Below are 121,896 nucleotides of genomic sequence, written 5' to 3'. Positions count from 1 at the left end.
CCAGAGCCCGGACTTGAACCCGATCGAACATCTCTGAAGAGACCTGAAAATAGCTGTGCAGTGATGCTCCCCATCCAACCTAACAGAGCTTGAGAGGGTCTGCAGAGAAGAATGGGAGAAACTCCCCAAATACAGGTGTGCCAAGCTTTGTAGCATCATACCCAAGAAGACACAATGCTGTAATCACTGCCAAAAGGTGCTTCAACAAGTACTGAGTAAAGGGTCTGAATACTTGTGTAAATGTGGTATTTCAGTTTTTTTTTGATAAATTATGGGGTATTGTGTGTAGATTGATGAGGGGAAAAAACAATGCAATACATTTTAGAATAAGGCTGTAACGTAACAAAATGTGGAAAAAGGGGTCTAAGTCACTGTACATCATTGGGAAAAATACTACCAACATGGAGAGACATCTGAAAGCTCATTATGTCAATATATATATATATATCATCGACTCCACCACGCCACACAGAGAGGTAGACGCTGTTGCATTCACGTTTAGAGCATAATACGCTCAGGTAATAACAGATAGATAATGCTAGCTAGTTAATTTGCTACAACCTGTCAGACCACTACTACTGACAGACCTTTGATTACAATACAGCTACAGTATGTCAAGGGACAGGGCTCCAGACTGCAACCATATAGTGGCATTTTGCGACCCATTGACTTGGCTGTGCGAGTTACATTTCTATTTATTGGTCGTATCAGTGTGAGCTGAACATTCATTACACGGCCACCACACTCAAAAGTTTCAAAACATCACTTTTTTTTGTGGTGGCTAAAATCATGATTTGGTCAAACAGTAAAGTGAATTATGCTCATGATTCCTGTAATGAAAGTGTCTGCCAAGTCCCTGGGCCTGTTCCACTGGGGCCTGTTCCACTGGGGCCTGTTCCACTGGGGCCTGTTCCACTGGGGCCTGTTCCACTGGGGCCTGTTCCACTGGGGCCTGTTCCACTGGGGCCTGTTCCACTGGGGCCTGTTCCACTGGGGCCTGTTCCACTGGGGCCTGTTCCACTGGGGCCTGTTCCACTGGGGCCTGCTGCTGTGATGAGCGAGCCTCTTGATGTGCACTCCGGGAGACAGAAAAGGGCTTCTGATTGTACTATATATCATTTCAAAATCTATTTGCGGGAAATACATACAGTATATATCTTTGGAAACAACTACTGTTGTTCGCTTTCTGTGGGTATAATTATCATTTGTTGGGTATAATTATAATTTGTTATCTCTTACTATTGAGCTCAATAGCAACTAGTTTAAATGTACTTTTAGATGAATACATAGCAGTAGGTATTATATTTAGTGTTAGCGATCTAACTCATTTGTTTTGAGTTTTCACTTCCTAATGTGGTGAATTAGCCCCAAAGTAAATTAGCCTATGATATTAGTGCACATCAAGATGTAGGCAAATGAATCTCTATTGAACAAAATGCAGAAAATTCAGGATCCTTCCTTTAACAGTAACAATAATAAGGGTTCTACATGGAACCAAAAAAGCTTCTAACTGGAACCAAAAAGGGTTCTTCAAAGGGTTCTCCTGTGGGGACAGCCGAGGAACCCTTTTAGGTTCTATATAGCACCTTCTATTTTAAGAGTGTAGGACAAGGCGATGTGTGTCTGTGCTCATGGAAGTCGGGGATTTATGTTTAATATAGGTTAATGAGGCAATACAAATGTGATGTGACTAAAATAAAGGGCATTTAGTTGACTAAAATGGCCCACTGCCTTCATAATTTTACAATAACTAGACTAAATCGTTATTCAAATGATAAAATTATATTTTAGTCAAAATAACTAAGACTAAATAATGGCAAAATGAACACGTGTGTGTGTGTGTGTGTGTGGTGTGTGTGTGTGTATGCTCCCAGCAGTATACTGAGAGCATACACACACCTGCTCGCAGCTGTATAAGGCACTGCATCTCAGTGCTAGAGGCGTCACTACAGACACCCTGGTTCGAATCCAGGCTGTATCACAACTGGCTGTGATTGGGAGTCCCATAGAGCGGCGCACAATTGGCCCAGCGTCGTCTGGATTTGGCCGGGGTAGGCCGTCATTGTAAATAAGAATTTGTTCTTAACTGACTTGCCTAGTTAAATAAAGAAAAAAGATATGCTAATTTGGTATGTGCTTGTCAGCCATGTGTGTTTATTTGCGTAGCCAGCGTGTGAAAACCCCCTGGCCCACTAGGACTCACCAGCTAGCTGTCCACCAGTCAGGGGCACCACGCTGTACGGTGACCTTTAACACACACAAACACACACAAGTTTAGACAGGAAGTGGTGCAGCACTCAAATACTGTACGTCCCTCCTTTCCTTCTAATTAGACGTGCTGTCAATGTCCTCTCCTCTTCCTCCCACTGTCTTACTCAGCGTCTGAAGTGTGAGGACACGTTGGTGGATGTGTGTGTGTGTGTGTGTGTGTGTGTGTGTGTGTGTGTGTGTGTGTGTGTGTGTGTGTGTGTGTGTGTGTGTGTGTGTGTGTGTGTGTGTGTGTGTGTGTGAGAGAGAGAGTGAGCAGTATCTGGCTCACTGTTTCACCCTGACCTTGGATCTGATAGTGTTTTTTACTAACCCTGGGCAATAGGGCACAATCTGGGATATGTCCTTCTGTTCAATGGACATTTCAATGATATAACCATTAACCCTTGAAGAACATAATTTATTATGCTTGTGAGCTTAGGCTGCTGAAATTACAGATTGTACCTTCACGGACCAAATGTTCTGCTGTAAATGTGAATGCGGCAGCGCCTACCTCTCGGTGTTGTGTGGCATGGTGGGGTCGATGGACACCATGGCTCCTGTGGAGTCCAGCAGAGACAAGGTGGTGTTCCTGTCCAAAACAGACAAAGCAGGGACACTCTCTCTGAGGATGTGTCCCACTAAAGTTCAATGAAGAGGGTGTAGGTGTTTTTGGCACATTCCAAATATCAAATCAAAGAAACCAAGCGAGAGATTGGTCAAGACTACTGGGACCTATGACCTTGTATCTTTTCATTATGGTTATGTCCTCATCTAATAGAAGTGATTGTCAAAACAACATTAGAAACTGGGTGGTTTGAGCCCTGAATGCTGATTGGCTGACAGCCGTGTTATAGCATTTTTACTGATCCAATTACGTTGGTAACCAGTTTATAACATCATTAAGGCACCTTGGGGGTTTGTGGTATATGGCCAATATACCACGGCTAAGGGCTGTATCCAGGTACTCCGCGTTGCGTCGTGCATAAGAACAGCCTTTAGCCGTGGTATATTGGCCATATACCACAAACCCCCGAGGTGCCTTATTGCTTTAGTAGAAAACCAGTCAAGCGTACATGAAAACTAAAAGGATCAAGACAATGACTTAAGACTAAAGAGAGGAAAAGAGGGCTGAGCAAAGCATTACCTTGGGATACCCAGAGCGGTGCAAAATAACTCTCTGATATCGTACCGGCTGCAGAATCTGCTGAAGACCACCTATGGGAACAGTAGCATGCAACATAGTGATAATCTAAAATATATAATGATGTCAAAATGTAAAACAGAGTCCACACTTAGTACATCATGTTTGGCATGTGAGGCAAAACATTCATGTTCATATAACAACCATCATGTGTGTGGATATAAGGGAGAAAGCATTTCTAGAATATATTGAAAATGTTGACACATACAGTATTATGTAAATAGATGTTGGAGATGCTGATACTGTTACTAGATGTGGAATACTTTCCTAATGATCAGGGTGGTACAGCAAACCAGTGTATTTAGTCCGCTTGTTCTACAACAGTCCGCAGAGTAGTGTGTGAGAGAAAATGGACAAAACCCACCACCGGTACCCCCTGTATATAGCCTCGTTATTTGTTACTTTATTGTGTTACTTTTTATTACATTTTTTAAACTTTAGTTTATTTAGTAAATATTTTCTTACCTCTATTTCCTTCAAACCGCATTGTTGGTTAAGGGCTCGTAAGCATTTCACGGTCAGGGTAGACGGGTTGAATTCAGGGGATGTGACAAATACAATTTGATTTGAAAAGGACTCTGCCTGGTGTCTATTGGCAGGTCTCCCATTCTGGGCTTTTCTTTTAATGACAAATATGCAGATTCCCCCGATCCCGCCCTCACCCTTCTCCTTGTATTGCCTTCCAAACAAGGTTGAGTGCCGTCAGCAACAGTGACAAGTCAGTCATTTCTAGTGTCAACCCCAGCCCCAAGCTTCACTAACCAGCTTCACTAACCAGCTTCACCAAGACAGATGACTTTGACCCAGATTTTTTTTTTAATGCGTTGCTTGTTTATATCAATTGTAAAGACATTGTCAACTTTGCATTTTTTTGTCAAATTTGTTCTGCAGTTATCGGAGGTCGTGGATAAACCATGTGATTCTATGTTTAACGGGGATCTTCTGTGTATAAAGTGACGCGGGAGGGTAAAAAAAAAAAGCATACAACGACACACTTACTGTAGCTGTTCTATGAGTCAAGCATTAGATCAAGAGCGTTTTCAAGTGCCACGTTAAAGGGCAATTCCGCCACTTTAAAATCTCATAATTGTTATCTCCGGAACGAAACCAGTGTCTACATTATGTGAAAACAGTGCATTTCTATGATATGAGGTTATAAAGATAAGGTCCTAGAAAATGCTTCTCTGTGACATAACAGGGTAGAATTAAAAGAAGAAAAAACGTTTTTTCAAAACGTACAGTTATGAATGTAACTATTGTTCTCTGAAGAAGGGAATGAGGTATACCATACTATGGGGAGTCAACGACCAATCATATTCACCTGAAGAAACAAATCACGCCCAAATGGATGCCGAGCCCGCCCTCGGAAGCATAGCCTTCCTGTCTATAATACCGGGGCTTACAGTCATTTCCTCCATTCAGTACCGCTCTTCATCAAGCCCAAACACCCTGACGGCACGGGGCCAAAATATGCTATACCCAGTGGGGATTTGGAGTGTAAATCTTGGTGGGGCAAAGCCACTCCACAACAAAACACTAAACGATACATGAATAACGGTGACAAATGGTGCCCACAAACTGTTAGGGCCTACATAACGCTGTCCCAAAAGCAGAGTCCCAACACCTTACCACTGCTACACCTGGCGATCAGCGGCGACCTTGTCTGCCAGCGTAACAGTTAATTCAGCCTAATTTACTGCCTTTAAAAAAACCATAGCTGATATGGCTGACTTGCTTAAACAAATGTGGTTTCTACTGACAATTGAGATGTACAAGCTATGGCATAAGGGGACGACGAGCGGATAACAGGCAATCCATAATTTAGATTACGACATTAATAAGCGAGCTACATGGACGTTGTCAATATAACTATTTGTTCAGTACTTTTGAAATGTACAGCGACAGAATTCAGAACATGGGCCGTTCTTACAGTATTCTCCCTGTACACCAAGTCAGAACCGTAGGATAAATAAAGGGAGCATATAAGAAGACAATGAAAGCTCTTACAACATTCGGTGATTACATTTCTCTAAAACAGGCTATAGGCTATATGTGCACCACGAAGTCAAAACAGGGACCAAATTATTAGGGGGAGGCACATGGGCTACTAACAGCTTGCTGTGCTCACTTGAAAAGGAAGGTGGCACGGCGGTCCTTCGTAGGCAAATTTTGTCATCAAAGTCTGGAATTCTCTGGATTTATGGTGCTTTCAAGACAACTGGGAACACGGAAAAAAACAAGGTCGAATCATGATGACGTCAGTGATCTTCAGGTCAGAGCTCTGGAAGAGGCCCGAATTCTCGACTTGCAATTCTGAGTTGGATGACCGTTCAAAACGTATTTTTCCCAGTCAGAACTCATTTTTTCCTGAGTTACAGTTGTCTTAAACTCACAGAAGTCAGATTTCCCAGTTCTGAGTTTACAGTTGTTTTGAGCACTGCAGAAGTTATGCTGGATTGACAGCATTGGCAATGTGGAATGTTTATCCTTTTAAGCTTGGAAAAGAGACCCTTAAACCCAGACTTGGAACCACAAGCCCGCTCCACTGAATAGCAGGCTAGTGATTGCTTTGCAAATGCTTGCAGTTAGCCACTAATTCCTTCCAAACCTCTCGTTGTTGAATTAGCGATTTCCAACTTGTCGTGTAATGTTTATGTCCAATGAACACCAATACGTTTTATCTACAATTTCTCTTCATTATTTCTCTTCATATGACAAGGATTAAAAAGCATTTGCCAATAGATTGTCGACTTGATTCGTGATGATGACTGCTAGATTGCTAGCTAAGATTTTGAAAGTATGATGTTGACAGTCCAATCAAAGCTACTGTAGAGATAACGTGATTTGACGTGATTTTATCTGTGGCCAATGACCTTGAGCATTCTTGCATGGGAACTTCTAACGTAACTCTATGGCAGCACCCAAGGGGCTTGAATTTTCGAGCTCTACCCTTAGACTTGGCGGTGATGTAGTGTCCCCATGAATGACAGAATACTGAGCCAATCACGGCGCAACTAGAGAACATTACCCAATCACGGCGCAACTGAAAACATTACCAACCCCTACACTGTGTATTTTCCGCTGGCTTCCCCACCACCACAGAAAGCACTGAGCTAGGCTGAAACACCTGCATTTTGGAGCGGCCTTACTCAAGAAAGCAAAAAAGAGACCAAGTTTGTATGCCACTTTATTACATTGTTTGCAAATTGATGTGTGACACGTATTAATGTCAAAATAACATGCTAAAAAGGTGGGGCTCAAAACAGGTGGGGCTCTGAATGAAGGGTCGCCACTGGTTAAACCTCATTCTCTCCTTCAGGGAACAGTAGTTATATTCATAACTGTACGTTCTTTTCAGTCGGTCACTCTGTAAAACATACAATCACACCCCAAGCCGGCTCAGAGGGTACCAAACTAGGAGCCCACAGCAACCCAAGCACACACAGGTTCCAGAGGCTCCAAATAGGGGTGACAGAAGCCTCCTTTTCCGCTAATACTTACCCGAGAAGCCTGAACTGTCAAAGCCTCATGAGACCTAAACTGTCAGAGACCCATATAGGGAACCAAAACCTGCTGCAACTTGGCCATGCGGACTGACACGCTGCCACTGCAGCTCAAGTCCATAGACCCCACGGTTCCAAGAACAGTACTCACCTTGCAAGCCTGAAATGTCAGAAACCGCAAGTCCAAAACAACAGAACACCTGTCGGCATATGCACGCTACATATCATCGACCAGAGTCGATGAACCATGGCAGCCCAAGGCTCAAACCCACAGGGTCTATCCGGTAACCCGGATAAATGTGCAACCCTTGTCCTTTGCTGTCATGTGCCAGGGAGATAGCCTCAACAATCCAATGAGAAAGATGCTCCTTAGAAAGTGCCCTGCCCCGAGATGGATTAAGGAAACAGACAAAAAGCTGGTTACAAACAGACAAAATTGCATAGTGGAGAAGGTACGGTGCTCTTTCAGAACATCAGCTGTCTAGGGTGAAGGAGAAGCGGGGGGGGGGGGGGGAGCTGCTGCAGGTGGGGCTGAGATGTTGGCCGGGGTAGGGGTAGCCAGGTGGAAAGCATGGCCAGCCGTAGAAAAATGCTTATTGAAATGATCGATTATCGTAGATTTATCGGTGGAGACAGTGTTTCCTATCCTCAGTGCAGTGGGCAGCTGGGAGGAGGTGCTCTTATTCTCCATGGACTTCAGTGTCCCAAAACTTTTTGGAATTAGTGCTACAGGAAGCAATTTCTGTTTGAAAAAGCTAGCCTTATGAAAGGAGAGAGAGAGACAAAGGAAATGAGAGAGAGAGACAAAGGAAAGGAGAGAGAGAGACAAAGGAAAGGAGAGAGAGAGACAAAGGAAAGGAGGGAGGGAGGGAGGGAGGGAGGGAGGGAGGGAGGGAGGGAGGGAGGGAGGGAGGGAGGGAGGGAGGGAGGGAGGGAGGGAGGGAGGGAGGGAGGGAGGGAGGGAAAGAAAGGAGAGAGATAAAGGAAAGGAGAGAGAGAATGTGGGTGTGAGAGATTGATACCAGTAACAATATGAGAAAATGAAGTGTCACAGACACAAGAGGAAGAGAGAGGGGGAGAAAATTACATCAGGAGAGAGAAAGAGAACGACAGCAGGAGAGAGAAAGAATAACAGTGGGAGAGAGAAAGAGAGAGAGAGAATGACAGCGGTAGAGAGAGAGAGAGAGAGAGAATGACAGCGGTAGAGAGTAAGAGACAAGGTGCCATATTTTTTCCCAAGCAACAACTGACCAATGACAAACGAACAAACAGATCAACATCAGAAATAGAGCACAACAGCTCAAACAGAAATAAATGGATCTCTCTCTATGAGCTCACAGATGTGGATTCACAGACTACTAGCCTACACACCACAGCATATCCTATAACAACTGGCCAAACAAGCTCACAGAGAAACATCAAAAAGAGAACTATAGAAAAACTGTAGAAAAAGTGACACGAACTGCAATAAATGCAAAGAGCCATCGGAGCATCATAAAAGGTCTTTATATGGCTTCTTTATGGTCCTGGTCTTCAGTCTCCTCTACTCCACTGGGTGTAGGCCTACGTGTAAACAGACCTCTGGACGGGGTCTAGACCCACTATACCAGCTGTGTTTGTGGGGGGTAGTTGACATGGAGTACAACAGATACAGACTGGGTGAGATTAGGGAGTTCGTGGCCACATTATCAAAATTGTCTTTGTGCCAAATCCTAATATTAGATGCATGTATGTCACTTGAGGTGTCATATAGCAAGTATTCCACGTGATTTAATCAAAGGTTTTAGATGTATCTCCAGTTAAGATTTGCTGAGGTTTTGCTCGAGTAAGAAACCTGAACAATCGATCTCTAGAATCCAGCATGGCGGGTATAATAAAGAGATGTAAACTACATACATGTTTTAAAACGACAGAACATGGTAGTGGCAGTCTACATAGACAGTTCCAGAACTTTCAGAACTATCCCAAAACTGTCCCAAAACTGTTCCAGAACTGTCCCAAAACTGTCCCAAAGCTGTTCCAGAACTATCCCAGAACTATCCCAGAACTGTCCCAGAACTGTTCCAGAGCTATCCCAGAACTATACAATGGTCCAGCAAAGTAGAGCCAGTAAAAAGCTGGTTCTCTCATGCTAATCCTCAAAGGAGTTATTCTTCAACCTGTACTCCCTCCCTCTAAGCAACCGCAAAAACTATTAGCTCTAAGACTGTTATTTTGCCCACTTAAATTATTGATAGGCTATCATGCTTTTACCAAAATGTTACGCTACATCTACAAGTATTTTGCCATTCCACGCAGGTTCATAAAAATAGTGCAATGTTTCAAAACTTGATTTGCTGAAGAAGCAAATGTTACACACACACACAGAGACAGAGAGAGAGCGAGCGAGAGAGAGAGAGCGAGCGAGCGAGAGCGAGAGAAAAAATGTTTACAGTGCATGTTTTGTTTATTATCCATTTCACTTGCTTGGCAATGTATACATATGTTTCCCATGCCAATAAAGCCCTTAAATTGAATTGAAATTGAGAGAGTGAAAGGGCGTTTTCACACAGTTTTGAGCGATAGTACGAATCACCATTTGCCTCATGCAGCGCGACATCTCCTCTGCATAGAGTTGATCAGGCTGTTGATTGTGGCCTGTGGAATGTTGTCCCACTCTTCTTCAATGGCTGTGCAAAGTAGCTGGATATTGGTGGGAACTGGAACACGCTGTCGTACACGTCGATCCAGAGCATCCTAAACATGCTCAATGGATGATATGTCTGATGAGTATGCAGGCCATGGAAGAACTGGGACATTTACAGCTTCCAGGAATTGTGTACAGATCCTTGTTACATGGGGCTGCATCATGTTTCACATTATGCTGAAACATGATGCGAGGGCGGTGGATGAATGGCACGACAATGGGCCTCAGGATCTCGTCACGGCATCTCTGTGCATTCAAATTGTCATCGACAAAATGCAATAGTGTTCGTTGTCCGTAGCTTATGCCTGCCCATACCATAACCCCACTGCCACCATGGGGCTCTCTGTTCACAAAGTTGACATCAGCAAACCGCTCGCCCACACAACGCCATACAGGCTGTGTGCCATCTTCATGGTACAGTTGAAACTGAGATTCATCTGTGAAGAGCACACTTCTCCAGCGCTCCAGTTGCCATCGAAGGTGAATATTTGCCCACTGAAGTCAGTTACAACACTGAACTGCAGTCAGGTCAAGACCCTGGTGAGGATGACAAGCACGCATATGATCTTAACTGAGACGGTTTCTGACAGTTTGTGAAGAAATATTTCCGTTGTGCAAACCCACAGATTCATCAGCCGTCTGGGTGGCTGGTCTCAGATGATGCCGCAGGTGAAGAAGCCAGATGTGGAGGTCCTGGGCTGGCGTGGTTACACGTGGTTTACGGTTGTGAGCCGGTTCAACATACTGCCAAATTCTCTAAAATGACGTTGGAGGGGGCTTATGGTAGAGAAATTAACATTAAATTCTCTGGCAACAGCTCTGGTGGACATTCTTGCAGTCAGCATGTCAATTGCACGCTCCCTCAAAACTTGAGACATCTGTGGCATTGTATTGTGTGAAAAACTGCACATTTTAGAGTGACCTTTTATTGTCCCCAGCACAAGATGCACCTGTGTAATGATCATGCTGATTAATCAGCTTCTTGATATGCCACACATGTCAAGTGGATGGTTTATCTTGGCAAAGGAGAAATACTCACTAACAGTGATGTAAGCAAATTTGTGCACAACATTTTAGAGAAATAACCTTTTTGTGCGTATGGAAAATGTCTGATATTTTATTTCAGAACATGAAACATGGGATCAACACTTTACATGCTGCGTTTATATTTTTGTTCAGTATAAAATTCCAAAACAAAACCGCATGCTAATGCAAGTCATTTGTTTATTGGACAAATATGCTCACGTTAAATCCATTTATGATTATCATGAAGTATCACTTGTGTGTCCCCATCTATTACTTCGCTTTGGTCGTTCAACAACATGATGCACTCGTCATAATTTGACATCTCTGAAACATGATGTGATTTGCAGCTCATACATGAGCGCATCCGATGCAGATTAGGGGAGAGCTATATCAGGGATAGGCTACTGAATATAGACTATTCACGTCGCATTTAGAGCGGCTATTGCGCTGTTTCCTCCCGCATGTTGTTGGAAGACCAAATCGAAAGTTTAAATGAAGTGATGCTTCATGATAGTCATACATTGATTTAACGTGAGCATAGGCCTATTTGTCCAATAAACAAATGACTTGCATGGACACGTGGTTTTGTTTTGCAATTTTTGTTCGTTTGACATTTGGCAATGTGAAACCAACCAGACCTAATGACAAAAATACAATGTAACACAGTCAAACTCGGACTACAGCTCAGAACTATGAGAACTCACCATAAGAAGCAAGAGATGACTGTGAATGTGTCCAATGTACAGGATTTTCTGAAAATTCTGTTTTTCAATATGCATCAACATGTGAGAATACTTTCATTGAATTGTTATTATTAATAGTATGATAATTGAGGTTATCCTATATAAAGCAAAACTATCATTGCACCTTTCTTCCTAATTTCTCATGCAATATTGGACCTCTTGCAAGGTACATGGAAGGGTGTAGTAGTTGATGATGAAACAGGCTGACACGATATAAAACGGTTGATTGACAGTTTACCTTCTGAATTCTGCCATCGACGTCCAGGTAGATTACTCGGTTCACCGACGAAGCTGATCCCATCTCTCTTTCCTCCCCTCTAGCGTCTCTCGCCGTTGCCTAGGTCGAGGATTCGGAATGCGGGCTATAGGCTACCGCTCCGTCGGTGGTCGAGTTGGACACCCCCCCCCCCCAGAGCCGTCGGTGCGTCTTTGAATGGGGAAATTAAATTAGCGTTTCAACATCATCTCTCTATATCTCTCTCCGTCACTTACCTAGCTATCTCTCATCTCATAAACTCACTTTCTTCCCCCCCTCCCGTCCGTCTCAGCCTCCCTCAATAATCGCACATACCCTGGAGAGCAGGAATTATAGTTTCCCACTGAGCAAAAACTGCTTCAATCAACGTTGTTAACCTGTCATTTAAACCAAAAAATGCCATGTGATGACGTTGAATCAATGTGGAAAACTGTTTGGAATAAGCAAAGTCATCAATTTAAGAGAATTTCGTCTTTTTTTTCACTTTTAACCTAAATCCAATGACAGGGTGAAATGTTTGATTGATTTCACGTTGAATTCACGTTAGTTGACAACTCAACCACATGTAGGCCTAAATCAAAATTAAACGTTGAACTGGCATGCCCAGTGCGTTTTTTCGCTCTCATCGCCATAGTTACTGGGTCTCCTCAAGGAAGCAGGCGCAGCTGGGAAAGGTTTGCCTGCAGGTCGCCCACACAACCCCCAGAACGCAGTCGATCTGTCTGTCCGCTACGTTCATTCAACTTTTAAAAACACAGGCTAAATTCTATCCTGAGTATAGCTATTAAAATCGTCTATCTATATAAACTGTAGGATATGAGCTAACGAGAGATAACCAAAGCCAAGAGCAAGCACCGTGAAAAGGGACGTTTCAAATTGAATTGAGTTTCTTGCGTGGGCGCCCGCCTGTGAGCTTCACTCGGTAACATATCCAGTTTTGCAGACTCGAGTCAGCTCAGTTGTTTTGTGATGCATGTCAGATGAGTCATCGACGATCAAAACAATATACTAATTATACCTTCAATAAACACTAATTGAATTTAGCCATATAATCCTGAATAATTACCTTCTGGTTTATTTAGGCACAACATGAGCAGCTAACCACCAGTTATAATGACTGATTTGTTAAGGACTGTTAATGTTTATTACAGGACCATTTCAGAAAATAATAAACCATGTGATTTGTCCTGCAGTATGAGAGAGAATGAGTCAGTTCAGTGGAGGACTAGTTGTCGAAAGTGTAGTTTTTTGTTTTTATCTGCCACCTCCAGCTGAGACAGATACTTCAGACCACTCTCCACCCTGACTGGAGCACATTTAGCCTGGTTGACAAAACAACTCAACATTATGCTTCGAAACCAAGATTGAGATATTTTGCTTTGGGTATAGAGGCTTCCAGAGAATTTGGTAACGCAGACATGCCATCTTTTTATTTGATTTATATACCAAGAGGTCATTACAAATCTACAATTGTCACCAAGACCATGTAGCTATAGTAATCAAGTAAGACTCACATATACGTAACTGAACAAAGCAACTGCCCGACAAAACAACAAAAGGCACACAGTATTTCAAGTACTACCACTGAAGCACTTAGATGAACGTTTTATCTTCCACCAAGATGTGCTCCATCTCCACATAAATAAAATGGACATGATGTTGGATGGGGTCTATTCCATTTCAATTCTGTTTAATACAGGAAATGAATTGGAATTGACCACAGCCTCTGCATCATGTGCCATCATGAAAGTTAAGAATATAGATTTTTTTTTTTTAAAGATGATTATCACCTACATTTCTTCACTCATTTGGCATTTTGTGCTTTTTACACTCTAAAGGACTTGAGTTAGCAGGCATTAGTCAAAAGGAACACATTCAAAATGTTCACATTCTAGAGGCAGAATAAATTAACTCACTTTATATGAGCATTTAAGGTTTGGGATGATGGCATTTGATATATTCTACATCTACATAAAATAACATCACTATCGTTTTCAACATTGCACTGCCTAAAGAAAGCTTATTGAGAAATGATTGATCCCCTCATCAGTTAGAGTTGGTATATAGAATTTCATACTCTATCACAAATGTTACATTCATAGGATTGAAGTCACCAAACATAATAAACATCATTTGGTGATCATATAAAAATACAACATATCAGTACCTGCATATACTTCATTTACAGAGAAAATACACCACAGAACAGAATAATATAATGCCAACTTTAAAAAAAATTATAATCATAATTTCATATAAATTATAATGCATTTCCACACAATCTTTGGTTCCATAAGGCAGACCTGACAGTAAAATATATATATATTTTTAAGGCCCAGTGTGCTGTAGAACAAGTAAAACAAACGTTCTAGTGGTACGTGCTCAGAGGAACTTTGGATGGCTTGGTTGGTTGCTTATTATCTTGTTACCGAATCTTCAATCGGCTTGAATTCAGTTCTAAGGAGGTGCTGCTTCTTCACACTAGCTCAGTTCAGTTACTGGACGGAGGTACAGGTTAGTGGTATAAGATGCAGCGTGTGTGTCTGTGCTGAGGGACAGTCTGTTCACTCCTCTGTCTGGAGTTAGTGCAAAGTGCTTAGTGCTCCTTCATTCTACAAGAGAAAAACAGAAGTTGATCAGTGACTATGATTTATTTATTTGCATGAGGTAAAAAAAACATGAGATGCTCGTTAAGGACCTTCTCACTTTCAAATGTTTATAGAACAAAAGCAAAAAAAGTATCCTTATATAAGAAACAAATAGATTTACAGAAAGAAAAAATGGAAACATGATGAACCAGGTAAAAAAATAAAGAGAAAGGAGGTTCAAGTTAAATGAATAATAATAAATGACAGATAACCTTCTGCCTAAGTAATAAGGCACGAGGGGGTGTGGTATATGGCCAATAATAATTGAGTGACAGATAGGCAGAAGGTTATTTAATAATAAGGCACGAGGGAGTGTGGTATATTGCCAATATACCACGGTTAAGGGCTGTTCTTATACGCGACGCAACGCGGAGTACCTGGATACAGCCCTTAGCCGTGGTATATTGGCCATATATCACAAACTCAGAGGTGCCTTATTGCTATTATAAACTGGTTACCAACGTAATTAGGACAGTAAAAATAAATGATTTGTCATACCCGTGGTATATGGTCTGATATACCACAGCTGTCATCCAATCAGCTTTCAAGCTCGAACCACCCAGTTAATAATGGGATTTATACAAAGGGTGGGTCTAATCCTGAATGATGATTGGTTAAAACTGCATTCCAGCCCAGTGTCTATTCCACAAGTTACCACCAGCTAAATCTATGATGCTGAAATGGCTATTTACTCTGTTCCATCTCACTGTGCAATCCACTGTCTCATCAGCCCAGCCAGGCAATTAATAAACTTGATCTCCACTATAAAAAGCATCTAGACATTATCTCCCATTTCTTTTAGACTAGCAATTGGTTCACAATAGTGGAGATTTGAATAAACCTTGCTTTCTCTCTGACATTTGCAACATTGTTTCAATATTGAAATTCGATCTCCAGCTGTCCCACAGTAATGAACGTGTAGGGATCGGGAGTCGGGACAAGACAGACAGGCAGGCAGCTTTTCTCAGCCAGTCCAAATCACAAATCAGCATAATTTGTATGGATATATGGCAGAAGGTTATTGGGATGAGTCATTGTATGGAATGTCTAGTAGATATTCGTTAATTTTGTATTTGAAGGAGTTGCAGTGTGGTTCCAATAACTTATATATATACACTAGATGACTAACAGCGGGTGCTGTTTTGAAGCCACCGTTCCTCCATCTTGGCACTCCCCCACCATTGTAAAAACATCTTTTACATACACCATAACGCACACTTTTAAATTATATTATGTGAGCTAAACATAAATATAAAAAACTGAAAAAAATCTATTAAAAAAATATTTCTTAAAAGTATAATTTTTTTGAGATTACTAGTGTTATTGACCCCACTACAGCAACAAAAAAATACTTAAATCCATGTAATTTTGTCCTTGAAACATTTAATTGAAATACTGTACAATGCCATGCATTCACATGGAAGACTGCTCCTACTGTGGAGCGCCAATATGGCCGACTGGTGGCTTCAAATGGCCAATACTAAGCACCAACAATCCAGGGTTTATATACATCATTGGATGGTCTGGGAGACTGTTCCAAAAAAAACAGATGTGATGGAAGATTGACCTAATCTTGTACGGAAAAAATGGATGTGGAGATCGCTGGCAGTTCTTGTAGAATAATGATGAACCTGAATATTGAATTTGAATAGTGTTTGGAAAGAAACAGGGAGTAGATTCATTTTGATTTGGAATACAAAAACAGACACACTTGAAGTTGCTTGACATAAATATTGACGATTTAAAAGGCGAGGAACTGGCACGACTATCTGAGTGAGTTGCTATCCTCACAAAAAGTTTTTGGAGAAGGAAGACGTTATTGAGATTGTTTTTATAAGTAGTGGCCCAGACTATATTGCAATCTGAGATAAAATAACAGATTAAGGTGTATTAGGCTACAAATAAAAACAAATATTTTCTTAGGATGAGATGTTGAACTCGTCCCATGACACCGATAGCTTTTGCAATTTTATCGGAGAGAATTTAAATACGATTTTTTTCCCTCAATAAGGATACCTAGGAATTTGGTGGATTGAACGTGGCATAGTAGATCATTTGATATGGATTTCCTCATGGAATTTGTTAAAACCTTTTCTAATAAAAAGCATGTAAGATTCTGGCAATTAAGCAGTTTTTCTACTTAGCCAGATGAACTCGTGGATAACACCTTTTTATGCATACGCTAACGTACCTGTAGCGTACCTTATAGTTTTGTGATTTTTATTCATTTTTATTTCTATTTGAAATTCAGTTTAGTTTCAGTTAGTTTTCCGACTTGATTTACCTGTTCCATTTCAGTTTGATAAAAGCATTTATTATTTAGTCTTTATATGATTTAGTTTCAGTTTTAGTGTTAGGGACAGAGAGTAGCCTTATGCCATGTATGTGTTGTAGACCTATAGCAGGGGTACTCCAGTACTTTTAGAGATGGTTTGGTCACACACATTTCCTAGGTGGCAAAGTTCCAGATGGATATTGTCATTTATCGGCATAGTAACAAACCCCCGACCCATGCGACCCCAAGCTGTTCACACCCGTCTTGTTTGTTAATGCTAATACTAATTTAAACCAATTGTCCATGTCTTATGTGTGATCATATGATACTAGGAGTTGAATCCTGACCCGAATTCCAAAAACTAAATAAATGTAATAAAAAAATGCCCGTCTCACCTCGTCTTTATCCTGAAATTCTTTGTGGGTGCTGTTCAGATGAACTTTAACATTGGTTGGGTGTTTCCCCTTTTTTGTATTAAAAAACAACAACATTTATTTAACTAGGCAAGTCAGTTAAGAACAAATTCTTATTTTCAATGACGGCCTAAGAACAGTGGGTTAACTGCCTTGTTTTGTCCCTCGCCGCCATCTTTTGTCCTTTCCTGCAATGTACTCAAAATAATCCCATACGGTACTTTGCCTTTTGCGATCGGCCACTGCTGGTGTTGGGTTTGCTGCCGTCATTGTTCACAGCTATGGTCCGCGACCTCCCTCAGATTTTGTCCCTGTTAGCTACTGTTAGCGAGTGACAGTGATGCACAAGCCAGGCCTATTTGAAAGATTGCCATCTACTGTCAGCATTTACCCGCCAGATTCAAAAGCTCACAAACCCCATTAGGAAAAAAAGGTTGAAAACCCGATTTGATTTTAGAAGAAGAAAAAAAAAATACAATTAAACATGTTTTTTTAGTTTAGTTTGTTTCACAGTGAAATATAATAGTATTTATAGTTTCAGTATTTATTTTAGTAGGCAAGTCAGTTAAGAACAAATTCTTATTTTCAGTGACGGCCTAGGAACAGTGGGTTAACTGCCTTGTTCAGGGACAGAACGACAGATTTGTACCTTGTCAGCTCGGGGATTTGAACTTGCAACCTTTCGGTTACTAGTCCAACGCTTTAACCACTAGGCTACGCTGCCGCCCTGTTTCAGTATAGTTTTAGTTTTTCAAAAGTTAATTATTTTATTTCAGTTTACTAAATATTTCTCCAATTTTAGTTTCAGTTTTCGTTTACTATAATAACCTTGAAGCTTCCAATCATCGTACTATCGCTAATTAGCATTGACTCGCGAAACCACCTCTAACTTCCGTCATAATACACACAGACATGAAAATGGTATCCACGAGTTCATCTGACTGACTTATCAGTTTTTCTGTGACATACAGGGGGTTCCGAAATTATTAACACCTTGATAAAGATGAGCAAAAATGACTGTATAAAATAATTAAAATATTGAGCTATATTGTATGGTCAAAACATTTTGATAATTATATTATTTTATAGTAATACAGTGGGAAGAAAAAGCATGTGAACCCTTTAGAATTACCTGGATTTCTGCATAAATTGGTCCTATAATTTCATCTGATCTTCATCTAAGTCACAACAATAGACAAACACAGTCTGCTTAAACTAATAACACACAAACAATTATATTTTTTCATGTCTTTATTTAACACACACACTGTGTAAAGATTCACAGTGCAGGTTGGACAAAGTATGTGAACCCTTGGATTTAATAACAGGTTGACCCTCCATTGGCAGCAATAACCTCAAACCAACGTTTTCTGTAGTTGCGGATCAGACCTGTACAACGGTCAGGAGGAATTTTGGACCGTTCCTCTTTACAAAACTGTTTCAGTTCCACAATATTCTTGGGATGTCTGGTGTGAACCACTCTCGAGGTCATTCCACAGCATCTCAATCGGGTTGAGGTCAGGACTGACTGGGCCACTCCAGAAGGTATATTTCCTTCTGTTTAAGCCATTTTGTTGTTGATTTACTTCTGTCTAATGGGTTGTTGTCCTGTTGCATCACCTAACTTCTGTTGAGCTTCAATTGGAGGACAGATAGCCTTACATTCTCCTGCAAAATGTCTTGATAAACTTGGGAATTCATTTTTCTGTCGATGATCGCAAGCTGTCCAGGCCCAGAGGCAGCAAAGCAGCCCCAAACCATGATTCTCCCTCCACCATACTTTACAGTTGGGATGAGGTTTTGATGTTGGTGTGCTGTGCCTTTTTTCCTCCACACGGTGTTGTGTTTTCCTTCCAAACAACAACACAACTTTAGTTTCATCTGTCCACAGAATATTTTGCCAGTAGCGCTGTGGAACATCCAGGTGCTTTTTTGCAAACGTGAGACGTGCAGTAATGTTTTATTTGGACAGCAGTGGCTTCTTCCATGGTGTTCTCCCATGAACACCATTGTTGTTTAGTGTTTTACGTATTGTAGACTCGTCAACAGAGATGTTAGCATCTTCCAGAGATTTCTGTAAGTCTTTAGCTGACACTCTAGGATTCTTCTTAACCTCATTGAGCATTCTGCGCTGTGCTCTTGCAGTCATTTTTGCAGGACTGCCACTCCTAGGGAGAGTAGCAACAGTGCTGAACTTTCTCTATTTATAGACAATTTCTCTTACCGTGGACTGATGAACATCAAGGCTTTTAGAGATACTTTTGTAACCCTTTCCAGCTTTATTCAAGTCAACAAATCTTAAATCGTAGGTCTTCTGAGATGTCTTTTGTTCGAGGCATGGTTCACATCAGGCAATGCTTTTTGTGAATAGCAAACTCAAATTTTGTAAATGTTTTTTTATAGGGCAAGGCAGCTCTAACCAACATCTCCAATCTCATCTCATTGATTGGACTCCAGGTTAGCTGACTCCAATTAGCTTTTGGAGAAGTCATTAGCCTAGGGGTTCACATACTTTTTTCAACCTACACTGTGAATGTTTAAATGATGTATTCAATATAGACCAGAAAAATACAATAATTTGTGTTTATTAGTTTAAGCACACTGTGTTTGTCTATTGTTGTGACTTAGTCAAATTTTAAGAAACATTTATGCAGAAATCCAGGTAATTCCAAAGGGTTCACATACTTGCCACTGTACAATTGCTCAAAGAAAGAGATTCTGTTTAACAAGTAATACATTTGTCTTCTCTCAAAAAGTTAAACGTCAAAATTGACACCTCTAAAGAGTCTTATAAATAAAGTAGTCAGAAGTGTAGTATTTGGTCCGGTATTCCTAGGGCGCAATGACTACATCAAGCTTGTGACTACAAACTTGTTGGATGCATTTGCAATTAGTTTTAGTTGTGTTTCAGATTATTTTGTGCCCAATAGAAATTAAATGGTAAATAATGTAGTGTGTCATTTTGGAGTTAACTTTTATTATAAATAACAATATAATACATTTCTTAACACTTCTACTATAATGTGGATGCTACCATGATTACAGATAATCCTGAATGAATCGTGAATAATGATGATTGAGAAAGTTACAGAGGGTCAAAGATCATACCCCCAAGACATGGTAACATCTCACTTTGACCAATAACAGAGGAGGTTAGCATGTCTTGGTGGTATGATCGTAGAACATCAACATAGAACATGATCAGTGGCCTCAATCATGATTATCAAGCCTGGACACCACCCTAGTACAATAAGTAGAATACACACCAAACAGAGAGAAGTCACTTACTCTACTGTTGTGCTGCCAGAACGAGGTTTAACTACGTTAGAAGAGGTCAGCTCCTTAGTCACCAGCCGCAGCAACAGCTACAGAAAAAGCACATCCACACACATTAAAACCTCATTCTATGAAATCCACACACATTAAAACCTCATTCTATGAAATCCACACACATTAAAACCTCATTCTATGAAATCCACACACGTTAAAACCTCATTCTATGAAATCCACACACATTAGAACCGCATTCTATGAAATCCACACACATTAAAACCTCATTCCATGAAATCCACACACATTAAAACCTCATTCCATGAAATCCACACACATTAGAACCGCATTCTATGAAATCCACACACATTAAAACCTCATTCCATGAAATCCACACACATTAAAACCTCATTCTATGAAATCCACACACGTTAAAACCTCATTCTATGAAATCCACACACATTAGAATCTCATTCTATGAAATCCACACACGTTAAAACCTCATTCTATGAAATCCACACACGTTAAAACCTCATTCTATGAAATCCACACACACTAGAACCTCATTCTATGAAATCCACACACACTAGAACCTCATTCTATGAAATCCACACACACACATTAATGCACATTTCAGGTCAAATATTTAGAAGATTTGCCTCCGCACACACCAACAGTGCTAGGAAGTCAGCTGCCATTAGCATGTAGAAGACCTGGTTCCATCCCCGTGACGACAACACTCCTGCCAGGAGGGGGCCAATCGCTGCACCTGAGAAGAAAACATATCAATCCCAGGACAGTTAGTAAGTCACAGAGATAGTCCTATGCTGAATTGGAAAGCAACCCGTGGCCATTAGCTACCGCCTTGTGGAGCTAATTTATCATGTAGGATCTACTGGTAGGGCTGGAGGTGACCCGGAGAGGAGGCTGAGAGACTAACCTACTGATCCTGTGCCATCGATGATAGCTGTGACAGTAGAAAGGGCTCTGGAGTTGCCCTTCAGGCTCTTGTGTGTTCCCTGGAGTCAAAAAGGTCAAAACAGAGAGAGACAGGATTTGAGGTCAGAGAGAGGCCCACACACAGGAAATACTGAAATAGTATGGCCGTTAAAAAAGGTTAGGAAGATAAAACCAGGGAGGATTATAAACAGTGTAATAGGATAGCGAGACAGACTCGCAACACACACACACACACTCACCAGATCAGCAGACACTGCTGTTGTAATAAGGGCATATGGTCCATTCACTAGCCCTCCACACACCAGCAGCATACCTAGGAGGTACACGGCACATCAAAACACCATTCACTTGATCGTTGGTTGAATGTCAAAACCAACCAAGCTTGTGACATAACACTGTTCACCTGTAAATCATTGACAGTCAAAATAGCACAGCCAATATCTGTATAAGTCAATGGACTCAAGAGTGGGATTCAGTCAATCCCTCAACACAAACTGGAGAATTTATCCCTACCGATGGTGGGTCCCAGTCCGAACTCACTGATCAGAGAAAAGCCATAAAGCTGAAACAAAGAACAAAAAACAACAGCTATCAAATACACTGAGCGGACAAAACATTAAGAACACCTGTGTCCACTGAGCGGACAAAACATTAAGAACACCTGTGTCCACTGAGCGGACAAAACATTAAGAACACCTGTGTACACTGAGCGGACAAAACATTAAGAACACCTGTGTCCACTGAGCGGACAAAACATTAAGAACACCTGTGTCCACTGAGCGGACAAAACATTAAGAACACCTGTGTCCACTGAGTGGACAAAACATTAAGAACACCTGTGTCCACTGAGCGGACAAAACATTAAGAACACCTGTGTCCACTGAGTGGACAAAACATTAGGAACAAATGCTCTTTCCATGACAGACTGACCAGGTGAATCCAGGTGTTAAATCCACTTCAAAATCAGTGTAGAAGAAGGGGAAGTTAAAGACAGGTTAAAGAATGATTTATAAGCTTTGAGACAATTGAAACATACTGGACAAAAATATAGACGCAGCATGCAACAATTTTTACGATGTTACAGTTCATATAAGGAAATCAGTCAATTGAAATAAAATCATTAGGCCCTAGTCTATGGATTTCACATGGCTGGAAATACAGACATACATCTGTTGGTCAGAGATACCTAAAAGTAGGGGCATGGATCAGAAAACCAGTCAGTATCTGGTGTGACCACCATTTGCCTCATGCAGCACGACATCTCCTTCGCATAGAGTTGATCAGGCTGTTAATTGTGGCCTGGGGAATGTTGTCCCACTCTTCTTCAATGGCTGTGTAAAGTTGCTGGATATTGGCGGGAACTGGAACACACGTCGATCCAGAGCATCCCAAACATGCTCAATGGATGATATGTCTGGTGAGTATGCAGGCCATGGAAGAACTGTGACATTTTCAGCTTCCAAGAATTGTGTACTGATCCTTGCAACATGGGGCCATGCATTGTCATGCTGAAACATGAGGTGATGGCGGTGGATGAATGGCACGACAATGGGCCTCAGGATCTCATCCAGGCATCCCTGTGCATTCAAATTGCCAATGATAAAATGAAATAGTGTTCGTTGTCCGTAGCTTATGCCTGCCCATACCATAACCCCACTGCCACCATGGGCCTCTCTGTTCACAACGTTGACATCAGCAAACCACTCACCCACACAACGCCATACAGGCTGTGTGCCATCTTCCCGGTACAGTTGAAACTGAGATTCATCTGTGATGAGCACACTTCTCCAGTGTACCAGTGGCCATTGAAGGTGAGCATTTGCCCACTGAAAACAGTTACAACGCTAACCTGTAGTCAGATCAAGACCCTGGTGAGGATGACGAGCACTCAGATGAGCTTCCCTGAGACGGTTTCTGACAGTTTGTACAGAAATTCTTCAGTTGTGCAAACCCACCATTTCATCAGCTGTCCGGGTGGCTTGTCTCAGACGATGCTGCAGGTGAAGAAGCGGGATGTGGAGGTCCTGGGCTGGCGTGGTTACACGTGGTCTGCTGTTGTGAGGCCGGTTGGACGTACTGCCAAATTCTCTAAAACAAAGTTGGAGGTGGCTTATGGTAGAGAAATTAACATAAAATTCTCTGGCAACAGCTCTGGTGGACATTCCTGCAGTCAGCGTGCCAATTGCACAATGTGTTGTGTGACAAAACTACACATTTTAGGGGGTCTTTTGTCCCCAGCACAAGGTGCACCTGTGTAATGATCATGGTGTTTGATCAGCTTCTTGATATGCCACACCTGTCAGGTGGATGGATTATCTTGGCAAAGGAGAAAATGCTCACAAACAGGGATGTAAACAAATCCATGCACAAAATTTGAGAGAAATAAGGTTTCTGTGCGTATGGAACATTTCTGTGATATTTTATTTCAGCTCATGAAACATGGGACCAACACTTTACTTTTTATATTTTTGTTCAGTGTAGATTTTGTAGGTGTGCCATTCAGAGGGTGAACGGGAAAGAAAATATTTAAGTGCCTTTGAACGGGGTATGGTAGTAGGTGCCAGGCGCACCGGTTTGTGTCAAGAACTGCAACGCTGCTGGGTTTTTCACGCTCAACAGCTTCCTGTGTGTATCAAGAATGGTCCACCACCCAAAGGACATCCAGCCAACTTGACACAACTGTGGGAAACATTGGAGTCAACATGTGCCAGCATCGCTGTGGAACACTTTCGACACCTGGCAGAGTCCATGCACCGACCAATCAAATCACATTTTATTTGTCACATACACATGTTTAGCAGCCAACTTGATTAGCAGCCAATTGAAGCTGTTCCGAGATCAAAACTGGAGGGTGCAAATTAATATTAGGAAGGTGTTCTTAATGTTTTGTACACTCAGTGTACATGTCCTGTAAGGTTCATGATGCATGCTCATATTTGTATTCATTGAGATGATCAACTGTGATTCCTGTCCTGTACAACAGGGGGAGGCAGAGAGAGAGGCAGAGACAGACCGAGAGCAAGACCGAGAGAGAGAGAGAGAGAGAGAGAGAGAGAGAGACTGACTCACAGTAGGAGCAGCCAGCAGCAGCATCACTGCACAGGTAGTGGCCCTCTTTCCCAGCTTATCAGATATGACCCCAGCCAGGATTCCCCCTATACAGACAGACAGAGACTATGTGATGAGCACAACAATCAAGACAATAGGAGTGGTTTGAGGGTAGTTCTATTCCAATGATGCAGGAATGATGTCTATTAGTTTCCAACGATAATCTCCACAAATAAAACAAATCTCTGACACAAAACACACACAAAGGTGCAGAAACATCCAGATCATAAGAAAGTTATATGGTTCGTTTAGACATCATGAAGCTACATGAAAAGAACAGATACAAAAACAACCACTGAAAAAACTAAAAAAGGGAACATACCCACAATTCCTCCCACGTCAAACAGAGTGGAGAGCTCTCCGGCCGTCTTGGCATCTAGGTGAGCTGAGACAGGCAGGCAGGCAGACAGACAGACAGAGAGCACATTATCTCAACACACCTTCTGGCAAACAAAACAAGTGACATACTAATAACACTACCTGGCAGAGCATAGGAATACTACCTGGCAGAGCATAGAATACTACCTGGCAGAGCATAGGAATACTACCTGGCAGAGCATAGGAATACTACCTGGCAGAGCATAGGAATACTACCTGGCAGAGCATAGGAATACTACCTGGCAGAGCATAGAACACTACCTGGCAGAGCATAGAATACTACCTGGCAGAGCATAGAATACTACCTGGCAAAGCATAGAATACTACCTGGCAGAGCATAGGAACACTACCTGGCAGAGTATAGGAATACTACCTGGCAGAGTATAGGAACACTACCTGGCAGAGTATAGAATACTACCTGGCAGAGCATAGAATACTACCTGGCAAAGCATAGAATACTACCTGGCAGAGTATAGGAACACTACCTGGCAGAGTATAGAATACTACCTGGCAGAGCATAGAACACTACCTGGCAGAGCATAGAATACTACCTGGCAGAGTATAGAATACTACCTGGCAAAGCATAGAATACTACCTGGCAGAGTATAGGAATACTACCTGGCAGAGTATAGGACACTACCTGGCAGAGCATAGAATACTACCTGGCAGAGCATAGAATACTACCTGGCAGAGCATAGAATACTACCTGGCAGAGCATAGAACACTACCTGGCAGAGCATAGAACACTACCTGGCAGAGCATAGAATACTACCTGGCAGAGCATAGAATACTACCTGGCAGAGCATAGAATACTACCTGGCAAAGCATAGAATACTACCTGGCAGAGTATAGAATACTACCTGGCAGAGCATAGAATACTACCTGGCAAAGCATAGAATACTACCTGGCAGAGTATAGGAACACTACCTGGCAGAGTATAGAATACTACCTGGCAGAGCATAGAATACTACCTGGCAAAGCATAGAATACTACCTGGCAGAGCATAGGAACACTACCTGGCAGAGCATAGGAATACTACCTGGCAGAGCATAGGAATACTACCTGGCAGAGCATAGGAATACTACCTGGCAGAGTATAGGAATACTACCTGGCAGAGCATAGAACACTACCTGGCAGAGCATAGGAATACTACCTGGCAGAGCATAGGAACACTACCTGGCAGAGTATAGAATACTACCTGGCAGAGCATAGAACACTACCTGGCAGAGCATAGAACACTACCTGGCAGAGCATAGAACACTACCTGGCAGAGCATAGGAATACTACCTGGCAGAGCATAGAACACTACCTGGCAGAGCATAGGAATACTACCTGGCAGAGCATAGGAACACTACCTGGCAGAGCATAGAATACTACCTGGCAGAGCATAGAACACTACCTGGCAGAGCATAGGAATACTACCTGGCAGAGCATAGAACACTACCTGGCAGAGCATAGGAATACTACCTGGCAGAGCATAGAACACTACCTGGCAGAGCATAGGAACACTACCTGGCAGAGCATAGGAATACTACCTGGCAGAGCATAGGAATACTACCTGGCAGAGCATAGAACACTACCTGGCAGAGCATAGGAATACTACCTGGCAGAGCATAGAACACTACCTGGCAGAGCATAGGAATACTACCTGGCAGAGCATAGAATACTACCTGGCAGAGCATAGGAACACTACCTGGCAGAGTATAGGACACTACCTGGCAGAGCATAGGAATACTACCTGGCAGAGCATAGGAATACTACCTGGCAGAGCATAGGAACACTACCTGGCAGAGCATAGGAATACTACCTGGCAGAGCATAGGAACACTACCTGGCAGAGCATAGGAACACTACCTGGCAGAGCATAGGAATACTACCTGGCAGAGCATAGGAACACTACCTGGCAGAGCATAGGAACACTACCTGGCAGAGCATAGGAATACTACCTGGCAGAGCATAGAATACTACCTGGCAGAGCATAGGAATACTACCTGGCAGAGCATAGGAATACTACCTGGCAGAGCATAGGAACACTACCTGGCAGAGCATAGGAACACTACCTGGCAGAGCATAGGAATACTACCTGGCAGAGCATAGGAACACTACCTGGCAGAGCATAGGAATACTACCTGGCAGAGCATAGGAACACTACCTGGCAGAGCATAGGAACACTACCTGGCAGAGCATAGGAACACTACCTGGCAGAGCATAGGAATACTACCTGGCAGAGCATAGGAATACTACCTGGCAGAGTATAGAATACTACCTGGCAGAGCATAGAACACTACCTGGCAGAGCATAGGAACACTACCTGGCAGAGCATAGAATACTACCTGGCAGAGCATAGGAATACTACCTGGCAGAGCATAGGAATACTACCTGGCAGAGCATAGGAATACTACCTGGCAGAGCATAGGAACACTACCTGGCAGAGCATAGGAATACTACCTGGCAGAGCATAGAATACTACCTGGCAGAGCATAGAATACTACCTGGCAGAGCATAGGAATACTACCTGGCAGAGCATAGGAACACTACCTGGCAGAGCATAGGAATACTACCTGGCAGAGCATAGGAACACTACCTGGCAGAGCATAGAATACTACCTGGCAGAGCATAGGAATACTACCTGGCAGAGCATAGAATACTACCTGGCAGAGCATAGGAATACTACCTGGCAGAGCATAGGAACACTACCTGGCAGAGCATAGGAATACTACCTGGCAGAGCATAGGAACACTACCTGGCAGAGCATAGAATACTACCTGGCAGAGCATAGGAATACTACCTGGCAGAGCATAGGAATACTACCTGGCAGAGTATAGAATACTACCTGGCAGAGCATAGGAATACTACCTGTCAGAGCTGACCACAGAACATCAAGATCTAATGTCAAATAGTCTTCAGACAAAGATTGAATGCCCTGACACATCTAGTATATCTTGCATCTCTTACCACAATGCCCAAACAGAGTTTCTATACAGATGTATAGAGTGTAGTGTAATGTACATACCAGTGATGTGAAGTACTTAAGTAAAAATACTTTAAAAGTACTACTTAAGTAGTTTTTTGGGGTATCTGTACTTTACTATTTATATATTTTTGACAACTTTTACTTTTACTCCACTACATTCCTAAAGACAATAATGTACTTTTTACTCCATACATTTTCCCTGATACACCTAAAAGTACTCCTAACATTTAAAATGCTCAACCAGGACAGAATTATGGCACCGATCAATATAACACTTTGTCATCCCTACTGCCTCTGATCTGGCGGACTCACGAAACACCAAATAGTGTGTTTGTAAATGACGTCTGAGTGTTGGAGTGTAGCCCCTGGCTGTCCGTAATTAAAAACAATAAGAAAAACGCGCCGTCTGGTTTGCTTAATATCAGGAATTTGATGTGTAGCATTTACTTTTACTTTGTACTTTTACTCAGGTATGACAATTGAGTAATTTTTCTACCACTGACCTTAAGTACATTTGAAACCAGATACTTTTAGACTTTTACTCAAATAGTATTTTACCGGGTAACTTTCACTTTTACTCGAGTCATTTTTCTGTTAAGGTAGCTTTACTTTTACTCAAGTATGACAATTGATTTTTCCACCACTGGCACATACCTGCTTTCGTGATGTAGAGCGGCAACCAGAAGAGGAAGGTGTAGCTGACCAGCTTGGCAAACAGCAAACACAGAGAGAACTCGATCACTCCCTGGATGGCGAAAGAAAGAGAAGCATACTGTCAACAAATAAAAGCTATATAGTTGTCTAGAATAGAAAGGTACTTGGTTTATGTTTAAGCCAGCGTTTTCCCCGGTTGCTTATACAGTACCTATGCAAATATTTTTGATCAAAATCCAGTTCTGTAGGGAAAAGTGTCGGCAGGGTTCCGCTGCCCCTTGTACTCGATTTTATCAATTAAGGTCATTGATTAGTTAGGAACTCCCCTCACCTGGTTGTGTAGGTCTTAAATTGGACTTGAATTGAAAGAAAATAACAAAAACCAGCCGATACAAGCCCTCCAGGAAATTAGTTTGACACCCTGGCTTTGGGGAACAGGGGCCTGGGCGTTGGTGTGTGTGTCACAGGAGGTTGGTGGCACCTTAATTAGGGAGGACGGGCTCGTGGTAATGGCTGGAGCGGAATAGGTGGAATGGTATCAAATACATCAAACACATGGTTTGATGCCATTCCATTGGCTCCGTTCCAGACATTATTATGAGCCGTCCTCCCCTCAGTAGCCTTTTTGTTTAACTATCCTTGTGGGTACCAGAAGTCTTCATAAGGATAGTAAAACAAGGACAATTCTGACATGTTGGGACATTTTGCCGGTCCCTACAAGTAAAAATGCTATTTTAGGCTTTAATGTTAGGGTTAGGGTTAAGTTTAGGGTGAAGGAAAATAGGATTTTGGATGGGAATCAATTATTTGATCCCCACAAGGATATCAATACATAACTGTGTGTGATATGGGTGGTGTGAGGGCTCAGGTGACTGACCGGTATGCGTAGCGCTCCCATGAAGCTGATGGCCGAGGGCTCCGATTCGCTCTTCACCACCACCACCTGCTGTACAGGGAGCAGCAGCTCTGTGTCCCAGTTCTGAGAGGGAGACCAAGGGTTAATAACACAGATCTAAGATACAGACACTAACATAAAACACAGACAAACTCAGATAAAAAACAGACACACACCTGAGATTTTCCTCCTTGTTTGTACGAATGATAGAGCTGGTTATGTCCATTCACCCCTTTCCAGCTATTGGTCAGCTTTTACATGAGAAAACAAAACCAAGTACAACACCATTTACCATCGTGTTACAGAGTCCATATGAAGCTACATTCAGTTTTTTCACCATCGTGTTACAGAGTCCATATGAAGCTACATTCAGTTTTTTCACCATCGTGTTACAGAGTCCATATGAAGCTACATTCAGTTTTTTCACCATCGTGTTACAGAGTCCATATGAAGCTACATTCAGTTTTTTCACCATCGTGTTACAGAGTCCATATGAAGCTACATTCAGTTTTTTCACCATCGTGTTACAGAGTCCATATGAAGCTACATTCAGTTTTTTCACCATCAAGATATAGTGTTCCAGCAGCCACCAATGTAAACCTCTGTAACGCAGTTCAAAGTAGTGTGGCAGAATGAAAACAGCACCTGTCAATCAAGAATAACCCTAGATAAAGCTTTTACAATGAATCCACCCACATTGTAAACAATTATTTTTGTTTGTGTGACACTCAGGTATTCTACTGCTACCAATGGGATAAAGTGGGAGACAGTTGTTATGGAAACGATGCTATTCAGGCAAATTCTGAAGACGTGGGCTACGCAAAATAAAATCACTCATGGCTCACAAAACAAACAAACAAACATGTCCACAACACATTTCCAAAATGGCACTTACACTCGGCATAGGACAAAAACAAGGGGGCTTTTGTCTGTCTGAGATTCATACCTCTGAAATGTCGTCCCCATATTATGTCTATACTAAGAAGAGATGCTTTGGGAGACCCAGAGAGACATGATAAGTACTCACAGTGTTGCTGGAAGCAGGGTTCTGTACATCATGGACGCTTTTCAAATCATTTGGATCTGCAGACAAAACCAGGTCAGATTGGATGTGAATGTCAGAATGCAAAAGTTTTACCATTACAAAAATCATGCATGGAAACTTCTCTGAGGTCAACGGGAAGAAAGTCCCTTCCAATCTTCCTACAACCAGTCACAGAGCAGTACTCACGCTCGATGAGGAAGAGGAAGCAGACGCCGCCCATGGCAGCGATGATGAGGCCGGGGACGATGAAGGACAGGCCCCAGTTGGAGGAGACCCAGTAACCTGCGATCAAAGAGCCCAGGATGTTGCCCACTGAGGTATGGGAGTTCCATATGCCCATGATCAGACCCCTCCTGTAGGGAACACCAGTTAAAACAGGGTTAGGATAGTGTTCTGATCAGACCCCTCCTGTAGGGAACACCAGTTAAAACAGGGTTAGGATAGTATTCTGATCAGATCCCTCATGTAAGGAACACCAGTTAAAACAGGGTTAGGATAGTGTTCTGATCAGATCCCTCCTGTAGGGAACACCAGTTAAAACAGGGTTAGGATAGTGTTCTGATCAGATCCCTCCTGTAGGGAACACCAGTTAAAACAGGGTTAGGATAGTATTCTGATCAGATCCCTCCTGTAGGGAACACCAGTTAACACAGGGTTAGGATAGTGTTCTGATCAGATCCCTCCTGTAGGGAACACCAGTTAAAACAGGGTTAGGATAGTGTTCTGATCAGATCCCTCCTATAGGGAACACCAGTTAAAACAGGGTTAGGATAGTATTCTGATCAGAGCCCTCCTGTAGGGAACACCAGTTAAAACAGGGTTAGGATAGTGTTCTGATCAGATCCCTCCTGTAGGGAACACCAGTTAAAACAGGGTTAGGATAGTATTCTGATCAGATCCCTCCTGTAGGGAACACCAGTTAACATAGTTAAAATCCTATTGCAACTTCAATGTATCTGAATTATAGAGGAATCATCAGAATAACAACAACACATCTTGTGGCTTACCTTCCCTTCCCAAACCAGTTCCCGATGCACGCGACCACACTGGGCCAGCCAGTAGTCTGAACCAAGCCATTGGCCACCTGAGGATGTGGAGAAACAGACAGAGGAGTATGTTATGTTAGACTTGGGAGCAACGAGAGCAGCTAGAAAAACATACAGAATAGTTTTCCTCTGATTTCTCCAACATTTGTGTGTGTGTGTGTGTGTGTGTGTGTGTGTGTGTGTGTGTGTGTGTATGGCATTCTATGTATGCGTTTGATTCACCTGGACAAATATATAGAAGCTGAGGTTGTGGATGTTGTAGATGCGGCCCAGACCAAACAGACAGGTGAAGAGGCCACTCATCAGCATACCGAACGTCAGGTACAGACGAATAGGCAGGCGCTCGCCGATGATGCCACTGCAGGACGCACAATGATGACACAATCATAAGAATAGACACAATCTCCTCTCAGGTTCAGGACTTAACATCACTAGGCCTCTTATAGAATACAAACGGTCACCAACTCAGATCTTCACCGTTGACACTCTTGCTCAAGTTAAAATAGCAGCTAGCAGTAAGATATTGGTGGGTTTTCCTAATCACCTGACCTGTCCAGGATCAACTCCAAGACCTTTCTAGCTAATAACACAGCCAGAGATTTTCCCTGGTCAGGTTAAATGGACAGCCTAGTTGAAGCCTTACCTGAGGTACATTCCCACAGCGTAGGCACAGAGGAAGGAGTAGTCCATGGCTCCCAGAAGCTGCTTATAGTTGCTTTTATCTAGAAATGGTGAAAATAGTTTTTGCATAAGAATAACATAAATTCAACCATGGGCCACTTATCTGAATACAGACCCCTGGATTTGGTTATGGGCATCAACAAAAATGTGTGAATAGTAACAAGTGTAGGGAAGGTAGGTAGGTGGAATAGGTGGGAGGGAATGAGAATTGGTGTTAGAGGGATTGAGAAGAAGAGGGTCGTCAGAGAAAGTGTGTCAGGCAGAGAAAGAGGGGGAGAACAAGGGTTGAGTGGGTTCTCACCAAAGGGTTTCCAGCTGCAGTCTGTCTCTGTGTGGAGGCTCGGCAGGTGCCTACTACCTGCCGTGGAGAGTTCATGGAGAGCTGAGCAGTTCTTATGCAGCTCACTCTGTGGAGCAAGTATGATCTCCATGAGAAAACATATTCATTACTCTCATAATGAAAAACAAACCCCCACCTGCTACAGCATACATGTAGCTTGTCATACATTCATCCCAATGTCAAGCAGCTTGCAGCCATGATATGGTTCCAAAGTAAACAACGGTAGATGCGTTCTGCGATGTGGAAGGTGTGGTTCACAACGCGCTAGCAGAGATGCATTATTTTCCAGAGAACGCATAGAGCCCCGAGTTGATTATCCCTTTTTATACCAAGGCTATAATTTAACACATTTACCACTAGAACTGTGTTCATTTGCTGGTAGAAGAAGTGTGTTCAACATCCACTGAGGTAGCTAGCAAGTTTACTTGATAGTGACAGTAGTTGCCTTGGTAACCTAACAAACTTGCTAGTTTAGCGAACCAAACATCAGTGCTAGCTTGCCATTATGAAAATTGAATTCAACAATGCCAATCATGTTTGACTAAAGCAGCTCAAACAGAACAGCTAAGAATGAACTATAGCCATTGAATTCTACCATGTAAATATACCGTGCCTTATTAGGGAAAGAATGCACACTCTCGACTGCCCTTCAAGTCAATCAGAAAGGAGTATTCAACAAGCAATACGGCACCTCAGGGTTTTGTGGTATATGGCTAACATACCACGGCTAAGGGCTGCTGTAACGCACAATGCATCGCGGAGTGCCTGAAAACAGCCGTGATAAATTTGCCATTTACCACAAAGCCCTGCGGTGCCTTATTGCTATTATAACCTGGTTACTAGCGTGTTTTTTCCTATTCATACCAGTGGTATACGGTCTGATATACCACAGCTTTCATCCAATTAGCATTCAAATCAAATTGTATTTGGCATATGCGCCGAATACAACAGGTGTAGGTAGACCTTAACCTGAAATGCTTACTTACAAGCCCTTATCCAACAATGTAGTTAAGAAATAGAGTTAAGAAAAGATTTACTAAAGAAATGAAGTAAGAAATCAAATACAAAGTAACACAAGAATAAAATAACGAGGCTATATATAGGGGGTACTGGTACAGAGTCAATGTGCGCGGCTACAGGTTAGTCGAGGTCATTTGTACGGGCTCAAACCACCCAAAAAAAGGGTTAATGCCCTGCCTCTGCATTGCTTGTCATTCTGGAGCAGCTATAGTAGCAGGCTGAACCACATGGAAGCCATACTGACCAGGTTATAGTAGCAGGCTGACCAGGTTATAGTAGCAGGCTGAACCACATAGAGGCCATGCTGACCAGGTTATAGTAGCAGGCTGAACCACATAGAGGTCATGCTGACCAGGTTATAGTAGCAGGCTGAACCACATAGAGGCCATGCTGACCAGGTTATAGTAGCAGGCTGAACCACATAGAGGCCATACTGACCAGGTTATAGTAGCAGGCTGAACCACATAGAGGCCATACTGACCAGGTTATAGTAGCAGGCTGAACCACATAGAGGCCATACTGACCAGGTTATAGTAGCAGGCTGAACCACATAGAGGTCATGCTGACCAGGTTATAGTAGCAGGCTGAACCACAGAGGTCATGCTGACCAGGTTATAGTAGCAGGCTGAACCACAGAGGTCATACTGACCAGGTTATAGTAGCAGGCTGAACCACATAGAGGTCATGCTGACCAGGTTATAGTAGCAGGCTGAACCACAGAGGTCATGCTGACCAGGTTATAGTAGCAGGCTGAACCACATAGAGGTCATGCTGACCAGGTTATAGTAGCAGGCTGAACCACAGAGGCCATACTGACCAGGTTATAGTAGCAGGCTGAACCACATAGAGGCCATGCTGACCAGGTTATAGTAGCAGGCTGAACCACATAGAGGTCATGCTGACCAGGTTATAGTAGCAGGCTGAACCACAGAGGTCATGCTAACCAGGTTATAGTAGCAGGCTGAACCACAGAGGTCATACTGACCAGGTTATAGTAGCAGGCTGAACCACAGAGAGGTCATGCTGACCAGGTTATAGTAGCAGGCTGAACCACATAGAGGTCATGCTGACCAGGTTATAGTAGCAGGCTGAACCACAGAGGTCATGCTGACCAGGTTATAGTAGCAGGCTGAACCACATAGAGGTCATGCTGACCAGGTTATAGTAGCAGGCTGAACCACATAGAGGCCATACTGACCAGGTTATAGTAGCAGGCTGAACCACATAGAGGCCAGGCTGACCAGGTTATAGTAGCAGGCTGAACCACAGAGGTCATACTGACCAGGTTATAGTAGCAGGCTGAACCACATAGAGGTCATGCTGACCAGGTTATAGTAGCAGGCTGACCAGGTTATAGTAGCAGGCTGAACCACATAGAGGTCATGCTGACCAGGTTATAGTAGCAGGCTGAACCACAGAGGTCATGCTGACCAGGTTATAGTAGCAGGCTGAACCACATAGAGGTCATGCTGACCAGGTTATAGTAGCAGGCTGAACCACATAGAGGTCATGCTGACCAGGTTATAGTAGCAGGCTGAACCACAGAGGTCATGCTGACCAGGTTATAGTAGCAGGCTGAACCACAGAGGTCATGCTGACCAGGTTATAGTAGCAGGCTGAACCACATAGAGGTCATGCTGACCAGGTTATAGTAGCAGGCTGAACCACAGAGGTCATGCTGACCAGGTTATAGTAGCAGGCTGAACCACAGAGGTCATGCTGACCAGGTTATAGTAGCAGGCTGAACCACAGAGGTCATACTGACCAGGTTATAGTAGCAGGCTGAACCACAGAGGTCATACTGACCAGGTTATAGTAGCAGGCTGAACCACATAGAGGTCATGCTGACCAGGTTATAGTAGCAGGCTGAACCACATAGAGGTCATGCTGACCAGGTTATAGTAGCAGGCTGAACCACAGAGGTCATGCTGACCAGGTTATAGTAGCAGGCTGAACCACAGAGGTCATGCTGACCAGGTTATAGTAGCAGGCTGAACCACATAGAGGTCATGCTGACCAGGTTATAGTAGCAGGCTGAACCACAGAGGTCATGCTGACCAGGTTATAGTAGCAGGCTGAACCACATAGAGGTCATGCTGACCAGGTTATAGTAGCAGGCTGAACCACATTGATGCCATGCTGACAAGGTTACAATACCACCTGTGCTGATAACATGTGTATATAGTGTGTGGAGACAAATGTATAGTGAGTAAGTCTCTGTTTATGCAACATGCCAGTGCAGTACAGTGAATTCCCTATAGGATACATCAGTGTCTGTGTGTGTTACCTTGACAATGCTGATGGGTTTTCTGGACAGGTGGAAACTGGTGTACAGCAGGAAGGTGAGGCCAAAGGTGAAGGCTCTGTACCTACAGGGGGACAACACAACACAGGGGGCATCAGTAAGGGACTGGAGGCTCTGTACCTACAGGGAGACAACACAGGGGGCATCAGTAAGGGACTGGAGGCTCTGTACCTACAGGGGGACAACACAACACAGGGGGCATCAGTAAGGGACTGGAGGCTCTGTACCTACAGGGGGACAACACAACACAGGGGGCATCAGTAAGGGACTGGAGGCTCTGTACCTACAGGGGGACAACACAACACAGGGGGCATCAGTACGGGACTGGATTCTCTGTACCTACAGGGAGACAACACAGGGGGCATCAGTACGGGACTGGAGGCTCTGTACCTACAGGGGGACAACACAGGGGGCATCAGTAAAGAACTGGAGGGGAGGAGGAGGAGGTAGTCAGTGGGTGGTATTCATCCACTGATACAGAGTCAGATATACAGTGCATTTGGAAAGTATTCAGACCCCTTCCCTTTTTCAACATTTTGTTACGTTAGCCTTTTTATAAAATTTGATCAAACATCTCTGGAGAGACCTGAAAATAGCTGTGCAGCAACACTCCCAATCCAACCTGACAGAGCTTGAGAGGATCAGAGAAGGATGGGAGAAACTCCCCAAATACAGGTTTGCCAAGGTTGTAGCGTCATACCCAAGAAGACTCAAGGCTGCATTAGCTGCCAAAGGTGTTTCAACAAGTACAGAGTAAAGGGTCTGAATACTGAAGCAAATGTGATATTTCAGTTTATTTTTATTTTTATACATTTGCAAAAAAATATAAAAAACAGTTATTGCTTTGTCATTATGGGGTAATGTGTGTAGGTTGATGAGGGGAAAAAAACGATTGAAATAATTTTTGAATAAGGCTGTAACGTAACAAAATGTGAAAAAAGTCAAGGGGTCTAAATAATTTCCGAATGCACTGTATACCCATTGCCCGTCAGCGTCATGAAAAGTTGTGCACGCAGTTCTTCATCAGAAAGCTCTTTGTTGACCCATCAGTGAATCACATGCAACTTCAAATGCAGCTCATGCAGGTTAACAAACACAAAATCAGATGGTTATCGTCTACAACATCGCAGATGTCATCAGAGGATTGATTACCTAGATGCTAGCAAGCCAGCGAGGCAAGGTCAAATATCTCAAATAGAGCTAGATAAAACCAGAAGAATAATATACATGTTGAACACACAGTAGCTACAGTTGAAGTCAGATGTTTACATACACCTTAGCCAAATACATTTAAACTCAGTTTTTCACAATTCCTGACATTTAATCCTAGTAAAAATTCCCTGTCTTAGGATCACTTTATTTTAAGAATGTGAAATGTCAATAACAGTAGAGAGAACGATTTATTTCAGCTTTTCTTTCATCACATTCCCAGTGGGTCAGAAGTTTACATACTGTACACTCAATTAGTATTTGGTAGCATTGCCTTTAAATTGTTTAACTTGGGTCAAACGCTTCGGGTAGCCTTCCACAAGCTTCCGACAATAAGTTGGGTGAATTTTGGCCCATTCCTCCTGACAAAGCTGGTGTAACGGAGTCAGGTTTGTAGGCCTCCTTCCTTTCACACGCTTTTTCAGTTCTGCCAACAAACTTTCTATAGGATTGAGGTCAGGGCTTTGTGATGGCCACTCCAATACCTTGACTTTGCTGTCCTTAAGCCATTTTGGCACAACTTTGGAAGTATGCTTGGGGTCATTGTCCATTTGGAAGACCCCCCAAGCTTTAACTTCCTGACTGATGTCTTGAGATGTTGCTGAAATATATCCACATAATTTTCTTACCTCATGATGCCATCTATTTTGTGAGGTGCACCAGTCCCTCCTGCAGCAAAGCACCCCCACAACATGATGCTGCCACCTCTGTGCTTCATGGTTGGGATGGTGTTCTTCAGCTTGCAAGCCTCCCCCTTTTCCTCCAAACACGACGATGGTCATCATGGCCAAACAGTTCTATTTTTGTTTCATCAGACCAGAGGACATTTATCCAAAAAGTACGAATTTTGTCCCCATGTGCAATTGCAAACTGTAGTCTGGCTTTTTTATGGCGGTTTTGGAGCAGTGGCTTCTTCCTTGCTGAGCAGCCTTTCAGGTTGTCGATATAGGACTCGTCCACATCCACTTACTGTGGATATAGATACTTTTGTACCCGTTTCCTCCAGCATCTTCACAAGGTTCTTTGCTGTTGTTCTGGGATTGATTTGCACTTTTCGCACCAAAGTACGTTCATCTCTAGGAGACAGAACGCGTCTCCTTACTGAGCGGTATGATGGCTGCGTGGTCCCATGGTGTTTGTACTTGCGTACTATTGTTTGTACAGATGAACGTGGTACCTTCTAAAGCTTTAGAAGCTTCTGATTATCCAATTGACATAATTTGAGTCAATTGGAGGTGTACCTGTGGATGTATTTCAAGGCCTACCTTCAAACTCAGTGCCTCTTTGCTTAACATCATGGGAAAATCAAAAGAAATCAGCCAAGACATCAGAAAAAAAATTGTAAACCTCCATAAGTCTGGTTCAACGCCTGAAGGTACCACGTTCATCTGTACATCATTTTCTGGAATTTTCCAAGCTGTTTAAATGCACAGTCAACTTAGTGTATGTAAACTTCTGACCCACTGGAATTGTGATACATTGAATTATAAGTGAAATAATCTGTCTGTAAACAATTGTTGGAAAAAATACTTGTGTCATGCACAAAGAAGATGTTCTAAGCGACTTGCCAAAACTATAGTTGTTAACAAGAAATTTCTGGAGTGGTTGAAAAACGAGTTTTAATGACTCCAACCTAAGTGTATGTAAACGTCCGACTTCAACTGTATAACCAGTCTGGAATGCTTTCATGATCATCACTCACTCACTGCTAAGTTTGTCAAGATCCCGACATCAACACACATCACTGGTGAGTATAATAAACTCAGCGAGAGCCGGTGAGTATGATAAACCCAGTGAGAGCCATTGAGTATAATAAACCAAGCTAGAGCTGGTGAGCATAATTAACCCAGCGAGAGCCGGTGAGTATAATAGAAACCATGAAGTCCTGTTCTTGTACATCTCCCACTCATCATCAGTTATTTCCTGGTGGACTTGTGCAAAGGCCAAACAAGTCGAGTTCGACAGACCCTGACGTGGGTTCACCCCTGACCTAGCCAAACACAGCCACCCAGACGTGTGTCTTCCCCTGACCTAGCCAAACACAGCCACCCGACGTGGGTCTTCCCCTGACCTAGCCAAACACAGCCACCCGACGTGGGTCTTCCCCTGACCTAGCCAAAGATAGCCACCCGACGTGGGTCTTCCCCTGACCTAGCCAAACACAGCCACCCGACGTGGGTTCACCCCTGACCTAGCCAAACACAGCCACCCGACGTGGGTCTTCCCCTGACCTAGCCAAACACAGCCACCCGACGTGGGTCTTCCCCTGACCTAGCCAAACACAGCCACCCGACGTGTGTCTTCCCCTGACCTAGCCAAAGATAGCCACCCGACGTGGGTCTTCCCCTGACCTAGCCAAACACAGCCACCCGACGTGGGTTCACCCCTGACCTAGCCAAACACAGCCACCCCGACGTGTGTCTTCCCCTGACCTAGCCAAACACAGCCACCCCGACGTGTGTCTTCCCCTGACCTAGTCAAACACAGCCACCCAGACGTGGGTCTTCCCCTGACCTAGCCAAACACAGCCACCCCGACGTGTGTCTTCCCCTGACCTAGCCAAACACAGCCACCCCGACGTGTGTCTTCCCCTGACCTAGCCAAACACAGCCACCCAGACGTGGGTCTTCCCCTGACCTAGCCAAACACAGCCACCCCGACGTGGGTCTTCCCCTGACCTAGCCAAACACAGTCACCCCGACGTGGGTCTTCCCCTGACCTAGCCAAACACAGCCACCCCGGTGTGGGTCTTCCCCTGACCTAGCCAAACACAGCCACCCCGACGTGGGTCTTCCCCTGACCTAGCCAAACACAGCCACCCAGACGTGGGTCTTCCCCTGACCTAGCCAAACACAGCCACCCGACGTGGGTTCACCCCTGACCTAGTCAAACACAGCCACCCCGACGTGGGTCTTCCCCTGTCCTAGCCAAACACAGCCACCCAGACGTGTGTCTTCCCCTGACCTAGCCAAACACAGTCACCCCGACGTGTGTCTTCCCCTGACCTAGCCAAACACAGCCACCCAGACGTGGGTCTTCCCCTGACCTAGCCAAACACAGCCACCCCGACGTGGGTCTTCCCCTGTCCTAGCCAAACACAGCCACCCAGACGTGGGTCTTCCCCTGACCTAGCCAAACACAGCCACCCCGACGTGGGTCTTCCCCTGACCTAGCCAAACACAGCCACCCGACGTGGGTTCACCCCTGACCTAGTCAAACACAGCCACCCCGACGTGGGTCTTCCCCTGTCCTAGCCAAACACAGCCACCCAGACGTGGGTCTTCCCCTGACCTAGCCAAACACAGCCACCCGACGTGGGTTCACCCCTGACCTAGCCAAACACAGCCACCCAGACGTGTGTCTTCCCCTGACCTAGCCAAAGATAGCCACCCCGACGTGGGTCTTCCCCTGACCTAGTCAAACACAGCCACCCAGACGTGGGTCTTCCCCTGACCTAGCCAAACACAGCCACCCAGACGTGGGTCTTCCCCTGACCTAGCCAAACACAGCCACCCGGTGTGGGTCTTCCCCTGACCTAGCCAAACACAGCCACCCAGACGTGGGTTCACCCCTGATCAAGCCAAAGATAGCCACCCCGACGTGGGTCTTCCCCTGACCTAGCCAAACACAGACCCTTATGGCAGTCTGGACATAATAAAGTCACACCACCATAAACCAGCCCTAGAGACCAGTTGCTAAGGGGAGGAAAGCAGTCAGAGGGAAGAATCCCTGATTGCCTATGTACACTCACAATAGCTAGGCAGCATGTGTGTGTTTGTATCTGTGTGTGTGTGTGTCTAGTGGAAAGGGGGTTGTGTTCTCTCCCAAGGCAGGACAGAAATGAGACAGTTAGGACACTGGCAGTGTCTTCCCTGTCAGCAGTAATTTAGTGTAAATCATGTCAGTGGCTCTGTGACAACACAGAACACCACCACTGTCCCAGCTCCACCGCTCTGAGAACACCACACAGAGACTGGCTACAGCCACACAGACTTCAGCATGCCACTCACACAGAATGACGATCAGTCGGAATGCAATGAAATGTGGTAGAGTTCAAATAAATACTTCAAAGTGTAGTACCCCTATGAAGATTCAGGTTAACAACTTGGTTTTCCACTCTTTTTCAGTTTGACCTTTGACTATAGTTCTACTGATAATAGAAGGCCTGGGGTGTGGGGTGTGGGGTGTGGGGGGGGGGGGGGGGGGGGGTTCCTAACCACGTGACTTGACAAGGAACAATTCCTGGCCCTAATAATGAATGGGATAAGCAAATAAAATCAAATGTTATTTGTGACATGCTTGGTAAACAACAGGTGTAGACTAACAGTGAAATGCTTACTTACAGGTCCTTCCCAACAATGCAGAGAGAAAGAAAATAGAGCAATAATAGAAAAGTAATAACAAGTAATAATAAATACACAATGAGAAACGATAACTTGGCTATATACACGGGGTACCAGTACTGAGACAATGTGCATATAACTAGGATGAAAGTGACTACGCAACAGGATAGATAATAAACAGTAGCAGCAGCGTGTGATGAGTCAAGAAAGTTAGTGTAAAAAGGGTCAATACAGATAGTCCGGGTAGCTATTTGGTTAACTATTTAACAGTTTTACGGCTTGGGGGTAGAAGCTGTTCAGTAATCATTAACCTGCCTGCAAGTATCCTGGGCCAATGTCACATAGATGGTGCGTACCTACCATTTACAGCTGTAAGCCCTACACTACATGATCTATGGGACGTCTGTTAGCACAGTGCTCGCGCTCTCTGTGGCATGGCCAATTCCCTGTCTCGCACACATCATTATATTGGACTAAATATAAAATTGATACGGGCAGCACAAACAGGCGCAAGACAAGGCACATACAGTACACCGACACTAGCACAGCCACATGTACACACAGGGTCACACACACACACACACACACACACACACACACACACACACACACACTTGAGCCCTGATATAATAAATCATCAACCATTTACAACTAAGTCCAAGTGTGAACAAGATCCCGCAGAGACAAATCCCCATAAACAGAGTAGCACAAACCAATAGAATGATGGGCTTGGTATTCTTCACTCACTTCTCACCCTAAAGAATGTCAAGACAAGCACACAACCCAAGTGGACAGACAGGACTCTGTGGAATTAGAAAACAAACACGCGAAGACAGAAACACGAACATCTGGTTTAATTAGAAGAGTGACATGAATAGTCGGCTTACTTGTCAGAGGAGGACAGCCTGCTTCTTGAACCAAATGCCACCAACCAAAAGCAAGTTGTTAGCCCTGATCCACTCATATTGTTCTGATGACACTGCCATCTAGATTAATGAATTAATTAACTACTTATGACAGAGTGCATTTTGATCTGAAAGACAGAGACAAAAAGACAGACAGGCAGATAGACAAGACAGACACAGGCCGGAAGGTGGACAGACGGGCAGAAGGACAGACACAGGCCAGAAGGTGGACAGACGGGCGGGCAGAAGGACAGACAAGCCAGAAGGTGGACAGACGGGCAGAAGGACAGACACAGGCCAGAAGGTGGACAGACGGGCAGAAGGACAGACACAGGCCAGAAGGTGGACGGGCAGAAGGACAGACACAGGCCAGAAGGTGGACGGGCAGAAGGACAGACACAGGCCAGAAGGTGGACAGACGGGCAGAAGGACAGACACAGGCCAGAAGGTGGACGGGCAGAAGGACAGACACAGGCCAGAAGGTGGACGGGCAGAAGGACAGACACAGGCCAGAAGGTGGGCGGGCAGAAGGACAGACACAGGCCAGAAGGTGGACGGGCAGAAGGACAGACACAGGCCAGAAGGTGGACGGGCAGAAGGACAGACACAGGCCAGAAGGTGGACGGGCAGAAGGACAGACACAGGCCAGAAGGTGGGCAGACGGGCAGAAGGACAGACACAGGCCAGAAGGTGGGCGGGCAGAAGGACAGACAAGCCAGAAGGTGGACAGACGGGCAGAAGGACAGACACAGGCCAGAAGGTGGACGGGCAGAAGGACAGACACAGGCCAGAAGGTGGGCGGGCAGAAGGACAGACAAGCCAGAAGGTGGACAGACGGGCAGAAGGACAGACACAGGCCAGAAGGTGGACGGGCAGAAGGACAGACACAGGCCAGAAGGTGGACGGGCAGAAGGACAGACACAGGCCAGAAGGTGGACGGGCAGAAGGACAGACACAGGCCAGAAGGTGGGCGGGCAGAAGGACAGACAAGCCAGAAGGTGGACAGACGGGCAGAAGGACAGACACAGGCCAGAAGGTGGACGGGCAGAAGGACAGACAAGCCAGAAGGTGGACAGACGGGCGGGCAGAAGGACAGACACAGGCCAGAAGGTGGACAGACGGGCGGGCAGAAGGACAGACAAGCCAGAAGGTGGACAGACGGGCAGAAGGACAGACAAGCCAGAAGGTGGACAGACGGGCAGAAGGACAGACACAGGCCAGAAGGTGGACAGGCAGAAGGACAGACACAGGCCAGAAGGTGGACGGGCAGAAGGACAGACACAGGCCAGAAGGTGGACAGGCAGAAGGACAGACACAGGCCAGAAGGTGGACGGGCAGAAGGACAGACACAGGCCAGAAGGTGGACGGGCAGAAGGACAGACACAGGCCAGAAGGTGGGCGGGCAGAAGGACAGACACAGGCCAGAAGGTGGACGGGCAGAAGGACAGACACAGACCAGAAGGTGGGCGGGCAGAAGGACAGACACAGACCAGAAGGTGGACGGGCAGAAGGACAGACACAGACCAGAAGGTGGACGGGCAGAAGGACAGACACAGACCAGAAGGTGGACGGGCAGAAGGACAGACACAGACCAGAAGGTGGACGGGCAGAAGGACAGACACAGACCAGAAGGTGGGCGGGCAGAAGGACAGACACAGACAAACAGAACTCACCACTGGTCTCTGTTGAAGGATGCCAGGAAGCGGATGCCAGGTGGCACGGGGGCCATGATGATTGGGCGATAACAGGCACTGGGCAGTCAACAGACGGGCAGGTCTCACAGCGATGATGATGACCAACATGCAGACCTACAGCTCCATTCTGTGAGCTTAATGCAAGGCCCAGGAGACATGGCCAAGAGGCTGCAGGAATATGCCCTCAGAAGCTATATTCTCCTGTATGGGGCAAAATAATTAAAGAGATTTAAACACAGCAGGACATCTGAAGATGGCATCTCTCTCCGTTCCATTTCTATAGTGTATGTTCTTGAACGTATACTTTGTGCATGTATCTGTCCAGGGTCCTTCCACCTCAAAAATCACAAGAAAGAGGATTGACACCAACCATCTCAGACTGTTCTGAGATTGTTTTTGTAGTTAGTAACCGATACAATTATCTTTTGTGAAACATTATTTTGTTGAAATATAATTTTATTTCTGAGAAACAAATTCTGTTTGACAAGTCATATGAACCTGCGGCTTGGAGTATCGCTTCTCCATATTATGTAATCTATTCCCTGTGATGTACATTTTCCCTGTTCAGAGAAATTTGTCATTGAAGTCACTTGCATTATTTAGTGTGAAAGTACCAGGTTTTGACTTGTTGTGTGGTCATCCTCACAATTCAAGCTAGTCCTCTACGAAAGCAATTCAGTTTATCCTTTCTTATTTATCCTTCTTTATTATTATTTTGTTGAATTTTTTTTTTCTTTTCAGGAATGTCAATATTACCTGTTTCTAACTACAGAAACAATTTCTGAATGATCTGAGACGGTGGGTGTGATTGGCTTGTTGAAATGACATGGAACAACTCTCCAGCAAGGCATAGTAGGATACAGTAAACTTTCCATAGCCTCTCATCTCATTGGGGTATCAGAGATATTGCTCACATTCATACAAATTCTGCTTAATGCTCTGGGAATAACATGTAGCATGAATACCAGTACCCTTCTATGCCAGAATCTTGGTCTGGGAACATGACGTTGCCAAGCACTAAACCACCAACTGTGTATATCGACAGCTTGGCTTGCTAAACTACGCATACCATTTAACTCTGTCATGAGCCTCTGCCACGACATTAGTCATTTACACTACTCATATGGTCACTGTCATAATTTTGTAAGTTGAATTGATTAATTCTACATACTAAAACTTTCAATACTTTCCCATTCCCATGGGGGGACAAGTAGTAAAATGTATTCACTCACTAAGGTAAGTTGCTCTGTATAAGAGTGTCTGCTAAATGACTAAAATTTAAACATTTCAAAAAAATATTTGGCCTATACAGTACAGCGGCCTACAGTTGGCTACAGCTGATAGCAAAACCTCATACGTGGAATCTTGGATGGCACATCAACTGGACCAGGTTTTTCATTCAGATTGTGACAGAGCCTCAAACCCAGTTACTGAAGTTGATTACTGAAGTTCATTCGACAATAGGTATCCATCTTTCTTTCTTTCATCTATTTATCCCCATATTTGAACGTATTACCATCTAACATCCTGTAGATTAAATTGAGATTGTTAAACAGAGCCCAATACTGTTATCTTACCATTTTCTTGGACTGTGGTAAAAACAATATAAACACATTTGACTTCCCAGTGTGGCAGACATCAAAGAGAGAGAGAAAGACGCGTGCTGTAGGACATTTGCCAGTTTGCTTGAAAGCCACATACATCAATGTTTCCAATCATTATGATCATCAGCAACATTATAACCAAATCGATACTCCAGTCGAAAGATACAATGTATTTACATGAAGAATCCCCCTTACAATGTATCCGACAGTTCTTTGTTTAAACCATTGTGTTCAAATAACCATGGCTTGCTCGCTTCACTTTCTGCTCATCCTCGTGCCCTCGATGCTAGACAAAAACAGCGGTCTATCAGTGGAAAATCGCCAACCCTATCAATTCACAGACATGGAGGGATAAATTATCAAACTTACAGTGGCTGAAATCGCGGAAAAATTCAAAAGAACCGTCTTGTTTCTCGTCCAACTCGGGCGGTAATAGCTATCACTTCCTTGTTCTTTCACAGAGCTTCGTGGAACTGTCATTCACAGTCACACTGGTCGCCCAACCTCCACTTTGGTCTACAAATGACGTCAGAACAGTACATAGAAACTGGTGAGCGTTTGATGGCCATACCTAGTTATCAAAAAATGCCTTTGGTGTGGCAACAAAGTAAATCAACAAGGAAATGAAATACAATAGTTATGTGCTACTAAACAGGTTTCCATCCAACCTTTTTTTATGCGAGTAAAGTACATATCGGATTATAGAAAACATGTAATAACACAAGGAAATCAGTTACAATATGTATCTGTTACTAACCAGGTTTCCACCCAACCTTTTTATGCGAGTAAAGTAACGTTACATGTAATGTAATGACAGGCCTGATGGAAACAGCAACATTTTCGGTAAACTTTCCAAATGTCGACAAAACAAAATATGCTAGACAAGGTGGAATATTTTTTGTGTCGGTAAAGGTAATGTCGGTGGAAAGGCTTTTATGCCAAAATATTGATATAATAACCATTATATCGAAGTAAACTTGGAGTCACGCGTTGACATGTTGTGTGGTCCTCCAACTAGGACTTGTCGGAAAAGCATGCCGTTTTTAGGCTAGATGTAAGTTCTGATAGATTTCACAGGGTGGTGAAAATGCACGATGATGAGCTTGATGCTCCTTTCCAATAAATATCGAGGGTTTTATTCTGGTGACATGACAATCGATGCTTGGCTGCCGTTTGACAAATAAAAACAATCTCGCGCTTTTGTCCATAATTTTTTTTTTGCTTTCTGTCCATAACAGTTCTGCTTTCAAGACAACTGGGAATTCGGAAAAATACGAGGTCAAATCATGACGTCAGTGATCTTCAGGTCGGAAAGTCGGAGCTCTAGAAAATAATCCGAGTTCCCGAGTTGAATTCTCAGTTGGATGACCGTTTAAAACGAAATTTCCCAGTCGGGGCTAGTTTAAAAAAAAAGAGTTTCCAGTTGTTTTAAACGCAATGAGGTCCGAAGTCGGAGATTTCCGAGTTGCCAGTTTCGAGTTCCTAGTTGCTTTGAACGCGGCATAACTAACAGCGCGCACATAGCGCATTTGGCTAGAGTACACGTGCCAGTTATAGAGTGGGCACACTCGCTATAATATAACGCATTGTTGTGGGAGTTGAAAATGCGATGGAAACCCATTTTATTAACTTATATTGTTTATTCAGTACACGGGAATTTAACAGTAAAAGTTATTTTTATGGGTACTGCGTCATCAAGCAAAGTCAATTTGATAAAAACATATCTTCTGGAAAAATGCGCATATAATCTTTCTCCAATTTCGATGGAAACCTAGGTACTGGAAGACTAAATCGTGTACTTGCTCTATTTGAACAGGAATTTCTGAGATATCCTTATCACCAAATGATAAGGCTGAACAGCTTTTACATGGCACAGAATAAATTAGGATATAAATGCTAATAAATGTACACCTAACAGTTTTCAAGATATTGATGCTTGTTTATAACATTTTCCGAGGTTTATTTACGTTTTTCCATTGGTCACGTGTCTGCACTCCAGTCCGTCATTGTCATGTCAACGGTAAACAGAGGAGAAGGTGAGTTGAAGAGGCAGAAGCAGTCCGTTGGTTTACTTTGTAGTTTACAGGAGCCAAGAGAAACGACAAGCTAAACATGTCGGATGTTGGATCAGAGGATTTTGATGATGATCAGGGTTACCTTGGGGTGAGTAAAAGTTTGCTGTAACTTGGTAGAAAACTCATAAGCCGATTTTGAGCTAGCAATGCCAATTTAACGTTAGCTAGCTAACGTTAACGGCTACGCAACATTGACAGAAAGATGTAATTGACTGACACAGGAATATGAAGGGGACCGAAATGAAGCTGGAGAGAGACATGGGGTCGGGAGAGCTGTCCTACCCAATGGAGACACTTACCAAGGAATGTATGAAAACGGGAAAAGGTCTGGACAGGTAACTGTCACCATAAATAATATTATTTGTTGATTCCTAATATTTGTTGTTTCCTTTGACCATTTCCTTGACTATTTCCGTGTGTGCCAGGGGACATACCGATTTAAGAATGGGGCCAGGTACATTGGAGAATATTACCAGAACTTGAAGCACGGACAGGGTATCTTCTACTACCCAGATGGATCCAAATATGAAGGTCTGTCTGTCTGTCTATCTGTCTGTCCGTCCGTCCGTCCGTCCTTGTTTGTCATATATGCCCCTACCCTCTCTCTCTCTCTCTCTCTCTCTCTCTCTCTCTCTCTCTCTCTCTCTCTCTTTCTCTCAGGCAGCTGGGTTAATGACCAGCGCCAGGGCCATGGCCTCTACACATACCCCAACCAAGACACATATGAAGGAGAGTGGTTACACCATCAAAGGTAGTTACTAGAGTTGGGCGCTATCCAGATTCTCATACCGTTTCTTTATTTAGGCAACAGGGTAGAGCTCTGCAACCCAATCGGGTAGGACTTGTTTTTCATCAATAACTAGGATAGGACCTGTTTTTCATCAATAACTAGGGTAGGACCTGTTTTTCATCAATAACTAGGATAGGACCTGTTTTTCATCAATAACTAGGGTAGGGACTGTTTTTTCATCAATAACTAGGATAGGACATGTTTTTCATCAATAACTAGGGTAGGACCTGTTTTCCATCAATAACTAGGATAGGACCTGTTTTCCATAAATAACTAGGATAAGACCTGTTTTTCATCAATAACTAGGGTAGGGACTGTTTTTCCATCAATAACTAGGATAGGACCTGTTTTTCATCAATAACTAGGGTACGGGCAGGGCTTGGGTATCACTAAATTGATCATTAACATTTTGAAACTGAGTCACTTGTTTTTGCTCTGCTGCACAGTACAATCATATTGAACTAAGATCATGACAAGGTGTCAGAAGTGCTTCAACCTCGTCAAATAGTCAGGAGAGATTATTTCACAGAAAATAATTATGTTCATTGAGTTTTGTTGGATTTTAGAGTGACGAAAAGTAGCTAACAGCTAACTGCTCTCACGTCTCTTCATTGAGCAGAGCAGCCCAAGCGGAGCTGTTGCTATGGATACTTACAGACTCAGAGCCGTCATGAGCAGAGCGCATGCTGTGCGCAGGGAGCGAGTGACAGACAGAGAGGAGCAGCTAATGGATTTACTAATGGAGGAAGTTATTTCTGGTTTCGGGCAGGGCCGATCCTTAAATTTGGCAGAAGCAATCGGGCCTGGGTAGAGTAATCAAATGCATAGCTGGAGCCCTAAGCTGGATATAATTTATTTGACACATCTTAGATGTACACACTGAACAAAATTATAAACGCAACATGCAACAATTTCAACGAATTTACTGAGTTACAGGAATAAGGAAATCAGTCATTTTAAATGAATTAATTAGGCCCTAATCTATGGATTTCACATGACTGGGAATACAGATATGCATCTGTTGGTCACGGATACCTTTAAAAAAAAAAGGTAGGGGCGTGGATCAGAAAACCAGTCAGTATCTGGTGTGACCACCATTTGCCTCAAGCAGTGTAACACCTGTTGATTGTGGCCTGTGGAATTTTGTCTCACTCTTCAATGACTGTGCGAAGTTGTTGGATATTGGTGGGAACTGGAACATGCTGTCTGATTGTTCCAGAGCATCCCAAACATGCTCAATGGGTGATATGTCTGGTGAGTATGCATGCAATGGAAGAACTGGGACATTTTCAGCTTCCAGGAATTGCGTACAGATTCTGGGGCCGTGCATTGTCATGCTGAAACATGAGGTGATGCCGGTGGATGAATGGCATGACAATGGGCCTCAGGATCTCGTCACGGTATCTCTGTGCATTCAAATTGCCATCTATAAAATGCAATTGTGTTCGTTGTCTGTAGCTTATGCCTGCTCATACCATAACCCCACTGTTTGATCAGCTTCTTGATATGCCACACCTGTCAGGGAGATGGATTATCTTGACAAAGGAGAAATGCTCACTAACAGGGATGTAAACAAATTTGTGCAAAAAATTTGATCGAAATAAGCTTTTTGTGTGTATGGAACATTTCTGGGATCTTTTATTTCAGCTCATGAAACATGAGACCAACACTTTGCATGTTGCGTTGATATTTTTGTTCAGTATAGTCATAATTAATATATAGTTATAAGCAATGGCGTAGCATGCATCCCGGCAGCCCCTGCAAGGCGCGGATGCCCCAATCCCCCCCAAATATATATATATATATATATATGTTTTTTGTATGCTATTTTAATATATGATAATTAACCAATGATATCAGGCCACTATTGGCCATGATTACAGACACCTGTGTGTGTCTTTTGACACTATATAAATGAGTCATCTCGCAGTGTTTGTCATTATACCCTGATGAAGACAGCTTGTCTGTCGAAACGTTGGACATAAATATTTTTGCATCTGAGCTCCTAGTGTGCGACTCTCCTTTATTTTTTAAAGTGTTCTACTCCGCTAGCCAGCACCTCGCCTAAATAGGTGTTCTACTCCGCTAGCCAGCACCTCGCCTAAATAGGTGTTCTACTCCGCTAGCCAGCACCTCGCCTAAATAGGTGTGCGTTTCTTTCGCCTCTGGATTATTCTGTTACCCAGTAAACGGCACCCTACCGACAAAAAGCTCTAAAACGATGACGAATTATAATTATTTTCCTGACACTGGTCAAAGACCCAAACAAGATTACTTTGAATATAGCCAAAGGGAACGTGATAAGATAATTGTATCGGAGCCCCGTTTTGACATGCCGGGGGGTAATTCTGACCTCTTGAAAGAACTGTTAAATTTATCTAAGCACCAGACGAGAATGCATCTACATATAGTGACTCTTAGTGATTATGTGCGTCAAGGCATTATTCCACGGGGACTCAGGTGGCAAAAATAACCATTATTGGGACAACGCACAGATGATTTCTGTGAGCGCTGGTGTGCCATCCTGAACAAATGATCTATTGATTTAATGACATTATTGTTGGCCCGTTGAAAAAGGATTTTATTGAAATGTATAACACAATTAAAGAGAAATGCACAGCTCTGCAAGGAGCTGTTAATGATGATGGCATATTCAATGAACTGATGAAAACTAACCAAGCGCTCCACGACAAGTTGTCCACAGAAATATAGGAACTTAAAATCAAGAAATTCAACCAAGACAAAAAAGACAAGGCCGAGGACAAAGTCTACATCTGGAGAAACCCTGACAAACGAGGTCCTGCTCCTCCTCTACTTGACAGACGCAGGAGGGTTGCCGCTTACTTCTATCCACCCCCGTCTGACCAACGCTCTACAACCATCTGCTTCCAGTGCCAGTTTTTTATCCAACGAGAGACTGGGCCGACGGAAGGGCGGAGGTGGCCGCAGGCACGCGCACCGGCGCGATGCCGCACCGGACCGGGTAAGAAGAAACGACTACCAGAGGCAGAGGAGACCGTTCACATGGGATTGAGTGTCTTTAATTTATCAAGCAAGATATTGAGCCCTGCCCATATCTCCTTGCTTATAATAAAGGGTTATCTTTAGTGCCTACAACTCAGTGCAACGATTTTGATGTTAAGGTAGACATGTTTAAGTTTTTTATTTTATTTTTAGAAACATCCGTTTAAGGGAATATTTTAGCTCCCCTAATCGTGATGTTTCTACTGAACATGTAAGTTGCTCACATGCACATACTCCAACTCCTTTTAGAAGTAAGAGTTATTTTTACCTCCAGCCAATCGCAATCACTCTATCGAGACATATTGCAGACTTGTTGAAAAATATGTTAATCTCCTTAAGAACAAACAGGAGTACATATCTTTCCATATTTTACCTCAGAATGAAAAACAAGCTTTGCTTGATGTACAATCCAATACATCAGTCCTTACCCGCCCTGCTGATAAGGGTGGGTCGGTTGTACAATCCGATACGTCAGTCCTTACAGGGCGGGTCGGTTGTACTCATGGATAGGACAGTTCATGTAAATGAGTGTCATAGACAACTGTTTGACAACACCTTTTACCAGAAACTCAGAAGTGACCCCACTGCTCAATCTCAGAACATGATCTTTACTGTCCTAGATGGGTGTTTAAGTTCTGGTCAGATAACCAAAAAAGAACACGACTTTTTGGCTATTCAACACCCTAAAATTGTCACTTTTTATACTTTGCCGAAATTACACAAGAATGTTACAAAACCTCCAGGGTGCCCTATTGTAGCGGGCATTGATGCAGTAACGGCCCCTATTGTAGCGGGCATTGATGCAGTAACGGCCCCTCTATCTACTTTTGTTGACTTTTTTATTAGACCACTCGCAGAACAGCTCCCCTCCTAAAGGACACCAGCAGTATGATCTCAGAACAGCTCCCCTCCTAAAGGACACCAGCAGTATGATCTCAGAACAGCTCCCCTCCTAAAGGACACCGGCAGTATGGTCTCAGAACAGCTCCCCTCCTTTGTAAAGGACACCAGCAGTATGATCTCAGAACAGCTCCCCTCCTAAAGGACACCAGCAGTATGATCTCAGAACAGCTCCCCTCCTTTGTAAAGGACACCAGCAGTATGATCTCAGAACAGCTCCCCTCCTAAAGGACACCGGCAGTATGGTCTCAGAACAGCTCCCCTCCTTTGTAAAGGACACCAGCAGTATGATCTCAGAACAGCTCCCCTCCTAAAGGACACCAGCAGTATGATCTCAGAACAGCTCCCCTCCTAAAGGACACCAGCAGTATGATCTCAGAACAGCTCCCCTCCTAAAGGACAACAGCAGTATGATCTCAGAACAGCTCTCCTCCTTTGTAAAGGACACCAGCAGTATGATCTCAGAACAGCTCCCCTCCTAAAGGACACCAGCAGTATGAGCTCAGAACAGCTCCCCTCCTAAAGGACACCAGCAGTATGATCTCAGAACAGCTCTCCTCCTAAAGGACACCAGCAGTATGGTCTCAGAACAGCTCCCCTCCTTTGTAAAGGACACCAGCAGTATGGTCTCAGAACAGCTCCCCTCCTTTGTAAAGGACACCAGCAGTATGGTCTCAGAACAGCTCCCCTCCTTTGTAAAGGACACCAGCAGTATGGTCTCAGAACAGCTCCCCTCCTAAAGGACACCAGCAGTATGATCTCAGAACAGCTCCCCTCCTTTGTAAAGGACACCAGCAGTATGGTCTCAGAACAGCTCCCCTCCTTTGTAAAGGACACCAGCAGTATGGTCTCAGAACAGCTCCCCTCCTTTGTAAAGGACACCAGCAGTATGATCTCAGAACAGCTCCCCTCCTTTGTAAAGGACACCAGTAGTATGGTCTCAGAACAGCTCCCCTCCTTTGTAAAGGACACCAGCAGTATGGTCTCAGAACAGCTCCCCTCCTAAAGGACACCAGCAGTATGATCTCATAACAGCTCCCCTCCTTTGTAAAGGACACCAGCAGTATGATCTCAGAACAGCTCCCCTCCTAAAGGACACCAGCAGTATGGTCTCAGAACAGCTCCCCTCTTTTGTAAAGGACACCAGTAGTATGATCTCTATTATTGAATCTCTTCATCCTCTCCCTGAGAATACTTTATTAGTTACTTTTGATGTTGAGTTGTTATACACAAATATTCCACACGAGGGCGGTATTGAAGCTATGGAACATTTTCTTCTGCAACGTGACCCTAATGAACTACCTTCTAGTGCATGCATATTAACCATTGGCTGAAATAGTACTCACACACAACTACTTCATGTTTCTAAATGATTTCTTTATTCAGATGAAGGGTACTGCAATGGGATCCCCCATGGCTCCTAACTTTGCTAATTTGTATGTGGGTTACATGGAGAAACAGTACATTTTCAATCCTCTCAAAAATGTTTTCTTGCCTAACATCATTATTTGGAAACAGTATATTGATATTTTTGTTCTATGGAGGGGTGATGCAAAACAGCTCGAGGAGTTCCATGCTTTTCTTTACTCCTGTTCTGAGCATCTGAGATTTACTATGCAATCTGATACACCTCAAATCAATTTCCTTGATCTTCTGATCTTGTGTGAAGATAATGTTCTATACACTGATCTATACAGGAAACCTACTAACCTTAACAGTTTGTTGAGGGCTGATAGTTGTCACTCATTTCCCTTGAAAAACAGTTTGCCCTACAGCCAATTCTGTCGAATCAAAAGAATTTGTAAAAAACAATCCGATTTCGACACAAATATGGCTGAAACTCAAAGAAAATTTAAGGAGAGGGGGTGTAGCAATATTGATGTTACACAGGAAACGGAAACCAGTTGTTACTTACGTTATTAATGTGCTGGTTGACAACATGCCTAGTAAAGTTTGCTTAACTATATATCTTTGTCTGTCGTGACTACAACACAAGGCATATTGAAACAGAGGGTACAAAAATTGTCAGATTAATACTGTCATTGAGAAAATTCAAAACAAAACGAGACATGACCTTTTTCAAGGTCAGTCTCGCAAAAATAAGCATTCTTGCGTTCTAACTACCCGCTATTCAAAGTGCTCTGAACAAATTAAGGGAATCGTTCACAAATATTGGCACATTCTAAGATCCGATGATAGTATCGGTAATGTGTTATCGGACCTTCCCTTGGTCGTATTCTCGCGGGGCAGAAACCTCAGAGATCAATTGGTAAACTCTGATTTACCACCCCAAGATATCCCTGCACAACGTCTATTTACGCCCCTACTGGATGGAAACTACAAGTGTAACGGCTTATAAATATAGATCCTTCAAACACCCCCAAACAGGGAAACAATCAAAGGTGTTATCACGTGCTCCACTAAGGCAGTTATTTATCTTATAACTTAAGCCTTGTGGTAAAAATTATGTGGGTAAAACAAAGCGCGAATTAAAAGTACGTATCTCGGAGCATCGTAAAAACTCGACTTACTCAGTTGCGGCCCACTTTTTGGAAGAAAACCCCTCGATTTCGTCTCTACGTTATATTGGCATCGAACATGTCACCCTCCCTAGGAGAGGGGGTGACCTCGACAATTTATTATTAAAACGAGAGGCTGCCTGGGTTTTTAATTTAAAGATCCCCCTAAATCAGGGAGGGTTTAGGAAAAATACACTGCTCAAAAAATAAAGGGAACACTAAAATAACACATCCTAGATCTGAATGAATGAAATATTCTTATTAAATACTTTTTTCTTTACATAGTTGAATGTGCTGACAACAAAATCACACAAAAATTATCAATGGAAATCAAATTTATCAACCCATGGAGGTCTGGATTTGGAGTCACACTCAAAATTAAAGTGGAAAACCACAATACAGGCTGATCCAACTTTGATGTAATGTCCTTAAAACAAGTCAAAATGAGGCTCAGTAGTGTGTGTGGCCTCCACGTGCCTGTATGACCTCCCTACAACGCCTGGGCATGCTCCTGATGAGGTGGCGGATGGTCTCCTGAGGGATCTCCTCCCAGACCTGGACTAAAGCATCCGCCAACTCCTGGAAAGTCTGTGGTGCAACGTGGCGTTGGTGGATGGAGCGAGACATGATGTCCCAGATGTGCTCAATTGGATTCAGGTCTGGGGAACGGGCGGGCCAGTCCATAGCATCAATGCCTTCCTCTTGCAGGAACTGCTGACACACTCCAGCCACATGAGGTCTAGCATTGTCTTGCATTAGGAGGAACCCAGGGCCAACCGCACCAGCATATGGTCTCACAAGGGGTCTGAGGATCTAATCTCGGTACCTAATGGCAGTCAGGCTACCTCTGGCGAGCACATGGAGGGCTGTGTGGCCCCCCAAAGAAATGCCACCCCACACCATGACTGACCCACCGCCAAACCGGTCATGCTGGAGGATGTTGCAGGCAGCAGAACGTTCTCCACGGCGTCTCCAGACTCTGTCACGTCTGTCACATGTGCTCAGTGTGAACCTGCTTTCATCTGTGAAGAGCACAGGGCGCCAGTGGCGAATTTGCCAATCTTGTTGTTCTCTGGCAAATGCCAAACATCCTGCACGGTGTTGGGCTGTAAGCACAACCCCCACCTGTGGACGTCGGGCCCTCATACCACCCTCATGGAGTCTGTTTCTGACCGTTTGAGCAGACACATGCACATTTGTGGCCTGCTGGAGGTCATTTTGCAGGGTTCTGGCAGTGCTCCTCCTGCTCCTCCTTGCACAAAGGCGGAGGTAGCGGTCCTGCTGCTGGGTTGTTGCCCTCCTACGGCCTCCTTCATGTCTCCTGATGTACTGGCCTGTCTCCTGGTAGCGCCTCCATGCTCTGGACACTACGCTGACAGACACAGCAAACCTTCTTGCCACAGCTCGCATTGATGTGCCATCCTGGATGAGCTGCACTACCTGAGCCACTTGTGTGGGTTGTAGACTCCGTCTCATGCTACCACTAGAGTGAAAGCACCGCCAGCATTCAAAAGTGACCAAAACATCAGCCAGGAAGCATAGGAACTGAGAAGTGGTCTGTTGTCTCCACCTGCAGAACCACTCCTTTATTGGGGGTGTCTTGTTAATTGCCTATAATTTCCACCTGTTGTCTATTCCATTTGCACAACAGCATGTGAAATTTATTGTCAATCAGTGTTGCTTCCTAAGTGGACAGTTTGATTTCACAGAAGTGTGATTGACTTGGAGTTACATTGTGTTGTTTAAGTGTTCCCTTTATTTTTTTGAGCAGTGTATATTTTTCTGAAGGGAGGGCCATCCATTTTCATTTCAGAGAGCTTCGATTTTCTCCATGTAACCCTTTATTATGAATATAGTTCACTCCCTTACATCATCAAAGGTAGTTACTGCCGTGACAATAAAGTTAATTGTGTAAGAAATAGGCCAACTGTACATGACAGAGTCAAACCTTTTTCTGTGTTCCTGTAATAGGAATTTACAGGTGAACTAAAAGTAGAGCAGTCGTTGATAATGTCAATCTAAATCATCCCGGTTAAATTATAAGTTGCAACAGGGAGACACCATCCAGCACAGAAGCAGAGGAAATGTCTAACTGGCCTCTTGGTGACAGGCCTGTCACAGTATATACTAATCAAATATACTGTTATTTGTCAAATGCTTCATAAACAACAGTGACATGCTTACTTACAGGTCATTTTACAACAAGTTAAATCAATTGAAATAGTTACAAGAGGAATAAATACACAGTGAATTACAAGTAAAAATAACATGGCTATATTTTGTTTTATTTATTTTACTAGGCAAGTCAGTTAAGAACAAATTCTTATTTTCAATGACGGTCTAGGAACAATGGGTTAACTGCCTGTTCAGAGGCAGAATGACAGATCTGTACCTTGTCAGCTGGGGGATTTGAACTTGCAAACTTTCGGGTTACTAGTCCAACGCTCTAACCACTAGGCTACCCTGCCACCCCATATAGAGGGAGTACCAGTACGGAGTTGATGTGCAGGGGTAATTTAGGTAGCTATATACATATAGGTAGGGATAAAGTGACTAGGCAACAGGATAGATAATAGACAGTAGCAGTAACGTGAGCGTGTGTGTGAGTGGCGTCAGTATGCATGTGTGTGTGTGTAGAGTCCAGTGTGTGCGCATAGAGTCAGTGCAAAAGGGTCAATGCAGGTAGTATGCGTAGCCATTTGATTAACTAAGTTGCAGTCTTAACACCCCTGAGGGGCCCCCGGTGGATGGGTTGTCACCTTGGCATTCTTGGGCATGGGGTCTATGGTAGTCTGGTGTCAATCACTATCAACCGATATGAATTTAATCCAAAACTTAACGTCTAGTGTAGTGGCTATCAGCCAGTGTTTACAAACAACACTGAAAATCATGTGTATTACATAAAGGGAAAATATATAAATATGCAAAACATTGTGTTAATCATTCTTAAATTAATATTGAAGCGTTTATTTCCAAAACGCATTTGTGTTTTTTCATCAGAAATGAATGCTTATGTGTATCTTTATGTGTGTGTAAGATTTTGTATTCGTAGATTTTAGATGTGTATTAAAATGGGTTTATATATCCATTGTTCAGCTGGAATGGAATGTTGGTATCCTGTATCTTTGACATACAAATGGAAACCATCATAAATCTAGCCTCATGATATAGTGTTTGGTTGGAGTTAGGCCTCTGGATTACTTTTGAACAGAGTCCAGATCTCATATTATTGTATTGATAAAATAAAATGTATATAGATCTTATTTTTTTAAATGTTGATGTCACAAATGTATCATTTCTACAGTTTTTTACTAAAAACAATATGTGTCACGTTTGACTGTCTAAAGTAGTGGCCCCTTTTTATGCCAGTGAAGTACATGTTGGATAAAAAATATCACGACAGGGCTGATGGAAAACAGAAAATGTGTCGGTTAACTTTCCAAATGTCAATAAAAACAAACTACGCTAGAGAAAGTGGGATGTTTTTGTGTCTGTAAAATGAATTATGCGAGAAATGTCGGTGGAAACGCTTTTATGCCAAAATATTGATATAATAACCATTATATCGAAGTAAACTTGGAAGTCACACGATGACATGTTGTATGGTCCTCCCAGTATGACTCATCGGGAAAGCATGCAGTTTATTAGGCTACAGACCTTCACAGGGTGGTGAATGTGCACGGTGATGAGCTTGATGCTCCTTTACAATAAATATCGAGGGTCTTATTCTGGTGACATGATGATCGATGCTTGACTGCTGTTTGACAAATAAAAATATTCTCGCTGTTATCCATAATAATCTCATCATGTAGACTTGCCTACCTGCACAGTATCTGCGAGCTGTAGTGAGGCAAATATATCTCATTTTGCAACAACATGTGATTGTTTGTCTCTGAAATGATACCATCAAGTGATAGACATGTATTTGTTTGACATCTATCATTGAACAACCCCATTCCATGATTAGGTGGTGAAAAAAACACATCTCTTTCACAAGTTCTTTAAACAAAAAAGCTCATTTACCAACATTTCTGATAATGGTTATACATACAGTATAGCGTTTTGGAATGAAACTTATTCATATTAAATATTCCTATTACAGTCCTCCACCTGATCTTACCACTCTTTGTCTTTATAATACCAGAAATGGACAAGGTATATACCACTACAACGACACAGGTTCCAGGTACATGGGCACGTGGGTGATGGGCAAGATAGAGTCAGCAGGAGAATTCATCCACCTGAACCACAGATACCAGGGCAACTTCCTCAACAACAATGTAAGTCAGCCCAGAAGGAATCTGACATTATTAAAGTAAAAACACTGCCTTAATAATGAAAACAATAACCACAAACACAGCATGATCAAATCAAATATGACATGTTTAGTTACAAGTTTATCAGCATACAACAAGATCATTGTGTACTAGCATATATAAACTGTCACTATCAGCCATTTGTGTTTCAGCCCTCAGGCCCAGGGAAGTATGTGTTTGAAATTGGCTGTGAGCAGCATGGAGAATACCTACAGGTGGATCAGGTATGACCACTACCACATATTTGCATATGCAGAAATTGCAATGATATGATAAAACAACCTGTACAAGAGCAGAATGTCTCACGAGCAAATGTTTGTTGTTTGAAGTATCTGGAAGAGATCATGACAAAAGACACTTAACAGAGAGCCGCTTTTCTCTCTTGACTAAAACTCCAGCCTGCATCAGATGAGGAGAATGGTAAACATGGGAGAGCCCAGAAGTCCAGGTCTCCCTACCCTGGCCATGGGGAGGGCTATTTCTCCATAGGGGCTTCAGGAGAGGAGGTGCCACAGCAACTACAGAGTGCTGCTGTGCTGTGCCTTTGTTGTAGAATAGTAGTTCCACTTCATGTGTCCATTTGTTGCATGACACCCCTTAGTGGTTGATTGATACAAAGATAACCTTTTTTTCCCAAAATGCTATTGGGCTTAGTCTCTTAAAGAAAAACACCTAGATCCTTGCATGATTATCATTCTTCATTACATTGTAATAGTAGTCATGGATCCACTGTTTGTCTTCTAGTCTCTCTGTGTGTTTTTGGCTGAGTTGTGCACTGGAGTTTTAGATGTTTTGGGGCTTGCCGTGCTTTAGAAGAAGCTGTTTCTGAACAATTTAACCATCTAATAGGAAGCACTACACAGATCTAACACAATGACAGCAAAACACTTACAGCACGGCATTGCACTTAAAACATCCCAACTGTATACATAGAAGAGAAAATAAAAATAGATGCATAAAGGTGCTTTAGGCAGAAATGGCCAAAGGGAATCTTTCCTTGACCTCTGTTACTGCTTCTCCATGGACAATAGGACAGAGGGGATGCCGAGGAGGATGAGATAGTATCCACCATGGCCCTGAAGTGGAAGCCCAAGGCTGTCACGGGCCTGTCCCTCTGGACCCCAGCCAAAGATCCATCCTCGGGTGAGCAGGACCCTTACGTAGCCTGTAGTAGTGTGTATCACGTGTGACTGTGAAGAGAGTACCTTGTCTGAGGAATAATTCATTTAATTTTTTTTTTTACATGTATCAATTAAAATAGTTTTTCTATCAACAGACGGAGAAGGACTGGCCTCCGCAGACGAGAAAGGGGGATCCAAACCTCCCACTCCAGAGACCTGAGACCTTGCCAGATTCACAGCTTACGCACAGCAAACACACATTTCAATAATAAAGACGTCTCTCTCATGATTACTGGTCTGATAAGAGTCGCTGAGGAATTATTTGAGTATGAAAAGGTTTGATGTGATTATAAAAAATCCCCAATTGACTGTGGTTTAGCCAGGGTAGAAACGATGGGTCAAAGTTGAATTAATATTGCCACCCTGTGGGGAAATCCAGAGTAACGAATACTTAGTTTAGGTGTTACGTCATCATCATGCGACGAGGGGAAACGCATGCGGAAAGCGCAGAGAGAAATGTGTCACTGTTAGGCAAAAAGTGTTTCTACGTTAATTTGTTGGAAACATGGCGCCGGTACAACAAGAACCAGCGATCCAATTCGCGCAAAGATTGGCTTCTAATGAGAAGCCCATGCGAACAAAAGCCATCAAGAAGCTACGAAAATATATTAGTGTTAGGTCACAGAAAATCCAAGGTAAGGCTAACGAGGTTACAAGAAAAACGTACCACGCGCTTGGCTTCCACACACGCAGCTTGTCTGCCTCATCTCTTCGTGATCCTAGCTTAGCTAACCTTCGATTCGTTTGTGCACGTTAAACCAATTTGATTTATATAGTTTTAACAATACAACAGTGGACTCGTTAGAGCACGAAAAATGATATAAACGAGCTTAGAATGTAACACATCAAAGAAAATGATCACATTTGGTCGGGAATGCAAATTGTGACGATGCGAGCAACAATGTTGCCAACTCCTTTCATAGTTGTGATTTTTGTATCTAGTTTGACCGGCACTTGCCTTCTCTCCAGGTGGGTTTGAATGCGACGAGTTACTCAAACTATGGAAAGGACTCTTTTATTGCCTGTGGATGCAGGACAAGCCACTTCTTCAGGTAAGGCGTAGCCACTGACCCAACTTATTTGCATTCAGGTTTAAAAAAAGGTTAAACTAGAAGAACTGATACACACAATACTCGGACTACACACACAATACTCGGACTACACACACGATACTCGGACTACACACACGATACTCGGACTATAAATTGCTTGATCATGATTTTTGCCAACAGGAGGAGCTGTCGAATCAGATCTCTGGCCTGATGCATAACTTCCAGAACACCCAGAGCCGTAAGGCCTCATTTTTACGCACTACTATGTATTCAATATTGTCTTTAAAAAAATAAAAATCTGAGTGTTGACAGACCCTATACAGAACGTGTACTCCAATTTTAACAACTGTTCCTGGTTTTCATCGATTTTTTTTAATCCTTTTTTTGTAGAGTTTATGTTTCTGGAGACCTTCCTGCAGACCATCAAAAGAGAATGGACTGGCATTGACAGGCTTCGCATTGATAAGTTCTTCCAGGTCAGCATATTCAACCATCAAAATGTTATCAGCATTTCCTTACGCAATAAATCATCATGTATAGTTTAGAGGATAAACTGAAAATATTTTGTACATGAAGAAATGACAAATCCTTTTTTGTCATTCTCTCTGTCGGACAGCTGGTTCGTTTCGTGTTCAGGAACACTTTTGAGATGATGAAGAGGAAAGAATGGGAGACCAGGTGGGTGACGCTTTGACCCTTGACCAAACCCCCCCCCCCCTCGCTCTTTCTTTACTTGAAAACATCTGACAAACTTACATTTTTGGGGTGTACTGTCCCTTTAGGTCTTTGTGCATGCATGCTTCCTGTGATGTTAGAATGAAGTGTTTTGTCTTTCTACAGTGTGGTGACCAGGTTTCTGGAGCTCCTGACTGCCCAGGTCCTCCACAGCTCCAGCGGAGCTCCCTGTGGATTACAGTTCCACATACTGGACATCTATATGACCGAGCTGGCTGCAGTCGGCTCCGCTGAGGTATCAAATGGTTATTTTAATCCCCCAAGAGATGTGCTAGGTTCACTTTGTTGTTTACGATTAGAGTTGTAATTGAGAGGTAATAATTAAATCAATAAATCCACCTTTAAGGGTAGGGAGGTAATGAGACTTAAGTTTGATAAAGATCTGTCAGTTTGATTGGGTGTTAGGTGGTCCTATTGGGTGAGTGAGCTGGTTGTGTGCTGATTGGTTCCATTTCCACCACAGTTGAATGACTCGTTGTGGTTTGCTTGTGATTACAGCTCACAGCGGCTCAGAACATGACATTCATTGACCCTTTCTGCAAAACAGCATCTAAAACGAAAGAGTAAGTTTTACAGGGACATTTTGGGGGGAGGGGTCAAGATAATCACCTCTACCTTTTTATATTGAGTTTCAATCCTTCCTGCACATTCCCTCTGTCTCGTTCCCTCTGTCTCGTTCCCTCTGTCTCGTTCCCTCTGTCTCGTTCCCTCTGTCTCGTTCCCTCTGTCTCGTTCCCTCTGTCTCGTTCCCTCTGTCTCGTTCCCTCTGTCTCGTTCCCTCTGTCTCGTTCCCTCTGTCTCGTTCCCTCTGTCTCGTTCCCTCTGTCTCAGTCGGATCCTGCTCAAGGCTATCTGCAGCAGCATTTTCAGCGCCATCGTGGACCAGGCTCCCTTCGCCATCGAAGACCTGTTGAAGGAAGTGAAGGCTACAGGTGGAGGGGCTGAGGAGTCCGACTCGGGACAGGCTTCTGAAGAGGAGGTGGTAGAGAAGGAGCCCCCCAAGGGCAAAAAAACTGCAAAGGGACCCCTCAAGAAAACCACTGGAGTGCAGACCAACGGTAGGCATTGAAAACTAAGAGACATAATTTATCAGCTTTAGCTTGAATACCACAAGTATGTTGCATTATATGGAATTATCTTATTAATGACACAAAGCCTAATGTTTGTAAATGTCCAGATATAATCCTTAAGTCTTGTTCTCACCTTCCTTTGTGGTTTTAGGTACTGTATCAACTGAGGAGGAAGATGATGATGGTCTGGAGGATGAAGACGATGACGAAATGCTTCATTTGGAGAGTGACTCTGAGTCTGAGATGCCAGATGACGCGGGGATCGGACCTGTTCTCCAGTTTGACTACCTTAGCCTGGCGGACAGGCTGTTTGGGCTAGCCAGACGCAGCAACACCCCTAGCCACAACAGACAGAGACTGTACAAAGTTGTCAAGACGTAAGTAAACACACACACTCGTAAATTAGAAATCCTTGATATGGACACTGATGAAGAGGAGTTGGTTCAGTTTGTGTATTGACTGACACCTCTTCCTCTCCCTCTGTTCTGCTGCAGTCTCCGGGATCTCAGTGAAGGTAGGAATCCTGATGGTCATAACTTTCATCAGCGTATCCCCATGATAGATGTGCAAGGAAAGCTGACGTCTCTCTCTCTCCCTTTGTCTCCTCTCTTTCTCTCTCTCAGGAGTCTTTCCACAGGATGAGTACCCAGAGGAGGTGTCGACAGATGAGGATGATGATGAAATGTTTGGCAGCAGAAAGAGGATGAAACGGGGACGAGGCTTCGGGGAGGAGGAGGAAGAGAGCTCACCAGCCAAGAAATGGAAAGGTACCTAAAACCCTCTATTTAAACGATCGCCTTTGATCTTCAGCTTATTCTTTTACTTCATGTATTTGTTGTTCTTACATCATTGATATCTTGTACTTAAGGCAAGAAAAAAGACTCCAAAGCAAGAACTTCTGACCAGACTCCCGCAACAGATGCCAGCAAACCAGCAGAGACTCCCGGAGACTCCAATAACAACAAGAAGAAGAAGAAGAAGAAGAGGAGGAAGAAGAAGAAGACTGGAGAGGTGAAGACTGAAGAGCAGAACGGGGTGGCGGTGAAGTCAGAGGTGAAGACTGAAGAGCAGAACGGGGTGGCGGTGAAGTCAGAGGTGAAGGCTGAGAAGGACACAACTCCTGCTTCTGCACCGCAGACGACAGACTCTAAAGAAGCAGAGACTGAGCCCTCTGTCCCAGCCAAGGGCACCGATACAGGAGCGGCTCTCCTGAAGGAGAAGGCAAAGGTGACAGCCATGGAGACAGGGGTCCGATCAGGAACTCCACAGGATGTAGTGGTAGGTAACCTATCATCTGTCTCAGTCATGGAGGAAGACCAGAAGAAACAATCAGAGACTCTGGTACCAGACGCCACATCTTCCAAGAAGAAAAATATCAAGAAGTCCAAAACGCCTGCACCGAAGGAGGAGAAGGAAGAGGTAGCAGAACCAGAAAGGTTTGCCCCTGAGACTGCTACTACCAACCTTAGGAGGAGGAAAAGCACCAAGCAGGAGCCTGCGGAGCAGACAACCGTAGAGGAAGTTGAAATGACGTTAGAAACAGTAGACAAGGCCACCCCACCGAAGAAGAGGAGGAGAAAGAGGGTTAAACGGACCGCTGAGACAGACACAACACAGGTGGACCTTGAACCAGACTCTACACCAGCCGAGGAGCCTCCAGCTGACTTCCGCATCGCCGCCACGCCCCTGAAAAAGAAGAAACTAAAGGTGGCCAAAGCTGTAGAGGAGAGCGCTGAGGGTGAAATGCAGCCAGAAACTGAAGCAGGCGTCCTTCCTGCAGACGCCAAGGTGGAGCCAGCATATGTCGCTGCATTAACCCCACTCAAGAAGAAGAAGAAACATGCCAAGACTGAAGAACAGAGCGTGGAGGCCGAGGGTGAAACCCCGCCGAAAGCAGACGCAAACCTCACACTGATCGACGCTGAGGTACAGATGCTGGAGGCCGCCACACCTACCCCGCTCAAGAAGAAGAAGAAGAGCTCTGGACGGGTAGCGCAGGAGCCAGAGACCACGACAGTGGAGGAGAGCGTTTCAGCGGAGCAGCCTACAGATGCTGACCTGGACACGCCCCTGAAGAAAGGGAAGAAGAAGAAGAGGAAGGTCCCGCTAGTGATAGAGGTCGAGGCTGAGGTCAACGGGATGGCTGGAGGCAAGAAATCCAAACTGAGCAACGTGAGTTTTAAGTTAACATTAACTTCACTTCCTAGGCCTAGGTTGAGTCAGCCTGACACATTTGATAGCTGTCCCCATCCGTAAAATATGCAAATAGTTAGAAAGTTAGTAGCTACAGTAAATGCGTACCATTTTAGTTAGCGTAAGTCAAGCAGATGAGCGCTAGTTAGCTGTGTTCGCTAGCAGCCATTGAACAGGTTTCCAGTTAATGAGCTTGTTTTAACTTTTGGTAAATTCCTTTTTGTTTCCTCATCTCTTCAGGACAGCAAAGAGCTGTCCACGCCGGTGAGCGCCAAGAAAACACAAAAAATGACGCCCAAGAAGGCAGGGGCGGAGTCTGACTTCATCACGTTCCAGAACCATGCCACCATCCCTACTCCCCTTTTCTTCAAGACCACCAAGGGAAGCCCCAGCACACCGCTATCCAGCAAGAAGAAGGTAGTGAACTGGTTCAATATCTACAGTCTATTATTTCATCAAGTTACTCCCTCAACATATGTCCTTAACTTCCGTTCACAAATGTGAAATCCTCATGATATTTTATCTTTTTCTTTCACAGAAGATGTGTCGGACTCCTAAGTCCGAATCCAAGAAGGTTACCTTCGGACTCAATAAAAACAAAACTGCAGGTATTAGAGGACAGGATAGCATCTTATTTAGACTCGTACGAGAGACAAGCCCTTTTATAATTACCTTCTAATGACCTATATATCTTCTGTTATCAGTGATAATCTTGTTTCCAGGTCCTCATTTCTTAACGGTTCAATGTCGTTCCATAGTTTTGATGAGACTTTCCTATTTGTTTTTTGCCCATTCATGATCCCCAGAGTTCAGGAAGACTGACCGCAGCCTGCTGGTGAGTCCGGAGGGGTCGTCCCGAGTGCCCTTTGACCCCCAGCAGAAGCCCCTGTTTGGGGTCCTGAAGTCCCCAGAGGCCTCTCTTACCAAAAGCAGTAAGAAGACCAAGAGCACCCTGAAAACCACCCCCAAACGCCCCACTGCGGCTGACTTCTTCTAGTCTTCTGTGAGGAGACTGGTAAGACAGATGACCGTCCCACCCCCACTGTTTGTCCACCAGGAAAATACAATTATAAACTGAATATTCAGATTCCCCTGTTGGGAAGAGAATGATCTTGATATACAAATGTTTTTTTCAAATTTTCCATGTTTTGCTGTTCTGTGGGTGAGCAAGTGTTCAAATAAAAACTCCCTCATTTTAGTGCACCTGTCTAACTGTGGGTTTTTCTTCATCAGTCAGTCTTTTAGTTTTGAGCCATTTTTGTGTTAAACAGCACTATGTTCTTGCTTTGCCGAAGAATATAGGATTTGGGTGATGGTGTGAGGGATTTATAGGATTTTTATATTTTAGAAGGAAAGACCACGAGTCATACATATCCCCTTCAACATTTGTATTTCATTTTTTTCTCCCAAGGGAAAGGTTTGAAAACAAATTAAAAAGCACACACACAGCAACAGCATGGTCAAACACTTCGACTTGTTCTACATTTTTGTTACAGCCTGAATGAAAAATTTGATTTAATGATTTTTTTTTTTTTACCCATTTACACACAATACCGCATAAGGACAAAGTGAAAAACATGTTTGAAATGATTTAAATATGTATTCACACCCATTTGTTATTGAACTCCACATTGAGCTTGGGTGCATCCAAATTCCTTTGATCATCCGTGATGTCACTACACCTGTGGCCAGTTCAATTGTTTAGACATGATTTAGAAAGAAACACCTGGTCTAAATAAGGTCCCACAGTTGACAGTGTATGTCAGAGAGAAGCAGAATAATCCAGAATACGTTAAACATGGCGTTCCTTGATGGGGCAAGAACGAGATGTATGTTAAGTACACTATCATCATTAGGAGACAAGCAGTTGAAAGTCGGAAGTTTACATACACCTTAGCCAAATACATTTAAACTCAGTTTATCACAATTCCTGACATTTAATCCTATTAGAAATTCCCTGTTTTAGGTCAGTTAGGATCACCACTTTATTTTAAGAATGTGAAATGTCAGAATAATAGTTATTTATTTCAGTGTTTATTTCTTTCATCACAATCCCAGTGGGTCAGAAGTTTACATACTGTACACTCAATTAGTATTTGGTAGCGTTGAAGTTAAATTGTTTAACTTGGGTCAAATGTTTCGGGTAGCCTTCCATAAGCTTCCCACAATAAGTTGGGTGAATTTTGGCCCATTCCTCCTGACAGCTGGTGTAACTGAATCAGGTTGCTCACACACACTTTTTCAGTTCTGCCAACAAATTTTCCATGGGATTGAGGTCAGGGCTTTGTGATGTCCACTCCAATACCTTGACTTTGTTGTCCTTAAGCCATTTTGCCACAACTTTGTCAAGTATGCTTGGGGTCATTATCCATTTGGAAGACCCATTTGCGACCAAGCTTTAACTTCCTGACTGATATCTTGAGATGTTGCTTCAATATATCTACATTTTCTTTCCTCATGATGCCGTCTATTTTGTGAGGTGCACCAGTCCCTCCTGCAGCAAAGCACCCCCACATAATGATGCTACCACCCCCGTGCTTCACGGTTGGGATGGTGTTCTTCGGCTTGCAAGCATCCCCCTTTTCCTCCAAACATAATGATGGTCATCATGGCCAAACAGTTCTATTTTGGTTTCATCAGAACAGAGGACATTTCTCCAAAAAGTACGATCTTTGTCCCCATGTGCAGTTGCAAACCGTAGTCTGTCTTTTTTATGGCAGTTTGGAGCAGTGGCTTCTTACTTGCTGAGCGGCCTTCCAGGTTATGCCGATATAGGACTCGTTCTACTGTGGATATAGAAACTTTTGTACTTCTTTCCTCCAGCATCTTCACAAGGTCCTTTGCTGTTGTTCTGGGATTGATTTGCACTTTTCGCACCAAAGTACGTTCCTCTCTAGGAGACAGAACGCGTCTCCTTCCTGAGTGGTATGACGGCTGCGTGGTTCCATGGTGTTTATACTTATGTACTATTGTTTGTACAGATGAACGTGGTACCTTCAGGCGTTTGGAAATTTCTCTCAAGGATGAACCAGACGTGTGGAGGTCTACAATTTTTCTGGGGTCTTGGCTGATTTCTTTTGATTTTCCCATGATGTCAAGCAAAGAGGTACTGTGTTTGAAGGTAGGCCTTCAAATACATCCACATGGACACCTCCAATTGATTCAAATTATGTCAATTAGCCTATCAGAATGTTCTAAAGTCATGACATCATTTTATGTAAACTTCTGACCCACTGGAATTGTGATACAGTGAATGATAAGTGAAATAATCTGTAAACAATTGTTGGCAAAATGACTTGTGTCATGCACAAAGGAGATGTCCTAACCGACTTGTCAAAACTATAGTTTGTTAACAAGAAATTTGTGGAGTGGTTGAAAAAATGAGTTTCAATGACTCCAACCTAAGTCTATGCAAACATCTGACTTCAACTGTATACTTGGAATACAGAGGAGGAATGGAGGGAAAAAATGGTGGTAGAGGAGGTCAACGAGGAAGTGGTTGAGCTTGAGTCGGGTAAAAATGGTGGGAAAAAGGAGATGGTTATTCGAAGAAAAATGGAAGAATGTGTAAGCAGAGTGAGATGTACGCCTGATCGAGGTCTGGAGGAGAAATGGAAGTGAATTAGGGCACATTTTTGGGACGTGGCAGGTGTGGTGAAGTCCTCAGAGCCCAAGGCTTACACAGAGGGTCAGGATAAAGATGAGTCTGTGACATGTTTGGAGAAAGTGGATCTCTGCCTCTTGGCTGGTTTCGGGGAGGGTGAAAACAGAGTGTGGTGCTGTGGAATCGTTGAGGGTAACCAGAACTGGTATTGTGATAACTGTTTGTGTTTCTGCTGGTCAGAGGGAGCTTGCACTTCGCGCCAAACGAATTGGGTCGAGATGTGAATTGTTTTGCTCTCTAGAAATGGCGCCATTGAAAGGAGTGATTACTGGGGTAGCGGTAAATGTGAAAGTGGACCAACTGAAGGGAAAGATTCCCGGTGTTTGTGATGCTCGTCATTTGGTGCGATGCAGACAGGTTGGTGTGAGTGGTGAGACAAGTTCTTTTGAGTTGTGGTGTTGAGTCTTTGCACGACAAAGTGATGTTAGAATATTTCACTTATCTCTTATGAGCTTTTGTGCCAGTTACATTACGTTGTTACAGGTGTCAAGTTTATGGGCATGTTGGTAGCAGTGTGTAGGAGGGAGATTCCTAGGTGTGAGAAGTGTGCAGAAGGGCATGAGACAAAGGAATGTGTAGTATTGGGGAAAGTAGCGGTATGTGTTAATAATAGGGGTGCCCATGGGGCTGGGGATTTGAAGTGTCCGGTACGAGAGAGGCAGTTTGAGGTTTCCAGAGTCTTGAGTAGTGCAGAAGGTTTCGTATGTTAAAGTAGAGGAGGATGGATCAAGGGGGAAGGATCCTGAGAGGATCCCAGTGAGTAGTAGATCTGTATCAGTACAGAGGGAGGGAGGGGACAACGAGTGATATATGCTTCAGTAAGATTGTCTTCTTAGCGTTGATATCAATGGTTATCAACTGTACTGCAGCGATGGAACGTAAATTGCAGAAAATAGAGGTTGTGGTGGCAGCTGCAGAGAAGTATTTGGGTATACGAGATTTGACTTCAGAAGAGTTACAAGGTGTGTTTAGTGATGGTGTTCCGTCCTCCCAGGTTGTTGGCCTGAGGTAGATAGGTTTATATAGTGGGGTAGGGCGGTGGGGGTAGAGTTAATGGTAGGTAGGACTAGATAGGTTTATGTAATTGGGTAGGGTGGTGGGGGTAGAGAGGTTTATATAGTGGTGGGGGTAGAGTTAATGGTAGGTAGGACTAGATAGGTTTATATAGTGGTGGGGTAGAGTTAATGGTAGGTAGGACTAGATAGGTTTATATAGTGGTGGGGTAGAGGTAATGGTAGGTAGGACTAGATAGGTTTATATAGTGGTGGGATAGAGTTAATGGTAGGTAGGACTAGATAGGTTTATATAGTGGTGGGGTAGAGGTAATGGTAGGTAGGACTAGATAGGTTTATATAGTGGTGGGATAGAGTTAATGGTAGGTAGGACTAGATAGGTTTATATAGTGGTGGGGTAGAGGTAATGGTAGGATATTTGTTGATTTATTTCCCTTTTTTTTCAAAGGAAGTATAATGGATTTATACTCCGGTCTAGTAGGTGCAACATTTATTAAATGCTAACCGCAGTTAAACCTCATCGGAGAAGAATGTCAGAACAGAAACTTTACCATCAAGTCCAAGGATCTGTCCGTAGGTCTCCCGAGATTTGAGACGAGGCATATATCTGGGGAAGGGTATAAAACAATTTCTAGAGTGTTGGAAGTTTCCAAGAGCACAGCGGTCTCCATCATTAGGAAATATGGGAAAAAAATAAATATGGAACTACCCAGACTCTGCCTAGAGCTGAATGTCTCAGCAAACTGAGCAACCGGGCAAGAAGGGAGGTGACCAAGAACCCAATGACCAATCTGACAGAACTACAGAGTTCCTTGGCTGAGACGACAGAACCTGCCAGAAGGACAACAGTCTCTACAGCACTTCACCAATCTGGGCCCGGTTTCTCGATAGCGATGGAATTTACGCTTACAAGTGTTTTAAACGATGCATCTTTCCTACAACGGCCGATGATGTAACAAATGTTTCCCAAAACACCACACTGAGAGAATCTTCGCTAAGTGTGTCGTTGAGGCTTTATCCATTCAAATCTTACCTTAAACATTCAAATTATTACACAATACTGACGACGGATCAGCTCCTAGGAAATTTGGCTGCAATTATTGAGGCGGTTTATTCTAATGCCCACCCTATAATAATCCACAAAAACAAGATTTGGCACATCATTGTGCACACGTTAGGCTACACGTCATGAAGTATATTGAGACAAATGACAGACAATCGCTTACAAGTAGCAAAATAGAACTCAATTGATTGAACATGAAATGTATTTCAATATGATTGAAAGAGGCCTTTAGCTTACTGTTTATATTTGAATGCAGTCATCTGAGGTTTCATTTGAAGCATCTTTGTATACGTTGGCTGGTTTGTATCAGTTTCTAAGACGTTGGCAACTTTGTATTTGTAGTCAACTTTGTTCTGAAGTTATCGGCGGGTCACAGAGAGGTGGATTAATCATGTGATTTTATGTTTAGCGGAGGTCTTCTGTGTATAAAGTGACACTGGAGGGCAAGTAAAGCATCTGACGACGCACTTACATGCTGACCAGACCGGACACGTCGCGTGCGCGAGCGCCGCAAAATAAATTTAGAAATCCATGTTATTCAATTATTGCACCCACACTGCTTGCGCGCCAACGAGCGTCTGCGACACCAAGGGCTAACACCTTGCCCAAACCGGTTGCGCACGTGCGCTATCGTGCATAAATGTATTTTGCCCCCCCACACCAAACGCGATCATGACACGCAGGTTAAAATATCAAAACAAACTGAACCAATGACATTCATTTGGGGACAGGTCGAAAAGCATTAAACATGTATGGTAATTTAGGTAGTTAGCTTGCACTTGCTAGCTAACGTTAATTTGTCCTATTTAGCTAGCTTGCTGTTGCTAGCTAATTTGTTCTGGGATATAAACATTGAGTTGTTATTTTACCTGAAATGCACAAGGATCTCTACTCCGACAATTAATCCACACAAAACGGCAAACCGAATCGTTTCTAGTCATCTCTCCTCCTTCCAGGCTTTTTCCTCATTTAAATTATATGGTGATCGCATCTAAACTTTCATTGTATTACCACGACTACCGGCAAAACAGTTCGTCTTTCTATCACCCACGTGGGTATAACCAATGAGGAGATGGCACGTGGGTACTGTTGATAAAACGTTTACTGGAGACAGGAGATCAAGTGGAGACATAGGACGAGGTGGATATTTGTATAATAAGGCCGTTTAATTACATGTAAAGATATCTTAGTACATCGTGCAGCACGGCTCCTTCTGTCTGATTCGTATGGAATCGTCAGGAAAGAGACCGCTCTAGACAGTTCATACAGATTATATAGGCAACAAGCAAAGTAGGTTGATCTTGTAGTCTGGCCTTCCGATTGGTCGATCTGGGTCGTGGGTTGTCCTGTCCGGGCCTGATGTCGACATTCCATTGGCTCTTCCCACAGTTCTTTGTCTTGTGCTCCAACCTTGAGTTGTGTGTGTCTGTGATTGTCATGGGGGAGGGGAGTTGTGTGTATCGGTGGTTGTCATGGGGGAGGGGAGTTGTGTGTGTCGGTGGTTGGTGTCTAATGAGACCAGCATATATCCAAGAGAAAGAGGGGGTGTGTGCATTTTGTATAAAAGATAGCTTATGTTGAGAAGTTGTTATTACAAGTTTCCAGTATCTATTACAATTTCTTACAAATCCCCCTCTTCACGTCTTATAGACGTGAATAAACTAGTTAAAATTTGTCAGAAGACAAATTTTGATTCCCCCTCTTCACGTCTCACAAGAGACGTGACATAAAAGTAAAAAAAGACAAAGCTATGGGATAAAATTTGTCAGAAGACAAATTTTGATTCCCCCTCTTCACGTCTCACAAGAGACGTGACATAAAAGTAAAAAAAGACAAAGCTATGGGATAAAATTTGTCAGAAGACAAATTTTGATTCCCCCTCTTCACGTCTCACAAGAGACGTGACATAAAAGTTTCTTAGTCCTCAAATAGATAGACAGGTCCAGCTTCCCCATCATCAAGCAATGGGAACATTTGGGCCCTTTCCTGATTAGGGTCTATGGCGGCAGTGATAACACGGCTAGCAAGCGTCCGCGCACATGGAATGCAACAGCATCCACAAAGTACAAGAATGCCTGCAAAAACGGAAATAGATACTAGGATAGAGGAAACCAGCGTCTTATATTTACCAAAGGCATCCATCCATGAGTCCCACATAGAAGTGTCCACTCCAGAATGCTGTTTCATCTTACCATTAAGGGTACGAAGTCCCTCTAATGCTACAGTCAGACTCCCATCCGTAGCTGTGTTATTGGGAATGAAAGTACAACACTGCTCACCAAACATTGCACAGACCCCCCCCCCGTTCTGCCAATAACATATCAACCGCGATTCTATTTTGAAATGCCATCAGGGATGTAGCTGCCAATTGTCCATGGACCGCCTCGAAGCTTTGTTGAGTCCAATTGCCCAGTTTCTGGACATTAAAATGAATGTAGTTAATTCTGTCCACATTTTTATTAACTGTACACCACCAACAGACAGAAGATTCAAACCCAGCTGTCACTTGGTCCACCAGTTTATATTCATCTAGCACCCCCTAGGGACACCAATAGCATCAATGTAAGTTGAGTCGTAAATGAGCAAGGACCAAAAAGGAGACCACTCCAATAACTACACCTGGAGTGGCCAACCACACATTAGTAACCCAAAAAACGAGAATATGTTAAACCCTCAGGTCCATCCCTCTATACAACCTGTACCAGGTGGGCTCGTCGCCACCCGGGAACTTCAAACCTTCACAACAGGGAGGACAAACATCACTTTTTATTCATTCGACAACATCAACTACAGCAAACCAAGGGTCCTCCTCTGTCAAGCCCACTCTCCTGCGGAAGCTTGTTTTCGTATCAGCCTCTCCAACTGGAGCATCAAGCAACGGCATCATACCAGAGGCCCCTTACACATCTGTAACAGACTTCTTCAAACAAGGTATGATACAGGCAACACAGAAATGAAAAACAACAACTAGTGTCAGAAATCCAGTAATCATCATTGCAGTGTACTTACCAAAACAACCACCCAGCCAGGGGAACAGTCCACTCTCCTCCACACCTGCAAGACCCTTCATCTCCACTGATAACCTTGCCAACCCACTCAGAGCTTTTGAAATGCTCCCATCCGGACTAGTATTGTTAGGAACAAACGTGCAACACTGTTCTACAATCATTTTACATACACCTCCCTGGTTGGCCAGACTTATGTCCAGTGTTAGTCTATTGTGTCTACTGGTTTGAGAGGTAGCATCCAATTGTTCAGCCATCCCTGTAAGTGCTGTGTGGGTGTGTTTAACAAATCATCATTAATTATAGTAGATATAATTGATCCAGACCTTTTGTTTTAGCATCAACAATAGCTGGGCCAATGATGGGCATCAGATGCCACAGGCCATCTTTCCTGTTTAATGTCTGGAATTCGTGGGGGACCCCTATTGGGACCCCCAACAGGTTGGTGTGAATGTTATCTGTACCCTCGGACCAAGGAGCGTCACGTTTCTGCCGTCTCCTGGGTTGGTCCCAAGCCTCTGTGTCATGTGCAGCTCCCAGAAGTTGATTAGCTATAACCTCAATAATAGGCAATGGTGGTATCAGACTGGCCAAAACACATGTGCAACGACAATTTCCTTTCAAAATGGGGTCAACCGCCTGGCAGGTCCACACATCCACCATACATCAGCAACACCTCTAGTTAATAGTGGCATTAGTGATGCAGGCAGTAGTAAGGAGCCTTCCATAGTCTATACCTCTACCTGTACCAGTGATACAGCTGTAATATCCCCCATATGCCTTAACTCCCCACGGTGCCTTCTGGGGAGGGACTTCTGGGAACACAAGACTCAGAGTCTTACACAGGGTTGAATTTGGCTTAAGCTTTCCAATATGCACATCCAACCTTCCCCATTACTTAGGACAAATGGGTGAGCAGCCAGAATAGGTCTGGCATGTCCACATACGACACAGTCCTTTCTATTAAGTGTTTTGTAGGCCAACCACATATTCTCCCTTTCCTCATAACCAGTTTCAGTCCCCAATTGTTCACTATCTGAGATGTCTTTTATATTTATTACCTGTACCGGATTGGAGAGCTTAGGTGGTGGTGTGGGACTTGGTCTTGAAGTGGTGGAGGAGGCCGGCTGAACCCTGGTCCGTTGGAACTGGTGGTGGCTCTGGCAGCACTGTGATGGTAACATCCCCATCGTATCCTAATCAGACAGCTCAGGACTACAAGCAGTCCTGAAAAACCCCACCCTCTCCCAGAGAACACATCACCAGCCAGAGATCAAGCAACACTTTCACTTATATGAACGTACACAGTGAGGAAAGGTCGGGGGCAGGGAATTCTTCATTAAGGAGTTGATCCCCGAACTCTATTAGTAACGGTTCTTCTCCTTAACTCTGTGATCATTCGGCAGTGTCAGTGTGTCTCACCCTCCAAGTGCGCTATGCCCCCAGGTCGAGTGAATCACCTTCTCCCTTAATTCACCTGCAATGCATAAAATCTTGGACATACAGGTTTGGTTAACAAACAGTTTCTCATTTGTTCTGTCTGATTATATATTTAACTTCTATGCCTATTTTTTAGCTAGAAATTTTTAATTTTAAATAAGTTTATTATCCAATAGGCCCCATCCTATCCTAGACCACAATGTACCCTCCCCCGTTTGATACCTGGCTCTGGCCAGGTATCAACCTTACCTACTCTAAATAATGACTTAGTACATCATATTATAGGAACGTCCCTTTTATTCGCCGCATATCCAATTCTCCCTTGGGCGTACATTCATATCTATTCTTTTCCAATTCTCTGTCAAGTGACTTATCTACTTTGAAATGTATCTGTGCTGCTTATATATGTTAAACCCTTTCTCTCCTATCTTATTTCACAGCCTACCTTGCTCATTTCCTGGTCCACCCTCCCCACTCTGCTCTCAAACCTTCAAGGTCTCAACAGTGCGGGGTAGACCCCTCTGTCTGCCTTTTTTTTTTTATAATAGTCAATAACAACTATGTGTTCCTTTGCAATATTAACTAAGTGTCTCACTGTTTTGACTTTATCTGAAATCATGGATTTAAAAATAACAACATGTCTTATAGTGTCAATCTCTAAAGTCCTTACATAACCTTAATTAACCTATCTCTATCTTCTAATGGCCAATACAAATGCTAACCTTATGGTCAATAGTTATAAACTTTATTATAATCAATTTACCTCAAAACTAGTATCCCAAATGACACAATTTCATTATTCTCACTACATTTCCCCGTGAGTGATCAAGTCACCGGAAAATGCAATGAAGATAGGTCAAAAGGTTACATCACCTCCTTACATTCGTGTTCCATACTATATCTAGACATACTAAAAGAACCCTTTATCTTAAAAAATCCCTTGTCTAAATAAAACTCAGAAAATAATCCTCCTAATATATATATAAGTGTACTCCTTTAAGATATCTTATCTCTGGGAACACGGAAACCCTTAACCTTAATGTTTACTCCAAAAAACAAAATTATGTCACCAGCACTCAACCAGGCTCCCCGTCGGCTGGGAGACCGTTGAGTGCTGCAATACTGCCATCTTCTGTCCATTCTCTGCACAGCTCTCCACCCACTCTTATTCAACCTTCTCAATTTGAGCCATATTAGTTTCTTATTTTAACTGTTGTTTTACAAATTTTGATTTTTTTTTTTTTTTTTTATCTGTTATTACCTAGTTAGACTAGAGTGTCCGTGACATACATCCATGGGGATCCGGTTATAGTTATTCTATTAACCATGTGAAAGTGCCCAGGGACACCCCAAATATCAGTAGGAATATCACAAATAAGGGGCCAGATATCCCTAGCCTTGCCCAGGGAGGGAGAAATATCCCTCTAACTGGGCGAGGTTTCTTTTTGCAGGGGAGGCGGAGTTTGATGCCGCATCCCCTGAGTCAGGAATGTCTTAATTTAAAATCGAATTTAGCTGTTTAAATCAGTTCTGACTTCTGTCAGTGTTCTAGAAGGAATTGGAGCTGGAGTGCAATGTGTGAGGTGGTGCCAAGGTGCGCCTGATTTACCTTTGACCTGAACTGAGTGTGAAGTAACCTCCTTCACTTCGTACAGTTCAGTCCACCTGGGTTCCAGCCACTTTCTCTTGTGGACTTTTACCCCACCCAGTCACCAATTTTTACCTTCAGTGATGGCGGATCTCCCGTCAGCTCCCCCATTTGGACCTTGTGAATCTGTGTGGAGAGAGCTGCAGAAAGTTCCGTCAATTATCAGACATTACAATTTGTTATACATCAAGGGCGGGCATATGACCTCCCTCCCTTGGTGGACCAAGCATGACTCTTCCAGCCATTATCTCATGAGGAGAGAGATGGGTGCCTGCACCTGGAGAGGCTCTCATGGCCAGCAACGCCAGGGGCAGGGCTTCAACCCAAATCAACTTCAAACCTGCACATACATTTGATTGGCGCGTTCCACGAGACTTTTGAGATTGTGGCCTGTACACTAACCCAAACTTGTGCACAATACCCAATCTTTCCTCCACCTGTCTCAGGTGTTGGTTACTGAAATGGGACCCGTTTGTCGGATCGGATTTGCCTTGGAACTCCATACCTTGGTATGAGTTCGGTTTGCAGCCACTTAATGACCGATTTTGCATCCTCCCTTGCTGTTGGTATTGCCTCAACCCATTTAGAGAACCTGTCTACCATAACTAACAGGTACCTTTTTCCATTTGTCACATTGTCTTGCCCCATATCTGTGTAATCTATGCTGATGTCCTGAAAACAAGCATTTGGGACTGGGTATGAACCCATGGGCGTTTGATATGGTTTCTTTGGATTGTGGCTACCACAAATGCTACACTCGTCACAAAACAAATCTGTCATGTCTTTCATGTGGGGGTGCCACCAGATGTGGGACACCTTTTGTAAAGTCTTCAGTTTGCTTTCGTGTGTGGGCCCATGAGCTTCTCGTATTAGTTCTGGACAGAGGTTTGCAGGGGCCACTAGTCTGCCATCATGGCATCTCCACAGTTCATCAGGTCCTTTGGTGGCCCCTTTCTGTCCCCATACTGAGTATTCATAGGGTCCTGCTGAAAACTGGAGTTCTTTTATGTGTTGCCCTGTGAGCTCAGTCCGAGCTGGTTGGATCTGAAGTATCATTTGTCTCGGGGTGTATCCACCAGCTTTCTTGGCTGCTTTGTCAGCTGCACCATTTCCCTTGCTGACTCTGTTTTTCAGTTGTTGATGTCCTTTATGGTGAAGTTGCGTCTAACCCATTGTGGTCCATCAGTATGGACTGCTCCATGAGCATACGCTGAGTCGATGTAGATGTTCACAGTCTTTCCTTCAGCTCTTTCCAGAGCTTGTGTCAAACCTATGATTTCAGCTAATTGGGCTGATGCAGGTTGTGGGATGATGGCAGATTCCAAAGTCACATGTGATCTATCCGGGAGCTGCTGCACCACTGCGTATGCTGCTATGTTCCCTTCCTCTCCTCTATAGCAGCATCCATCTGTGTATAACCATAGGTCCGGGTTGGTGAGTGGTTCGTTCCCCAGGTCAGGTCTCAGTTTCAGTTCTTGTGCAGCTCTTTCTGCACAGGAGTGGGGTAGACCTTCTTCAGCATTGAGTGCGTCTGCCATGTTTTTGTCAGTGTTGACAAATGTGATGTGTGATTGTGTGCATTTATTCTGGATTTTCGTTTTTCTTTCAGCGCTGAACGTGAATTCTTTGCTCATCAGATATGCTGCAACTCCATGGTGGGTGTGGATTTCTAATGGATGGCACATTACCAAGTGGGCTGTTTTTTCAATAGCTTTTGCCACTGCAGCTACATACCTGGAGCATGTGGTTTGTCCTAGTTCAATGTGGTCCAGTTTGTAGGAGTGATACATCAACACTCTACTCTCTCCCTCTTAGTCTAGGGGCGTATCCTCGTCCCCTATTGGCCAGAAACTGGCTTTGGGCCGGGGTTATTGGGTGCGGACACTGTCGCACCATGTGCCCAGCTTGTTTACAATTATGACAGCTTCCATAAGATCCAGAGTACCTCTGGGGCTGTCCCCATGTGGGTGAATAGTTTGATTGTGGTAGTGGGTAGTAGGGTTGTAGTGGTGGTTCCGACGAAGGGTATGGCTGAAGCGGGTAGGCATACGGCAGTTGGAATGGCTGCTCCTGGGGTGGGTGTATAGGTGGTCCCTGCTGGGTGAAGATGGGTAGTTGTTGTTGCTGTATCATTCGGGAAACAGTTTTTTCAATAATTTGTGAGATTTCTTGTTGGTCTTCAGCCACCATCTGTTTCTTGGGTTTCTCTCCTTTCTGGGCCTCTTTCAATTGTAGTTTCAAAAGTTGTACCTGTAGGGACTGGATTTGTGTTTCAGCCCCTCCCTTATCCTTATTGTATTGGGTGATGTGGTGATGCACATGGGAGTTGAACTGAGCCTGGGGAAGTGCCATTAACCCCACAGTGCCCCTGAGATGGGTTGGGGCCGATGGGGCTGCTGTGGTGGTAGGTGGGGCGTCATTATTGTTGGGCCTGCCCTCTTTGGTGTCAGATGGGGCTCCAGTGACCACCCCCATCATGTCAGGTTTCCTGTAAGGGAGTGCTCTTCTAATTTCTTCAATTGCCCAAATTCCTATTTTCAGCTCAGCCTCTGCTCTTTCCCTATGCTTTGTTCCTTCCTTTTTAAATAAGTGACTCTTATTCTTTTCAACTTCACTTTCTATCCCTTCCTTCACTGCTTCCTCTAATTCTTTCTCCATAGTGAGGAGTTGCCCTTTTGATGGGGCCGCCCCACTAAGGTAACCTGCCTGCGTCCATTTTAGCCTCACTTTTTCCCAGATCTTTTTAATGGCTTTATATTGTATTCTCCCCCCTGCTCTGTCTTTCATTCTCTGATCTAAGTATTCATTGAATTTGTGTTTGGGGACGATGGTCGTGGTCATTTTGTCGTTAAGCTATGTCTGGGTCTATTAATATCTTTGTATACTTTAGCCCGTCACTGATCGAAACCAGCGAAGTGTCCTTGGCTCTAACACCGACCAATCTCGTGTCCGACCCGCGTGCACAAAGAATTTTATTACCGTGTATTCGATAAATTATTTTTCGTTTTCCAACAATATTTCAGCTATATCCTTTTGGAACAATATACTAATATATTCACGCGCTCCTGATATAATTGGAATGACAATTTTAGGTACTTATATTCAAAAATTATTATTGCTTTTCGCTTATTCAATTAATTAAATACTTTGGCAAAATATTTCAGAACTTTCCTTTTGGTACAATATACTAATGAATTCAAGCGCTCCTGATATAATTTGAATGACAATTATAGGATCTTTTATTCGAAAGTTATTATTGCTTTTAACTTTTTCGATTAATTTGAACTTTTTTCGATTAATTAAATACTTTGCCAAAACATTTCAGAAATTTCCTTTTGGGACAATATACTAGTATATTCTAGCGCTTCTAAAATAATTGTCAAATTAATTCTAACCCTTAAGGATTTACCAACAGCACGAGAGGGAAAAATCAGGTCAACTTATCAACAGAAAATAGCTGCTTCACAGCAGCTCACACATTCTGACTCGGCGGTCACTTTAAACACAGCCTCAACTTAGCATATGGCTAATTAGTAGCCATCGGTCTCGTGGAACGCTCAATCACCCACATTGCGCCAACACAACTTGAACATACAATATCACATTAGATTCCTCACGGTAACACCTAGCTAAATAGCTATTGCCCGACTATTTGAATCGTATTTATATATATATATATATTTTTTTTTAATGGGTCCTCACGGTAACACCTAGTTGGTTGCCAATCCAACTATTGCCCGACTATCTGGATCTCATCTTCTATTTATGGATTCTTCACGGTAACCCCTAACTGATCGACTGTCAGCTATGGCCCGACTGTATGAATCCCCTTTTTTATTTTTATTTTGTGGACTCCTCACGGTAACCCCTAGACGGTCAACTTTCACCTATGGCCCGACTATGTGAATCCTTATAAAGCTTATTCTTCACTGTACACCTACTCGATCAGCATACCGAGTAGTGCCAGACTATGTGAACAAGTCTTTGACCTATTAATACTTAGATATCTTTACACAATGCCTTAGATTCTAAACAATTCCACATAAATTTAACAACAATTCACTCACCCCAGTAATCCTGATCACAATTTAGATATTGGCTATTATACAATATACAGATTTTGATTAAACAGGCATCTGCTTACCTTATATTTTCGAGCTCTTTGATCAGTTTCCTGGGTGAGTTGAATCGCGATTCTCCTTCGAACAGGTCACCTCTCCTTCTGGAATCTTTCTCCCCCTCGCCTCCTGTCTAATCAACTTTCTATTGGACCGAATTCAAAGGTGTCTTTACCATCCTCTGCTTACCAAGTTTTGTTGATAAAACGTTTACTGGAGACAGGAGATCAAGTGGAGACATAGGACGAGGTGGATATTTGTATAATAAGGCCGTTTAATTACATGTAAAGATATCTTAGTACATCGTGCAGCACGGCTCCTTCTGTCTGATTCGTATGGAATCGTCAGGAAAGAGACCGCTCTAGACAGTTCATACAGATTATATAGGCAACAAGCAAAGTAGGTTGATCTTGTAGTCTGGCCTTCCGATTGGTCGATCTGGGTCGTGGGTTGTCCTGTCCGGGCCTGATGTCGACATTCCATTGGCTCTTCCCACAGTTCTTTGTCTTGTGCTCCAACCTTGAGTTGTGTGTGTCTGTGATTGTCATGGGGGAGGGGAGTTGTGTGTATCGGTGGTTGTCATGGGGGAGGGGAGTTGTGTGTGTCGGTGGTTGGTGTCTAATGAGACCAGCATATATCCAAGAGAAAGAGGGGGTGTGTGCATTTTGTATAAAAGATAGCTTATGTTGAGAAGTTGTTATTACAAGTTTCCAGTATCTATTACAATTTCTTACAAATCCCCCTCTTCACGTCTTATAGACGTGAATAAACTAGTTAAAATTTGTCAGAAGACAAATTTTGATTCCCCCTCTTCACGTCTCACAAGAGACGTGACATAAAAGTAAAAAAAGACAAAGCTATGGGATAAAATTTGTCAGAAGACAAATTTTGATTCCCCCTCTTCACGTCTCACAAGAGACGTGACATAAAAGTAAAAAAAGACAAAGCTATGGGATAAAATTTGTCAGAAGACAAATTTTGATTCCCCCTCTTCACGTCTCACAAGAGACGAGACATAAAAGTTTCTTAGTCCTCAAATAGATAGACAGGTCCAGCTTCCCCATCATCAAGCAATGGGAACATTTGGGCCCTTTCCTGATTAGGGTCTATGGCGGCAGTGATAACACGGCTAGCAAGCGTCCGCGCACATGGAATGCAACAGCATCCACAAAGTACAAGAATGCCTGCAAAAACGGAAATAGATACTAGGATAGAGGAAACCAGCGTCTTATATTTACCAAAGGCATCCATCCATGAGTCCCACATAGAAGTGTCCACTCCAGAATGCTGTTTCATCTTACCATTAAGGGTACGAAGTCCCTCTAATGCTACAGTCAGACTCCCATCCGTAGCTGTGTTATTGGGAATGAAAGTACAACACTGCTCACCAAACATTGCACAGACCCCCCCCCCGTTCTGCCAATAACATATCAACCGCGATTCTATTTTGAAATGCCATCAGGGATGTAGCTGCCAATTGTCCATGGACCGCCTCGAAGCTTTGTTGAGTCCAATTGCCCAGTTTCTGGACATTAAAATGAATGTAGTTAATTCTGTCCACATTTTTATTAACTGTACACCACCAACAGACAGAAGATTCAAACCCAGCTGTCACTTGGTCCACCAGTTTATATTCATCTAGCACCCCCTAGGGACACCAATAGCATCAATGTAAGTTGAGTCGTAAATGAGCAAGGACCAAAAAGGAGACCACTCCAATAACTACACCTGGAGTGGCCAACCACACATTAGTAACCCAAAAAACGAGAATATGTTAAACCCTCAGGTCCATCCCTCTATACAACCTGTACCAGGTGGGCTCGTCGCCACCCGGGAACTTCAAACCTTCACAACAGGGAGGACAAACATCACTTTTTATTCATTCGACAACATCAACTACAGCAAACCAAGGGTCCTCCTCTGTCAAGCCCACTCTCCTGCGGAAGCTTGTTTTCGTATCAGCCTCTCCAACTGGAGCATCAAGCAACGGCATCATACCAGAGGCCCCTTACACATCTGTAACAGACTTCTTCAAACAAGGTATGATACAGGCAACACAGAAATGAAAAACAACAACTAGTGTCAGAAATCCAGTAATCATCATTGCAGTGTACTTACCAAAACAACCACCCAGCCAGGGGAACAGTCCACTCTCCTCCACACCTGCAAGACCCTTCATCTCCACTGATAACCTTGCCAACCCACTCAGAGCTTTTGAAATGCTCCCATCCGGACTAGTATTGTTAGGAACAAACGTGCAACACTGTTCTACAATCATTTTACATACACCTCCCTGGTTGGCCAGACTTATGTCCAGTGTTAGTCTATTGTGTCTACTGGTTTGAGAGGTAGCATCCAATTGTTCAGCCATCCCTGTAAGTGCTGTGTGGGTGTGTTTAACAAATCATCATTAATTATAGTAGATATAATTGATCCAGACCTTTTGTTTTAGCATCAACAATAGCTGGGCCAATGATGGGCATCAGATGCCACAGGCCATCTTTCCTGTTTAATGTCTGGAATTCGTGGGGGACCCCTATTGGGACCCCCAACAGGTTGGTGTGAATGTTATCTGTACCCTCGGACCAAGGAGCGTCACGTTTCTGCCGTCTCCTGGGTTGGTCCCAAGCCTCTGTGTCATGTGCAGCTCCCAGAAGTTGATTAGCTATAACCTCAATAATAGGCAATGGTGGTATCAGACTGGCCAAAACACATGTGCAACGACAATTTCCTTTCAAAATGGGGTCAACCGCCTGGCAGGTCCACACATCCACCATACATCAGCAACACCTCTAGTTAATAGTGGCATTAGTGATGCAGGCAGTAGTAAGGAGCCTTCCATAGTCTATACCTCTACCTGTACCAGTGATACAGCTGTAATATCCCCCATATGCCTTAACTCCCCACGGTGCCTTCTGGGGAGGGACTTCTGGGAACACAAGACTCAGAGTCTTACACAGGGTTGAATTTGGCTTAAGCTTTCCAATATGCACATCCAACCTTCCCCATTACTTAGGACAAATGGGTGAGCAGCCAGAATAGGTCTGGCATGTCCACATACGACACAGTCCTTTCTATTAAGTGTTTTGTAGGCCAACCACATATTCTCCCTTTCCTCATAACCAGTTTCAGTCCCCAATTGTTCACTATCTGAGATGTCTTTTATATTTATTACCTGTACCGGATTGGAGAGCTTAGGTGGTGGTGTGGGACTTGGTCTTGAAGTGGTGGAGGAGGCCGGCTGAACCCTGGTCCGTTGGAACTGGTGGTGGCTCTGGCAGCACTGTGATGGTAACATCCCCATCGTATCCTAATCAGACAGCTCAGGACTACAAGCAGTCCTGAAAAACCCCACCCTCTCCCAGAGAACACATCACCAGCCAGAGATCAAGCAACACTTTCACTTATATGAACGTACACAGTGAGGAAAGGTCGGGGGCAGGGAATTCTTCATTAAGGAGTTGATCCCCGAACTCTATTAGTAACGGTTCTTCTCCTTAACTCTGTGATCATTCGGCAGTGTCAGTGTGTCTCACCCTCCAAGTGCGCTATGCCCCCAGGTCGAGTGAATCACCTTCTCCCTTAATTCACCTGCAATGCATAAAATCTTGGACATACAGGTTTGGTTAACAAACAGTTTCTCATTTGTTCTGTCTGATTATATATTTAACTTCTATGCCTATTTTTTAGCTAGAAATTTTTAATTTTAAATAAGTTTATTATCCAATAGGCCCCATCCTATCCTAGACCACAATGTACCCTCCCCCGTTTGATACCTGGCTCTGGCCAGGTATCAACCTTACCTACTCTAAATAATGACTTAGTACATCATATTATAGGAACGTCCCTTTTATTCGCCGCATATCCAATTCTCCCTTGGGCGTACATTCATATCTATTCTTTTCCAATTCTCTGTCAAGTGACTTATCTACTTTGAAATGTATCTGTGCTGCTTATATATGTTAAACCCTTTCTCTCCTATCTTATTTCACAGCCTACCTTGCTCATTTCCTGGTCCACCCTCCCCACTCTGCTCTCAAACCTTCAAGGTCTCAACAGTGCGGGGTAGACCCCTCTGTCTGCCTTTTTTTTTTTATAATAGTCAATAACAACTATGTGTTCCTTTGCAATATTAACTAAGTGTCTCACTGTTTTGACTTTATCTGAAATCATGGATTTAAAAATAACAACATGTCTTATAGTGTCAATCTCTAAAGTCCTTACATAACCTTAATTAACCTATCTCTATCTTCTAATGGCCAATACAAATGCTAACCTTATGGTCAATAGTTATAAACTTTATTATAATCAATTTACCTCAAAACTAGTATCCCAAATGACACAATTTCATTATTCTCACTACATTTCCCCGTGAGTGATCAAGTCACCGGAAAATGCAATGAAGATAGGTCAAAAGGTTACATCACCTCCTTACATTCGTGTTCCATACTATATCTAGACATACTAAAAGAACCCTTTATCTTAAAAAATCCCTTGTCTAAATAAAACTCAGAAAATAATCCTCCTAATATATATATAAGTGTACTCCTTTAAGATATCTTATCTCTGGGAACACGGAAACCCTTAACCTTAATGTTTACTCCAAAAAACAAAATTATGTCACCAGCACTCAACCAGGCTCCCCGTCGGCTGGGAGACCGTTGAGTGCTGCAATACTGCCATCTTCTGTCCATTCTCTGCACAGCTCTCCACCCACTCTTATTCAACCTTCTCAATTTGAGCCATATTAGTTTCTTATTTTAACTGTTGTTTTACAATTTTTTTTTTATTTTTTATTTTTTTATCTGTTATTACCTAGTTAGACTAGAGTGTCCGTGACATACATCCATGGGGATCCGGTTATAGTTATTCTATTAACCATGTGAAAGTGCCCAGGGACACCCCAAATATCAGTAGGAATATCACAAATAAGGGGCCAGATATCCCTAGCCTTGCCCAGGGAGGGAGAAATATCCCTCTAACTGGGCGAGGTTTCTTTTTGCAGGGGAGGCGGAGTTTGATGCCGCATCCCCTGAGTCAGGAATGTCTTAATTTAAAATCGAATTTAGCTGTTTAAATCAGTTCTGACTTCTGTCAGTGTTCTAGAAGGAATTGGAGCTGGAGTGCAATGTGTGAGGTGGTGCCAAGGTGCGCCTGATTTACCTTTGACCTGAACTGAGTGTGAAGTAACCTCCTTCACTTCGTACAGTTCAGTCCACCTGGGTTCCAGCCACTTTCTCTTGTGGACTTTTACCCCACCCAGTCACCAATTTTTACCTTCAGTGATGGCGGATCTCCCGTCAGCTCCCCCATTTGGACCTTGTGAATCTGTGTGGAGAGAGCTGCAGAAAGTTCCGTCAATTATCAGACATTACAATTTGTTATACATCAAGGGCGGGCATATGACCTCCCTCCCTTGGTGGACCAAGCATGACTCTTCCAGCCATTATCTCATGAGGAGAGAGATGGGTGCCTGCACCTGGAGAGGCTCTCATGGCCAGCAACGCCAGGGGCAGGGCTTCAACCCAAATCAACTTCAAACCTGCACATACATTTGATTGGCGCGTTCCACGAGACTTTTGAGATTGTGGCCTGTACACTAACCCAAACTTGTGCACAATACCCAATCTTTCCTCCACCTGTCTCAGGTGTTGGTTACTGAAATGGGACCCGTTTGTCGGATCGGATTTGCCTTGGAACTCCATACCTTGGTATGAGTTCGGTTTGCAGCCACTTAATGACCGATTTTGCATCCTCCCTTGCTGTTGGTATTGCCTCAACCCATTTAGAGAACCTGTCTACCATAACTAACAGGTACCTTTTTCCATTTGTCACATTGTCTTGCCCCATATCTGTGTAATCTATGCTGATGTCCTGAAAACAAGCATTTGGGACTGGGTATGAACCCATGGGCGTTTGATATGGTTTCTTTGGATTGTGGCTACCACAAATGCTACACTCGTCACAAAACAAATCTGTCATGTCTTTCATGTGGGGGTGCCACCAGATGTGGGACACCTTTTGTAAAGTCTTCAGTTTGCTTTCGTGTGTGGGCCCATGAGCTTCTCGTATTAGTTCTGGACAGAGGTTTGCAGGGGCCACTAGTCTGCCATCATGGCATCTCCACAGTTCATCAGGTCCTTTGGTGGCCCCTTTCTGTCCCCATACTGAGTATTCATAGGGTCCTGCTGAAAACTGGAGTTCTTTTATGTGTTGCCCTGTGAGCTCAGTCCGAGCTGGTTGGATCTGAAGTATCATTTGTCTCGGGGTGTATCCACCAGCTTTCTTGGCTGCTTTGTCAGCTGCACCATTTCCCTTGCTGACTCTGTTTTTCAGTTGTTGATGTCCTTTATGGTGAAGTTGCGTCTAACCCATTGTGGTCCATCAGTATGGACTGCTCCATGAGCATACGCTGAGTCGATGTAGATGTTCACAGTCTTTCCTTCAGCTCTTTCCAGAGCTTGTGTCAAACCTATGATTTCAGCTAATTGGGCTGATGCAGGTTGTGGGATGATGGCAGATTCCAAAGTCACATGTGATCTATCCGGGAGCTGCTGCACCACTGCGTATGCTGCTATGTTCCCTTCCTCTCCTCTATAGCAGCATCCATCTGTGTATAACCATAGGTCCGGGTTGGTGAGTGGTTCGTTCCCCAGGTCAGGTCTCAGTTTCAGTTCTTGTGCAGCTCTTTCTGCACAGGAGTGGGGTAGACCTTCTTCAGCATTGAGTGCGTCTGCCATGTTTTTGTCAGTGTTGACAAATGTGATGTGTGATTGTGTGCATTTATTCTGGATTTTCGTTTTTCTTTCAGCGCTGAACGTGAATTCTTTGCTCATCAGATATGCTGCAACTCCATGGTGGGTGTGGATTTCTAATGGATGGCACATTACCAAGTGGGCTGTTTTTTCAATAGCTTTTGCCACTGCAGCTACATACCTGGAGCATGTGGTTTGTCCTAGTTCAATGTGGTCCAGTTTGTAGGAGTGATACATCAACACTCTACTCTCTCCCTCTTAGTCTAGGGGCGTATCCTCGTCCCCTATTGGCCAGAAACTGGCTTTGGGCCGGGGTTATTGGGTGCGGACACTGTCGCACCATGTGCCCAGCTTGTTTACAATTATGACAGCTTCCATAAGATCCAGAGTACCTCTGGGGCTGTCCCCATGTGGGTGAATAGTTTGATTGTGGTAGTGGGTAGTAGGGTTGTAGTGGTGGTTCCGACTGTTACGCACGCCTCTGAGAAGAGGGAACGCAACTCCCTGCTACAACTCAACTCTCTGAAGTGCAAGAGGTATGGACTGTAGGTGCAAGTAAGGATGACACAAAACCAGAATCTACCGTTTACTAGGATTTATTTTCATACACGGTAATATGGGGAAAAGGGGCTGGACGGAACCAAAGCAAAGAAAGTAAATATCAAAGTTCCCCCTCTCCTATCTAACCTGCCTACCCACTTAACTTACCTAACTTAGCACCACCTGGTGCCCTAACCAAAATACAGGGGGTGGTCCGCCCAGGTCTTACCTAGTGTGCCTAGACAGTAAATATACTACGGGTATATGTATGCCCTCGGGCCTCTTGCCTAAGCACTCCCAAAGTGCCTTCTCCTTCCCCCCCTGGGAACAAACGAAACAGAGTAATTATTAATGATTTCACAAACACTCACAAACACAGGACATAGAAAAACTGCTACCAACAACAACAGTACATACCACACTTTCTGATACACAACCCACACTATATCACAATCTAATTTTTCTCTCTCTCAATCTCCAAATCTCTACTCCTTATCTCATCTCCTCTCTCTCCTCTACTCCCTCCAATCTCCTCTCTACTGAACAGAACACTGGTTTTTATATCTTCAGGTGGCAATGTTAATTAGTCAGCTGCTTCTTGACGAGGGGGCGGGGTCAGCTCCAATCACCAATTAGCCTGGGGTCGACCAATCAGCTGGTTGGGGAGTATTTCAGGAAGCCATCTCCTGAAACACACACACTCAAATACAAAACAGAACACAGAAACTGGGGAACGTAACACACCCACCACAAAAATTGCAAACATACAGTTTGTAATAACAAAAACCAACGCTTCCCCAGTTAGTAAACCCGTGATAGAGCGTCAGCAACCACATTCGCTGAGCCCTTCATATAGGCTATCTGTACATTATATCCTTGTACAATCAGAGCCCACCGCATAAGGCGGCGGTTCTGATTGTACATTTGCTTTAAGAACACTAAAGGATTATGGTCCGTGAAGACCATTACAGGCAAGGCACTGGATCCCACATATACCTCAAAGAACTGTAAGGCTAGCAATAAAGCTAGCGTCTCTTGTTCAATTGTGGAGTACCTTGACTGACACGAGTTGAACTTACGGGAAAAGAAACTGACGGGCCGATCCACTCCGTCTTCATCTTCCTGTAAGAGAACCGCACCCACCCCCACTATACTAGCGTCAACCTCCAACTTAAAAGGTTTGTCAAAGTTGGGGGCGGCAAGCACTGGGGCACTACAAAGTAGCGCTTTAGCGGACTCAAAAGCATGGTTACAGTCCTTGGACCACCTAAATGGTACCTTGGGACTAAGCAGAGATGAAAGGGGAGCTACTACCGTCGAGAAATTCTTACAGAATGTACGATAGTACCCTACCATCCCTAGGAATCTGCGCAACTGGCGTCGAGTCGTGGGAGCAGGAAAAGCAACAATTGCCTCCACCTTGCCAGATACTGGGCGCACTTGACCTTGTCCCACTTGTTTCCCTAAGTAAGTCACCGTAGCCTTCCCAAACTCACACTTGGCCAAATTGAGGGTTAAATAAGCATTCTCCAACCGCTGAAACACACTTTTCAAAGTGGAGAGATGATCAGACCAAGTAGACGAATGTATCACCACATCATCAAGGTATGCAGTACAATTTGGCACATCTGCAAACACAATGTTAACTAGACGCTGAAAAGTAGCAGGTGCATTACACATGCCAAAGGGCATCACAGTGTATTGTACAAAGTTATCAGGCGTAACAAAAGCCGATATGTCAGAAGCTCTAGAGGTCAGAGGCACCTGCCAATAACCTTTTAACAAATCTAACTTACTAACGTAAGCAGCAGAGCCAATTCTATCAATGCAGTCATCTAATCGAGGTAGAGGAAAAGAATCAGACTTTGTAACTGCATTTACTCGACGATAGTCCGTGCATAAGCGGGACGTACCGTCAGGCTTAGGAACAAGAATACATGGGGAACTCCAGGAGCTGTTACTGGGTTTTGCCATGTCATTCTGTAATAAATAAGCTACCTCACTTTTCATTACCTCCCTTTTCTTTGTATTAACCCGGTACGGATGCTGACGTATAGGAGCAGCGTTGCCCACATCCACGTCATGTTCCAAGATGGACGTGCGACTTGGAACGTCCTGAAACACACTGAGAAAACTGTTTATCAATAGGATAAGGTCCTTAGTTTGATCGTTATCCAAATGTTCCATTTGAGAGGGTAACTTCTTCAGCATCTCTGAATTACATAGGCGTTCACACTGCTGTAACGTATGGCGTAACTCCAACCCATCCTCCTTATCCTCCTCTAGGTCCCAGCCAGGCTTCAGCACCACCGCAGCCACACTGGAGACGGCGGGCTGGACCGGCTTACTTGAGGAGCTGTCTGGAGAGTCACGTACATAATATTCTTTTAGCATGTTAACATGACACACACGGGAAGAACGCCTCCGATCTGGGGTCTTTATCACATAGTTGGTGTCACTGAGTTTCTTTTCCACCAGATATGGTCCAGAAAAACGTGCTGACAGAGATGAGCCAGGAATTGGCAACAAAACTAAAACTTGATCCCCTGGTGCAAAAGAACGGCCAACAGCCTTTTTGTCATAATGCACCTTCATGCGTTTTTGCGAAGAGGAAAGAGACTTTTGGGCTAACGCACATGCGGCGTGCAGTCTCTCCCGCATTTTACTGACATAATCCAACACATTTTTAGGGGCGCTACTGGGTGTAGGAGATAAGATATGCTCCTTCAAAACTTTCAGCGGACCCCTTGGGGTATGTCCAAACACAAGGTCAGCAGGGCTGAACCCTAAGGACTCTTGTATCGTTTCCCTAATAGCAAATAGAACAAAGGGCACCCCCTCATCCCAATCGGTACTGGTATCCATACAATACTTGCGTAGCATTGCCTTCAGCGTCTGATGCCAGCGTTCGAGAGCCCCTTGACTCTCTGGATGATACGGACTTGAGACCTGATGGGAAATACACAATGTCTTTAACACATTTGAAAACATTTTGGACATAAAGTTGGATCCCTGATCAGTTTGGATTACTTTAGGGAGTCCAAACGTAGAGAAGAACTTCACCAGTGCCTTCACCACAGTCTTAGCCGTAATAGTACGTAGAGGAATAGCCTCTGGGTATCGAGTAGCACTGCACATTATTGTTAGTAGGAACTGGTTACCTGACCTGGTTTTCGGCAATGGACCTACACAATCAACAATCACTCTTTCAAACGGTTCCCCCACCACAGGAATCGGGTAGAGCGGTGCTCTAGGAACTGTTTGATTCGCTTTCCCAGTGAGTTGCGTTCCCTCTTCTCAGAGGCGTGCGTAACATAATGGGGGCTCATCCGGGATGGTCTTTGGTCTAGGGGTATGATTCTCGCTTGGGGTGCGAGAGGTCCCGGGTTCAAATCCCGGATGAGCCCCCATTATGTTACGCACGCCTCTGAGAAGAGGGAACGCAACTCCCTGCTACAACTCAACTCTCTGAAGTGCAAGAGGTATGGACTGTAGGTGCAAGTAAGGATGACACAAAACCAGAATCTACCGTTTACTAGGATTTATTTTCATACACGGTAATATGGGGAAAAGGGGCTGGACGGAACCAAAGCAAAGAAAGTAAATATCAAAGTTCCCCCTCTCCTATCTAACCTGCCTACCCACTTAACTTACCTAACTTAGCACCACCTGGTGCCCTAACCAAAATACAGGGGGTGGTCCGCCCAGGTCTTACCTAGTGTGCCTAGACAGTAAATATACTACGGGTATATGTATGCCCTCGGGCCTCTTGCCTAAGCACTCCCAAAGTGCCTTCTCCTTCCCCCCCTGGGAACAAACGAAACAGAGTAATTATTAATGATTTCACAAACACTCACAAACACAGGACATAGAAAAACTGCTACCAACAACAACAGTACATACCACACTTTCTGATACACAACCCACACTATATCACAATCTAATTTTTCTCTCTCTCAATCTCCAAATCTCTACTCCTTATCTCATCTCCTCTCTCTCCTCTACTCCCTCCAATCTCCTCTCTACTGAACAGAACACTGGTTTTTATATCTTCAGGTGGCAATGTTAATTAGTCAGCTGCTTCTTGACGAGGGGGCGGGGTCAGCTCCAATCACCAATTAGCCTGGGGTCGACCAATCAGCTGGTTGGGGAGTATTTCAGGAAGCCATCTCCTGAAACACACACACTCAAATACAAAACAGAACACAGAAACTGGGGAACGTAACACCGACGAAGGGTATGGCTGAAGCGGGTAGGCATACGGCAGTTGGAATGGCTGCTCCTGGGGTGGGTGTATAGGTGGTCCCTGCTGGGTGAAGATGGGTAGTTGTTGTTGCTGTATCATTCGGGAAACAGTTTTTTCAATAATTTGTGAGATTTCTTGTTGGTCTTCAGCCACCATCTGTTTCTTGGGTTTCTCTCCTTTCTGGGCCTCTTTCAATTGTAGTTTCAAAAGTTGTACCTGTAGGGACTGGATTTGTGTTTCAGCCCCTCCCTTATCCTTATTGTATTGGGTGATGTGGTGATGCACATGGGAGTTGAACTGAGCCTGGGGAAGTGCCATTAACCCCACAGTGCCCCTGAGATGGGTTGGGGCCGATGGGGCTGCTGTGGTGGTAGGTGGGGCGTCATTATTGTTGGGCCTGCCCTCTTTGGTGTCAGATGGGGCTCCAGTGACCACCCCCATCATGTCAGGTTTCCTGTAAGGGAGTGCTCTTCTAATTTCTTCAATTGCCCAAATTCCTATTTTCAGCTCAGCCTCTGCTCTTTCCCTATGCTTTGTTCCTTCCTTTTTAAATAAGTGACTCTTATTCTTTTCAACTTCACTTTCTATCCCTTCCTTCACTGCTTCCTCTAATTCTTTCTCCATAGTGAGGAGTTGCCCTTTTGATGGGGCCGCCCCACTAAGGTAACCTGCCTGCGTCCATTTTAGCCTCACTTTTTCCCAGATCTTTTTAATGGCTTTATATTGTATTCTCCCCCCTGCTCTGTCTTTCATTCTCTGATCTAAGTATTCATTGAATTTGTGTTTGGGGACGATGGTCGTGGTCATTTTGTCGTTAAGCTATGTCTGGGTCTATTAATATCTTTGTATACTTTAGCCCGTCACTGATCGAAACCAGCGAAGTGTCCTTGGCTCTAACACCGACCAATCTCGTGTCCGACCCGCGTGCACAAAGAATTTTATTACCGTGTATTCGATAAATTATTTTTCGTTTTCCAACAATATTTCAGCTATATCCTTTTGGAACAATATACTAATATATTCACGCGCTCCTGATATAATTGGAATGACAATTTTAGGTACTTATATTCAAAAATTATTATTGCTTTTCGCTTATTCAATTAATTAAATACTTTGGCAAAATATTTCAGAACTTTCCTTTTGGTACAATATACTAATGAATTCAAGCGCTCCTGATATAATTTGAATGACAATTATAGGATCTTTTATTCGAAAGTTATTATTGCTTTTAACTTTTTCGATTAATTTGAACTTTTTTCGATTAATTAAATACTTTGCCAAAACATTTCAGAAATTTCCTTTTGGGACAATATACTAGTATATTCTAGCGCTTCTAAAATAATTGTCAAATTAATTCTAACCCTTAAGGATTTACCAACAGCACGAGAGGGAAAAATCAGGTCAACTTATCAACAGAAAATAGCTGCTTCACAGCAGCTCACACATTCTGACTCGGCGGTCACTTTAAACACAGCCTCAACTTAGCATATGGCTAATTAGTAGCCATCGGTCTCGTGGAACGCTCAATCACCCACATTGCGCCAACACAACTTGAACATACAATATCACATTAGATTCCTCACGGTAACACCTAGCTAAATAGCTATTGCCCGACTATTTGAATCGTATTTATATATATATATATATTTTTTTTTAATGGGTCCTCACGGTAACACCTAGTTGGTTGCCAATCCAACTATTGCCCGACTATCTGGATCTCATCTTCTATTTATGGATTCTTCACGGTAACCCCTAACTGATCGACTGTCAGCTATGGCCCGACTGTATGAATCCCCTTTTTTATTTTTATTTTGTGGACTCCTCACGGTAACCCCTAGACGGTCAACTTTCACCTATGGCCCGACTATGTGAATCCTTATAAAGCTTATTCTTCACTGTACACCTACTCGATCAGCATACCGAGTAGTGCCAGACTATGTGAACAAGTCTTTGACCTATTAATACTTAGATATCTTTACACAATGCCTTAGATTCTAAACAATTCCACATAAATTTAACAACAATTCACTCACCCCAGTAATCCTGATCACAATTTAGATATTGGCTATTATACAATATACAGATTTTGATTAAACAGGCATCTGCTTACCTTATATTTTCGAGCTCTTTGATCAGTTTCCTGGGTGAGTTGAATCGCGATTCTCCTTCGAACAGGTCACCTCTCCTTCTGGAATCTTTCTCCCCCTCGCCTCCTGTCTAATCAACTTTCTATTGGACCGAATTCAAAGGTGTCTTTACCATCCTCTGCTTACCAAGTTTTGTTGATAAAACGTTTACTGGAGACAGGAGATCAAGTGGAGACATAGGACGAGGTGGATATTTGTATAATAAGGCCGTTTAATTACATGTAAAGATATCTTAGTACATCGTGCAGCACGGCTCCTTCTGTCTGATTCGTATGGAATCGTCAGGAAAGAGACCGCTCTAGACAGTTCATACAGATTATATAGGCAACAAGCAAAGTAGGTTGATCTTGTAGTCTGGCCTTCCGATTGGTCGATCTGGGTCGTGGGTTGTCCTGTCCGGGCCTGATGTCGACATTCCATTGGCTCTTCCCACAGTTCTTTGTCTTGTGCTCCAACCTTGAGTTGTGTGTGTCTGTGATTGTCATGGGGGAGGGGAGTTGTGTGTATCGGTGGTTGTCATGGGGGAGGGGAGTTGTGTGTGTCGGTGGTTGGTGTCTAATGAGACCAGCATATATCCAAGAGAAAGAGGGGGTGTGTGCATTTTGTATAAAAGATAGCTTATGTTGAGAAGTTGTTATTACAAGTTTCCAGTATCTATTACAATTTCTTACAGTACCTGCTTCTATAAACCAATGAGGAGATGGGAGAGGCAGGACTTGCAGCGTGATCTGCGTCAGAAATAGGAACGACATCTATTTTAGCCCTTGGGGCGAAGATTTACCTTCCAACAGGACAACGACCCCAAGCACACAGCCAAAGCAACGCTGGAATGGCTTTGGAACAAAAATGTGAAAGTCCTTCAGTGACCCAGCCAAAGCCCAAAATCTGTAATGAAGAATGGTAGAAAAGCTGATACACAAACATACCCGAGACGACTCAAAGCTGTAATCGGGGGCTCTGTTCCAGGGTCAGTTTATTAATTTGCATGTAATCTATGGGTCTACATGCACTGCATACGCCTTCCCCTAGATGTCAGTAAGCAGTGAGAATTGGAATGGGGTGTCTAGGTAGTTCTGAGGCCGTATAAAAGCTCTTGGAACCGGGTGTGCAGTCTTTTCAACGTTCGTCATGACGCAAGACAGACCTCAGGATTGCATTCTGAAAAGCTCTCGTTATAGGCGTTAGATTTATCCGGCTCTGATTTTATTCGATATAGGTGTTAAAAACATCATAATGTAGTTATTTTAAACCGAGTTATATCAGTTTATATCAGTATATTGCAATTTTCGGTATTTCATTTGTGCTGCGTTATAGTGAGTTGGACACGTCTTCGCCACATGGCTAATGTTTGCTGCTAATTCCAAAGTTGAAGACGACAATCTACAACCGAGCAACAATTTTTCTGGACAAAGGACAACTTGCACAAGATTCTGATGGAAGCTCATCAAATAGTAAGAACTATTTATGATGTTAATTCGTTGTTCTGTTGAAAAATGTTAAACTATTATTCCGCCATTAATTTCGGTGCGGTCTCGCTTTAACGCACGCTGTATGTCGTAGTAACGTTAATTTAAAAAATCTAACACAGCGGTTGCATTAAGAACTAATCTATCTTTCATTTGCTGTCCAACCTGTATTTTTTAGTCAAGTTTATGATTAGTTATTGATTAGATTAGGTGCCTCTCCCAAGATTTCTCCCGACATTTTGTTTGCAGCTTGGCTACTATTCTCATTGTATAACCACGATTTGTGGCGCTAAATATGCACATTTTCGAACAAACCATATATGTATTGTGTAATATGATGTTATAGGACTGTCATCTGATGAAGTTTTGAGAAGGTTAGTGAAAAATGTAATATATTTTGCTGGTTTATTCGCTATCGCTAACGTGCATGAATCAATGCTGCTGTGTGGTTGGCTATTGTAGTAAGCTAATATAATGCTATATTGTGTTTTCGCTGTAAAACACTTAAAAAAATCTGAAATATTGGCTGGATTCACAAGATCTTTGTCTTTCATTTGCTGTACACTGTATTTTTCATAAATGTTTTATGATGAGTATTTAGGTAATTCACGTTGCTCTCTGTAGTTATTCTAGTTGCTTTGGTGAGAGTTGTGATGGTGGCTGCAATGTAAAACTATGATTTATACCTGAAATATGCAAATATTTCGAACAAAACATATGCTATACAATAAATATGTTATCAGACTGTCATCTGATGAAGTTGTTTCTTGGTTAGTGACTATTTATATCTTTATTTGATCGAATTTGTGATAGCTACCTATGCAGTAAAAAAATGGTGGGAAAAAAAAGTTGTGTCTTTTGCTATCGTGGTTAGCTAATAGAAATACATATTGTGTCTTCCCTGTAAAACATTTTAAAAATCAGAAATGATGGCTGGATTCACAAGATGTGTATCTTTCATCTGGTGTCTTGGACTTGTGATTTCATGATATTTAGATGCTAGTATTTACTTGTGGCGCTATGCTAGGCTATGCTAGTCAGCTTTTTTACTGATGAGGGTGCTCCCGGATCCGGGATTGGGACCAACTAGAAGTTAATGTTGTAAATGACTATTGTAACTGGAAACGGCTGATTTTTTAAGGGATATATACATAGGTGTACAGAGGCCCATTATCAGCAATCATCACTCCTGTGTTCCAATGGCACGTTGTGTTAGCTAATCCAAGTTTATCACTTTTAAAAGGCTAATTGATCATTAGAAAAGCCTTTTGCAATTATGTTAGCACAGCTGAAAACTGTTATTCTGATTAAAGAAACAGCGTTGTGTACTACGGAACACAGAGCAGCGCAAACTGGTTCTAACCAGAATAGAAAGAGGAGTGGGAGGCCCCGGTGCACAACTGAGCAAGAGGACAAGTACATTAGAGTGTCTAGTTTGAGAAACAGATGCCTCACAAGTCCTCAACTGGCAGCTTCATTAAATAGTACCCACAAAACACCAGTCTCAATGTCAACAGTGAAGAGGCGACTCCGGGATGCTGGCCTTCTAGACAGAGTTCCTCCAGTGTCTGTGTTCTTTTCCCATCTTAATATTTTATTTTTATTGGCCAGTCTGAGATATGGCTTTTTCTTTGCAACTCTGCCTAGAAGGCCAGCATCCCAGAGTCACCTCTTCACTGTTAGGTGGGGCCAATGGGTGTTGAAGGTCAATCCAGAAGTCCATGGCAAAATCCTATTTTTATGTACCTTAGCACAAACTAAAAAGTTGCTTGCGTGATTTGCCCAGTCGGAATTGTTATACTGTATTAAGCATGGCGTTAGATGTGCCTCAGCCAACTGCTGAGAGGGAACGTCAGGCAGACAGACAGGAGATCATCCACCGGGGAGGAAGAACACCTTGTGTGCTCTCCTCTTGTATAAAGTATCTTAAATCCACAGATGATCATCCACAGATGATGCAATCTCACTTCTCACTCCACACTGCCCTTTCCCACCTGGACAAAAGGAACACCTACGTGAGAATGTTATTCATTGACTACAGCTCAGCGTTCAACACCATAGTGCCCTCAAAGCTCATCACTAAGCTAAGGACCCTGGGACTAAACACCTCCCTCTGCAACTGGCTCCTGGACTTCTTGACGGGCCGGCCCCTCAGGGGTGCATGCTCAGTCCCCTCCTGTACTCCCTGTTCACCCATGACTGCACGACCAGGCACGACTCCAACACCATCATTAAGTTTGCGGATGACACATCAGTGGTATGCCTGATCACCGACAACGATGAGACAGCCTATAGGGAGGAGGTCAGAGACCTGACTGTGTGGTGCAAGGGCAACAACTTCTCCCTCAACGTGATCAAGACAAAGGAGATGATTGTGTACTACAGGAAATGGAGGACCGAGCACACCTCCATTCTCATCGACGGGGCTGTAGTGGAGCAGGTTGAGAGCTTCAAGTTCCTTGGCGTCCACATTACCAACAAACGAACATGGTCTAAGCACACCAAGACAGTCATGAAGAGGGCACGACAAAACCTATTCCCCCTCAGGAGACTGAAAAGATTTGGCATGTGTCCTCAGATCCTCAAAAGGTTCTACAGCTGCACCATCGAGAGCATCCTGACTGGTTACATCACTGCCTGGTATGGCAACTGCTCTGCCTCCGACCGCAAGGCACTACATAGGGTAGTGTGTACGGCCCAGTACATCACTGGGGCCAAGCTTCCTGCCACTCAGGACCTCTATACCAGGCGGTGTCAGAGGAAGGCCCTAAAAATTGTCAAAGACTCCAGCCACCCTAGTCATAGACTCTTCTCTCTTCTACCGCTCGGCAAGCGGTACCGGAGCGCCAAGTCTAGGTCCAAGAGGCTTCTAAACAGCTTCTACCCCCAAGCCATAAGACTCTTAAACATCTAATCAAATGGCTACCCAGACTATTTGCATTGACCCCCCCCTACTTCTGCGCTGCTGCTACTCCCTGTTATTGTCTATGCATAGTCACTTTAATAACTCCACCTACATGTACATATCACCTCAATTACCTCGACTAACCTGTGCCCCCCGCACATTGACCCTGTACCGGTACCCCCTGTATATAGCCTCCACATTGACTCTGTACCGGTACCCCCTGTATATAGCCTCCACATTGACTCTGTACCGGTACCCCTTGTATATAGCCTCCACATTGACTCCGTACCGGTACCCCCTGTATATAGCCTCCACATTGACTCTGTACCGGTACTCCCTGTATATAGCCTCCACATTGACTCTGTACCGGTACCCCCTGTATATAGCCTCCACATTGACTCCGTACCGGTACCCCCTGTATATAGCCTCCACATTGACTCTGTACCGGTACCCCCTGTATATAGCCTCCACATTGACTCTGTACCGGTACCCCTTGTATATAGCCTCCACATTGACTCCGTACCGGTACCCCCTGTATATAGCCTCCACATTGACTCCGTACCGGTACCCCCTGTATATAGCCTCCACATTGACTCTGTACCGGTACCCCCTGTATATAGCCTCCACATTGACTCTGTACCGGTACCCCCTGTATATAGCCTCCACATTGACTCTGTACCCATACCCCCTGTATATAGCCTCCACATTGACTCTGTACCGGTACCCCTTGTATATAGCCTCCACATTGACTCCGTACCGGTACCCCCTGTATATAGCCTCCACATTGACTCTGTACCGGTACCCCCTGTATATAGCCTCCACATTGACTCTGTACCGGTACCCCCTGTATATAGCCTCCACATTGACTCCGTACCGGTACCCCTTGTATATAGCCTCCACATTGACTCCGTACCGGTACCCCCTGTATATAGCCTCCACATTGACTCCGTACCGGTACCCCCTGTATATAGCCTCCACATTGACTCTGTACCGGTACCCCCTGTATATAGCCTCCACATTGACTCTGTACTGGTACCCCCTGTATATAGCCTCCACATTGACTCCGTACCGGTACCCCCTGTATATAGTCTCCACATTGACTCTGTACCGTAACACCCTGTATATAGCCTCCACATTGACTCCGTACCGGTACCCCCTGTATATAGCCTCCACATTGACTCCGTACCGGTACCCCCTGTATATAGCCTCCACATTGACTCCGTACCGGTACCCCCTGTATATAGCCTCCACATTGACTCGGTACTGGTACCCCCTGTATATAGCCTCCACATTGACTCCGTACCGGTACCCCTTGTATATAGCCTCCACATTGACTCCGTACCGGTACCCCCTGTATATAGCCTCCACATTGACTCTGTACCGGTACCCCCTGTATATAGCCTCCACATTGACTCTGTACCGGTAACCCCTGTATATAGCCTCCACATTGACTCCGTACCGGTACCCCCTGTATACAGCCTCCACATTGACTCCGTACCGGTACCCCCTGTATATAGCCTCCACATTGACTCCGTACCGGTACCCCTTGTATATAGCCTCCACATTGACTCTGTACCGGTACCCCTTGTATATAGCCTCCACATTGACTCTGTACTGGTACCCCCTGTATATAGCCTCCACATTGACGCCGTACCGGTACCCCTTGTATATAGCCTCCACATTGACTCCGTACCGGTACCCCCTGTATATAGCCTCCACATTGACTCTGTACCGGTACCCCCTGTATATAGCTTCCACATTGACTCTGTACCGGTACCCCCTGTATATAGCCTCCACATTGACTCTGTACCGGTACCCCCTGTATATAGCCTCCACATTGACTCGGTACCGGTACCCCCTGTATATAGCCTCCACATTGACTCCGTACCGGTACCCCCTGTATATAGCCTCCACATTGACTCTGTACCGGTACCCCCTGTATATATCCTCCACATTGACTCTGTACCGGTACCCCCTGTATATTGCCTCCACATTGACTCTGTACCGGTACCCCCTGTATATATCCTCCACATTGACTCGGTACCGGTACCCCCTGTATATAGTCTCCACATTGACTCGGTACCGGTACCCCCTGTATATAGCCTCCACATTGACTCTGTACCGGTACCCCTTGTATATAGCCTCCACATTGACTCTGTACCGGTACCCCCTGTATACAGCCTCCACATTGACTCCGTACCGGTACCCCCTGTATATAGCCTCCACATTGACTCCGTACCGGTACCCCTTGTATATAGCCTCCACATTGACTCCGTACCGGTACCCCCTGTATACAGCCTCCACATTGACTCCGTACCGGTACCCCCTGTATATAGCCTCCACATTGACTCCGTACCGGTACCCCTTGTATATAGCCTCCACATTGACTCTGTACCGGTACCCCTTGTATATAGCCTCCACATTGACTCTGTACTGGTACCCCCTGTATATAGCCTCCACATTGACGCCGTACCGGTACCCCTTGTATATAGCCTCCACATTGACTCCGTACCGGTACCCCCTGTATATAGCCTCCACATTGACTCTGTACCGGTACCCCCTGTATATAGCTTCCACATTGACTCTGTACCGGTACCCCCTGTATATAGCCTCCACATTGACTCTGTACCGGTACCCCCTGTATATAGCCTCCACATTGACTCGGTACCGGTACCCCCTGTATATAGCCTCCACATTGACTCCGTACCGGTACCCCCTGTATATAGCCTCCACATTGACTCTGTACCGGTACCCCCTGTATATATCCTCCACATTGACTCTGTACCGGTACCCCCTGTATATTGCCTCCACATTGACTCTGTACCGGTACCCCCTGTATATATCCTCCACATTGACTCGGTACCGGTACCCCCTGTATATAGTCTCCACATTGACTCGGTACCGGTACCCCCTGTATATAGCCTCCACATTGACTCTGTACCGGTACCCCTTGTATATAGCCTCCACATTGACTCTGTACCGGTACCCCCTGTATATAGCCTCCACATTGACTCGGTACCGGTACCCCCTGTATATAGCCTCCACATTGACTCTGTACCGGTACCCCCTGTATATAGCCTCCACATTGACTCGGTACCGGTACCCCCTGTATATAGCCTCCACATTGACTCCGTACCGGTAACCCCTGTATATAGCCTCCACATTGACTCCGTACCGGTACCCCCTGTATATAGCCTCCACATTGACTCCGTACTGGTACCCCCTGTATATAGCCTCCACATTGACTCCGTACCGGTACCCCTTGTATATAGCCTCCACATTGACTCTGTACCGGTACCCCTTGTATATAGCCTCCACATTGACTCTGTACTGGTACCCCCTGTATATAGCCTCCACATTGACTCCGTACCGGTACCCCTTGTATATAGCCTCCACATTGACTCCGTACCGGTACCCCCTGTATATAGCCTCCACATTGACTCCGTACCGGTACCCCCTGTATATAGCCTCCACATTGACTCCGTACCGGTACCCCTGTATATAGCCTCCACATTGACTCTGTACCGGTACCCCCTGTATATTGCCACCACATTGACTCTGTACCGGTACCCCCTGTATATATCCTCCACATTGACTCGGTACCGGTACCCCCTGTATATATCCTCCACATTGACTCGGTACCGGTACCCCCTGTATATAGCCTCCACATTGACTCCGTACCGGTACCCCTTGTATATAGCCTCCACATTGACTCCGTACCGGTACCCCCTGTATATAGCCTCCACATTGACTCCGTACCGGTACCCCCTGTATATAGCTTCCACATTGACTCTGTACCGGTACCCCCTGTATATAGCCTCCACATTGACTCTGTACCGGTACCCCCTGTATATAGCCTCCACATTGACTCGGTACCGGTACCCCCTGTATATAGCCTCCACATTGACTCCGTACCGGTACCCCCTGTATATAGCCTCCACATTGACTCTGTACCGGTACCCCCTGTATATATCCTCCACATTGACTCTGTACCGGTACCCCCTGAATATTGCCTCCACATTGACTCTGTACCGGTACCCCCTGTATATATCCTCCACATTGACTCGGTACCGGTACCCCCTGTATATAGTCTCCACATTGACTCGGTACCGGTACCCCCTGTATATAGCCTCCACATTGACTCTGTACCGGTACCCCCTGTATATAGCCTCCACATTGACTCTGTACCGGTACCCCCTGTATAAAGCCTCCACATTGACTCTGTACCGGTACCCCCTGTATATAGCCTCCACATTGACTCGGTACCTGTACCCCCTGTATATAGCCTCCACATTGACTCGGTACCTGTACCCCCTGTATATAGCCTCCACATTGACTCTGTACCAGTACCCCCTGTATATAGCCTCCACATTGACTCGGTACCGGTACCCCCTGTATATAGCCTCCACATTGACTCCGTACCGGTACCCCCTGTATATAGCCTCCACATTGACTCTGTACCGGTACCCCCTGTATATAGCCTCCACATTGACTCTGTACCGGTACCCCCTGTATATAGCCTCCACATTGACTCGGTACCGGTACCCCCTGTATATAGCCTCCACATTGACTCTGTACCGGTACCCCCTGTATATAGCCTCCACATTGACTCTGTACTGGTACCCCCATTATATAGCCTCCACATTGACTCTGTACTGGTACCCCCTGTATATAGCCTCCACATTGACTCTGTACCCATACCCCCTGTATATAGCCTCCACATTGACTCTGTACCGGTACCCCCTGTATAAAGCCTCCACATTGACTCTGTACCGGTACCCCTTGTATATAGCCCCACTATTGTTATTTACTGCTGCTCTTTAATTATTTGGTATTCTTATCTCTTACTTTTTGGGGGGATATTTTCTTAAAACTGCATGGTTGGTTAAGGGCTTGTAAGAAAGCATTTCACTGTAAGGTCTACACCTGTTGTATTTGGCGCATGTGACAAATACGATTTGATTTGTTAAGTAGAACTTAACTAATGCTTTCGATATACATTCCCGTTTTGTTTTGTTTTAATTTGAAGGGTAAGTTCCCATCTGATACAGAAAGAATTGATGCTCTGGTTTGTTCAGGTCAGCAAAAGCAGGGCTATAAAAAGTAGCAGCTCAGTGACCCTTGGTGTAGCCACAGCTCTGGCAGTCATCCCCAATGCACAAGACATGAAGGGAAAGTACATGTCTTTAGGAGGAAAGGACAACATAGGAGAGTCATGTTGTGCTTGAACGCCGTGCCAATGGAACAGAGGAGTTGACATCTAAAAATACCACACTTACGTTCCCAACACGCCAATGCCCTTTGCCATGAAAGACCTGAAACCTTGACCGCCATTTACACTAAATGACTATATTTTTCATAATTTTCCTCATTTGATTTGATTTGAAGTATTTACCTAATATTTCTGTCCAATCCTCCTTCTTTCCTGTTGTGTGTCACACTGGCTCTCTCCCACCTCTTACCTCCCACCTCCTACCTCCTACCTCCCACCTCCTAGTACCCAATCCCCAGGACCTGTCAGTGTGACTAATTACTACAGCGGCCAGAAAATCGATAATGACCCTGACAATCCACTAGTGTCCCCCGTAATAACATACAGATAACCTGTACTGAGACGTGGGGAAAAGTACACATAACACTCAATCCAATTCAGGAAAATACCAAGATATAAGGTTCCTGATGAAACTGTCTAATGGACAGGGCTGTCTGTTCACGAGGAGCTCTAAATGCTGAAATATTTCTGTGAGGTTAGATGTCAGACCAAAACAATAGGTCTGTCAAATTCAAAGCATTTTGCTCACCGTGATCTACAGTGGGGAATTTGTCTGATGAAAGTGAAACTGAATTGAGCTGACCACTTAACAGTCCCCTCAGGTTTCCAAAGCTTCAGTGAATACCCATGTAGGTCAGGTTCGTTTTGCAGTGTTGTAGACACACACACATTATCACATTTCTCTCCGCCAGGAAATATTCTCACTGCATTGATAGTACATGAAGGAAAACAACATAAAGAGTCTTAATAGGCCATTGGACCAAAACAGCTTCAATGCGCCTTGACATAGATTCTACAAGTGTCTGGAACACGACACACACACACACACACAGTCTAGAGAACATCATGTAAGATTTTTATGAAAGCCAATGCTGTATTCTTTGAATTTCTTCAAGCTGTATTATCTCTTTCTCTCTGTGTCTCTTTCTGTCTCTCTAGCTCTCTGTCTCTCTGTCTCTTTTGCTCTCTCTCTCCCTCTCTCTCATTGTCTCGCTCTCTCTCGCGCGCTCTCTGTCTGTCTGCCTTGCTCTCTCTCATTCTCTCTGTCTGTCTGCCTTGCTCTCTTTCTTTCTCTCTGTCTGTCTGCCTTGCTCTCTTTCTTTCTCTCTGTCTGTCTGCCTTGCTCTCTTTCTTTCTCTCTGTCTGTCTGCCTTGCTCTCTCTCATTCTCTCTGTCTGTCTGCCTTGCTCTCTCTCATTCTCTCTGTCTGTCTGCCTTGCTCTCTCTCATTCTCTCTGTCTGTCTGCCTTGCTCTCTTTCTTTCTCTCTGTCTGTCTTGATCTCTCCCCCTCTATTTGTCTGTCTCCCTCTGTCTGTCTCTCTGTCTGTCTCTCTCTCTCTCTCTTTCTCTCTCAATTCAATTAAATTGAAGGCCTTTATTGGCATGGGAAACATATGTTTACATTGCCAAAGCAAGTGAAATAGATAATAAACAAACAAAAAGTACAGTAAACATTACACTCACATAAGTTCCTAAAGAATGAAGTCATGAGTGAACAGGGAGTACAGGAGGGGACTGAGCATGCACCCCTGAGGGGCCCACATGTTGAGGATCAGCGTGGCAGATGTGTTGTTACCTACCCTTACCACCTGGGGGCGGCCCGTCAGCAAGTCCAGGATCCAGTTGCAGAGGGAGGTGTTTAGTCCCAGGGTCCTTAGCTTAGGGATGAGCTTGGAGGGCACTATGGTGTTGAACGCTGAGCTGTAGTCAATAAATAGCATTCTCACATAGGTGTTCCTATTGTCCAGGTGGGAAAGAGTAGTGTGGAGTGAAATAGAGATTGCATCATCTGTGGACTTAAGAAGATACTTTATACAAGAGGAGAGCACACAAGGTGTTCTTCCTCCCCGGTGGATGATCTCCTTCCTGTCTGTCTGCCTGACGTTCCCTCTCAGCAGTTGCAGAGGGAGGTGTAATTCTCTTTTTGTTTTCTCATGATTTGGTTGGATCTAATTATGTTGCTGTCCTGGGGCTCTGTGGAGTCTGTGTTTGTGAACAGAGCCCCAGGAGCAGCTAGCTTAGGGACTCTTCTCCAGGTTCATCTCTCTGTAGGGGATGGCTTTGTTATGGAAAGTTTGGGAATTGCTTCCTTTTAGGTGGTTGTAGAATTTAACGGCTCTTTTCTGGATTTTGATAATTAGCAGGTATCGGCCTAATTCTGTACTGCATGCATTATTTGGTGTTTTCTGTTTGTACACAGAGGATATTTTAGTAGAATTCTACATGCAGAGTCTAATTTGGTGTTTGTCCCATTTTGTGAATTCTTGGTTGGTGAGTGGACCCCAGACCTCACAACCTTAAAGTGCAATGGGTTCTATAACTGATTCAAGTATTTTTAGACAGATCCTAATCAGCCCTTCATGGTAGAGTGGCCAGACGGAAGCCACTCCTCAGTAAAAGGCACATGACAGCCCACTTGGAGTTTGCCAAAAGGAACCTAATGGACTCTCATACCATGAGAAACAAGATTCTCTGGTCTGATGAAACCATGATTGAACTCTTTGGCCTGAATGCCAAGCATCACATCTGGATGAAACCTGGCACCATCCCTACGGTGAAGCATGGGGGTGGCAGCATCATGCTGTAGGGATGTTTTTCAGCGGCAGGTCCTGGGAGACTAGTCAGGATCGAGGGAAAGATGAACGGAGCAAAGTACAGAGAGATCCTTGATGAAATCCTGCTCCAGAGCGCTTAGGACCTCAGACTAGGGTGAAGGGGCACCTTCCAACAGGACAGCGACCCAAAGCACACAGCCAAGACAACGCAGGAGTGTCTTTGAGTGGCGCAGCCTGAGCCTGGACTTGAACCTGTCTCTGGAGAGACCTGAAAATAGCTGTGCTGCAACGTTCCCCATCCAACCTGACAGAGCTTGAAAGGAACTGCAGAGAAGAATCTGAGAAATTCCCCAAATACAGGCGTGCCACGCTTGTAGCGTCATGCCCAAGAAGACTCAATGCTGTAATCGCTGCCAAAGGTGATTCAACAAAGTACTGAATAAAGGATCTGAATACTTATGTAAATGTGATATTCACGTTTTTTTTTTAATTATATAATTTGCAACAATTTCATTACGGGGTATTGTGTGTAGATTAATGAGGAAAAAATGCAATTTAATACATTTTTAGAATAAGGCTCTAACGTAACAAAATGTGGAAAAAGTCAAGGGGTCTGAATACTTTCCAAAGGCACTGTATGTATTGAAGAGGTTGGGACTTAAGCTGCACCTCTGTCTCACCCAATGGCCCTGTGGAAAGAAATGTGTGTTTTTTGCCAATTTTAACTGCAGACTTGTTGTTTGTGTACAGTACATAGATTTCATAATGTCGTATGTTTTTCCCCCAACCCCATTTTCCATAAATTTGTATAGCAGAGTCAAAAGCTTTTTTGAAATCAACAAAGCATGAGAAGACTGTGCCTTTGTTTTGGTTTGTTTCTTTTGTCAATTAGGGTGTGCAGGGTGAATACGTGTTCTGTCATACGGTCATTTGGTAAAAAGCCAGTTTGACATTTGCTCAGTACATTGTTTTCACTGAGGAAATGTACGAGTCTACCGTTAATGATAATGCAGAGGATTCTCCCAAGGTTGCTGTTGACGCATATCCCATGGTAGTTATTGGGGTCAAATTTGTTTCCACTTTTGTGGATTGAGGTGATCAGTCCTTGATTCCTAATATTGGGGAAGATGCCAGAGCCGAGGATGATGTTACAGAGTTTAAGTATAGCCAATTAGAATTTGTGGTCTGTATATTTTATCCTTTCATTGAGGATACCATCAACTCCACAGGCCTTTTTGGGGGGTTGGAGGGTTTGTATTTTGTCCTGTAGTTCATTCAATGTAATTGGAGAATCCAGTGGATTCTGGTAGTCTTTAATAGTTGATTCTAAGATTTGTATTGGATCTCTATCACGCTCTGTCTGTCTGTCTGTCTGTCTGTCTGTCTGTCTGTCTGTCTGTCTGTCTGTCTGTCTGTCTGTCTGTCTGTCTGTCCGTTTCGCTGTCTCACTCTCTCTCTCTCTCTGTCTATCTGTCTCTCTCTCTCTCTGTCTGTCCGTCCATCTGTCTCGCTGTCTCACTCTGTCTGTCTGTCTGTCTCTCTCTCTCGTGCTCTCTCTCTTTCTCTGTCTGTCTGTCTGTCTGTCTGTCTGTCTGTCTGTCTGTCTGTCTGTCTGTCTGTCTGTCTGTCTGTCTGTCTGTCTCTCGCTCTCTCTGTCTATCTGTCTCTCTCGCTCTTTTCTCTCTTTCGCTCTGTCTGTCTGTCTGTCTGTCTGTCTGTCTGTCTGTCTGTCTGTCTGTCTGTCTGTCTGTCTGTCTGTCTGTCTGTCTGTCTGTCTGTCTGTCACTCTCTGTCTGTCTGTCTGTCTGTCTGTCTGTCTGTCTGTCTGTCTGTCTGTCTGTCTGTCTGTCTGTCTGTCTGTCTGTCTGTCTGTCAGTCTGTCACTCTCTGTCTGTCTGTCTGTCTGTCTGTCTGTCTGTCTGTCTGTCTGTCTGTCTGTCTGTCTGTCTGTCTGTCTGTCTGTCTGTCTGTCTGTCTGTCTCTGTCTCTCTCTCTGTCTGTCTCTCTCTCTCTCTCTCCTTTCTTCTATATTTGACCACCAACATCTCACTGATGTTTCATTCATTCTTCCATCTCTTTGTCATTTTTACTCCGTTTTGCTGCGTGTTCATTCAATTTGTTTTGTTATGCACACAGAAGAAAATAGTAAATGGTATGGCTACATGATTTTCATTTTGATGTAGTATTTTCTTTTCTGTTTATTCCCACCACTTGGCGTTATTGCTTTCAGTAGTCTAGACGCTGCAGTATTTCAGTCGCCAACAGCAGAGGCAAAGATGCTTGCCCACTTTGAGGATAAGTCCACTAAACTCATCAGTTAAATTTGTGCAGGCACACTGCGCTCAGCGAAGGAGGATGTGACTTATTTCTCGCATTGAGTTAATCCACCTCGACATTTGGAGATGCTTTATCCAACAACTGCTTTTCCTGTTCTGAAAAGATGACAGAAAACACAAGTTTGCTATTTGTTCTCCCTCACTTCAAAGAAATGTGGGATCCACCTGCGGTTGTGCAGTGTTTCGTATCGGATGAGTACAAGGTGTGTCACCTGTGAAAAAAATAAAAACTGAGGTAAGTTATTTTGTATATATTTTAACAGTTCTCAGCGCATGTATACGCTATATGTCTTGTTGTCTTGTGTTGCTATTTATTTATACATTTTAGGTTATGTAGACTAGACACCGCTGAATGACAATATTGACAGTGTTATTGTTTTCAACCTGGACTCAGAGGTAGACATAACATAGTAAATGTAAATCTGTATCCCTTCATTTAGTGTGAGATGTTACGTTTCGTATGGTATGTATTCATTTGTGGATGCCCATCATCCATTTCATATGATATGTTACGAATTGCAATTCGTACAATATGTAATATGTTATGAATTCCAATTTATTGTGGCTAACATTAGCTAGGTGGCTAATGATAATGTTAGATAAGTGGCTAACTATGTCTAGGCTAGTGGTTAGGGTTAAATAGTTCCTCTCCCTGAAAGTAGTCTATTGGCCATGCTCACATGCCTCCATTACTTCCATTGATTGTTAGCTTGTGGTGGCTAAAGTTAGCTGAAGTTTGTAGTGGCTCTAAAGCTGCACTATGTGGGGCTCCTGAGTGACGCAGCGGTCTAAGGCACTGCATCACAGTGCTCGAGGCTTCACTATGCGGCGCACAATTGGTCCAGCATCGTCCAGGTTAGGGTGTCCTTGTCCCATCTCGCTCTAGTGACTCCTGTGGCGGGCCGGGGCGCATGCACGCTGACACGGTCGCCAGTTGTACTGTGTTCCCTCCGATACATTGGTACGACTGGCTTCCGGGTTAAGCGAGCAGTGTGTCAAGAAACAGTGCGGCTTGGCAGGGTCGTGTTTCGGAGGAAGCATGGCTCTCAACCTTCACCTCTCCTGAGTCTGTACGGGAGTTGTAGCGATGGGACAAGACTGTAATACCAATTGGATATTGGGGAGAAAAAGGGATAAACAATATATATAAAAAATAGGTGCACTATGCAAAAATCGCTCTGCCATTTCCTGGTTGGTAAAATTATAATAGTTTGCCTGATTTCGGTTTATGTGACTAATAAGCAAACATAGTGTAGAGAATCATTGTACCATCTAAACTGCTGTGACATATATTTTCCATAACCAAAAATATGATATTTTCAACTGTTTGACGCTAGCGTACAAAACCGAAAGTAAAAGATGCAAAAATGAAACTTAACACCGGAAAGCATTTCTATGTGAATTTGGTCGGGTCGCCCAAAAAGTTACATATTGCACCTTTAAAGAAAACAGAACCATGGATTACAGTTTCTCCATGCCCTTAAACTACTTTCAGGGTAAGGAACCATCTAACATCAAGTTGTAAAATAGTGAACTACTCCTTTAAATAACCCTCTGTCTTATGTAACCATGCCAAACGTAACATATCATACTAATTTGAGTGTCCTGGATTTACATTCACTATGTTACGTCTAGTGTATGAGACCAGGCTGTTGTTTTTGCTTGCTATAGTCATGTCCGTCACAGAGACTTAGCTATATCCTTAATCCTCATTTATTATTAAGGTTCTTCATGCAACTACTGATTTGTTTCATTAAATCTGCTACACAGGATTTCCTTTATGAAGATGCCCACAGAACGTTTATGTGTGTCCATTGGAACGTTGCTGTTTGCCTTTTTGTCTTTCTCCACTGTTCGAGGTAAGAGATCAAACGCTGCGATGGTTTGCTGATAAAGAGTTAAATTGATGGCTGTTTATTAAACCAAAGGACACTCTCTAAATCTCTCAGGGGCCGGTTAGTGGATAACTGCTGTATCCATACTGCATATTGAATGTTGAAGAAGTACACCATTGTTTTTGTTATTCGTAGCTGCTATGCCCCAGGGCCACTGTACATCAAATCAAAATGTATTGATCACATACACATATTTAGCAGATGTTATTGTGGGTGTAGCGAAATGCTTGTGTTCCTAGCTCCAACAGTGTAGCAGTATCTAACAATTCACAACAATACACAAATCTCAAAGTAAAAGAATGGAATTAAGAAATGTATAAATATGAGATTGAGCAATGTCGGAGTGGCATTGACTATAATATAGTGGAATACAGTATATGCAAATGAAATAAGTAACTGTAACTGATTGAAGAATCTGGAGAGAAAATACCCAAACCACTCTCAGGGATTTGAATTACTAGCCTGTGTTATTATTCAGGATTTTTCAATCAAATGAACCTATTTTGTCTGGTCTATTACAAAGCTGAGTAGGTGTTGTGCCCCACTTTAAAATCCAATCAGTCTACCTTTGTGTCCTAAAATACCATTACAGCTTTGGCGAGGAGAAAAGTGTTCATAAGGTGTGACCGTTGACCCGTGTCACAGTGTGTGACAGAGTGTTTGTGTGTCAAATTGTTTGAGAGACCGAGGGTGACAAAGAGAGAGAGAGAGAGAGAGAGAGAGAATATGTGTGTGTGTATGTGTGTAGAGAGAGAGAGCAGAAAGAAAACTGCAAAAATGGTGTTCGAGAGGTGTTGTTCCAGTGAGTGAAGGGTGTAATAACATGTTATTATTATACCAGAACAGACCTGGTAGGGATCCAGGAGAGAGTCAGAACAGACCTGGTAGGGATCCAGGAGAGAGTCTGAGCAGAACAGATAGGGATCTAGGACAGTGGGAGAATGGAGAGAGTCAGAGCAGAACAGATAGGGATCTAGGACAGTGGGAGAATGGAGAGAGTCAGGGGCAGAACATATTTCAGAATACACAGAATACTTGTGTCCTTCATGGAGCTTATTGTTTATTGATCGACTCCAGATGAACTGTGTTCCATCATCCATTCTGTCTCTTTCAAGGATGTGTATGCTGTATTTTATTTTGCAGGCAGCCCTCCCTCCCCCTGGCATTGAACCAAACATGGCGGAGTTACTTTATGTTCCCAAGAGACCACATGGTCGCCTGCTCCCCCTCAGATTGTAATACAGGGATACCCACTGGGCTCTCAGCTACAGACTCTATTCAGCAGGAAAATAAGGAAACATGAAAGAGTAATAAAAATAGATAGAGAAAATAGTGATCCTGGAGGAGGAGAGAACAGGAACACAGAGACCACAGAAAAAGCAAGAAAAGAAGCTCTGATTTTTTATCCGTTGGCTCTCGTTGGTGCAAAATGTGTCCCTCTATGACCATCTAATACTTTTATCCAGAAACACTGGCTGCTACTTCAGGAGTTCAAAGGTGAATGGATAATTGAGGTTGAAACTTGGACTCTCTCAGACTTAATGCCACAAGTCTAATGTACAATCATTGTACAGTATAGGCATCACCCAAAACATGTCTTCATGTCTAGTAGGCGACACCATGTAGTTGATGTATGATGATGAATGTAAATGTTTGGAATTGGCTCATTATAGTACGTTACATCACTTTACCCATGGGTAATCCTGACTGCTTTTATGTGATGAGTTCAGTTTGTGTGTATGCGCTTCCTGTTTACTTTGATGACTTAGATACTGTTCGATGAGCGAAGTCAGTGCTGAGAATAATTATGTTGTGATGGTAATAACATTCCTTCTGTGTGGCATCAGGGTCTATTGGAATCCTGAGGCTTTCCCAGACTCAATTACCAGCCTCCTTTACCATTCTCAATTACCAGCCTCCTTTACCAGCCTCCTTTACCAGCCTCAATTACCAGCCTCCTTTACCAGCCTACTTTACCAGTCTCAATTACCAGCCTCCTTTACCATTCTCAATTACCAGCCTCCTTTACCAGCCTCCTTTACCAGCCTCAATTACCAGCCTCCTTTACCAGCCTACTTTACCAGTCTCAATTACCAGCCTCCTTTACCAGACTCAATTACCAGCCTCCTTTACCAGCCTCCTTTACCAGCCTCAATTACCAGCCTCCTTTACCAGCCTACTTTACCAGTCTCAATTACCAGCCTCCTTTACCAGACTCAATTACCAGCCTCCTTTACCAGCCTCAATTACCAGCCTCAATTACCAGCTTCCTTTACCAGCCTCCTTTACCAGCCTCCTTTCCCAGTCTCAATTACCAGCCTCCTTTACCAGCCTCCTTTACCAGTCTCAATTACCAGCCTCCTTTACCAGTCTCCTTTACCAGTCTCCTTTACCAGTCTCAATTACCAGCCTCCTTTACCAGCCTCCTTTACCAGCCTCCTTTACCAGTCTCATTTACCAGTCTCAATTACCAGCCTCCTTTACCAGCCTCCTTTACCAGCTCAATTACCAGCCTCCTTTACCAGCCTCCTTTACCAGTCTCCTTTACCAGTCTCTTTTACCAGCCTCCTTTACCAGTCTCATTTACCAGTCTTAATTACCAGCCTCCTTTACCAGCCTCCTTTACCAGTCTCCTTTACCAGTCTCAATTACCAGCCTCCTTTACCAGCCTCCTTTACCAGTCTCCTTTACCAGTCTCCTTCACCAGTCTCAATTACCAGTCTCCTTTACCAGCCTCCTTTACCAGTCTCCTTTACCAGTCTCAATTACCAGCCTCCTTTACCAGCCTCCTTTACCAGCCTCCTTTACCAGTCTCCTTTACCAGTCTCAATTACCAGCCTCCTTTACCAGCCTCCTTTACCAGCCTCCTTTACCAGTCTCCTTTACCAGTCTCCTTTACCAGTCTCCTTCACCAGTCTCAATTACCAGCCTTCTTTACCAGCCTCCTTTACCAGTCTCAATTACCAGCCTCCTTTACCAGTCTCCTTTACCAGTCTCAATTACCAGCCTCCTTTACCAGTCTCCTTTACCAGTCTCAATTACCAGCCTCCTTTACCAGTCTCCTTTACCATTCTCCTTTACCAGCCTCCTTTACCAGTCTCAATTACCAGTCTCCTTTACCAGTCTCCTTTACCAGTCTCCTTCACCAGTCTCAATTACCAGCCTCCTTTACCAGCCTCCTTTACCAGTCTCAATTACCAGCCTCTTTTACCAGCCTTCTTTACCAGTGTCCTTTACCAGTCTCAATTACCAGCTTCCTTCACCAGTCTCCTTTACTAGTCTCAATTACCAGCCTCCTTTACCAGTCTCCTTTACCAGTCTCCATTACCAGCCTCCTTTACCAGCCTCCTTTACCAGTCTCCTTTACCAGTCTCCATTACCAGGTCCATAGTCTCTCACACATAGTTGGTAAGTAATGTCCATCTTGTACAGTCATGTCCAGTCAGTAGTATGCATCTACGTGGCTCCTTAAATTGAACTACAGTAGACTCCAAACATAGCACGGATGTGTCATTATTTAAAGAGTCACCCAGCTGAGTGTTATTATCAGAAACACCAGAGGCGTCCAGACAGGGCAATGGGAGCATAATGTGATTGGAAAGGTTGCATCCTTCAGCCTGGCCTTGAAGCTCCTCCTGTGATGATTGTAGGGCTGTCAGAGGGGCTGTCAGAGGGGCTCTCTTACCTCTCTAGGATCAGCAAGTGATCGAATCACACACTTCCTCAGTCAGCACATTACACGGGATATGCTTACACTGGACATTTTAGTGCTTGGTTTGAACTCAGCAAACTAAATACTTTGGGATTGTTTACAACATTTACTTAGATTTTGGCAGTTTTCGCAGCAGTTCATGAGAAGTTTTCTGTAACATTTCAAGAAAGGTCCACTGGTTAGATGACCGTTATGTCATCCATATCGTAATTAAATCGATCTGCCCTCAGGACAGAGTTCGCTTTCGTTGTCAACAACATCTCTATCACTATCACATTTCTCTCTGCCTGAAAAATAACTATTCTCACTGCATTGATAGTACATTTGTGACCAAATGAATTGGATGATATCTGCTCTGTACTGCACAACAATCTGTGTCCTCACATATTATGAGGGGGCACAGATGTTTCTCTGTCGTTGGCACTGTCACCCTACCATCTGTGGCTTGATTGACAGGCCAAAGACAATGCAGAGAAGACCGCTATATCTTCTGCTTTGTAGGAGAGAGAGAGAGAACTGTCTCCCGCAGAAAGACATCACGTCTATTCAATACCAATCGAATGCTGCAATCAGAGTAGAGTCAGTGGTTCCCGATCTTTTTCGGTTACTCTACCACCAACTGAATTTTGCTATTCCCGGAGTACCCTTGAAGTACCCCCCCATGTGCATTTTACCAGTACCCCCTATGGATAGACCAGGTACCCCCTATGGACAGGTCCTAGTACCCCTGGTTGGGAACCACTGCTCTACTCCACCCCAGCACAACAGGGGACAGGACTGTAGCCTATACATTCACTTGGGTGACAATTAGTGTTGTTACTGTCACTGTAATGGAGATGAAGTGAGTCCTGGAGTACCTCGACACTGTAGACTGGGGAACATGTGCTCCGTGTTCACCTGGCTGCAACAGGGAATTCCCACTGTCTCAGTGTCAAGAGCTAGCAGGCAGCAATGGATAATGGAAACGATCAGCCAGCCAAGTTTATTTTTTAATTTCACCTTTATTTAACCAGGTAGGCCAGTTGAGAACAAGTTGTCATTTACAACTGCGACCTGGCCAAGATAAAGCAAAGCAGTGCGACAAAAAACAACAACACAGAGTTACACATGGAATAAATAAAAGTACAGTCAATAACAATAGAAAAAAATATATACAGTGTGTGCAAATGGAGTAAGGCGGTAAGTTAATAAATAGGCCAGAGTAGCGAAGTAATTACAATTTAGCAAATTAACACTGGAGTGATAGATGTACAGATGATGATGTGCAAGTAGAAATACTGGTGTGCAAAAGAGCAAAAAAAAGTAAATAAAAACAATATAGGGATGAGGTAGGTAGTTGGATGGGCTAATTACAGATGGGCTGTGTACAGCTGCAGCGATCGGTTAGCTGCTCAGAAGCTGATGCTTAAAGTTAGTGAGGGAGACATAAGTACCCAATTTCAGCGATTTTTGCAAATCGTTCCAGTCAGTTGGGGGCTTTGGGTATGACCAGTGAGATATACCTGCTGGAGCGCATGCTATGGGTGGGTGTTGTTATGGTGACCAGTGAGCTGAGATAAGGCGGAGCTTTACCTACCAAAGACTTATAGACCAGTGGGTCTGGCGATGAATATGTAGCGAGGGCCAGCCGACGAGAGCATACAGGTCGCAGTGGTGGGTGGTATATGGGGGTTGGTGACAAAATGGATGGCACTGTGATAGACTGCATCCAGTTTGCTGAGTAGAGTGTTGGAGGCTATTTTGTAAATGACATCCCCGAAGTCGAGTATCGGTAGGATAGTCAGTTTTACGAGGGTATGTTTGGCAGCGTGAGTGAAGGAGGCTTTGTTGCCAAGTAGGAAGCTGATTCTAGATTTAATTTTGGATTGGAGATGCTTGATATGAGTCTGGAAGGAGAGTTTACAGTCTAGCCAGACACCTAGGTATTTGTAGTTGTCCACATATTCTAAGTCAGAACCAGAGTAGTAATGCTAGTTGGGCGGGCGGGTGCGGGCAGCGATTGGTAGAAGAGCATGCATTTAGTTTTACTAGCGTTTAAGAGCAGTTGGAGGCCACGGAAGGAGTGTTGTGAAGCTCGTTTGGAGGTTTGTTAATTAACACAGTGTCCAAAGAAGGGCCAGATGTATACAGAATGGTGTCGTCTGCGTAGAGGTGGATCAAGGAATCACCCGCAGCAAGAGCGACATCATTGATATATACAGAGAAAAGGGTCGGCGCGAGAATTGAACCCTGTGGTATCCCCATAGAGACTGCCAGAGGTCTGGACAACAGGCCCTCCGATGTGACACACTCAACTCTGTCTGAGAAGTAGTTGGTGAACCAGGCGAGACAGTCATTCGAGAAACCAAGGCTGTTGAGTCTGCCGATAAGATTACGGTGATTGACAATGTCGAAAGCCTTGGCCAGGTCGATGAAGACGGCTGCACAGTACTGTCTTTTATCGATGGCGGTTATGATATCGTTTAGTACCTTGAGCGTGGCTGAGGTTCCCCCATGACCAGCTCGGAAACTGGATTGCACAGCGCAGAAGGAAGGGTGGGATTCGAAATGGTCAGTGATCTGTTTGTTAACTTTGCTTTCGAAGATTTTGGAAAGCCAGGGCAGGATAGATATAGGTCTGTAACAGTTTGGGTCTAGAATGTCACCCCCTTTGAAGAGGGGGATGACATCGGCAGCTTTCCAATCTTTAGGAATCTCGGACAATACGAAAGAGAGGTTGAACAGACTAGTAATAGGGGTTGCAACAATGGCGGCGGATAATTTTAGAAAGAGAGGGTCCAGATTGTCTAGCCCAGCTGATTTGTTTGGGTCCAGGTTTTACAGCTCTTTCAGAACATCTGCTATCTGGATTTGGGTGAAGGAGAAGCTGGGGAGGCTTGGGCAAGTAGCTGCGGGGGGTGCGGAGCTGTTGGCCGGGGTTGGGGTAGCCAGGAGGAAAGCATGGCCAGCCGAAGAGAAATGCTTATTGAAGTTCTCGATTATCGTGGATTTATCGGTGGTGACAGTGTTTCCTAGCCTCAGTGCAGTGGGCAGCTGGGAGGAGGTGCTCTTATTCTCCATGGATTTTAGTGTCCCAGAACATTTTGGAGTTAGAGCTGCAGGATGCAAATTTCTGTTTGAAAAAGCTAGCCTTTGCTTTCCTAACTGACTGTGTGTATTGGTTCCTGACTTCCCTGAAAAGTTGCAAATCGCAGGGACTGTTCAATGCTAGTGCAGTACGCCACAGGATGTTTTTGTGCTGGTCGAGGGCAGTCAGGTCTGGAGTGAACCAAGGGCTATATCTGTTCTTAGTTCTACATTTTTTGAAAGGGGCATGCTTATTTAAGGTGGTGAAGAAATTACTTTTAAAGAACAACCAGGCATCCTCTACTGACGGGATAAGGTCAATATCCTTCCAGGATACCCCGGCCAGGTCGATTAGAAAGGCCTGTTTGCAGAAGTGTTTTAGGGAGCGTTTGACAGTTATGAGGGGTGGTCGTTTGACCGTGGATCAATAACCGATGCAGGCAATGGGGCAGTGATCGCTGAGATCCTGATTGAAAACAGCAGAGGTGTATTTGGAGGGAAAGTTGGTCAGGATAATATCTATGAGGTTGCCCATGTTTACGGATTTAGGGTTGTAACTGATGTGTTCCTTGATAATTTGTGTGAGATTGAGGGCATCTAGCTTAGATTGTAGGACGGCCGTGGAGTTAAGCATATCCCAATTTAGGTCACCTAGCAGAATGAACTCTGAGGATAGATGGGGGGGCAATCAATTCACATATGGTGTCCAGGGCACAGCTGGGAGCTGAGGGGGGTCTATAACAGGTGGCAATAGTGAGAGACTTATTTCTGGAGAGAATATTTTTTTAAATAGAAGCTCGAACTGTTTGTGCATAGACCTGTAAAGTATGACAGAACTTTGCAGGCTATCTCTGCAGTAGATTGCAACTCCTCCCCATTTGGCAGTTCTCTCTTGACGGAAAATGTTGTAGTTGGGGATGGAAATCTCAGAATTTTTGGTGGCCTTCCTAAGCCAGGATTCAGAGACGGCAAGGACATCAGGGTTGGCGGAGTGTGCTAAAGCAGTGAGTAAATCATGTTAACATTCATGAAACAAGACTTTTACAGTTACAGAAGTCAAATAACGAGAGCGCCTGGGGACACAGGGCCTGGGTTAACCTCCACGTCACCCGAGGAACAGAGGAGGAGTAGGATGAGGGTACGGCTAAAGGCTATCAAAACTGGTCGTCTAGTGCGTTGGGGACAGAGAATAAAAGGAGCAGATTTCTGGGCGTGGTAGAATAGATTCAGGGCATAATGTACAGACGGGTATGGTTGGATGCGGGTACAGTGGAGGTAAACCCAGGCATTGAGTGACGATGAGAGAGGTTGCATCTCTGGAGGCACTAGTTATGCTAGGTGAGGTCACCGCATGTGTGGGAAGTGGGACAAGAGAGCTCTCTGAGGCATGTTGAGTGGGACTAGGGGCTCTGCAGTAAAATAAAACAATTATAACTACCCTAAACAACAGTATACAAGGCATATTGACATTAGAGAGAGACATAACGCGAGGCATAAAGCAATCACAGGTGTTGATTGGGAGAGCTAGTTAAGATAACAACGGGTAAGACAACAACAGCTAATCAGCTAAGACAACAACAGGTAAAACGGCGATGAATGGGCAGAGAGGGTCAGTTAACTACACACAGGGCCTGAGTTCGAGGCTGGGGTAGACAGATAAACAAAATAAACAAAATGGAGTACCGTGATTAATGAACAGTCCAGCAGGCATCAGCTATGTAGCCAGGTGATCATAAGGTCCAGTGAACAGCAATAGATGAAACAAGGAAGCCGTTAGGTATTCGTTACTACGCTAGCAAGCGGGAGACACGGCGTACATAAAGATAGCAGGCCGGGGCTAGCAGAAGTGTCTTCACCGACGTCCAGCAAAGACCGGTTGAGGGCACAACGGACGGAATTACGTCGGCAGACCAGTCGTGATGGATCGCCGGGGCTCCGTGTCGACAAAGAGTCCAGGCCAATTGGCAAAAGAGATATTGTAGCTGGAGTCATTTTGTTTTCTAGCCGGGAGATGCGCCTGGCTCGAGGCTAAATGGTGCTAGCTTCGGGACAAGAGCGTTAGCCACTATAGGCACTCGGTAGCAGCTAGCTAGCTGCGATGATCCGATGCAAAGGTCCAGAGCTTACGGCAGGAATCCGGTGATGTAGTGGCTTCTATTTGTGTTAGTGAAGAGTCCGGGAGGCATCAGCTGTGTAGCCGAGTGATCATAGGGTCCACTGAGCAGGCCGGGAGATGGGCCTGGCTCAAGGCTAGCTTCGGGGCTGGGCCACTCGGTAGCAGCTAGATAGCTGCAATGATATGGAGTAATGGTCCAGAGCTTACGGCAGGAATCTGGTAATGTAGTGGAGAAAAGCAGTCCGGTATGCTCAGGGTTGATATCGCGCTGTGCAGACTGGCAGGTATTATCCAGGCTAAAAGCGGCTGGTGTCTGAGCTAAAGTTAAAGGCCGCTAGCAGTGGCTAACAATGACTAAACAGCTAATCTCATAATTAGCTGCTTAGCATCTGATGGCTAACTTCTGTTGGAGGTTCTAGCTATAAGGTCTAAAAATAGCAGATCTGTATCACATTGGGTGAGGGTGAGGGTTAATCTGTCTGTCTGTCTGTCTGTCTGTCTGTCTGTCTGTCTGTCTGTCTGTCTGTCTGTCTGTCTGTCTGTCTGTCTGTCTGTCTGTCTCTGTCTCTGTCTCTGTCTCTGTCTCTGTCTCTGTCTCTGTCTCTGTCTCTGTCTGTCTGTCTGTCTGTGACTCCATCTGTAGTGTATTTGTATGTGTACAAGGATCCCAATTTAGTTCCTGAACAGAGCCATGTGTGTCCCAAATGGCACCCTCTTCCCTATATAGTGCACTACTTCTGATCAGAGCCCTATATAGTGCACTACTTCTGATCAGAGCCCTATATAGTGCACTAATTCTGATCAGAGCCCTATATAGTGCACTACTTCTGATCAGAGCCCTATATAGTGCACTACTTCTGATCAGAGCCCTATGGGGTCCGAACAAGATGAAGTCAGTTACATCACAAATAAAACAATACAACACATTATTACACCACTACTCTACCACTACATATCTACAATACAACACATTATTATACCACTACTCTACCACTATATATCTACAATATAACACATTATTACACCACTGCTCTACCACTATATATCTACAATACAACACATTATTACACCACTACTCTACCACTATATATCTACAATACAACTCATTATTACACCACTACTCTACCACTATATATCTACAATACAACACATTATTACACCACTACTCTACCAGTATATATCTACAATACAACACATTATTACACCACTACTCTACCACTACATATCTACAATACAACACATTATTACACCACTACTCTACCACTATATATCTACAATACAACACATTATTACACCACTACTCTACCACTATATATCTACAATACAACACATTATTACACCACTACTCTACCACTATATATCTACAAGACAACACATTATTACATGTGGAATAGATGTGGAATAGATAATAATTATACAGAATAGATAATATATATAAAATAGCAATAGAATAGTGTTTTCAGACAGATTAAAAGATAATGCTTCCATCCAAAGCTTCATTGAAAACTATATTTTTTTTACAGCAGACCGATTGAGCTGTTATAAGACACTGTTTTTAAATGATCAGTGCCTGTGTGACCCCATTCCTCATTATCTTCTCAACTGGAATGGAAATGCTGGTGGCTTTATTTTTATTTTTCCTTTTAA

General features: G+C 44.0%; 4 protein-coding genes across 6 annotated transcripts; 2 read left to right on the top strand and 2 right to left on the bottom strand.

Annotated features, from left to right (window-relative positions):
* Positions 1 to 264: 264 nt before the first annotated feature.
* LOC120058571 (high affinity cGMP-specific 3',5'-cyclic phosphodiesterase 9A-like) lies at positions 265 to 12,583 on the bottom strand. 3 transcript variants are annotated; one of them, XM_039007358.1, is made up of 5 exons: positions 11,648 to 12,583; positions 3,395 to 3,465; positions 2,762 to 2,872; positions 2,204 to 2,247; positions 265 to 1,076 (listed from the first exon to the last, which is right to left on the bottom strand). In XM_039007358.1, exons 1-5 carry the CDS (start codon positions 11,708 to 11,710, stop codon positions 799 to 801), a joined length of 567 nt encoding a protein of 188 aa, XP_038863286.1. In that variant the 5' UTR covers positions 11,711 to 12,583; the 3' UTR covers positions 265 to 798. The 3 variants fall into 3 exon arrangements, with proteins under 3 accessions (XP_038863286.1, XP_038863288.1, XP_038863287.1); XM_039007360.1 differs by having other exon boundaries at positions 2,762 to 2,839; positions 11,648 to 12,577; XM_039007359.1 differs by having other exon boundaries at positions 2,762 to 2,888; positions 11,648 to 11,677.
* Positions 12,584 to 13,073: 490 nt separating this feature from the next.
* On the bottom strand, positions 13,074 to 45,923 carry LOC120058567 (glucose-6-phosphate exchanger SLC37A1-like). The gene is made up of 20 exons (XM_039007354.1): positions 45,801 to 45,923; positions 43,807 to 44,028; positions 35,659 to 35,740; positions 32,313 to 32,418; positions 31,974 to 32,052; positions 31,553 to 31,688; positions 31,292 to 31,368; positions 30,471 to 30,637; positions 30,267 to 30,322; positions 29,416 to 29,490; positions 29,222 to 29,323; positions 28,345 to 28,435; positions 24,662 to 24,724; positions 24,301 to 24,386; positions 21,745 to 21,793; positions 21,471 to 21,544; positions 21,212 to 21,290; positions 20,943 to 21,040; positions 20,290 to 20,366; positions 13,074 to 14,277 (listed from the first exon to the last, which is right to left on the bottom strand). The coding sequence occupies exons 2-20, from the start codon at positions 43,860 to 43,862 to the stop codon at positions 14,262 to 14,264; spliced, it is 1,569 nt and encodes a 522-aa protein (XP_038863282.1). The 5' UTR covers positions 43,863 to 44,028; positions 45,801 to 45,923; the 3' UTR covers positions 13,074 to 14,261.
* A 1,153-nt stretch (positions 45,924 to 47,076) lies between these two features.
* On the top strand, positions 47,077 to 60,463 carry rsph1 (radial spoke head component 1). The gene is made up of 8 exons (XM_039006502.1): positions 47,077 to 47,594; positions 47,728 to 47,841; positions 47,932 to 48,037; positions 48,167 to 48,257; positions 58,884 to 59,019; positions 59,208 to 59,279; positions 60,087 to 60,198; positions 60,332 to 60,463. Exons 1-8 carry the CDS (start codon positions 47,544 to 47,546, stop codon positions 60,394 to 60,396), a joined length of 747 nt encoding a protein of 248 aa, XP_038862430.1. The 5' UTR covers positions 47,077 to 47,543; the 3' UTR covers positions 60,397 to 60,463.
* Positions 60,464 to 60,674: 211 nt separating this feature from the next.
* Positions 60,675 to 66,487, top strand: LOC120058566 (ribosomal RNA processing protein 1 homolog B-like). Its single transcript, XM_039007353.1, has 15 exons — positions 60,675 to 60,871; positions 61,206 to 61,288; positions 61,469 to 61,526; positions 61,679 to 61,764; positions 61,905 to 61,966; positions 62,129 to 62,258; positions 62,522 to 62,586; positions 62,855 to 63,081; positions 63,245 to 63,470; positions 63,588 to 63,607; positions 63,717 to 63,860; positions 63,962 to 65,265; positions 65,527 to 65,703; positions 65,825 to 65,894; positions 66,093 to 66,487. The coding sequence occupies exons 1-15, from the start codon at positions 60,742 to 60,744 to the stop codon at positions 66,281 to 66,283; spliced, it is 2,973 nt and encodes a 990-aa protein (XP_038863281.1). The 5' UTR covers positions 60,675 to 60,741; the 3' UTR covers positions 66,284 to 66,487.
* Positions 66,488 to 121,896: the final 55,409 nt, after the last annotated feature.

This window comes from Salvelinus namaycush, chromosome 13, assembly GCF_016432855.1.
Source record: "Salvelinus namaycush isolate Seneca chromosome 13, SaNama_1.0, whole genome shotgun sequence".
Classification (NCBI taxonomy): Eukaryota; Metazoa; Chordata; class Actinopteri; order Salmoniformes; family Salmonidae; genus Salvelinus; species Salvelinus namaycush.
Note: the sequence above shows the minus strand (reverse complement) of the source record. Positions and strands in the feature narration are given on the sequence as shown.

What these genes read in the sequence shown, in the direction of transcription:
- LOC120058567 (XM_039007354.1), bottom strand. Translation starts at nt 43,862, where the DNA reads ATGGCCCCCGTGCCACCTGGCATCCGCTTCCTGGCATCCTTCAACAGA. An exon ending in CTTCCTCTTCCTCATCGAGC is followed by an intron (nt 30,323 to 30,470) that starts GTGAGTACTGCT and finishes TTTTGTCTGCAG; the next exon opens with ATCCAAATGATTTGAAAAGC. An exon ending in GCTCTACATCACGAAAGCAG is followed by an intron (nt 24,725 to 28,344) that starts GTATGTGCCAGT and finishes TGCCTGTCTCAG; the next exon opens with CTCACCTAGATGCCAAGACG.
- LOC120058566 (XM_039007353.1), top strand. Translation starts at nt 60,742, where the DNA reads ATGGCGCCGGTACAACAAGAACCAGCGATCCAATTCGCGCAAAGATTG. An exon ending in AGGAAAGAATGGGAGACCAG is followed by an intron (nt 61,967 to 62,128) that starts GTGGGTGACGCT and finishes GTCTTTCTACAG; the next exon opens with TGTGGTGACCAGGTTTCTGG. An exon ending in TCTCCGGGATCTCAGTGAAG is followed by an intron (nt 63,608 to 63,716) that starts GTAGGAATCCTG and finishes TCTCTCTCTCAG; the next exon opens with GAGTCTTTCCACAGGATGAG.
- LOC120058571 (XM_039007358.1), bottom strand. Translation starts at nt 11,710, where the DNA reads ATGGGATCAGCTTCGTCGGTGAACCGAGTAATCTACCTGGACGTCGAT. An exon ending in TCGATGGCAGAATTCAGAAG is followed by an intron (nt 3,466 to 11,647) that starts GTAAACTGTCAA and finishes CTGTTCCCATAG; the next exon opens with GTGGTCTTCAGCAGATTCTG. An exon ending in ACCGCTCTGGGTATCCCAAG is followed by an intron (nt 2,873 to 3,394) that starts GTAATGCTTTGC and finishes ACACATCCTCAG; the next exon opens with AGAGAGTGTCCCTGCTTTGT.
- rsph1 (XM_039006502.1), top strand. Translation starts at nt 47,544, where the DNA reads ATGTCGGATGTTGGATCAGAGGATTTTGATGATGATCAGGGTTACCTT. An exon ending in ACGGGAAAAGGTCTGGACAG is followed by an intron (nt 47,842 to 47,931) that starts GTAACTGTCACC and finishes CGTGTGTGCCAG; the next exon opens with GGGACATACCGATTTAAGAA. An exon ending in AGCCAAAGATCCATCCTCGG is followed by an intron (nt 60,199 to 60,331) that starts GTGAGCAGGACC and finishes TTCTATCAACAG; the next exon opens with ACGGAGAAGGACTGGCCTCC.